The sequence below is a fragment of the Salvelinus fontinalis genome, unplaced genomic scaffold (genome assembly GCF_029448725.1).
Source record: "Salvelinus fontinalis isolate EN_2023a unplaced genomic scaffold, ASM2944872v1 scaffold_0414, whole genome shotgun sequence".
NCBI classification, from domain to species: Eukaryota; Metazoa; Chordata; class Actinopteri; order Salmoniformes; family Salmonidae; genus Salvelinus; species Salvelinus fontinalis.
In genome coordinates this window covers 23,302-167,480 of record NW_026600623.1, presented here as the reverse complement: position 1 = coordinate 167,480, position 144,179 = coordinate 23,302, and the positions used below count along the sequence as shown (strand labels likewise).

At 45.1% G+C, this 144,179-nt stretch overlaps 4 protein-coding genes and 1 long non-coding RNA gene across 7 annotated transcripts; 3 read left to right on the top strand and 2 right to left on the bottom strand.

The window, feature by feature from the left end:
• Positions 1-26,126: 26,126 nt before the first annotated feature.
• On the top strand, positions 26,127-75,909 carry LOC129845970 (disintegrin and metalloproteinase domain-containing protein 9-like). 2 transcript variants are annotated; one of them, XM_055913958.1, is made up of 21 exons: positions 26,127-26,275; positions 30,479-30,588; positions 30,691-30,767; positions 30,872-30,950; positions 35,151-35,227; positions 38,546-38,738; positions 38,957-39,019; positions 39,381-39,452; positions 40,857-41,026; positions 43,292-43,382; positions 45,411-45,541; positions 47,956-48,127; positions 55,156-55,245; positions 55,477-55,672; positions 55,828-55,936; positions 56,538-56,718; positions 57,736-57,825; positions 58,213-58,318; positions 62,172-62,313; positions 74,827-74,867; positions 74,975-75,909. In XM_055913958.1, the coding sequence occupies exons 1-21, from the start codon at positions 26,206-26,208 to the stop codon at positions 75,094-75,096; spliced, it is 2,382 nt and encodes a 793-aa protein (XP_055769933.1). In that variant the 5' UTR covers positions 26,127-26,205; the 3' UTR covers positions 75,097-75,909. The 2 variants fall into 2 exon arrangements, with proteins under 2 accessions (XP_055769933.1, XP_055769932.1); XM_055913957.1 differs by lacking the exons at positions 62,172-62,313; positions 74,827-74,867; positions 74,975-75,909 and adding an exon at positions 60,769-61,118.
• An 8,847-nt stretch (positions 75,910-84,756) lies between these two features.
• Positions 84,757-91,170, top strand: LOC129845972 (L-seryl-tRNA(Sec) kinase-like). The gene is made up of 6 exons (XM_055913960.1): positions 84,757-85,316; positions 85,612-85,894; positions 86,865-87,066; positions 87,607-87,682; positions 89,023-89,116; positions 89,807-91,170. The coding sequence occupies exons 1-6, from the start codon at positions 85,086-85,088 to the stop codon at positions 90,037-90,039; spliced, it is 1,119 nt and encodes a 372-aa protein (XP_055769935.1). The 5' UTR covers positions 84,757-85,085; the 3' UTR covers positions 90,040-91,170.
• Positions 91,171-96,313: 5,143 nt separating this feature from the next.
• On the bottom strand, positions 96,314-98,903 carry LOC129845969 (zinc finger protein Pegasus-like). The gene is made up of 3 exons (XM_055913956.1): positions 98,742-98,903; positions 97,916-98,092; positions 96,314-97,723 (listed from the first exon to the last, which is right to left on the bottom strand). Exons 1-3 carry the CDS (start codon positions 98,869-98,871, stop codon positions 96,708-96,710), a joined length of 1,323 nt encoding a protein of 440 aa, XP_055769931.1. The 5' UTR covers positions 98,872-98,903; the 3' UTR covers positions 96,314-96,707.
• A 1,386-nt stretch (positions 98,904-100,289) lies between these two features.
• On the top strand, positions 100,290-143,694 carry LOC129845967 (short/branched chain specific acyl-CoA dehydrogenase, mitochondrial-like). Its single transcript, XM_055913955.1, has 10 exons — positions 100,290-100,825; positions 102,437-102,596; positions 104,302-104,402; positions 108,437-108,643; positions 127,063-127,233; positions 133,884-134,009; positions 140,033-140,215; positions 140,365-140,502; positions 140,756-140,855; positions 142,342-143,694. The coding sequence occupies exons 1-10, from the start codon at positions 100,793-100,795 to the stop codon at positions 142,416-142,418; spliced, it is 1,296 nt and encodes a 431-aa protein (XP_055769930.1). The 5' UTR covers positions 100,290-100,792; the 3' UTR covers positions 142,419-143,694.
• On the bottom strand, positions 134,210-135,030 carry LOC129845968 (uncharacterized). 2 transcript variants are annotated; one of them, XR_008758151.1, is made up of 6 exons: positions 134,976-135,030; positions 134,830-134,942; positions 134,676-134,722; positions 134,455-134,534; positions 134,342-134,421; positions 134,210-134,294 (listed from the first exon to the last, which is right to left on the bottom strand). It is a non-coding gene; the product is annotated as an uncharacterized LOC129845968 (long non-coding RNA). The 2 variants fall into 2 exon arrangements; XR_008758150.1 differs by lacking the exon at positions 134,342-134,421 and having other exon boundaries at positions 134,235-134,294.
• Positions 143,695-144,179: the final 485 nt, after the last annotated feature.

Here is a 144,179-nt window from a genome sequence, read left to right as displayed (position 1 = left end):
AGCTAGTCAGCAGCTAGTCAGTAGCTAGTCAGTAGCTAGTCAGCAGCTAGTCAGCATCCCGGCCAATGCTGAAAGACAGCAGCTAGAATCCCTCATTATTCTACAGCCAAACACTGACCCAAACAGTACCGGCTATGGGTTTTATTTATCCAGCCACCCAGCTACATCCTCCACCTGTATATCTACTGCCACCCAGCCACATCCTCCACCTGTATATCTACAGCCACCCAGCCACATCCTCCACCTGTATATCTACTGCCACCCAGCTACATCCTCCACCTGTATATCTACTGCCACCCAGCCACATCCTCCACCTGTATATCTACAGCCACCCAGCCACATCCTCCACCTGTATATCTACAGCCACCCAGCCACATCCTCCACCTGTATATCTACTGCCACCCAGCCACATCCTCCACCTGTATATCTACTGCCACCCAGCCACATCCTCCACCTGTATATCTACTGCCACCCAGCTACATCCTCCACCTGTATATCTACAGCCACCCAGCCACATCCTCCACCTGTATATCTACAGCCACCCAGCCACATCCTCCACCTGTATATCTACAGCCACCCAGCCACATCCTCCACCTGTATATCTACAGCCACCCAGCCACATCCTCCACCTGTATATCTACTGCCACCCAGCCACATCCTCCACCTGTATATCTACAGCCACCCAGCCACATCCTCCACCTGTATATCTACTGCCACCCAGCTACATCCTCCACCTGTATATCTACTGCCACCCAGCCACATCCTCCACCTGTATATCTACAGCCACCCAGCCACATCCTCCACCTGTATATCTACTGCCACCCAGCCACATCCTCCACCTGTATATCTACTGCCACCCAGCCACATCCTCCACCTGTATATCTACTGCCACCCAGCCACATCCTCCACCTGTATATCTACAGCCACCCAGCCACATCCTCCACCTGTATATCTACTGCCACCCAGCCACATCCTCCACCTGTATATCTACTGCCACCCAGCCACATCCTCCACCTGTATATCTACAGCCACCCAGCCACATCCTCCACCTGTATATCTACTGCCACCCAGCCACATCCTCCACCTGTATATCTACAGCCACCCAGCCACATCCTCCACCTGTATATCTACAGCCACCCAGCCACATCCTCCACCTGTATATCTACTGTACATTGTGATATAAATCCCATCCTCCACCTGTATATCTACTGTACATTGTGATATAAATCCCATCCTCCACCTGTATATCTACTGTACATTATGATATAAATCCCATCCTCCACCTGTATATCTACTGTACATTGTGATATAAATCCCATCCTCCACCTGTATATCTACTGTACATTATGATATAAATCCCATCCTCTACCTGTATATCTACTGTACATTGTGATATAAATCACATCCTCTACCTGTATATCTACTGTACATTGTGATATAAATCACATCCTCTACCTGTATATCTACTGTACATTGTGATATAAATCACATCCTCTACCTGTATATCTACTGTACATTGTGATATAAATCCCATCCTCCACCTGTATATCTACTGTACATTGTGATATAAATCCCATCCTCCACCTGTATATCTACTGTACATTGTGATATAAATCCCATCCTCCACCTGTATATCTACTGTACATTGTGATATAAATCACAGTTACATCCTCTACCTGTATATCTACTGTACATTGTGATATAAATCCCATCCTCCACCTGTATATCTACTGTACATTATGATATAAATCCCATCCTCCACCTGTATATCTACTGTACATTGTGATATAAATCCCATCCTCCACCTGTATATCTACTGTACATTGTGATATAAATCCCATCCTCCACCTGTATATCTACTGTACATTATGATATAAATCCCATCCTCCACCTGTATATCTACTGTACATTGTGATATAAATCCCATCCTCCACCTGTATATCTACTGTACATTATGATATAAATCCCATCCTCCACCTGTATATCTACTGTACATTGTGATATAAATCACATCCTCCACCTGTATATCTACTGTACATTGTGATATAAATCCCAGTTACATCCTCCACCTGTATATCTACTGTACATTGTGATATAAATCACAGCCTCCACCTGTATATCTACTGTACATTGTGATATAAATCACAGCCTCCACCTGTATATCTACTGTACATTGTGATATAAATCCCAGTTACATCCTCCACCTGTATATCTACTGTACATTGTGATATAAATCACAGCCACCCAGCCACATCCTCCACCTGTATATCTACTGTACATTGTGATATAAATCACAGCCTCCACCTGTATATCTACTGTACATTGTGATATAAATCACATCCTCTACCTGTATATCTACTGTACATTGTGATATAAATCACAGCCTCCACCTGTATATCTACTGTACATTATGATATAAATCACATCCTCCACCTGTATATCTACTGTACATTGTGATATAAATCACAGCCTCCACCTGTATATCTACTGTACATTGTGATATAAATCACATCCTCCACCTGTATATCTACTGTACATTGTGATATAAATCCCATCCTCCACCTGTATATCTACTGTACATTGTGATATAAATCACAGCCTCCACCTGTATATCTACTGTACATTGTGATATAAATCACAGCCTCCACCTGTATATCTACTGTACATTGTGATATAAATCACAGCCTCCACCTGTATATCTACTGTACATTGTGATATAAATCACAGTTACATCCTCCACCTGTATATCTACTGTACATTGTGATATAAATCCCATCCTCCACCTGTATATCTACTGTACATTGTGATATAAATCCCATCCTCCACCTGTATATCTACTGTACATTGTGATATAAATCACATCCTCCACCTGTATATCTACTGTACATTGTGATATAAATCACAGCCTCCACCTGTATATCTACTGTACATTGTGATATAAATCACATCATCCACCTGTATATCTACTGTACATTGTGATATAAATCCCATCCTCCACCTGTATATCTACTGTACATTGTGATATAAATCCCATCCTCCACCTGTATATCTACTGTACATTGTGATATAAATCCCATCCTCCACCTGTATATCTACTGTACATTGTGATATAAATCCCAGTTACATCCTCCACCTGTATATCTACTGTACATTGTGATATAAATCCCAGCCTCCACCTGTATATCTACTGTACATTGTGATATAAATCCCATCCTCCACCTGTATATCTACTGTACATTGTGATATAAATCCCATCCTCCACCTGTATATCTACTGTACATTGTGATATAAATCCCATCCTCCACCTGTATATCTACTGTACATTGTGATATAAATCCCATCCTCCACCTGTATATCTACTGTACATTGTGATATAAATCCCATCCTCCACCTGTATATCTACTGTACATTGTGATATAAATCCCATCCTCCACCTGTATATCTACTGTACATTGTGATATAAATCACATCCTCCACCTGTATATCTACTGTACATTGTGATATAAATCCCAGTTACATCCTCCACCTGTATATCTACTGTACATTGTGATATAAATCACAGGGTTATGATCCATCTACTAGTCTGTCTCTCTCTCTCCTCTCCCTCACTCAGTCTGTCTCTCTCTCTCCTCTCCCTCACTCAGTCTGTCTCTCTCTCTCCCTCCCTCACTCAGTCTGTCTCTCTCTCTCCTCTCCCTCACTCAGTCTGTCTCTCTCTCTCCTCTCCCTCACTCAGTCTGTCTCTCTCTCTCCTCTCCCTCACTCAGTCTGTCTCTCTCTCCCTCCCTCACTCAGTCTGTCTCTCTCTCCCTCACTCACTCAGTCTGTCTGTCTGTCTCTCTCTCTCTCCCTCCCTCAGTCTGTCTCTCTCTCTCCCTCCCTCAGTCTGTCTCTGACTCTCTCCTCTCCCTCAGTCTGTCTGTCTCTCTCTCTCCCTCACTCAGTCTGTCTCTCTCTCCTCTCCCTCAGTCAGTCTGTCTCTCTCTCTCCCTCACTCAGTCTCTCTCTCCCTCACTCAGTCTGTCTCTCTCTCTCCCTCCCTCAGTCTCTCTCTCCTCTCCTCTCCCTCAGTCTCTCTCCCTCTCTCTCTCCTCTCCCTCAGTCTGTCTCTCTCTCTCCCTCTCCCTCACTCAGTCTGTCTCTCTCTCTCTCCCTCACTCAGTCTGTCTCTCTCTCTCTCCCTCACTCAGTCTGTCTCTCTCTCTCTCTCTCCCTCCCTCAGTCAGTCTGTCTCTCTCCTCTCTCTCCCTCCCTCAGTCTGTCTCTCCTCTCTCTCTCTCCCTCACTCAGTCTCTCTCTCTCCCTCCAAACGTCACAAATGGGATCCTTTTCCCTTCCTGGTGCACTACTTCTGTCCAGAGCCACTATTATAGGGAATAGGGTTCCATTTGAGGCGTTTCCTTTGTCTCCTTCCCCAGACGTCCCTAATTTTAGAGCCAGAATCTCAATGACTTAAACAGGGCAGCAGCCGACAGGAAGCAGCGGAAAAGGGAAGTAGTAAAAAAAAACATTAAACTGGATTAAAACGTATCAATATTTCTTTAACTGGAAAACAGGAAGTCAAACGCTGAGGAGGAAGTAGGAAGTATGTTTGTGTTACCCCCTATACATGTTGTTCATGACATAACAAACACTCTGCTGCTGCAGCTGCTCCTGCTAAGTTACTTCCTGTGGGATGTCACACGTGTGGTGATGTAGGAGATACGAGTAATACCAGAACTATCATCCAACTGGCCATAAGACTTATGAACACTGTCTAGTCTGATTCAAAGAGTGGAACTCTGTTGGAGGGTTCCAGAAAGATATTTACCACAGACGGGTTGAAAAGAAATGATTCATGTGTAACTCACAGAATGAAATCAGAGAAATGGAGGGAGAGGAGTGAGGGAGAGGAGAGAGAGACAGAGTGAGGGAGAGGAGAGAGAGACAGAGTGAGGAAGAGGAGATAGATAGAGTGAGGGAGAGGAGAGAGATAGAGTGAGGAAGAGGAGAGGAGATAGACAGAGCGAGGGAGAGGAGAGAGAGAACGAGGGAGAGAGAGAGAGGGGGAGGAGAGAGAGTGGGGGAGATGGATAGAGTGAAGGAGCGGAGAAAGAGAGAGGGAGAGGAGAGAGAGAGAGGGAGAGGAGAAAGAGGCAGAGTGAGGGAGAGGAGGAGAGATCAATGTGTCTACACACTGCAAACTGTTAAATCACACACACGTATGCATGCAGCATACACACACACACAGTAATTGTTGAAATTGTTTCATTGTCTGGTGCATGCATGCTGATGATGTAGATTGCGTAGTAAGTGACTCATCTTTTTAACACACACACACACACACACACACACACACACACACACACACACACACACACACACACACACACACACACACACACACACACACACACACACACACACACACACACACACACACACACATACACACACACACACACACTCTTGCATAGCTTCATGTCAAAGTGGCATGGTGTTTATACACACACACTCTTGCATAGCTTCATGTCTAAGTGGCATGGTGTTTATATTTGGTAGCTATCCAGCCAGCAGCTACTTTCCCTATTTTAGACATAACAAGCAACAAGCCATTCCATAGAGGGCAGAGAGATGAGGGAGGGGGCAGAGAGAGAGGAGAGAGGAGACAGAGAGAGAGGAGGGAGGGGGAAGAGAGAGGAGACAGAGAGAGGAGAGAGGAGACAGAGAGAGAGGAGAGAGGAGACAGAGAGAGAGGAGGGAGGGGGCAGAGAGAGGAGGGAGGAGACAGAGAGAGAGGAGGGAGGGGGCAGAGAGAGGAGAGAGAGGAGACAGAGAGAGAGGTGAGAGGAGACAGAGAGAGAGGAGGGAGGGGGCAGACAGAGAGAGGAGAGAGAAGAGACAGAGAGAGAGGTGAGAGGAGACAGAGAGAGAGGAGGGAGGGGGCAGAGAGAGGAGAGAGAGGAGACAGAGAGAGAGGAGAGAGGAGACAGAGAGAGGAGACAGAGAGAGAGGAGGGAGGGGGCAGAGAGAGGAGAGAGAGGAGACAGAGAGAGAGGAGGGAGGGGCCAGAGAGAGGAGAGAGGAGACAGAGAGAGAGGAGGGAGGGGGCAGAGAGAGGAGAGAGAGGAGACAGAGAGAGGAGAGAGGAGACAGAGAGAGAGGAGGGAGGAGACAGAGAGAGGAGAGAGGAGACAGAGAGAGGAGGGAGGGGCCAGAGAGAGAGGAGGGAGGGGGCAGAGAGAGGAGAGAGGAGACAGAGAGAGGAGAGGGAGGGGCTAGATAGAGAGGAGGGAGTGGGTAAAGAGAGGAGGGAGGGGGCAGAGAGATGAGGGAGGGGGTAAAGAGAGGAGGGAGGGGCCAGAGAGATGAGGGAGGGGGTAAAGAGAGGAGGGAGGGGCCAGAGAGATGAGGGAGGGGGTAAAGAGAGGAGGGAGGGGCCAGAGAGAGAGGAGGGAGGGGGTAAAGAGAGGAGGGAGGGGGTAAAGAGAGGAGGGAGGGGCCAGAGAGAGAGGAGGGAGGGGGTAAAGAGAGATGAGGGCTGTAGTATAAAGTAGTGTACTATATAGGGAATAGGGCTGTAGTATAAAGTAGTGCACTATAATAGGGACTAGGGCTGTAGTATAAAGTAGTGCACTATATAGGGAATAGGGCTGTAGTATAAAGTAGTTCACTATATAGGGAATAGGGCTGTAGTATAAAGTAGTGCACTATATAGGGAATAGGGCTGTAGTATAAAGTAGTGCACTATACAGGGAATAGGGCTGTAGTATAAAGTAGTGCACTATATAGGGAATAGGGCTGTAGTATAAAGTAGTGCACTAAAATAGGGAATAGGGCTGTAGTATAAAGTAGTGCACTATATAGGGAATAGGGCTGTAGTATAGAGTAGTGCACTATATAGAGAATAGGGCTGTAGTATAAAGTAGTGTACTATATAGAGAATAGGGCTGTAGTATAAAGTAGTGCACTAAATAGGGAATAGGGCTGTAGTATAAAGTAGTGCACTAAATAGGGAATAGGGCTGTAGTATAAAGTAGTGTACTATATAGGGAATAGGGTGCCATTTGGGATACAGAGTGTCCTGCTGGCTGGAACAGGCTGTAGAAACCACCAGGCCCTTGAAGTATTCTGTCAACGTAGTTGGAGGTCATTACAGTGGACTGCAGCAGGATGAGCAGACCTTGACTCTGACTGTGTTTTGTTGTGTCCCAAACGGCACTCTATTCCCTATTTAGTGCACTACTTTGACCAGGGCCCATAAGGTTCTGCTCAAAACTAGTGCTCTGTAAAGGGGGAAAGAGTGCCAGTTGGGATGGACATCCTATGTCACAGACAGACGTGTTCTCAGGGTGGGAATGTGGTCCCACGGTAGGCTAGCCTGGTTAAAACCAACGGTAGGCTAGCCTGGTTAAAACCCACGGTAGGCTAGCCTGGTTAAAACCCACGGTAGGCTAGCCTGGTTAAAACCGACTGTAGGCTAGCCTGGTTAAAACCCACGGTAGACTAGCCTGGTTAAAACCCACGGGTAGGCTAGCCTGGTTAAAACCCACGGTAGGCTAGCCTGGTTAAAACCCACTGTAGGCTAGCCTGGTTAAAACCCACTGTAGGCTAGCCTGGTTAAAACCCACGGTAGACTAGCCTGGTTAAAACCCACTGTAGGCTAGCCTGGTTAAAACCCACTGTAGGCTAGCCTGGTTAAAACCCACGGTAGACTAGCCTGGTTAAAACCCACTGTAGGCTAGCCTGGTTAAAACCCACTGTAGGCTAGCCTGGTTAAAACCCACGGTAGACTAGCCTGGTTAAAACCCACTGTAGGCTAGCCTGGTTAAAACCCACGGTAGACTAGCCTGGTTAAAACCCACTGTAGGCTAGCCTGGTTAAAACCCACGGTAGGCTAGCCTGGTTAAAACCTACGGTGGGCTAGCCTGGTTAAAACCCACGGTAGGCTAGCCTGGTTAAAACCAACGGTAGGCTAGCCTGATTAAAACCCACGGTAGGCTAGCCTGGTTATAATCCAACGGTAGGCTAGCCTGGTTAAAACCCACGGTAGGCTAGCCTGGTTAAAACCCACGGTAGGCTAGCTTGGTTAAAACCAAAGGTAGGCTAGCCTGATTAAAACCCACGGTAAGCTAGCCTGGTTAAAACCCACGGGTAGGCTAGCCTGGTTAAAACCCACGGTAGAATAGCCTGGTTAAAACCCACGGTAGGCTAGCCCGGTTAAACCCACGGTAGGCTAGCCTGGTTAAAACCCACGGTAGGCTAGCCTGGTTAAAACCCACGGTAGGCTAGCCTGGTTAAAACCCCACGGTAGGCTATTCTGGTTAAAACCCATGGTAGGCTAGCCTGGTTAAAACCCACGGTAGGCTAGCCTGGTTAAAACACACGGTAGGCTAGCCTGGTTAAAACCCACGGTAGGCTAGCCTGGTTAAAACCCAAGGTAGGCTAGCCTGGTTAAAACCCACGGTAGGCTAGCCTGGTTAAAACCCAAGGTAGGCTAGCCTGATTAAAACCCACAGTAAGCTAGCCTGGTTAAAACCCACAGTAGGCTAGCCTGGTTAAAACCCACGGGTAGGCTAGCCTGGTTAAAACCCACGGTAGGCTAGCCTGGTTAAAACCCCACGGTAGGCTAGCCTGGTTAAAACCCCACGGTAGGCTAGCCTGGTTAAAACCAACGGTAGGCTAGCCTGGTTAAAACCCACGGTAGGCTAGCCTGGTTAAAACCCACGGTAGGCTAGCCTGGTTAAACCCACACTGACTGCTGGGTTCACCATTCAGCCTGCTTAAACCAGAAACCTAGGTCGTCCCAACAGGACTAATGAGATCACCTTGTCCAGACATCACAGGCCACTCAAATGTGTCATCTGTAACAACTATAGGCGATAAGCCAATTTAATGTTAGTGATGGAGCATTTCTCTGTGTCCATTCATCAGTAATGCCTCATCAGCATCATCGTCATCCTCCTCAACAGGGTCTGTACAAAACAGGCTCTGTTATACACTGGAGTATATGACACGCCCCCTCTGACCTAGCAGTGATGTCATCCATAATTCTACTGCTGCAGGGGAGAGGGAAGAGGAGGAGAGGAGAGGAGAGGAGAGGAGAGGAGAGAAGAGGAGGTGAGGAGAGGAGAGAAGAGGAGAGAAGAGGAGAGAAGAGGAGGAGAGGAGAGAAGAGGAGGTGAGGAGAGAAGAGGAGGAGAGGAGAGAAGAGGAGGTGAGGAGAGAAGAGGAGAGAAGAGGAGGAGAGGAGAGAAGAGGAGGAGAGGAGAGAAGAGGAGAGATGAGAGAAGAGGAGGAGAGGAGAGAAGGAGAGGAGAGGAGAGAAGAGGAGAGGAGAGAAGAGAGAGGAGAGAAGGAGAGTAGAGGAGAGAAGGAGAGGAGAGAAGGACATGAGAGGAGAGGAGGAGAGGAGAGAAGGAGAGGAGAGGAGAGAAGGAGAGGAGAGGAGAGAAGGAGAGGAGAGAAGAGGAGGAGAGGAGAGAAGAGGAGAGAAGAGAAGGAGAGGAGAGAAGGAGAGGAGAGAAGGAGAGGAGAGAAGGAGAGGAGAGAAGGAGAGGAGAGGAGAGGAGAGAAGGAGAGGAGAGAAGAGAAGGAGAGGAGAGAAGAGTAGGAGAGGAGAGAAGAGGAGGAGATGAGAGAAGAGAGGAGGAGGAGAGGAGAGGAGAGAAGAGGAGGAGAGGAGAGGAGGAGAGGAGAGAAGAGGAGGAGGAGAGGAGAGAAGGAGAGGAGAGAAGAGGAGGAGAGGAGAGAAGAGAAGAGAAGAGGAGAGAAGAGGAGGAGAGGAGAGGAGAGAAGGAGAGGAGAGGAGAGGAGGAGAGGAGAGAAGAGGAGAGGAGAGAAGAGAAGAGGAGGAGAGGAGAGAAGAGGAGGAGAGGAGAGAAGGAGAGGAGAGGAGAGAAGGAGAGGAGAGGAGAGAAGGAGAGGAGAGAAGAGGAGGAGGAGAGGAGAGAAGAGAAGAGAAGAGGAGAGAAGAGGAGGAGAGGAGAGAAGAGGAGGAGAGGAGAGAAGAGGAGGAGAGGAGAGGAGGAGATGAGAGAAGAGGAGGTGAGGAGAGAAGAGGAGAGAAGAGGAGGAGAGGAGGAGAGGAGAGGAGAGAAGATAAGAGGAGGAGAGGAGAGAAGAGGAGAGAAGAGGAGGAGAGGAGGAGAGGAGAGGAGGAGAGGAGAGAAGAGGAGATGAGGAGAGAAGAGGAGAGAAGAGGAGGAGAGGAGGAGAGGAGAGGATAGAAGAGGAGAGGAGAGAAGAGGAGAGAAGAAGATGAGAGAAGAGGAGGAGAGGAGGAGAGAAAACAGAGGAGAGAAGAGGAGGAGAGGAGGAGAGGAGGAGAGAAGAGAAGGAGAGAAAACAGAGGAGAGGAGAGGAGGAGAGAAAACTAAATGTTGGCACGTTCACACAGACTTCAACATTGATGTTTGTCATTGCCCTTCAACCTTGGGACTGTGGGACAAATACAGCTTTCTCAAACAGAGTCCCAGCCCATATGCTGTCCAGCCCTGGTGAAATCCAATCCAAGACTTGTATAAAGACCTTATTCACATGACGACAGAGTTCAGGGCAGAGAGTAGACTGGCACAATGATTCTCTTTCATTTATATTTCTGTTCATTTACTTTACTGATGATGAAGAGGAGGGAAGTGTAGGTTGGCTCTTGTTTCTGTGAGTTGACTTTACTAATGATGAAGAGGAGGGAGGTGTAGGTTGGCCCCTGTTTCTGTGAGTTGACTTTACTTATGATGAAGAGGAGGGAAGTGTAGGTTGGCCTCTGTTTCTGTGAGTTGACTTTACTAGTGATGAAGAGGAGGGAAGTGTAGGTTGGCCCCTGTTTCTGTGAGTTGACTTTACTAGTGATGAAGAGGAGGGAAGTGTAGGTTGGCCCCTGTTTCTGTGAGTTGACTTTACTAGTGATGAAGAGGAGGGAGGTATAGGTTGGCCCCTGTTTCTGTGAGTTGACTTTACTAGTGATGAAGAGGAGGGAAGTGTAGGTTGGCCCCTGTTTCTGTGAGTTGACTTTACTAGTGATGAAGAGGAGGGAGGTATAGGTTGGCCCCTGTATCTGTGAGTTGACTTTACTAGTGATGAAGAGGAGGGAAGTGTAGGTTGGCCTCTGTTTCTGTGAGTTGACTTTACTAGTGATGAAGAGGAGGGAAGTGTAGGTTGGCCCCTGTTTCTGTGAGTTGACTTTACTAGTGATGAAGAGGAGGGAAGTGTAGGTTGGCCCCTGTTTCTGTGAGTTGACTTTACTAGTGATGAAGAGAAGGGAAGTGTAGGTTGGCCCCTGTTTCTGTGAGTTGACTTTACTAGTGATGAAGAGGGGGGAAGTGTAGGTTGGCTCTTGTTTCTTTGAGTTGACTTTACTAGTGATGAAGAGGAGGGAGGTGTAGGTTGGCCCCTGTTTCTTTGAGTTGACTTTACTAGTGATGAAGAGGAGGGAGGTGTAGGTTGGCCCCTGTTTCTGTGAGTTGACTTTACTAGTGATGAAGAGGAGGGAAGTGTAGGTTGGCCCCTGTTTCTGTGAGTTGACTTTACTAGTGATGAAGAGGAAGGAAGTGTAGGTTGGCTCTTGTTTCAGTGGGTTGACTTTACTAGTGATGAAGAGGAGGGAGGTATAGGTTGGCCCCTGTTTCTGTGAGTTGACTTTACTAGCGATGAAGAGGAGGGAGGTATAGGTTGGCTCTTGTTTCTGTGAGTTGACTTTACTAGTGATGAAGAGGAGGGAAGTGTAGGTTGGCTCTTGTTTTAGTGGGTTGACTTTACTAGTGATGAAGAGGAGGGAGGTATAGGTTGGCCCCTGTTTCTGTGAGTTGACTTTACTAGTGATGAAGAGGAGGGAGGTATAGGTTGGCCCCTGTTTCTGTGAGTTGACTTTACTAGTTATGAAGAGGAGGGAGGTATAGGTTGGCCCCTGTTTCTGTGAGTTGACTTAACTAGTGATGAAGAGGAGGGAGGTATAGGTTGGCTCTTGTTTCTGTGTAGGATACAAACCCCCAGCATCATCTTCTCTCTCTGAGTGGTCTCTCTGTGTCAATGTGTGGGAATCTACTGTCTGTAACATCTTGACTTTAGATGGTTTTGATTAGATGGTATACAGTTTATGTCAGAATTTACTTTTCAAAGCAGGTTAAGAGAACTTAAGCAGAAGGTTAGGATAACTAGGTTGTTAGAAAAGGGGTTAAGGTTAGGTAAAATGCAAAAAGAAAAAAAAATAACTTTTTTACGTCAATTTGACCAAAGCTGTATGTATCCCATTTAGACAAAGCCGCTATAGGAGTGTCTGGGGCAGGGTTGGAGAGGCGCGGCCCGCCCTGTCTGACTCGCGTGTATTGATCCTGAATGGCTGAATTATGCAACACTGGCACATCTGCAGACAAACGCATTTTTAGGCCCATTCTGGAGATCATGGTAGCTGTTTCGAAAATAACGGTAGCCCGTTTCGGGGTTAACGGGGTTAACGGTAGCCCGTTTCGGAGATAATGGTAGCCCATTTCGGGGTTAACGGTAGCCCGTTCTGGAGATAACGGTAGCCCGTTCCGGAGTTAAAGGTAGCCGGTCTGGAGATAACGGTAGCCCGTTCTGGAGATAACGGTAGCCCGTTCCGGAGTTAAAGGTAGCCCTTTCTTTCTTCTTTCGTTACTCTCTCTAGGTCTGTTCTGTTGCCGTCGGTTTTCTCCGCTACTTATTCTCGGCTCTGTGTCGCTCTGTCGACAGACCAAAAGAATGTAAACAATGTCCAGAGTGACTTCTGGATTGTGAAACATGTTCAAGTTGAACCAATACAAAGTTTATCCTGCTGCTTCGCTCCTATCCTTGACGTAGCGTAATATTTCTCAAATAGCATCACCATATCGTGCGTGTTCGCTGAAAAGATCTGCCTTTTCTTCCTGCCTACGAAGTTAGTTGCCCCACAAAAAGTAAATGCCCGCTTCTGAATACACGTTTCCGTCATCGGCAGCTGTCTGTTATTTGTGTAAGGCTGGATTACTTATTGATTATCTAGTTTGGCTAAAAAAAGACACACATGTGAAAAAAGACAAACTGTCTTTATAAAGGAATTAAAACGCTAAACATCGTGTTACAGTTACCATGAAGTTTGGGGTCCGTTTTCCGCCGGGATCGATCCGTTCTCCGCAGCCGAGAGAAGGTCCGTTTCAGCAGCGGTTCAGCCATGGCTGAAACCCCGTAATGTGTGTTTTCCCCTGCTCGGAGCAAGCGGACTGGGAAAGCGGGTTAATTCCCTCTAAACTCCGGGAGTCCTCATCCTTGTCCTCGGTCCATCTGTAAAAGGACTGTTGTGGGAACCCATCTCTGTCTGTGGAACTTGGTCAATGTGCTCTGAGCTCTACATCCAGTTCTCTCCTCTTGCCAAATTTCACAGGAAACGAATTCCTGGGATTCTTTCCCCAAACTGTTTTTTTGTTTTGTTTTAACCACCTCTAGTGCGAGAGAGTTGAGCGGCGGGGAATACGCAAGTGCTCATGGGAGATGTAGTTTCAGCGAAGTCGTGGTTAAAACTACAGTAGTGTGTTGTGTGGGTCCGTTTTCTGAAAAAAAATGAAAAACATGACTAGAAAAATAATCTAATGGTGACACCTAGTTGCTCATTTACAAAAGGCATAAATAAAAACAAGAAACTGAATAAGACATGAGAAACCATGAGAAACCATGAGAGAACATGGAGAAATCATGAAAAAAACATGAGAAATCATGAAAAACCCATGAAAAAACATGAAAAACCCATGAAAAAACATGAGAAACCATGAGAGAACATGGAGAAATCATGAAAAAAACATGAGAAATCATGAAAAACCCATGAAAAAACATGAGAAACCATGAGAAACTCATGCATTGTAAACAACGCAACACTTACTCTACATCTCATAGACAATGACCTATGGCCTTTCCCACTGTAATTAAACACGGATCAAATGAATTACTATGTAATATGCTTGTAATTACATGGAATAATCTTGCTATGTCTGTGATATGTGGTTGTTTTACCGACGTTAGTTGAATGCCCTGCACTGTAAGAAGCCCTGGATAAAAGTGCCCGCTGAATGACCTAAAGGTTAATAACGCAGTAGGGCCTTTCCAACCCTGATGTGATACTATGGTAGTGTGAGGACTCTATCATGGAGAACTGCTGCCCTCTGCTGGCCGTTCTGGAGAACATTCTATACATGTTTTACCGTGACCAATGAGTGAGGCAACAGACCTCGACTATATACAACTCATACCATGAACTCAACACACTACAGCTGACACTGAACTGAGGAAGTGGAGCTAGGAAATGACCTAGTCTTTATTTCTGTTATTATTATTACGTTTAGGATTCTCAGAACATCTCGCAGACAGGAATTAGTATCTCTCCGGGAAGCAGAAGGGCGGAGGGGTTGTGTTTCATGATTAAGGGGTCATGGTGTAACTCTAGGAACATACAGGAACTCAAGTCATTTTGTTCACCCGACCTAGAATACCTCACAATTAAATGCCGACCGTATTATCTCCCAAGAGAATTCTCCTCCGTCATCGCCACGGGCCGTTTTTACATCCCACCTCAAGCCGAAAACCTCGACGGCCCTCAAAGAACTTCACTGGACTTTATGCCAACTGGAAACATCATGTTGTGGAGGTGCTTTGCTGCACTTCACAAAATAGATGGCATCATGAGGAAGGAAAATTCTTTGGATGTATTGAAGCAACATCTCAAGACATCAGTCAGGAAGTTAAAGCTTGGTCGCAAATGGGTCTTCCAAATGGACAATGACCTCGAGAATACTTCCAAAGTTGTGGCAAAATGGCTGTGTATGGCCAGTGACGTGAGCGGCCAAAAGCCGGCACATCTCCCTCAACTTAATCAAGACGAAGGAGATGATCGTGGACTACAGGAAAAGGAGGGCCGAGCAGCGCCCCCATTCTCATCGACGGGGCTGTAGTGGAGCAGGTTGAGAGCTTCAAGTTCCTTGGTGTCCACATCAACAACAAACTAACATGGTCCCAAGCGCACCAAGATAGTCGGGAAGAGGGCACGACAAAACCTTTTCCCCCTCAGGAGACTGAAAATATTTGGCATGGGTCCCCAGATCCTCAAAAAGTTCTACAGCTGCACCATCGAGAGCATCCTGACCGGTTGCATCACCACCTGGTATGGTAACTGCATCACCACCTGGTATGGTAACTGCTCGGCCTCCGACCGCAAGGCACTACAGATGGTAGTGCGTACAGCCCAGTATATCACTGGGGCCAAGCTTCCTGCCATCCAGGACCTCTACACCAGGCGGTTTCAGAGGAAGGCCCTAAAAATTGCCAAAGACTCCAGCCACCCAAGTCATAGACTGTTCTCTCTGCTACCGCACGGCAAGCGGTACCGGAGCGCCAAGTCTAGGTCCAAAAGGCTTCTAAACAGTTTCTTCCCCGAAGCCATAAGACTCCTGAACACCTAATCAAAGGGCTACCCAGACTATTTGCATTGCCCCCCCCCACACACCTTTTTTTAAATGCTGCTGCTACTCTCTGTTTTATTATCTATGCATAGTCACTTTAACCCTACATACATGTACATGTTACCTCAATTACTTCCACTAACCTGTACCCCTGCACGTTGACTCTGTACCGGTACCCCCCTGTATATAGCCTCGTCATTGTTATTTTGTTGATGCGCTATGATTTTTTAAATTAGATCATTTAGTAAATATTTTTCTTAACTCTTATTTTTCTTCAAACTGCATTGTTGGTTAAGGGTTTGTAAGTAAGCATTTCACCGTAACGTCGACCACCTGTTTGATCACTCTGACTCACGCGTATTTCGGTTTGTTGTCAGTTTGTCCACAAGATGGCGACACAATAACAGAGAACAAATAGCGAGGAGGTAGACTCCATGGGGCAGACGGGTTGCCTCCCGCATTCAAAATTCCAATGTTTGCTGCAAACGAACGTGTCTAAAAATGAACCCACGTGTCCTCTTGAACTTCCCTGAAAACACCGGTGGAAGTGACGTCGTACTGGCGTTGAGTCAGCTCAACAAACATTCCACATGAGTTCTTAGAAAGGTTGTGACATTCGTTGACTGCAAAAAAAAAACATGACATCATTTAGTGCATTGAACAATAATATAAATAATATGGATTTTTATGGATGTATAAAAGTATGTATTATATATATATAGTATATTCTACTGAAATACACTGAAATGTAATGAATTAATAGCCCAAAAAATAAGGTAGCCTAGGGCCTAAGGTGAGGTAGCCTAGCCCCTAAGGTAAGGTAGCCTAGCCCCTAAGGTAAGGTAGCCTAGGCCCTCAGGTGAGGTAGCCTAGGCCCTAAGGTGAGGTAGCCTAGCCCCTAAGGTAAGGTAGCCTAGGCCCTCAGGTGAGGTAGCCTAGGCCCTAAGGTGCGGTAGCCTAGGCCCTAAGGTGCGGTAGCCTAGGCCCTAAGGTGAGGTAGCTTAGGCCCTAAGGTGAGGTAGCCTAGGCCCTAAGGTAAGGTAGCCTAGGCCCTAAGGTGAGGTAGACTAGGCCCTAAGGTGAGGTAGCCTAGCCCCTAAGGTGAGGTAGCTTAGGCCCTAAGGTGAGGTAGCCTAGGCCCTAAGGTAAGGTAGCCTAGGCCCTAAGGTAAGGTAGCCTAGGCCCTAAGGTGAGGTAGCCTAGGCTCTAAGGTGAGGTAGCCTAGGCCCTCAGGTGAGGTAGCCTAGGCCCTAAGGTGAGGTAGCCTAGGCCCTAAGGTGAGGTAGCCTAGGCTCTAAGGTGAGGTAGCCTAAGCCCTCAGGTGAGGTAGCCTAGGCCCTAAGGTGAGGTAGCCTAGGCCCTAAGGTGAGGTAGCCTAGGCTCTAAGGTGAGGTAGCCTAGGCCCTAAGGTGAGGTAGCCTAGGCCCTAAGGTGAGGTAGCCTAGGCCCTCAGGTGAGTTAGACAACAAAGAGGTGTTACAGGCATGTTGGGACCATGAACACGGGACAGAATACAAGCTTTGGATGGGTAGGTAATACCCAGGTGAGGCAGATAGAACCAGTATGGAAAGGAGTCCAGCCCCACTGTACCTGTCCCTGTGAATCCACCATGGCTCCTCCCACCTCCAGGAGCTGATCTACAAGTGTTGGAGAGATTGATGTAGTTAAATACACTGAACACCTTCCTAATATTGAGTTGCATCCCCCCATTTTCCCCTTAGAACAGCCTCATTTCATCAGGGAATGAGCTACAAGTTGTCAAGTTCCACAGGGGATGCTGGACCCTGTTGACTCCAATGCTTCCCACAGTTGTGTCAAGGTTGGCTGGATGTCCTGAACCATTGTTGATACAAACAGGAAACTCTTGAGCGTTAAAAAAACGCATAAGCGTAGCAGTTTGTCACACAAACCGGTGCGTCTGGTTCTTACTCCCACACCCCGTTCAAAGGGCACTTAAATCTTTTGTCTTGCTCATTCACCCTCTGAATGGCACACGTACACAATGCATGTCTCAATAACCTCAGGGCTTTAAAAAAAGATCCTTCTTTAATTGAAGTGGATTTAACAGGTGACAATCAATAAAGGGATCATAGCTTTCACCTGGATTCACCTGGTCAGTCTGTCCAGGAAATAGTTCCTGATGTTTTGTACGCTCAGTGTGTGGAGGAAGACAAGCCGAACAGAGTAGTCATGTGCTCTGACTCATATGCCGAGTTGAGGAGTCTGCAAACATTTAACTCACGTAGCAGACAAGATCTGTTATATGAGATAGTCCTAACCCATGGTGGGGTTGGACAGATGGGTATACAGGCTAGATTTACTGGGGTCACAGCTCATGTGGCGGTGGAGGGACAAGACCTGTTATACGAGATACTCCTAACCCATGGTCGGGTACGACAGGGCAGGTGGACGTTGAGGTTTCAGTCCTTGGAGGTGGGGAGGTGGACATTGAGGTTTCAGCCCTTAGAGGTGGACATTGAGGTCTCAGCCCTTGGAGGTGGACATTGAGGTTTCAGCCCTTGGAGGTGGACATTGAGGTTTCAGCCCTTGGAGGTGGACATTGAGGTTTCAGCCCTTAGAGGTGGGGAGGTGGACATTGAGGTCTCAGCCCTTGGAGGTGGGGAGGTGGACATTGAGGTTTCAGCCCTTGGAGGTGGGGAGGTGGACATTGAGGTTTCAGCCCTTGGAGGTGGACATTGAGATTTCAGCCCTTGGAGGTGGGGAGGTGGACATTGAGGTTTCAGCCCTTGGAGGTGGGGAGGTGGACATTGAGGTTTCAGCCCTTGGAGGTGGACATTGAGGTTTCAGTCCTTAGAGGTGGGGAAGTGAACATTGGGGTTTCAGTCCTTAGAGATGGGGAAGTGGACATTGGGGTTTCAGTCCTTAGAGGTAGGGAGGTGGACATTGAGGTTTCAGTCCTTGGAGGTGGGGTGGTGGACATTGAGGTGTCAGCCCTTGGAGGCCGGGAGGTGGACATTGAGGTTTCAGCCCTTGGAGGTGGACATTGAGGTTTCAGCCCTTGGAGGTGGACATTGAGGTTTCAGTCCTTGGAGGTGGACATTGAGGTTTCAGTCCTTGGAGGTGGGGAGGTGGACATTGAGGTTTCAGCCCTTAGAGGTGGGGAGGTGGACATTGAGGTTTCAGCCCTTAGAGGTGGACATTGAGGTTTCAGTCCTTGGAGGTGGGGAGGTGGACATTGAGGTTTCAGCCCTTGGAGGTGGGGAGGTGGACATTGAGGTTTCAGTCCTTGGAGGTGGGGAGGTGGACATTGAGGTTTCAGCCCTTGGAGGTGGACATTGAGGTCTCAGCCCTTAGAGGTGGGGAGGTGGACATTGAGGTTTCAGCCCTTGGCGGTGGGGAGGTGGACATTGAGGTCTCAGCCCTTGGAGGTGGGGAGGTGGACATTGAGGTCTCAGCCCTTGGAGGTGGGGAGGTGGACATTGAGGTTTCAGCCCTTGGAGGTGGGGAGGTGGACATTGAGGTTTCAGCCCTTGGAGGTGGGGAGGTGGACATTGAGGTCTCAGCCCTTGGAGGTGGGGAGGTGGACATTGAGGTTTCAGCCCTTAGAGGTGGGGAGGTGGACATTGAGGTTTCAGCCCTTAGAGGTGGGGAGGTGGACATTGAGGTTTCAGTCCTTAGAGGTGTGGAGGTGGACATTGAGGTTTCAGTCCATGGAGGTGGGGAGGTGGACATTGAGGTTTCAGTCCTTAGAGGTGGGGAAGTGGACATTGAGGTTTCAGCCCTTGGAGGTAGGGAGGTGGACATTGAGGTTTCAGTCCTTAGAGGTGTGGAGGTGGATATTGAGGTTTCAGCCCTTGGAGGTGGACATTGAGGTTTCAGCCCTTGGAGGTGGACATTGAGGTTTTAGTCTTTGGAGATGGACATTGAGGTTTCAGTCCTTGGAGGTGGACATTGAGGTTTCAGCCCTCGGAGGTGGGGAGGTGGACATTGAGGTTTCAGCCCTTGGAGGTGGGGAGGTGGACATTGAGGTTTCAGTCCTTGGAGGTGGGGAGATGGACATTGAGGTTTCAGTCCTTGGAGGTGGACATTGAGGTTTCAGTCCTTGGAGGTGGACATTGAGGTTTCAGCCCTTGGAGGTGGGGAGGTGGACATTGAGGTTTCAGAGAGTGAGATAATTGCTATCCCAGCTAACAATTCTAGGGAGAAATAATGTTTTTGGACTCACTGGACTCAGAGTAGGACACATCCGGCTGAACAACTTATTACACCTAAAAGGAAGACATTCATCAGGAAGGTGTGGTTACTGCCAGGAATTTGAAACTGTTGAAACAGTGTAGAGAGAGAGAGAGAGATAGAGAGACAGATAGAGAGAGACAGAGAGAGAGAGAGTGCAAAGTAATGTTGATAATATTTCCCATTTAGCTTAGTTTTGTTTTGTCTTTCATACCAGGTCATGTGTCTTCTCAAGTCATGTTGACACTGGTCTACTACCATTGCTTTAATGTATTGTTGTTCTGATTAATATTGTTGTTGTAGCTGTTATTAATGGTAATCCCATGTCCACTACTACTATTATTATTGCTGTTGGTCCCACCATTTATTTATATATAAATATATATATATATTGTATATATATACATATATATTTTATTTTTATTTTTCGATATGTATACTTTGACAATGTAAGTAATAATGAACTTGCCATGTCAATAAAGTCAATTGAATTGAATTGAGAGACAGACTGAGAGAGAGAGAGAGAGAGACAGGTAGACACAGAGAGAGAGAGAGAGAGAGAGAGAGAGAGAGAGAGAGAGAGAGAGAGAGAGAGAGAGAGAGAGAGAGAGACAGAGACAGGTAGACTGAGAGAGAGAGGGAGACAGATAGACTGAGAGAGAGAGAGAGAGAGAGAGAGAGAGAGAGAAAGAGACTGAGAGACAGACTGAGAGAGAGAGAGAGAAAGAGAGACTGAGAGAGAGAGAGAGACAGATAGACACAGAGAGAGAGACTGAGACAGACTGAGAGAGAGAGAAAGAGAGAGAGAAAGAGAGAGAGAGACTAGAATACTATACTACACACTGTAGAATACTATACTACACACTGTAGAATACTATACTACACACTGTAGAATATTATACTACACACTGTAGAATATTATACTACACACTGTAGAATACTATACTACACACTGTAGAATACTATACTACACACTGTAGAATACTATACTACACACTGTAGAATACTATACTACACACTGTAGAATACTATACTACACACTGTAGAATATTATACTACACACTGTAGAATACTATACTACACACTGTAGAATACTATACTACACACTGTAGAATATTATACACCACACTGTAGAATACTATACTACACACTGTAGAATATTATACTACACACTGTAGAATACTATACTACACCTTAGAATACTATACTACACACTGTAGAATACTATACTACACACTGTAGAATACTATACTACACACTGTAGAATATTATACTACACACTGTAGAATACTATACTACACTGTAGAATACTATACTACACACTGTAGAATATTATACTACACACTGTAGAATACTATACTACACCTTAGAATACTATACTACACACTGTAGAATACTATACTACACACTGTAGAATACTATACTACACCTTAGAATATTATACTACACACTGTAGAATACTATACTACACACTGTAGAATACTATACTACACACTGTAGAATATTATACACCACACTGTAGTACCCTTCGATCATGTGTAGTACGTACTATAGGATGTTGTAGGATACTGTAGAATACTATAGGAAATACTACAGTAATGTCCGCAAAAACACCACAGTACGCAAAAACACAACACTTTTTAAAGTATAGTAAATACTACAGTATTCAATTTGCATATACCCTGCCCATTCTCCTCCCCCTTATACCAATTTGTTCCACCCATAAGTGAAAAACCTACATGCCAAGTATAGATCATACATTGCTTTCCCTACAGGTAGAAGAGGAGAAGCTCTGAACTATCTGGTCAGACCCCCAGTCCTACTTACAGGTTATGGAAAAGGTGTTATTTTAGTATTTCTTCAGTAGGTTTCCTCAGGGAGAAAGCCCCCAACTTCTATATTCCTCAGGGAGAAAGCCCCCCACTTCTATGTTCCTCAGGGAGAAAGCCCCCCACTTCTATGTTCCTCAGGGAGAAAGCCCCCCACTTCTATGTTCTTCAGGGAGAAAGCCCCCCACTTCTATGTTCCTCAGGGAGAAAGCCCCCCACTTCTATGTTCCTCAGGGAGAAAGCCCCCCACTTCTATGTTCCTCAGGGAGAAAGCCTCCCACTTCTATGTTCTTCAGGGAGAAAGCCCCCCACTTCTATGTTCCTCAGGGAGAAAGCCCCCCACTTCTATGTTCCTCAGGGAGAAAGCCCCCCACTTCTATGTTCCTCAGGGAGAAAGCCCCCCACTTCTATGTTCCTCAGGGAGAAAGCCCCCCACTTCTATGTTCCTCAGGGAGAAAGCCTCCCACTTCTATGTTCTTCAGGGAGAAAGCCCCCCACTTCTATGTTCCTCAGGGAGAAAGCCCCCCACTTCTATGTTCCTCAGGGAGAAAGCCCCCCACTTCTATGTTCCTCAGGGAGAAAGCCCCCCACTTCTATGTTCCTCAGAGAGAAAGCCCCCCACTTCTATGTTCCTCAGAGAGAAAGCCCCCCACTTCTATGTTCCTCAGGGAGAAAGCCCCCCACTTCTATGTTCCTCAGGGAGAAAGCCCACCACTTCTATGTTCCTTAGGGAGAAAGCCCCCCACTTCTATGTTCCTCAGGGAGAAAGCCCCCCACTTCTATGTTCCTCAGAGAGAAAGCCCCCCACTTCTATGTTCCTCAGAGAGAAAGCCCCCCACTTCTATGTTCCTCAGGGAGAAAGCCCCCCACTTCTATGTTCCTCAGGGAGAAAGCCCCCCACTTCTATGTTCCTCAGGGAGAAAGCCCCCCACTTCTATGTTCCTCAGGGAGAAAGCCCCCCACTTCTATGTTCCTCAGGGAGAAAGCCCCCCACTTCTATGTTCCTCAGGGAGAAAGCCCCCCACTTCTATGTTCCTCAGGGAGAAAGCCCCCCACTTCTATGTTCCTCAGGGAGAAAGCCCCCCACTTCTATGTTCCTCAGGGAGAAAGCCCCCCACTTCTATGTTCCTCAGAGAGAAAGCCCCCCACTTCTATGTTCCTCAGAGAGAAAGCCCCCCACTTCTATGTTCCTCAGGGAGAAAGCCCCCCACTTCTATGTTCCTCAGAGAGAAAGCCTCCCACTTCTATGTTCCTCAGGGAGAAAGCCCCCCACTTCTATGTTCCTCAGGGAGAAAGCCCCCCACTTCTATGTTCCTCAGAGAGAAAGCCCCCCACTTCTATGTTCCTCAGGGAGAAAGCCCCCCACTTCTATGTTCCTCAGGGAGAAAGCCCCCCACTTCTATGTTCCTCAGGGAGAAAGCCCCCCAGTTCTATGTTCCTCAGGGAGAAAGCCCCCCACTTCTATGTTCCTCAGGGAGAAAGCCCCCCACTTCTATGTTCCTCAGGGAGAAAGCCCCCCACTTCTATGTTCCTCAGGGAGAAAGCCCCCCACTTCTATGTTCCTCAGGGAGAAAGCCCCCCACTTCTATGTTCCTCAGGGAGAAAGCCCCCCACTTCTATGTTCCTCAGGGAGAAAGCCCCCCACTTCTATGTTCCTCAGGGAGAAAGCCCCCCACTTCTATGTTCCTCAGGGAGAAAGCCCCCCACTTCTATGTTCCTCAGGGAGAAAGCCCCCCACTTCTATGTTCCTCAGGGAGAAAGCCCCCCACTTCTATGTTCCTCAGGGAGAAAGCCCCCCACTTCTATGTTCCTCAGGGAGAAAGCCCCCCACTTCTATGTTCCTCAGGGAGAAAGCCCCCCACTTCTATGTTCCTCAGGGAGAAAGTCCCCCACTTCTATGTTCCTCAGAGAGAAAGCCCCCCACTTCTATGTTCCTCAGGGAGAAAGCCCCCCACTTCTATGTTCCTCAGAGAGAAAGCCCCCCACTTCTATGTTCCTCAGGGAGAAAGCCCCCCACTTCTATGTTCCTCAGAGAGAAAGCCCCCCACTTCTATGTTCCTCAGGGAGAAAGCCCCCCACTTCTATATTCCTCAGGGAGAAAGCCCCCCACTTCTATATTCCTCAGAGAGAAAGCCCCCCACTTCTATATTCCTCAGGGAGAAAGCCCCCCACTTCTATGTTCCTCAGGGAGAAAGCCCCCCACTTCTATGTTCCTCAGGGAGAAAGCCCCCCACTTCTATATTCCTCAGAGAGAAAGCCCCCCACTTCTATATTCCTCAGAGAGAAAGCCCCCCACTTCTATATTCCTCAGGGAGAAAGCCTAAACACTAAACACTACAGTATACTAGTGTTATTTTACCACAGTGTTTATAGTATAGATAACTGTAAAGACTACAGTATCCTGGGGTTATTTTACCACAGTGTTTATAGTATAGCTAACTGTAAACACTACAGTATACTGGGGTTATTTTACCACAGTATTTATAGTATAGCTAACTGTAAAGACTACAGTATACTGGGGTTATTTTACTATAGTGTTTATAGTATAGCTAACTGTAAACACTACAGTATACTAGTGTTATTTTACTACAGTATTTATAGTATAGCTAACTGTAAAGACTACAGTATACTAGTGTTATTCTACCACAGTATTTATAGTATAGCTAACTGTAAAGACTACAGTATACGAGTGTTATTTTACTACAGTATTTATAGTATAGCCAACTGTAAACACTTCAGTATACGAGTGTTATTTTACTACAGTATTTATAGTATAGCTAACTGTAAACACTACAGTATACTAGTGTTATTTTACTACAGTATTTATAGTATAGCTAACTGTAAAGACTACAGTATACGAGTGTTATTTTACTACAGTATTTATAGTATAGCTAACTGTAAACACTACAGTATACTAGTGTTATTTTACTACAGTATTTATAGTATAGCTAACTGTAAAGACTACAGTATACTAGTGTTATTTTACTACAGTATTTATAGTATAGCTAACTGTAAAGACTACAGTATACTAGTGTTATTCTACCACAGTGTTTATAGTATAGCTAACTGTAAAGACTACAGTATACGAGTGTTATTTTACTACAGTATTTATAGTATAGCTAACTGTAAAGACTACAGTATACGAGTGTTATTCTGTAAACGACAGTAAACAGTAAACGACAGTAAATACACTACAGTGACTACTACAGTATTTACAGTATAGATAACTGTAAAGACTACAGTAAACTACAGTAAAAGTCTTCATATCAGCTGACAGACATGGTGGTGGAGCAGAAAGATTGGAGTATCATGAACCAAAGGGTTGTGAGTTCAAATCCCAGTTGATGACATGTTGAATAATTATTATTATATAAATGAACACACAGCTAGCTGGACTCCGTAACATTTGGTTTCAGTGAAGGAGCAGTACATTGGTTTAGGAACTATCTTTCTGACAGAACACAATGTGTTATATACTGACAGTCACAAGTCTAGCTGTCTAGAGTTTAATAGAGGTGTCCCCCAGGGTTCCATTTTAGCTCCTGTGTTGTTCCTCCATATGTATGAATGATTTCACCATAGCAGCACCCACCCGTAGCACGCGCTCCAGCAGGTATATTTCACTGGTCACCCCCATAGCCAACACCTCCATTGGCCGCCTTTCCTTCCATTTTTCTGCTGCCAATGACTGGAACGAATTGCAAAAATCACTGAAGCTAGAGACTCATATATCCCTCACTAACTTTAAGCATCAGCTGTCAGAGCAGCGCACAGATCATTTCATCTGTACATAGCCCATCTGTAAATAGCCCGTCCAATCTACCTCATCCCCATATTGTTTTTTATTTACTTTCCTGCTCTTTTGCACACCAGCATCTCTACTTGCACATCATCTGCACATCTATAACGCCAGTGTTAATTTGCTAAATTGTAATTACTTCGCTACTATGGCCTATTTATTGCTTTACCACCTCACGCCATTTGCACACACTGTATATAGACTTTCTTTTTTTCCTATTGTGTTATTGACTGTACGCTTGTTTATTCCATGTTTAACTCTGTGTTGTTGTTTGTGTCGCACTGCTTTGCTTTATCTTGGCCAGGTCGCAGTTGTAAATGAGAACTTGTTCTCAACTGGCCTACCTGGTTAAATAAAGGTGAAATAAATCTAAATAAATCAAAATAAATGTTTGGTGGGACGTTGATGGAATATTCTCCTAATTCACAGAAAACTGGACACATGAATGAGCTTGCAATGTTCCCATGAAACATGTTCAGAGAACATGGTAAACACGTTCTGGGTTAGATCTATTAGAAATGAAGGGAATGGCCTCCACGAAACGTTCCTTGCACATCGCGGGAACGTTCCGATGAAAATGGTAATGACCTAAGGAGTTCCTCTGAAGGGAACGTTCTCTAAAGTTGTGGGAATGTTTTAATGTTAGCTGGGATGAGAGAAAATAAAAAGTGATTATCAGTAGATATAGTTACCAACGTTTCGTTTTATTTTTTTAAGATAATCGGGGCTGGCAGGTAGAATTTAGTTTCTGTCCTCTCTGGCCCACACTCCAGTACAGTAGGTGGCGGTAATGCACCATAACGTTGGATGCCAAACGCTGATAAACCTCACAGAAGAATAGTTACTTTAGGCACACCCCCTCTGGCTCACCGGCGCACCCCCCTAAGCCTTCTCACCTGCCCTGTCCGCCTCCACAGTCCGATAACACAGCTGTCGTCAATGGACAAATGCTGTAGCAAGTATCATGTTGGGGAAAAGTCTAGTGACTTTAGTCTTTCTAATTTGTTGCGTCGTTGGAACCGAGAACAATGAAGGTGGGTGAGAGATTGAGAGCCTTTTTCCATTACGCCTTGGTACCTGTTGCGATTACAATGCCTCGGGAATTTGATTGTGACATGTAGCCTACCTGAAAACAAGGCTACTTTGTCTAGCATACCGTTTAACTCTACTTATTAACCACCTGGAGGCTATTTCACAATAACTCTCCGCGACACGTTGTGCTTCCGAACAAAATAATAACTTTTGTTAGCGCTTGTTGGAAATTCTGATCCAGGGTCGGTCTTATTGTTTCAACATAATGCTTAAAGGTTTGCGCTGTTAATGATAAGAGCTGATCCTAAATCAGTTTTGTAATGCGTGGAACCGAATATGAAACGTCGGCTCAACAAATACAACATGGAATGTGGCACACCACAAAAAATATATACATTTTGAAAAATGTAATTTCACTTGCTTTAGAGACTTAACATTTTTATATTTTCTTTAGTTTTGCTATTTTTATTTCAGGTTAACAAATAAAAAGTGGGTTGTTTACTTTAGTTTGTTGTGTTCCGGAAGCCAAGAGAACTAGCTTCAGATTGTTACATCAGATAATGGGATTTTAAACAAATATTTTTGGTATCTGTTACTGGGAGTTACAGGTCAGGTACTGTTTGTTGTAGCGTAAAGATGTCTTCCTCTATTCATGGAAACAGGAACCTTCTAAAATGTCTGTGTTCAGTTGCAAGGGGGGTCTGTTTTTGAATGTAGACATTTTTTATCTTTAGATTCATTCAGACTATTTTGAGGAAATGTTTCTGGCGATGTTGTTGCTACGGTGGCCCAAGAAAGACAAACAACAGTAATATTGCTGCGTTTTTTTTTCTAGTTTTTCAAGCCGCGGTCTTTAGAGAGTATGAGAGCTCAGACGGTCGCTTCACCTAGCCGATATCTGCCAGGAGCAACCTGAACCTGAGGTGCTTCCCACTGGGCAGCTGTAGAACGATGTCGCTTCACCTAGCCGATATCTGCCAGGAGCAAACAGAACCCGGGGTGGTTCCCACTGGGCAGCTGTAGAACGGTATATTGTCCCCAGCACAAGGTGCACCTGTGTAATGATCATGCTGTTTAATCAGCTTGATGTGCCACACCTGTCAGGTGGATGAATTATTTAGGCAAAGAAGAAATGCCCACTAACATGCTGACCAGACCGAACACGTCGCGTGTGCGAGCGTCGCAAAATAAATGTAGAAATCCATGTTATTCCATTATTGCACCCACACTGCTCGCGCGCGTCAATGAGCGTCTGTGACGCCAAGGGCTAAAATAGAAGTCATTCCTATTTCTGACGCAGATCGCTCTGAAAGTCCTGCCTCTTCCATCTCCTCATTGGTTTATAGAAGCAGGGTACCCACGTGCCATCTCCTCATTGGTTATACCCACGTGCCCGCTGACGTTACACCGTCACTGTCGATCTACCCGCTTCTTTCGCCATGCCCAGTTTCTCACACTCCATGTCTGCTGTTCGCTGTACGAAGAGAGTACTGATGATAATGGCCTTGCGGTTCGCCGTACGTAGAGAGAACGGATGATAATGGCCTTGTTAGAGAGCATCAACACCGTGATGTATTAACGGTCAGTTGTGACTGACTGATCTACAAATCATATGGAGTAGTCGCAATGCCTTGGAAAAGGATTCAGACCCTTTGAATATCTTCACATTTTATTGTGTTACAAAGTGGGGATAAACATTTTATTTAATTGTCATTTTTTTCCGTCAACAATATACTCAAAAATACTCTGTCAAAGTGGAAACTTTAAAAAAAAATATATATTAATAAAAATTAGATGACTAAAATATTGCATAAGTATTCAGCCCCTTTATTTAGGCCTAAATTAGTTCAGCAGTCAAATTTGGATGAACAAATCACATAAGTTACATGGATTCACTCTGTGTGAAATAATAGAAGTTGACGTGTTTTTTTAATGACTTCCTCTGTCCCCCATATTATACAACATCTATAAGGTCCCTCAGTCTAGTAGTTAATAACTACCCCTTCCTCTGTCCCCTCAGTCTAGTAGTTAATAACTAACCCTTCCTCTGTCCCCTCAGTCTAGTAGTTAATAACTAACCCTTCCTCTGTCCCCTCAGTCTAGTAGTTAATAACTAACCCCTTCCTCTGTCCCCTCAGTCTAGTAGTTAATAACTAACCCCTTCCTCTGTCCCCTCAGTCTAGTAGTTAATAACTAACCCTTCCTCTGTCCCCTCAGTCTAGTAGTTAATAACTAACCCTTCCTCTGTCCCCTCAGTCTAGTAGTTAATAACTAACCCTTTCTCTGTCCCCTCAGTCTAGTAGTTAATACCTAACCCCTTCCTCTGTCCCCTCAGTCTAGTAGTTAATAACTAACCCTTCCTCTGTCCCCTCAGTCTAGTAGTTAATAACTAACCCTTCCTCTGTCCCCTCAGTCTAGTAATTAATAACTAACCCCTTCCTCTGTCCCCCATATTATACAACACCTGGAAGGTCCCTCAGTCTAGTATTGAATTTCAATCACAGATTCAACTACAAAGACCAGGGAGCTTTTTGAAAGCCTCATAAAGAAGGGCATTGATTGGTAGATGGGTAACAATAACAAATCAGACATTGAATATCTCTTTTAGCATCATGGTCAAGTTAATAATGATGCTGTGGATGATGTATTAAACCACACAGACACAGTCGTCCTTCTGAACTGAGCTGCAGGACAGGAATGAACCTGCTCAGGGATGTTACCATGAGGTCATTGGTGATGTTAAAACATGGCTGTGATTGGAGAACTGAGAATTGTAGTGACTCCACAATAACGACTTAAATGACAGTGAAAAATAAAGATATACATAATAAAAATATATTCATAATAAAAGAATAATATACATAATAAAAATAATAATATACATAATAAAAATATATACATAATAAAAATATATACATAATAAAAATATATACAGAATAAAAATATTAATATACAGAATAAAAATATTAATATACATAATAAAAATATTAATATACAGAATAAAAATAATAATATACAGAATAAAAATAATAATATACAGAATAAAAATATTCCACAACATGCATTGTGTATGCAACGGGGCAACAAGTAATACTGTAAAAAAAAAAAGGAACACACTTTTTGTCCAAATGCACCTAAATAATTTGGGCAAACACAACACATCACTAAGTTAAGGCGTCCACATGCTTCCCAGGTGTAGTAAAGCACTTAGAGACTTACCCAGAAAGACTCCCAGCTGTAATCACTCTTAGAGACTTACCCAGAAGGACTCCCAGCTGTAATCACTCTTAGAGACTTACCCAGAAAGACTCCCAGCTGTAATCACTCGTAGAGACTTACCCAGGAAGACTCCCAGCTGTAATGACTCGTAGAGACTTACCCAGGAAGACTCCCAGCTGTAATGACTCTTAGAGACTTACCCAGAAAGACTCCCAGCTGTAATCACTCTTAGAGACTTACCCAGGAAGACTCCCAGCTGTAATGACTCTTAGAGACTTACCCAGAAAGACTCCCAGCTGTAATGACTCTTAGAGACTTACCCAGGAAGACTCCCAGCTGGAATCACTCTTAGAGACTTACCCAGAAAGACTCCCAGCTGTAATGACTCTTAGAGACTTACCCATAAAGACTCCCAGCTGGAATCACTCGTAGAGACTTACCCAGAAAGACTCTCAGCTGCCAAAGGTGTTTCTTAACATGTATTGATTCAAGGAAGACTGTTTTTATTTATTTTCTATTCATCTTTTTTATAAAATTACAAACTTTGACATCAGAGTATTTTGTGTAGATTGTTGATAAAAAAAAAATACAATTGAATCCATTTGAATCCCACTTTGTAACACAATAATATGTGACGAAATCCAAGGATACTTTCGCAAGGCCCTGTATTTATGATGCAAGGTGATTTGTAGATCAGTCCGTCTCGATTCGCCTTTCTGGTCGGGCTTCAATGTCGATGGCGCCTAATGAGTCACTTATACTCAGCAATGCATCAGGTTTTCCACTCATTTATTTAACTTGGGACCGTGCTAATATGTCATCATTGACACATTTCAGTAGATTGATGTTATTTATTTTATGAATTAGCTGTTTTGTTTGATTGGCCTATGAGACTTTGGCTGTGTATATAATCTTTGTCATTCAGGACGTTGACCATTAGATAATGAGTAGGCCAGTAGTTCATAGCTGTTCTTTCTACCTTTCAGATCTTTTCCATGGACAAACATCTAAACTTTCCAGCTACACGGTTGTAAAGCCTCAGCTTATTCACAGGAGATGGGCAAGAAATGCCGACAGACTTCCTGAATCGGGAAAGGTAAGATGACCTCTACAGGTCTCCCAACTTGTGTTTTGGCACGTGATGGTAAATGACGACTGGTGTATTTTCACGTGACTGTGTTGTTGCAACTCATTTCAGACTGAAGAACCCGAGGAACGTTCTTATTCGTTGATCATTGACAACAAGGAACATTTCCTCCGTCTTAAAAATAACAAGTATGCCAGTTTTATGTTCTATTTCGTTCTAGTAATGACCTTAAGGTCACACAATTCTATTCTTGTGGAGTGATCGGTGGATTTTTTCTTTCTTTTGTCATCAGAGAGTTTTTATCCAAAAGCTTTGTTCAGTTTTCCCATGATGCCAGTGGGAATCTGACGCCTACATATCCTAAACCTGATGTAAGTAGCAGAGACTAGGGGGGACTGACGAGCTGGATGGGGCGGGAGGGGGACTGACGAGCTGGATGGGAGGGGAGGGGGACTGACGAGCTGGATGGGAGGGGAGGGGGACTGACGAGCTGGATGGGAGGGGAGGGGGACTGACGAGCTGGATGGGGTGGGAGGGGGACTGACGAGCTGGATGGGAGGGGAGGGGGACTGACGAGCTGGATGGGAGGGGAGGGGGACTGACGAGCTGGATGGGAGGGGAGGGGGACTGACGAGCTGGATGGGAGGGGAGGGGGACTGACGAGCTGGATGGGAGGGGAGGGGGACTGACGAGCTGGATGGGAGGGGAGGGGGACTGACGAGCTGGATGGGAGGGGTGGGGGACTGACGAGCTGGATGGGAGGGGAGGGGGACTGACGAGCTGGGTGGGAGGGGAGGGGGACTGACGAGCTGGGTGGGAGGGGAGGGGGACTGACGAGCTGGGTGGGAGGGGAGGGGGACTGACGAGCTGGGTGGGAGGGGAGGGGGACTGACGAGCTGGGTGGGAGGGGAGGGGGACTGACGAGCTGGGTGGGAGGGGAGGGGGACTGACGAGCTGGATGGGAGGGGGACTGACGAGCTGGATGGGAGGGGATGGGGACTGACGAGCTGGATGGGAGGGGAGGGGGACTGACGAGCTGGATGGGGTGGGAGGGGGACTGACGAGCTGGATGGGGTGGGAGGGGGACTGACGAGCTGGATGGGAGGGGAGGGGGACTGACGAGCTGGATGGGAGGGGAGGGGGACTGACGAGCTGGATGGGAGGGGAGGGGGACTGACGAGCTGGATGGGAGGGGAGGGGGACTGACGAGCTGGATGGGAGGGGAGGGGGACTGACGAGCTGGAGGGGAGGGGGACTGACGAGCTGGATGGGGTGGGAGGGGGACTGACGAGCTGGATGGGGTGGGAGGGGGACTGACGAGCTGGATGGGAGGGGAGGGGGACTGACGAGCTGGATGGGAGGGGAGGGGGACTGACGAGCTGGATGGGAGGGGAGGGGGACTGACGAGCTGGATGGGAGGGGAGGGGGACTGACGAGCTGGATGGGAGGGGAGGGGGACTGACGAGCTGGATGGGAGGGGAGGGGGACTGACGAGCTGGATGGGAGGGGAGGGGGACTGGCGAGCTGGGCGGGAGGGGGACTGGCGAGCTGGGCGGGAGGGGGACTGGCGAGCTGGGCGGGAGGGGGACTGGCGAGCTGGGCGGGAGGGGGACTGGCGAGCTGGGCGGGAGGGGGACTGGCGAGCTGGGCGGGAGGGGGACTGGCGAGCTGGGTGGGGCGGGAGGGGACTGGCGAGCTGGGCGGGAGGGGGACTGGCGAGCTGGGCGGGAGGGGGACTGACGAGCTGGATGGGGCGGGAGGGGGACTGGCGAGCTGGATGGGGCGGGAGGGGGACTGGCGAGCTGGATGGGGCGGGAGGGGGGACTGACGAGCTGGATGGGGCGGGAGGGGGGACTGACGAGCTGGGTGGGAGGGGAGGGGGACTGACGAGCTGGGTGGGAGGGGAGGGGGACTGACGAGCTGGATGGGAGGGGAGGGGGACTGACGAGCTGGATGGGAGGGGAGGGGGACTGACGAGCTGGATGGGAGGGGAGGGGGACTGACGAGCTGGATGGGAGGGGAGGGGGACTGACGAGCTGGATGGGAGGGGAGGGGGACTGACGAGCTGGATGGGAGGGGAGGGGGACTGACGAGCTGGATGGGAGGGGAGGGGGACTGACGAGCTGGATGGGGTGGGAGGGGGACTGACGAGCTGGATGGGGTGGGAGGGGGACTGACGAGCTGGATGGGGTGGGAGGGGGACTGACGAGCTGGATGGGGTGGGAGGGGGACTGGCGAGCTGGGCGGGAGGGGGACTGACGAGCTGGGTGGGGCGGGAGGGGGACTGGCGAGCTGGGTGGGGCGGGAGGGTGACTGGCGAGCTGGGTGGGAGGGGGACTGGCGAGCTGGGTGGGAGGGGGACTGGCGAGCTGGGAGGGAGGGGGACTGACGAGCTGGATGGGGCGGGAGGGGGACTGGCGAGCTGGATGGGGCGGGAGGGGGACTGGCGAGCTGGATGGGGCGGGAGGGGGACTGGCGAGCTGGATGGGGCGGGAGGGGGACTGGCGAGCTGGATGGGGCGGGAGGGGGACTGGCGAGCTGGGTGGGAGGGGGACTGGCGAGCTGGGTGGGAGGGGAGGGGGACTGGCGAGCTGGATGGGGCGGGGGACTGACGAGCTGGATGGGAGGGGAGGGGGACTGACGAGCTGGATGGGAGGGGAGGGGGACTGACGAGCTGGATGGGAGGGGAGGGGGACTGACGAGCTGGATGGGAGGGGAGGGGGACTGACGAGCTGGATGGGATGGGGGGGACTGACGAGCTGGATGGGGAGGGCTGGCAGGATGCGAGGGGGGGATACAGACATACATATACTACCAGTCAAAAGTTTGAACACACCTACTCATTCAAGGGTTTTTCTTTATTTTTATTATTTTCTACATTGTAGAATAATAGTGAAGACATCAAAACTATGAAATAACGGGCCTCCCGGGTGGCGCAGTGGTCTAGGGCACTGCATCGCAGTGCTAACTGCGCCACCAGAGTCTCTGGGTTCGCGCCCAGGCTCTGTCGCAGCCGGCCGCGACCGGGAGGTCCGTGGGGCGACGCACAATTGGGCTAGCGTCGTCCGGGTTTGGGAGGGTTTGGCCGGTAGGGATATCATTGTCTCACCGCGCTCCAGCGACTCCTGTGGCGGTCCGGGCGCAGTGCGCGCTAACCGAGGGGGGCGGGTGCACGATGTTTCCTCCGACACATTGGTGCGGCTGGCTTCCGGGTTGGAGGCGCGCTGTGTTAAGAAGCAGTGCGGCTTGGTTGGGTTGTGCTTTGGAGGACGCATGGCTTTCGACCTTCGTCTCTCCCGAGCCCGTACGGGAGTTGTAGCGATGAGACAAGATAGTAATTACTAGCGATTGGATACCACGAAAATTGGGGAGAAAAGGGGAGAAAAAAAAACAAAAAACTATGAAATAACACATATGGAATCATGTAGTAACCAAAAAAGTGTTAAACAAATCAAAATATATTTTATATTTGAGATTCTCCAAATAGCCACCCTTTGCCTTGATGACAGCTTTGTACACTCTTGGCATTCTCTCAACCAGCTTCTCCTGGAATGCTTTTCCAACAGTCTTGAAAGAGTTCCTACATATGCTGAGCACTTTTTGGCTGCTTTGCCTTCACTCTGCGGTCCAGCTCATCCCAAACCATCTCAATTGAGGTCGGGTGATTTTGGAGGCCAGGTCATCTGATGCTGCATTCCATCACTCTCCTTCTTGGTCAAATAGCCCTTACACAGCCTGGAAGTGTGTTGGGTCATTGTCCTGTTGAAAAACAAATGATAGTCTCACAAAGCGCAAACCAGATGGAATGGCGTATCACTGCAGAATGCTGTGGTAGCCATGCTGGTGAAGACTGCCTTGAATTCTAATAAATCACAAGCAGTGTCACCAGCCAAGCACCATCACACCTCCTCCTCCATGCTTCACGGTGGGAACCACACATGCAGAGATCATCCATTCACCTACTCTGTGTCTCACAAAGACACAGCGGTTGGAACCAAAAATCTCAAATTTGGACTCATCAGACCAAAGGATAGATTTCCACCGGTCCAGTGTTTCTTGGCCCAAGCACACCTGTTAATTGAAATGCATTCCAGGTGACTACCTCATAAAGCTGGTTGAGAGAATGCCAAGAGTGTGCAAAGCTGTCATCAAGGCAAAGGGTGGCTACTTTGGAGAATATTAAATATATTTTGATTTGTTTAAAACTTTGTGTTGATTCCATTTGTGTTATTTTGATGTCTACACTATTATTCTACAATGTAGAAAATAGTAAAATATAAAGAAAAACCCTTGAATGAGTAGGTGTGTTCAAACATTTGACTGGTACTGTACATACATATGTTATGGCTGTATATTTCCACATGGCGGTTTTAAATGACATGCCTGTTTATAGCTGCCTGTCACTTGGTGGTGTGTTGCAGGTCCATTGTTATTACCATGGTGATGTGTGTGTTTTGCAGGTCCATTGTTATTACCATGGTGATGTGTGTGTTGCAGGTCCATTGTTATTACCATGGTGATGTGTGTGTTGCAGGTCCATTGTTATTACCATGGTGATGTGTGTGTTGCAGGTCCATTGTTATTACCATGGTGATGTGGAGGATCATGAAGAATCTTTGGTCGCCCTCAGCACCTGCTCAGGTCTCAGGTCTGTCTCTCCTTCACTTATATATAATATAATAATACTAACCCTCAGTACCTACTGACCTCAGGTCTGTCTCTTATTCACTAATATATAATATAATAATACTAACCCTCAGTATCTACTGACCTCAGGTCTGTCTCTCATTCACTAATATATAATATAATAATACTAACCCTCAGTATCTACTGACCTCAGGTCTGTCTCTCATTCACTAATATATAATATAATAATACTAACCCTCAGTATCTACTGACCTCAGGTCTGTCTCCCATTCACTAATATATAATAATACTAACCCTCAGTATCTACTGACCTCAGGTCTGTCTCCCATTCACTAATATATAATAATACTAACCCTCAGTACCTGCTGACCTCAGGTCTGTTTTATATTATAATAATAATAATAATAATAATATATTATAATATTAATATATGCCATTTAGCTTTTATCCAAAGCACCTAACAGTTATGTGTTCATACATTTGATGTGTGGGTGGTCGTGGCAATCAAACCTAATATCCTGGCGTTGTATGAGACAAGCTCTACTAACTGAACTACAGAGGACCATGTTCTACTAACTGAACTACAGAGGACCATGTTCTACTAACTGAACTACAGAGGACCATGTTCTACTAACTGAACTACAGAGGACCATGTTCTACTAACTGAACTACAGAGGACCATGCTCTACTAACTGAACTACAGAGGACCATGTTCTACTAACTGAACTACAGAGGACCATGTTCTACTAACTGAACTACAGAGGACCATGTTCTACTAACTGAACTACAGAGGACCATGCTCTACTAACTGAACTACAGAGGACCATGGTCTACTAACTGAACTACAGAGGACCATGGTCTACTAACTGAACTACAGAGGACCATGCTCTACTAACTGAACTACAGAGGACCATGTTCTACTAACTGAACTACAGAGGACCATGTTCTACTAACTGAACTACAGAGGACCATGTTCTACTAACTGAACTACAGAGGACCATGTTCTACTAACTGAACTACAGAGGACCATGTTCTACTAACTGAACTACAGAGGACCATGTTCTACTAACTGAACTACAGAGGACCATGTTCTACTAACTGAACTACAGAGGACCATGTTCTACTAACTGAACTACAGAGGACCATGTTCTACTAACTGAACTACAGAGGACCATGTTCTACTAACTGAACTACAGAGGACCATGTTCTACTAACTGAGCTACAGAGGACCATGCTCTACTAACTGAGCTACAGAGGACCATGCTCTACTAACTGAGCTACAGAGGACCATGCTCTACTAACTGAGCTACAGAGGACCATGCTCTACTAACTGAGCTACAGAGGACCATGCTCTACTAACTGAGCTACAGAGGACCATGCTCTACTAACTGAGCTACAGAGGACCATGCTCTACTAACTGAGCTACAGAGGACCATGTTCTACTAACTGAGCTACAGAGGACCATGTTCTACTAACTGAGCTACAGAGGACCATGTTCTACTAACTGAGCTACAGAGGACCATGTTCTACTAACTGAGCTACAGAGGACCATGTTCTACTAACTGAGCTACAGAGGACCATGTTCTACTAACTGAGCTACAGAGGACCATGTTCTACTAACTGAGCTACAGAGGACCATGTTCTACTAACTGAGCTACAGAGGACCATGTTCTACTAACTGAGCTACAGAGGACCATGTTCTACTAACTGAGCTACAGAGGACCATGTTCTACTAACTGAGCTACAGAGGACCATGTTCTACTAACTGAGCTACAGAGGACCATGTTCTACTAACTGAGCTACAGAGGACCACATGGTTTTGTATTTGTAGACCTGTACATAGGGTGGTGTTTTATACCACATTCAGTGTTCCAATGAGAGGGCTTCCAGTGTCTCCTAAAACCTCTCTGGGATATTCGGGACGGTAGCGTCCCACCTCAACAACAGCCAGTGAAAGTGCAGGGCGCCAAATTCGAAACATAAATCTCATAATTAAAATTCCTCAAACATACAAGTATTATACACAATTTTAAAGATAAACTTCTCGTTAATCCAGCCACGGTGTCCGATTTAAAAAAAAATAAAAGGCTTTACGGCTAAAGCACCACAAACGATTGTCACAGCCAAGTCACATCAATTTACAGAAATACTCATCATAAATGTTGATGAAAATACAAGTGTTAGACATGGAAATATAGATAAACTTCTCCTCAATGCAACCGCTGTGTCAGATTTAAAAAATAAAAAAATAAAAAAAACTTTACCGAAAATGCACACCATGCAATAATCGGAGTACAGCTTTCAGACAACAAAGCAGCCAAACAGATATCCGCCATGTTGTGCAGTCACCAGAAGTCAGAAATAGCGTTATAAATATTCACTTACCTTTGATGATCTTCATCAGAATGCACACCCAGGAATCCCAGTTCCACAATAAATGTTTGATTTGTTTGATAAAGTCCCTCATTTACGTCCAAATACCTCCTTGTTGTCCGCGCATTTAGTATACAATCCCAAATCACGACGCGCCGGCAAGTCCATGCGAAAGTTCAGACTAAAAGTTATATTACAGTTCGTAGAAACATGTCAAACGAAGTATAGAATCAATCTTTAGGATGTTTTTTTATCATAAATCTTCAATAATGTTCCAACCGGAGAATTCCTTTGTCTGTAGAAATGCAATGGAACGCAAGCTAACTCTCACGTGAACGCGCGTCACGAGCTCATGGCACTCTGCCAGACACCTGGCTCAAACAGCCCTTATGAGCCCCCACTTCACAGTAGAAGCATCAAACAAGGTTCTAAAGACTGTTGACATCTAGTGGAAGCCTTAGGAAGTGCAATATGACCCCATAGACACTGTTTTCGATAGGGGATGAGTTGAAAAACTACAAACCTCAGATTTCCCACTTCCTGGTTGGATTTCTTCTCAGGTTTTTGCCTGCCATATGAGTTCTGTTATACTCAGACATAATTCAAACAGTTTTAGAAACTTCAGAGTGTTTTCTATCCAAATCTACTAATAATATGCATATATTAGCAACTGGGCCTGAGTAGCAGGCAGTTTACTCCGGGCACCTTATTCATCCAAGCTACTCAATACTGCCCCCCAGTCCCAAAGAAGTTTTAACAAGGAAGTTCTCCAGTCCTTTCATAATAGTTTCCTGGTTTGTCTAACCAGTTATCCTGTCGTTCCCTGTCCTCTCCTTCTAATCAATGACTTCAGCTTGATTCGAGGAAATGTTGTGAAACCATTGTGGTGATCTGTAATTTGTCAGCGTTGATTATGAATCTGTCTGTCTGCACTTCTTCTTCGTAGGGGTGTCATTCTCCTTGGCAACCAGAGTTATGGGCTGGAACCAGTCAAGCAGTCGACAAACAACGAGCACCTCCTCTACCGCCTAGAGCACAGCCAATCGGAGCCCTTTGTCTGTGGAGTGACCAATGAGACGTCGCACACTGAGAGTCACTCGTCTTTCGACCCTTCCCTCTCGATGACGGCACTTTTACGGGTTGGGATGTTTCCGTTACGCAGCATAGCAGAACGTAACAGATATTAAAGTGTTTACAGGGTGAATGTACTGGATGTTTCCATTACTCAGCATAGCAGAACGTAACAGATATTAAAGTGTTTACAGGGTGAATGTACTGGATGTCTGTCAGACTAAACACACGTTAATGGATGTACCAGTCTCACTAAGGACTTTCTTTCATTTCTTCTTCTTAACAGAGAAAACGTAATTTACCTCAGACCAGATATGTAGAGTTGGTGTTGGTTGCGGACTTTCTCAGGGTAAAATACTTACTATTTTTGAAATTTTATAAATATATAACTTTCAATAGGCTAACACAGGGGTTTTTACGACCTCTCCTCTTGGACCGCCCAGCCGTTCCATGTATTTTAACTATTCCCCAGCTAACACACCTGATTTCAACTTGTCAACTAATCATCAAGCCCTTTCAATTGGTCAATCAGGTGAGATAGTTCAGGGCTACAACAACATTGTGAAAATGTCTGAGGGTCCTCGAGGAGAGGTTTCAGAACCACTTGCCTAATGGATAATCCTACGTCAATGCTACTCCAATGGATTGTATTCGAATGTGTAATGATGATCAACTGACTGAGTTCTGCCTCTTTCTGAACATGTTCACAGTATACCTACAAGAAGAAGAACGAGACAGCGGTGCGAGAGGAGATGGTGGAACTAGCCAATCTGCTGGATGGGGTGACTAAACATCTCTCTCTCTCGCTCTCTCTCTCGCTCTCTCTCTCGCTCTCTCTCTCGCTCTCTCTCTCGCTCTCTCTCGCTCTCTCTCGCTCTCTCTCTCGCTCTCTCTCGCTCTCTCTCGCTCTCTCGCTCTCTCGCTCTCTCGCTCTCTCTCGCTCTCTCTCGCTCTCTCGCTCTCTCTCGCTCTCTCTCGCTCTCTCGCTCTCTCGCTCTCTCGCTCTCTCGCTCTCTCGCTCTCTCGCTCTCTCGCTCTCTCGCTCTCTCGCTCTCTCGCTCTCTCGCTCTCTCGCTCTCTCGCTCTCTCGCTCTCTCTCTGTCTCGCTCTCTCTCTCAAGCAAACAACAATGTTACACTGAAACTTACTTCCTCAGTCCTCTTCATCCTCATTGGCTACAATGAGCTCTTCCCCCAGGAGAAGCTAGAGAATGTACTAGACCAGGGCTGTTCAAATGTTACCCTGGGAGGTCCGGACTACTGCTGCTTGTCTGTTCTACCTGATCGTTAATATCACCCCCCCCTGTCCCAGGTCTAAATCAGGCCCTGATCATTAATATCACCCCACCTGGTGTCCCAGGTCTAAATCAGGCCCTGATTAGAGGGGAATCACCCACCTGGTGTCCCAGGTCTAAATCAGGCCCTGATTAGAGGGGAATCACCCACCTGGTGTCCCAGGTCTAAATCAGGCCCTGATTAGAGGGGAATCACCCACCTGGTGTCCCAAGTCTAAATCAGGCCCTGATTAGAGGGGAATCCCCCACCTGGTGTCCCAGGTCTAAATCAGGCCCTGATTAGAGGGGAATCGCCCACCTGGTGTCCCAGGTCTAAATCAGGCCCTGATTAGAGGGGAATCGCCCACCTGGTGTCCCAGGTCTAAATCAGGCCCTGATTAGAGGGGAATCCCCCACCTGGTGTCCCAGGTCTAAATCAGGCCCTGATTAGAGGGGAATCGCCCACCTGGTGTCCCAGGTCTAAATCAGGCCCTGATTAGAGGGGAATCGCCCACCTGGTGTCCCAGGTCTAAATCAGGCCCTGATTAGAGGGGAATCGCCCACCTGGTGTCCCAGGTCTAAATCAGGCCCTGATTAGAGGGGAATCGCCCACCTGGTGTCCCAGGTCTAACTCAGGCCCTGATTAGAGGGGAATCGCCCACCTGGTGTCCCAGGTCTAAATCAGGCCCTGATTAGAGGGGAATCGCCCACCTGGTGTCCCAGGTCTAAATCAGGCCCTGATTAGAGGGGAATCACCCACCTGGTGTCCCAGGTTTAAATCAGGCTCTGATTAGAGGGGAATCACCCACCTGGTGTCCCAGGTCTAACTCAGGCCCTGAGACTGTGTCTGTGTGTCCTGTAAATACTTAGCATAACGTGATATATTTTCTATGTGTTCTGTATTCGTCTGCAGTACTATAAGAAGCTGAATATCCGCGTGGTGCTGGTAGGCCTGGAGATCTTTAAGGACGCCAACCCCTTCAGCGTGGACGGTTCTGCAGGGGAAGTGTTGGGGCTGTTCGTCAATTGGAGGAAGACGTATCTGCTACCGCGGATCAGGCACGATGACGCACAGCTCATTGTGTGAGTTGGAGGGGTGTACGGTCTCTGATTGGCTCAGTTGGGAAGAGAATGATGCCTGATAGGTTGTGGGTTCAATTCCCATAGTGATCACTTGTACACATACTAACAATGCATACAGTCACTACATTGTGTACGTAGCTTTGGGGAAAAAACTGTCTGCTAACTGGTATATTCTGTTGTAATCGATATTTGCATATGTCAGTACGTTTTATTTATTTTTTATTTCACCTTTTATTTAACCAGGTAGGCAAGTTGAGAACACGTTCTCATTTTCAATTGCGACCTGGCCAAGATAAAGCAAAGCAGTTCGACACATACAACAACACAGAGTTACACATGGAGTAAAAACAAACATATAGTCAATAATACAGTAGAAAATAAGTCTATATACAATGTGAGCAAGTGAGGTGAGATGAGGGAGGTGAAGGCAAAAAATAAATAAATAAAATGATTTGAATACGGCTGGTGTGTAGTCTTTAGTCAGGTCTGGGATTAACATCTGACGACAGACTATCACGTGTTCATCTATAATACTGAGCAGTTTGTCTCCAGTCACTGCATAACGATGACCAGTTGATAGATGTTTAAATTGTGTTCCCGATAGCCGATCATCTTAAACCCTACGAGGTCCGGACCACTGCTGGTTTTCTCCTCAACCTGATAGTGAATATCACCCACCTGGTGTCCCAGGTCTAAATCAGGCCCTGATCATTAATATAACCCACCTGGTGTCCCAGGTCTAAATCAGGCCCTGATCATTAATATCACCCACCTGGTGTCCCAGGTCTAAATCAGGCCCTGATCATTAATATCACCCACCTGGTGTCCCAGGTCTAAATCAGGCCCTGATCATTAATATCACCCACCTGGTGTCCCAGGTCTAAATCAGGCCCTGATCATTAATATCACCCCACCTGGTGTCCCAGGTCTAAATCAGGCCCTGATCATTAATATCACCCACCTGGTGTCCCAGGTCTAAATCAGGCCCTGATCATTAATATCACCCCACCTGGTGTCCCAGGTCTAAATCAGGCCCTGATCATTAATATCACCCACTTGGTATCCCAGGTCTAAATCAGGCCCTGATTATTAATATCACCCACCTGGTGTCCCAGGTCCAACTCAGTGGGGGAACAATGAACTAAAGTAGTGGAACTGGTTTCCAGGCCCACAGTTGAATTTGAGGGTTAAACTCATGTAAGTTGACTGTAGTGTCGACTGATGGGAGTTGGAATGTATTTTCAGCTACAATACATTTTTTATGTTTCCCCAGTGGTCTGTTAGTTGATCATCTTTGTTTTATCCTGTAATGTTGTCTCAGTAGTCTGTTAGTTGATCATCTTTGTTTTATCCTGTAATGTTGTCTCAGTGGTCTGTTAGTTGATCATCTCTGTTTTGTCCTGTAATGTTGTCTCAGTGGTCTGTTAGTTGATCATCTTTGTTTTGTTCTGTAATGTTTTCTCAGTGGTCTGTTAGTTGATCATCTTTGTTTTGTCCTGTAATGTTTTATATGTTTTCTCAGTGGTCTGTTAGTTGATCATCTTTGTTTTGTCCTGTAAAGTTTTCTCAGTGGTCTGTTAGTTGATCATCTTTGTTTTGTCCTGTAATGTTTTCTCAGTGGTCTGTTAGTTGATCATCTTTGTTTTGTCCTGTAATGTTGTCTCAGTGGTCTGTTAGTTGATCATCTTTGTTTTGTCCTGTAATGTTTTATACGTTTTCTCAGGGGTCTGTTAGTTGATCATCTTTGTTTTGTCCTGTAATGTTGTCTCAGTGGTCTGTTAGTTGATCATCTCTGTTTTGCCCTGTAATGTTTTATATGTTTTTCTCTCTTTGTTTCCCAGTGGTCTGTTAGTTGATCATCTCTGTTTTGTCCTGTAATGTTTTCTCAGTGGTCTGTTAGTTGATCATCTTTGTTTTGTCCTGTAATGTTTTATACGTTTTCTCAGGGGTCTGTTAGTTGGTCATCTTTGTTTTGTCCTGTAATGTTTTATACGTTTTCTCAGGGGTCTGTTAGTTGATCGTCTTTGTTTTGTCCTGTAATGTTTTCTCAGGGGTCTGTTAGTTGATCGTCTTTGTTTTGCCCTGTAATGTTTTCTCAGTGGTCTGTTAGTTGATCGTCTTTGTTTTGTCCTGTAATGTTTTCTCAGGGGTCTGTTAGTTGATCATCTCTGTTTTGCCCTGTAATGTTTTCTCAGTGGTCTGTTAGTTGATCATCTCTGTTTTGTCCTGTAATGTTTGACATGTTTTTCTCTCTTTGTTTCCCAGTGGTCTTGGGGGAGCGTATGCGGGAGGCATCCTGGGCATGGCGTTCGTGGGCACAGTGTGTTCGATGGCCACCGCTGGAGGAATCAATGTGGTTAGTAGTGATAGGATTGGTTTCTAAGCTTCATGTATTATTCACCATTAGGGGTGGAGTATTCACCATTAGGGGTGGAGTATTCACCATTAGGGGTGGAGTATTCACCATTAGGGGTGGAGTATTCACCATTAGGGGTGGAGTATTCACCATTAGGGGTGGAGTATTCACCATTAGGGGTGTAGCAGATTAATCCTTGTAACCTAGACAGAGACAGGACCCTAACACCTAGCAGACTAATCCTTGTAACCTAGACAGGACCCTAACACCTAGCAGACTAAGCCTTGTAACCTAGACAGGACCCTAACACCTAGCAGACCAATCCTTGCAACCTAGACAGGACCCTAACACCTAGCTGACCAATCCTTGTAACCTAGACAGGACCCTAACACCTAGCAGACCAATCCGTATAACCTAGACAGGACCCTAACACCTAGCAGACTAATCCTTGTAACCCAGCCAGGACCCTAACACCTAGCAGACTAATCCTTGCAACCTAGACAGGACCCTAACACCTAGCAGACTGATCCTTGTAACCTAGACAGGACCCTAACACCTAGCTGACTAATCCTTGTAACCTAGACAGGACCCTAACACCTAGCAGACTAATCATTGTAACCCAGCCAGGACCCTAACACCTAGCAGACTAATCCTTGTATCCTAGACAGGACCCTAACACCTTGCAGTAATCCTTGTAACCTAGACAGGACCCTAACACCTAGCAGACTAATCCTTGTAACCTAGACAGGACCCTAACACATAGCAGACTAATCCTTGTAACCTAGACAGGACCCTAATCCTTGTAACCTAGACAGGACCCTAACACCTAGCAGACTAATCCTTGTAACCTAGACAGGACCCTAACACCTAGCAGACTAATCCTTGTAACCCAGCCAGGACCCTAACACCTAGCAGACTGATCCTTGTAACCCAGCCAGGACCCAAACACCTAGCAGACTAATCCTTGTAACCCAGCCAGCTAGCACCATCTGAGGTTGTGGTTGTTAGCGTTGTGAGGTCATGTCAGCCACCTGATAGGTCTAGATTATTCATGAGGCAGTCAGATGTAGAAGACAGTTTGTTCTCAGACACACCATGACTTCCTCCCAAATGGCACCCTATTGTCTGTGTCCCAAATGGCCACCCTATCAAATGGCACCCTATTGGCTGTGTCCCAAATGGCCACCCTATCAAATGGCACCCTATTCCCTTTAAAACACTCATTTTTACCCGGAGCCTTGATCAACAGTAGTGCACTATAAAGGAATAGGGTGCCATTTTGGACTCATCTCATTAATAACACAGGAGTTTATCTGCTATGCAGATGTAAACGGGTAAAACCAGTCCACGATGACGAAGCACAGTGTCTTTGTGGCATTCCTCAGATTCCTGTGTGTTCCTGTCACATTCCTATGTGTTGTAATGTACCATGTTGTAATACCATGTTCCAAAGGCTCCTGTTAACATTTATAGTATTCAGAGTCTTTTTCAACTCCTTTTGTGCTTTTGGTTTAAATCAATTGTCATTTTCTTCTTAAACATATATATATATGTATGTATGTATGTATGTATGTATGTATGTATGTATGTATGTATGTATGTATGTATGTATGTATGTTTAAGAAGAAAATGACAATTGATTTAAACCAAAAGCACAAAAGGAGTTGAAAAGATGTTTATATATATATATGTTTATATATATATATGTTTATATATATATATATGTGTATATATATATATATGTGTATGTTTATATATATATATATGTATGTTTATATATATGTATATATATATATGTATGTATATATATGTATGTATATATATGTATGTTTATATATATATATATATGTATGTTTATATATATATATATATATATATATATATATATATATATATATATATATATATATATATATATATATATATATATATATATATATATATATATATATATATATATATATATATATATTTTTAACCATTTCAAATCTGAACAGCATGTGGTCTTCTATGGAATGTTCTCCACAGTATAGTGGTGACAATCTGGGCTACGTCTCTACTGTAGTGGCCCACGAGATGGGCCATAACCTGGGCATGAATCACGACGACGGCCGCTGCACCTGTAATGGAGGGAGCTGTATCATGGCTGCCACGGCAACGTAAGTAAAGTACTCGCCCAACTGTCGTCACCACGAAATCAAAGCAACGTTCTCCTGTATTTTCACCCTTTTCCTTCAGAGGCCATCTGCTATTCAACCTGTTTGTTGAACTATATTAGCTGTAAGGTTGCCACTGTATTGGTCAACACTATTTACACTCACCTGCTGAGTTACACTATGTATACAAAAGTATGTGGACACCCCTTCAGATGAGTGGATCTGGTTAGTTCGGCCACACCCAATGCTGACAAGTGTATAAAATCTAGCACACTGCCATGCAATCTCCAGAGACAAACATTGGCAGTAGAATGGCCTTACTGAAGAGCTCAGTGACTTTCAACGTGGCACTGTCGTAACGTCAAAATGATGCCCTGCTAGAGACGCCCCGGTCAACTGTAAGTGCTGTTATTGTGAAGTGGAAACGTCTAGGAGCAACAACAGCTCAGCCGCGAAGTGGTAGGCCACACAAGCTGCCAGAACGGGACCGCCGAGTGCTGGAGCGAGTAGCGCGTAAAAATTGTCTGTCCTCGGTTGCAACACTCACTACTCAGCTCCAAACTGCCTCTGGAAGCAACTTCAGCACAAGAAGTGTTTGTCGGGAGTTTCATGAAATGGGTTTCCATGGCTGAGCAGCCGCACACAAGCCTAAGATCACCATGCGCAATGCCAAGCGTCGGCTGGAGTGGTGTAAAGCTCGCCGCTATTGGACTCTGGAGTGATGAATCACGCTTCACCGTCTGGCAGTCTGACGGACGAATCTGGGTTTTGGAGGATGCCAGGAGAACGCTACCTGCCCCAATGCATAGTGTCAACTGTAAAGTTTGGTGGAGGAGGAATAATGGTCTGGGGCTGTTTTTCATGGTTCGGGCCCCTTAGTTCCAGTGAAGGGAAATCTTAATGCTACAGCATACAATGACATTCTAGACGAGTCTGTTTTTCCAACTTCGTGGCAACAGTTTGGGGAAGGGCCCTTTCCTGTTTCAGCATGACAATGCCTCCATGCACAAAGCGAGGTCCATACAGAAATGGTTTGTCGAGATCTATGTGGAAGAACTTGACTGGCCTGCACAGAGCCCTAACCTCAACCCCATCGAACACCTTTGGGATGAATTGGAATGCCGACTGCAAGCCAGACCTAATCATCCAACATCATCCAAACTCACTAATGCTCTTGTGGCTGAATGGAAGCAAGTCCCCGCAGCAATGTTCCAACATCTAGTGGAAAGCCTTCCCAGAAGGGTGGAGGCTGTTATAGCAGCAATGTTCCAACATTTAGTGGAAAGCCTTCCCAGAAGAGTGGAGGCTGTTATAGCAGCAATGTTCCAACATTTAGTGGAAAGCCTTCCCAGAAGAGTGGAGGCTGTTATAGCAGCAATGTTCCAACATCTAGTGGAAAGCCTTCCCAGAAGAGTGGAGGCTGTTATAGCAGCAATGTTCCAACATCTAGTGGAAAGCCTTCCCAGAAGAGTGGAGGCTGTTATAGCAGCAATGTTCCAACATCTAGTGGAAAGCCTTCCCAGAAGAGTGGAGGCTGTTATAGCAGCAGTGTTCCAACATCTAGTGGAAAGCCTTCCCAGAAGAGTGGAGGCTGTTATAGCAGCAATGTTCCAACATCTAGTGGAAAGCCTTCCCAGAAGAGTGGAGGCTGTTACAGCAGCAATGTTCCAACATCTAGTGGAAAGCCTTCCCAGAAGAGTGGAGGCTGTTATAGCAGCAATGTTCCAACATCTAGTGGAAAGCCTTCCCAGAAGAGTGGAGGCTGTTACAGCAGCAATGTTCCAACATCTAGTGGAAAGCCTTCCAAGAAGAGTGGAGGCTGTTATAGCAGCAATGTTCCTACATCTAGTGGAAAGCCTTCCCAGAAGAGTGGAGGCTGTTACAGCAGCAATGTTCCAACATCTAGTGGAAAGCCTTCCCAGAAGAGTGGAGGCTGTTAAAGCAGCAATGTTCCATCATCTAGTGGAAAGCCTTCCCAGAAGAGTGGAGGCTGTTACAGCAGCAATGTTCCAACATCTAGTGGAAAGCCTTCCCAGAAGAGTGGAGGCTGTTAAAGCAGCAATGTTCCATCATCTAGTGGAAAGCCTTCCCAGAAGAGTGGAGGCTGTTAAAGCAGCAATGTTCCAACATCTAGTGGAAAGTCTTCCCAGAAGAGTGGAGGCTGTTACAGCAGCAATGTTCCAACATCTAGTGGAAAGCCTACCCAGAAGAGTGGAGGCTGTTATAGCAGCAAAGCGGGGACGAACTCCATATTAACGCCCATGATTTTAGAATGAGATTTTTGACGAGCAGGTGTCCACATACTTTTGGCCATACTGATAAGTGTATGTCTCATAGAAATGGAGTCATTGATTGTGATTGATTTGAATGATTCCATCGTTATTCACGTACAACATTGTCTGTCTTCTCCTCCTCAGTGGATCCACCCTCTTCAGTGACTGTAGTGCCTCTGACTTTGAGCGTCTGGTCCTGCGTGGAGGAGGGGTGTGTCTGTTGAACCAGCCCTCCCAGTCCAACATCGTCTCCGTGGCTAAATGTGGCAACGGCATATTAGAGGGAGGAGAGGACTGTGACTGTGGAACACCCCAGGTACTGTCTGACTTCCTGTGGAACACCCCAGGTACTGTCTGACTTCCTGTGGAACACCCCAGGTACTGTCTGACTTCCTGTGGAACACCCCAGGTACTGTCTGACTTCCTGTGGAACACCCCAGGTACTGTCTGACTGACTGTGGAACACCCCAGGTACTGTCTGACTGACTGTGGAACACCCCAGGTACTGTCTGACTGACTGTGGAACACCCCAGGTACTGTCTGACTGACTGTGGAACACCCCAGGTACTGTCTGACTGACTGTGGAACACCCCAGGTACTGTCTGACTGACTGTGGAACACCCCAGGTACTGTCTGACTGACTGTGGAACACCCCAGGTACTGTCTGACTGACTGTGGAACACCCCAGGTACTGTCTGACTTACTGTGGAGACTGACTGTGGAACACCCCAGGTACTGTCTGACTATGGAACACCCCAGGTACTGTCTGACTTCCTGTGGAACACCCCAGGTACTGTCTGACTTCCTGTGGAACACCCCAGGTACTGTCTGACTTCCTGTGGAACACCCCAGGTACTGTCTGACTTCCTGTGGAACACCCCAGGTACTGTCTGACTTCCTGTGGAACACCCCAGGTACTGTCTGACTGACTGTGGAACACCCCCAGGTACTGTCTGACTGACTGTGGAACACCCCAGGTACTGTCTGACTGACTGTGGAACACCCCAGGTACTGTCTGACTGACTGTGGAACACCCCAGGTACTGTCTGACTGACTGTGGAACACCCCAGGTACTGTCTGACTGACTGTGGAACACCCCAGGTACTGTCTGACTGACTGTGGAACACCCCAGGTACTGTCTGACTGACTGTGGAACACCCCAGGTACTGTCTGACTTCCTGTGGAACACCCCAGGTACTGTCTGACTGACTGTGGAACACCCCAGGTACTGTCTGACTGACTGTGGAACACCCCAGGTACTGTCTGACTTCCTGTCTGTCAACATGGTGCCTCACACATGATACTAGTGGGAAAAGTGACCTATTTAATGGCTTTCTATTAGGCTTGATTCGTTGATTCATTCACACATTGATTCATTCACACATTGATTCATTCACACATTGATTGATGATATTTGGCTGAGAGTTGTGTTAATGGGGGCGTTGGCTTAGAGTTGTGTTACTTTGTGTTAATGGGGGCGTTGGCTGAGTTGTGTTAATGGGGGCGCGTTGGCTGAGTGTTGTGTTAATGGGGGCGTTGGCTGAGAGTTGTGTTAATGGGGGCGTTGGCTGAGAGTTGTGTTACTTTGTGTTAATGGGGGCGTTGGCTGAGTGTTGTGTTACTTTGTGTTAATGGGGGCGTTGGCTGAGAGTTGTGTTAATGGGGGCGTTGGCTGAGAGTTGTGTTAATGGGGGCGTTGGCTGAGAGTTGTGTTACTTTGTGTTAATGGGGGCGTTGGCTGAGAGTTGTGTTTTGGATTCATTATAGATCCCCATTTAGTGCCTGCCAAGGCAGCAACTACTCTTCCTGGGGTTTATTATGGATCCCCATTAGTTCCTGCCAAAGCAGCAGCTACTCTTCCTGGGGTTTATTATGGATCCACATTAGTTCCTGTCAAGGCAGCAACTACTCTTCCTGAGGTTTATTATGGATCCCCATTAGTTCCTGCCAAGGCAGCAGCTACTCTTCCTGGGGTTTATTACGGATCCCCATTAGTTCCTGTCAAGGCAGCAGCTACTCTTCCTGGGGTTTATTATGGATCCCCATTAGTTCCTGCCAAGGCAACAGCTGCTCTTCCTGGGGTTTATTATGGATCCCCATTAGGCTCCTGCCAAGGCAGCAGCTACTCTTCCTGGGGTTTATTATGGATCCCCATTAGTTCCTGCCAAAGCAGCAGCTACTCTTCCTGGGGTTTATTATGGATCCACATTAGTTCCTGTCAAGGCAGCAACTACTCTTCCTGAGGTTTATTATGGATCCCCATTACTTCCTGCCAAGGCAGCAGCTACTCTTCCTGGGGTTTATTATGGATCTCCATTAGTTCCTGCCAAGGCAGCAGCTACTCTACCTGGGGTTTATTATGGATCCCCATTAGTTCCTGCCAAGGCAGCAGCTACTCTTCCTGGGGTTTATTATGGATCCCCATTAGTTCCTGCCAAGGCAGCAGCTACTCTTCCTGGGGTTTATTATGGATCTCCATTAGTTCCTGCCAAGGCAGCAGCTACTCTTCCTGGGGTTTATTATGGATCCCCATTAGTTCCTGCCAAGGCAGCGACTACTCTTCTTGGGGTTTATTATGGATCCCCATTAGTTCCTGCCAAGGCAGCGACTACTCTTCTTGGGGTTTATTATGGATCCCCATTAGTTCCTGCCAAGGCAGCGACTACTCTTCTTGGGGTTTATTATGGATCCCCATTAGTTCCTGCCAAGGCAGCAGCTACTCTTCCTGGGGTTTATTATGGATCCCCATTAGTTCCTGCCAAGGCAGCGACTACTCTTCTTGGGGTTTATTATGGGTCCCCATTAGTTCCAGCCAAGGCAGCGACTACTCTTCTTGGGGTTTATTATGGATCCCCATTAGTTCCTGCCAAGGCAGCGACTACTCTTCTTGGGGTTTATTATGGATCCCCATTAGTTCCTGCCAAGGCAGCAGCTACTCTTCCTGGGGTTTATTATGGATCCCCATTAGTTCCTGCCGAGGCAGCAGCTACTCTTCCTGGGGTTTATTATGGATCCCCATTAGTTCCTGCCAAGGCAGCAGCTACTCTTCCTGAGGTTTATTATGGATCCCCATTAGTTCCTGCCAAGGCAGCAGCTACTCTTCCTGAGGTTTATTATGGATCCCCATTAGTTCCTGCCAAGGCAGCAGCTACTCTTCCTGGGGTTTATTGTGGATCCCCATTAGTTCTTGTGGGGTATGCGTTGGTGTCTGAGCCGTGTGCTAGTCATTTAAACAGACCTCTGGTGGCATGTCTTGTGGGGTATGCGTGGGTGTCTGAGCTGTGTGCTAGTCATTTAAACAGACCTCTGGTGGCATGTCTTGTGGGGTATGCGTGGGTGTCTGAGCCGTGTGCTAGTCATTTAAACAGACCTCTGGTGGCATGTCTTGTGGGGTATGCGTGGGTGTCTGAGCCGTGTGCTAGTCATTTAAACAGACCTCTGGTGGCATGTCTTGTGGGGTATGCGTGGGTGTCTGAGCCGTGTGCTAGTCATTTAAACAGACCTCTGGTGGCATGTCTTGTGGGGTATGCGTTGGTCTCTGAGCTGTGTGCCAGTAGTTCAAACAGACAACATGTCAATGCTTCTTACAAATACAGGTCGTGATGAAGTCAATCTCCCCTCCACTTTGAGCCAGGAGAGATTGACATGCATATTATTAATGTTAGCTATCCGTGTACATCCAAGGGCCAGCCGTGCTGCCCTGTTCTGAGCCAATTGCAATTTCCCAAGTCCCTCTTTGTGGAACCTGACCACACAACTGGACAGTAATCCAGGTGCCACAAAACTCAGGCCTGATAGTGCTGTTAAGGCAGAGTAGTGCTTTATTATGGACAGACTTCTCCCCATCTTAGCTGCTGTTGCATCAATATGTTTTGACCATGACTGTTCACAATCTAGGGTTACTCCAAGCAGTTTAGTCACCTCAACTTGCTCAATTTCCACATTATTCATTACAAGATTTTGGTGAGGTTTAGGGTTTAGTGAATGATTTGTCCCAAATAATATCATCTTATTTTTTGCCACCCATTCTTAAACTGACTGCAGCTCTTTAAGTAGTGATTATAGTCGCTGTGGTAGCTGACGTGTATCATAATGAATCCTCAGCACACATAGACGAACACAGCATTTTCTCAGAGCCAATGGCAGCTCATTAGTAAAGATTGAACAAAATAAGGGGCCTAGACAGCTGCCCTGGGGAATGCCTGATTCTACCAGGATTATGTTGACAAGGCTTCCATTAAAGAACACCCTCTGTGTTCTGTTAGACGGGTAACTCTTAATCCACATTATAGCAGGGGGTGTAAAGCCATAACACATTATAGCAGGGGGTGTAAAGCCATAACACATTATAGCAGGGGGTGTAAAGCCATAACACATTATAGCAGGGGGTGTAAAGCCATAACACATTATAGCAGGGGGTGTAAAGCCATAACACATTATAGCAGGGGGTGTAAAGCCATAACACATTATAGCAGGGGGTGTAAAGCCATAACACATTATAGCAGGGGGTGTAAAGCCATAACACATTATAGCAGGGGGTGTAAAGCCATAACACATTATAGCAGGGGGTGTAAAGCCATAACACATTATAGCAGGGGGTGTAAAGCCATAACACATTATAGCAGGGGGTGTAAAGCCATAACACATTATAGCAGGGGGTGTAAAGCCATAACACATTATAGCAGGGGGTGTAAAGCCATAACACATTATAGCAGGGGGTGTAAAGCCATAACACATTATAGCAGGGGGTGTAAAGCCATAACACATTATAGCAGGGGGTGTAAAGCCATAACACATTATAGCAGGGGGTGTAAAGCCATAACACATTATAGCAGGGGGTGTAAAGCCATAACACATTATAGCAGGGGGTGTAAAGCCATAACACATTATAGCAGGGGGTGTAAAGCCATAACACATTATAGCAGGGGGTGTAAAGCCATAACACATTATAGCAGGGGGTGTAAAGCCATAACACATTATAGCAGGGGGTGTAAAGCCATAACACATTATAGCAGGGGGTGTAAAGCCATAACACATTATAGCAGGGGGTGTAAAGCCATAACACATTATAGCAGGGGGTGTAAAGCCATAACACATTATAGCAGGGGGTGTAAAGCCATAACACATTATAGCAGGGGGTGTAAAGCCATAACACATTATAGCAGGGGGTGTAAAGCCATAACACATTATAGCAGGGGGTGTAAAGCCATAACACATTATAGCAGGGGGTGTAAAGCCATAACACATTATAGCAGGGGGTGTAAAGCCATAACACATTATAGCAGGGGGTGTAAAGCCATAACACATTATAGCAGGGGGTGTAAAGCCATAACACATTATAGCAGGGGGTGTAAAGCCATAACACATTATAGCAGGGGGTGTAAAGCCATAACACATTATAGCAGGGGGTGTAAAGCCATAACACATTATAGCAGGGGGTGTAAAGCCATAACACATTATAGCAGGGGGTGTAAAGCCATAACACATTATAGCAGGGGGTGTAAAGCCATAACACATTATAGCAGGGGGTGTAAAGCCATAACACATTATAGCAGGGGGTGTAAAGCCATAACACATTATAGCAGGGGGTGTAAAGCCATAACACATTATAGCAGGGGGTGTAAAGCCATAACACATTATAGCAGGGGGTGTAAAGCCATAACACATTATAGCAGGGGGTGTAAAGCCATAACACATTATAGCAGGGGGTGTAAAGCCATAACACATTATAGCAGGGGGTGTAAAGCCATAACACATTATAGCAGGGGGTGTAAAGCCATAACACATTATAGCAGGGGGTGTAAAGCCATAACACATTATAGCAGGGGGTGTAAAGCCATAACACATTATAGCAGGGGGTGTAAAGCCATAACACATTATAGCAGGGGGTGTAAAGCCATAACACATTATAGCAGGGGGTGTAAAGCCATAACACATTATAGCAGGGGGTGTAAAGCCATAACACATTATAGCAGGGGGTGTAAAGCCATAACACATTATAGCAGGGGGTGTAAAGCCATAACACATTATAGCAGGGGGTGTAAAGCCATAACACATTATAGCAGGGGGTGTAAAGCCATAACACATTATAGCAGGGGGTGTAAAGCCATAACACATTATAGCAGGGGGTGTAAAGCCATAACACATTATAGCAGGGGGTGTAAAGCCATAACACATTATAGCAGGGGGTGTAAAGCCATAACACATTATAGCAGGGGGTGTAAAGCCATAACACATTATAGCAGGGGGTGTAAAGCCATAACACATTATAGCAGGGGGTGTAAAGCCATAACACATTATAGCAGGGGGTGTAAAGCCATAACACATTATAGCAGGGGGTGTAAAGCCATAACACATTATAGCAGGGGGTGTAAAGCCATAACACATTATAGCAGGGGGTGTAAAGCCATAACACATTATAGCAGGGGGTGTAAAGCCATAACACATTATAGCAGGGGGTGTAAAGCCATAACACATTATAGCAGGGGGTGTAAAGCCATAACACATTATAGCAGGGGGTGTAAAGCCATAACACATTATAGCAGGGGGTGTAAAGCCATAACACATTATAGCAGGGGGTGTAAAGCCATAACACATTATAGCAGGGGGTGTAAAGCCATAACACATTATAGCAGGGGGTGTAAAGCCATAACACATTATAGCAGGGGGTGTAAAGCCATAACACATTATAGCAGGGGGTGTAAAGCCATAACACATTATAGCAGGGGGTGTAAAGCCATAACACAGACGTTTTTCCCAACAGCAGATTATGACCGATAATGTCAGAAGCTGTCCCCCACAATCTGTTAATTTTCCATTTCTCTCAGCCAATCAGTCATTTCTCTCAGCCAATCAGTCATTTCTCTCAGCCAATCAGTCATTTGTGTAAGTGCTGTGCGTGTTGAATGCCCTTCCTTATAATTGTGCTGAAAATGTTCAGTTGTTTACTGTGAACTAGCATTGTATCTGCTAAAAACAAAATCACCAAAAGTTTACTAAGGGTTGGTAACAGGCTGTTTGAGCCAGTAAAGCGGGCTTTGCTATTCTTAGGTAGGGGAATGACTTTGGCTTCCCTCCAGGCCTGGTGGCATACACTTTCTAGTAGGCTTAGATTGAAGATATGGAAAATAGGAGTGGCAATATCGTTCAATATTATCCTCAGTAATTTTCCATCAAATATGTCAGACCCAGGTAGCGTGTCATGGTTGATAGACAACACTTTTTTTAAAGAATTCAAAATTACAATGCATGTATTTTATAATTTGGTCAGTTGTCCATGGATGTGTAGGTTCAGAATTTAGTTTTTGGCATGCCTAAGTTTGCTAATCTTGTCGATTGTTGCAGGAATGTACCAATAAGTGCTGTGACGCGGCCACCTGTAAGTTGACCTGGGGATCGGCCTGCGCTCAGGGAGGCTGCTGCAAGGACTGCAAGGTTAGTCCAGCTGCTGTCGGTCTTTAAAACTCTATGGATTAGGGCGCTCCCCAAAACCGGACAGCAAATCAATGATTTTCAAATGAAAGCAGTTTGTTGGGGGGAGGGCCTAGAATTGTGTTGCGCTATTTCGTCAGAGGTTTCAACTTTTGACGCAATGATGGGATCCGTAAACCGATTTTGAAAAATTATGAACGTTTCTCCGGTCTAATTTCTCTCCCAATTTTTCAGATCAGCGTGTCAGGGACACCGTGTAGGGGATCTGTCAACACGTGTGACCTCCCAGAATACTGCAACGGCTCAGCATCCTTCTGTCCGTCTGACTTCTATCTCATGGATGGCCTTCTCTGTGAGAACAGCGCGGCGTACTGTTACGAGGGCCGCTGCCAGACCTACGACTACCAATGCAAACATCTTTTTGAAACGGGTACAAAATAAACACCGCTATATCTGACACATCTGACTGCACTGGCCTTTTAAAACAAACAAGGAAGTAACTGTAACCTTGTCTGACAGTTACTATTTTCCTTCTTTATTTCTTAGTCTGACATTTTAAATCTTTGATTTATTTTTCTTTCCCAGGTGCAAGCAAGGCAGCAGACATCTGCTTTCAGACGGCTAATCTAAAGGGGGATACGTTTGGGAACTGTGGAATGACCTCGTCGGGGAGCTATGTGAAATGTAGTTTGGCGTAAGTGATCTGAATTTGTCATCGGCATTCATAATTGATGACAAAGTAAGATAAGAAACATTTCATTACTTACAGTACCAGTCAAAAGTTTGTACACACCTACTCATTCAAAGGTTTTTCTTTATTTTTACTATTTTCTACATTGTAGAATAATAGTGAAGACATCAAAACTATGAAATAACACATGGAATCATGGAGTAATCAAATAAGGGTTGGTTGGTTGAGAGAATGTCAAGGCAAAGGGTGGCTCTGTAAAATATAAAATATATTTTGGTTCCTACATGATTCCATATGTGTTATTTGCTAGTTTTGATGTCTTCACTATTATTCTAAATTGTAGAAAATAGTAAAAATAAAGAAAAACCCTTGAATGAGTAAATGTGTCCAAACTTTGACTCTAACTGTATGTCTTAGTGCATTTATAGTTGTAATTTTGACATTCACATTCTTGCCCCCGGGGGCGGAGTGTAGAGGCCCAGCCCCCCGGGGGCGGAGTGTAGAGTTACTACTGACGCCTTCCCTGTCTCCACTGTGTTCCTGCAGTAATGCCACGTGTAGAGTTACTACTGACGCCTTCCCTGTCTCCACTGTGTTCCTGCAGTAATGCCATGTGTGGGAAGGTACAGTGCACTAACGTAAACACCAACAACCCTCCTCCTGGAGGCTCCGTCAGTAACCAGATCATCGATGGCTCTTCATGTGTCAACGCAGACTTTAACCTGGGCTCTGATGTTCTGGACCCTGCCTATGTCAACCAGGGCAGCCCCTGCTCCAAGGGGAAGGTACGGCTAATAGATTAGCAGTTTTGGTTTCAGTTTCATCTTAGTTTCTATCTTTCTAAGATGATGTCACTTCCTCCACGGGGTGGGTGGTGTGTGTGTGTCGAGCCACTTCTTCCACAGGGTGGTGTGTGTGTGTCGAGCCACTTCTTCCACAGGGTGGTGTGTGTGTGTCGAGCCACTTCTTCCACAGGGTGGTGTGTGTGTGTCGAGCCACTTCTTCCACAGGGCGGGTGGTGTGTGTCGAGCCACTTCTTCCACAGGGTGGTGTGTGTGTGTCGAGCCACTTCTTCCACAGGGTGGTGTGTGTGTGTCGAGCCACTTCTTCCACAGGGTGGTGTGTGTGTGTCGAGCCACTTCTTCCACAGGGCGGGTGGTGTGTGTCGAGCCACTTCTTCCACAGGGTGGTGTGTGTGTGTCGAGCCACTTCTTCCACAGGGTGGTGTGTGTGTGTCGAGCCACTTCTTCCACAGGGCGGGTGGTGTGTGTCGAGCCACTTCTTCCACAGGGCGGGTGGTGTGTGTCGAGCCACTTCTTCCACAGGGCGGGTGGTGTGTGTGTGTCGAGCCACTTCTTCCACAGTGCGGGTGGTGTGTGTGTGTCGAGCCACTTCTTCCACAGGGCGGGTGGTGTGTGTGTGTCGAGCCACTTCTTCCACAGGGCGGGTGGTGTGTGTGTGTCGAGCCACTTCTTCCACAGGGCGGGTGGTGTGTGTCGAGCCACTTCTTCCACAGGGCGGGTGGTGTGTGTGTGTGTGTGTCGAGCCACTTCTTCCACAGGGCGGGTGGTGTGTGTGTGTGTGTGTGTGTGTGTCGAGCCACTTCTTCCACAGGGCGGGTGCTGTGTGTGTGTGTGTGTCGAGCCACTTCTTCCACAGGGCGGGTGGTGTGTGTGGAGCCACTTCTTCCACAGGTGTGTGTGTGTGAAGCAGTAGGAGAACCATAATGCTTTGTAGACATTGCTATGGGAGGTTTGTTTGAATTCAGAGATAATATCCAGGACTCATCTCTTTTCTTCCAGGCCTGCCTTGACTTCCAGTGTGTGAATGCCTCAGCTCTACTTCCTGTGGACCTCCACTGTGATGCCAACAGCACATGTAACAGCCGGGGGGTAAGAGACGGTCTCATTCTCTAGACGGGGTTGGATACATCACATGTAACAGCCGGGGGGTAAGAGACGGTCTCATTCTCTAGACGGGGTTGGATACATCACATGTAACAGCCGGGGGGTAAGAGACGGTCTCATTCTCTAGACGGGGTTGGATACATCACATGTAACAGCCGGGGGGTAAGAGAAGGTCTCATCCTCTAGACGGGGTTGGATACATCATGTGTTACAGGCCATCTGATGGTCTCCTCTGGGGAGAGATCTAATCCTCTAGAAGTGGTTGGACACTTCACATGTTTTAGGCCATCTGATTGGCTCTTCTTGGGAGAGAGGCCTGTGTCTATTGTATTGGTTGGTTGATTAGTTAATTGATTGGTATATCTCCCCCAGGTGTGCAACAACCTGGGCCACTGCCACTGTAATGACGGCTGGGGACCTCCTTACTGTGCCAAGTCAGGGAGAGGGGGCAGTGTGGACAGCGGGCCTGCACAGATAGGTACTGTTCACTGCACACCTTTCCTGTCTCTACCTGCCTGTCATTATAGATAGGTAATGTTCACTGCACACCTTTCCTGTCTCTACCTGCCTGTCATTATAGATGGGTACTGTTCACTGCACACCTTTCCTGTCTCTACCTGCCTGTCATTATAGATAGGTAATGTTCACTGCACACCTTTCCTGTCTCTACCTGCCTGTCATTATAGATAGGTAATGTTCACTGCACACCTTTCCTGTCTCTACCTGCCTGTCATTATAGATAGGTAATGTTCACTGCACACCTTTCCTGTCTCTACCTGCCTGTCATTATAGATAGGTAATGTTCACTGCACACCTTTCCTCTGTCTACCTGCCTGTCATTATAGATGGGTACTGTTCACTGCACACCTTTCCTGTCTCTACCTGCCTGTCATTATAGATGGGTAATGTTCACTGCACACCTTTCCTGTCTCTACCTGCCTGTCATTATAGATAGGTAATGTTCACTGCACACCTTTCCTGTCTCTACCTGCCTGTCATTATAGATAGGTAATGTTCACTGCACACCTTTCCTGTCTCTACCTGCCTGTCATTATAGATAGGTACTGTTCACTGCACACCTTTCCTGTCTCTACCTGCCTGTCATTATAGATGGGTAATGTTCACTGCACACCTTTCCTGTCTCTACCTGCCTGTCATTATAGATGGGTAATGTTCACTGCACACCTTTCCTGTCTCTACCTGCCTGTCATTATAGATGGGTAATGTTCACTGCACACCTTTCCTCTCTCTACCTGCCTGTCATTATAGATAGGTACTGTTCACTGCACACCTTTCCTCTCTCTACCTGCCTGTCATTATAGATGGGTAATGTTCACTGCACACCTTTCCTCTCTCTACCTGCCTGTCATTATAGATAGGTACTGTTCACTGCACACCTTTCCTCTCTCTACCTGCCTGTCATTATAGATAGGTAATGTTCACTGCACACCTTTCCTCTCTCTACCTGCCTGTCATTATAGATGGGTACTGTTCACTGCACACCTTTCCTCTCTCTACCTGCCTGTCATTATAGATAGGTACTGTTCACTGCACACCTTTCCTCTCTCTACCTGCCTGTCATTATAGATAGGTAATGTTCACTGCACACCATTCCTCTCTCTACCTGCCTGTCATTATAGATAGGTACTGTTCACTGCACACCTTTCCTCTCTCTACCTGCCTGTCATTATAGATAGGTACTGTTCACTGCACACCTTTCCTGTCTCTACCTGCCTGTCATTATAGATGGGTAATGTTCACTGCACACCTTTCCTGTCTCTACCTGCCTGTCATTATAGATAGGTACTGTTCACTGCACACCTTTCCTGTCTCTACCTGCCTGTCATTATAGATGGGTAATGTTCACTGCACACCTTTCCTGTCTCTACCTGCCTGTCATTATAGATGGGTAATGTTCACTGCACACCTTTCCTGTCTCTACCTGCCTGTCATTATAGATGGGTAATGTTCACTGCACACCTTTCCTGTCTCTACCTGCCTGTCATTATAGATAGGTACTGTTCACTGCACACCTTTCCTGTCTCTACCTGCCTGTCATTATAGATGGGTAATGTTCACTGCACACCTTTCCTGTCTCTACCTGCCTGTCATTATAGATAGGTACTGTTCACTGCACACCTTTCCTGTCTCTACCTGCCTGTCATTATAGATGGGTAATGTTCACTGCACACCTTTCCTGTCTCTACCTGCCTGTCATTATAGATAGGTACTGTTCACTGCACACCTTTCCTGTCTCTACCTGCCTGTCATTATAGATAGGTACTGTTCACTGCACACCTTTCCTGTCTCTACCTGCCTGTCATTATAGATAGGTAATGTTCACTGCACACCTTTCCTGTCTCTACCTGCCTGTCATTATAGATAGGTACTGTTCACTGCACACCTTTCCTGTCTCTACCTGCCTGTCATTATAGATGGGTACTGTTCACTGCACACCTTTCCTGTCTCTACCTGCCTGTCATTATAGATAGGTACTGTTCACTGCACACCTTTCCTGTCTCTACCTGCCTGTCATTATAGATAGGTACTGTTCACTGCACACCTTTCCTGTCTCTACCTGCCTGTCATTATAGATGGGTAATGTTCACTGCACACCTTTCCTGTCTCTACCTGCCTGTCATTATAGATGGGTAATGTTCACTGCACACCTTTCCTGTCTTTACCTGCCTGTCATTATAGATGGGTAATGTTCACTGCACACCTTTCCTGTCTCTACCTGCCTGTCATTATAGATGGGTAATGTTCACTGCACACCTTTCCTCTGTCTACCTGCCTGTCATTATAGATGGGTAATGTTCACTGCACACCTTTCCTGTCTCTACCTGCCTGTCATTATAGATAGGTAATGTTCACTCTGACGGACAGCCTGCTGATCTTCACTAATAACTATCCCTCTGCTGCTCCCAGATTATTCCCTGAGGGACGGCCTGCTGACCTTCACTAATAACTATCCCTCTGCTGCTCCCAGATTATTCCCTGAGGGACGGCCTGCTGACCTTCACTAATAACTATCCCTCTGCTGCTCCCAGATTATTCCCTGAGGGATGGCCTGCTGACCTTCACTAATAACTATCCCTCTGCTGCTCCCAGATTATTCCCTGAGGGACGGCCTGCTGACCTTCACTAATAACTATCCCTCTGCTGCTCCCAGATTATTCCCTGAGGGACGGCCTGCTGACCTTCACTAATAACTATCCCTCTGCTGCTCCCAGATTATTCCCTGAGGGACGGCCTGCTGACCTTCACTAATAACTATCCCTCTGCTGCTCCCAGATTATTCCCTGAGGGACGGCCTGCTGATCGTCACTAATAACTATCCCTCTGCTGCTCCCAGATTATTCCCTGAGGGACGGCCTGCTGACCTTCACTAATAACTATCCCTCTGCTGCTCCCAGATTATTCCCTGAGGGACGGCCTGCTGATCGTCACTAATAACTATCCCTCTGCTGCTCCCAGATTATTCCCTGAGGGATGGCCTGCTGACCTTCACTAATAACTATCCCTCTGCTGCTCCCAGATTATTCCCTGAGGGACGGCCTGCTGACCTTCACTAATAACTATCCCTCTGCTGCTCCCAGATTATTCCCTGAGGGATGGCCTGCTGACCTTCACTAATAACTATCCCTCTGCTGCTCCCAGATTATTCCCTGAGGGATGGCCTGCTGACCTTCACTAATAACTATCCCTCTGCTGCTCCCAGATTATTCCCTGAGGGACGGCCTGCTGACCTTCACTAATAACTATCCCTCTGCTGCTCCCAGATTATTCCCTGAGGGACGACCTGCTGACCTTCACTAATAACTATCCCTCTGCTGCTCCCAGATTATTCCCTGAGGGACGGCCTGCTGATCGTCACTAATAACTATCCCTCTGCTGCTCCCAGATTATTCCCTGAGGGACGGCCTGCTGACCTTCACTAATAACTATCCCTCTGCTGCTCCCAGATTATTCCCTGAGGGACGGCCTGCTGACCTTCACTAATAACTATCCCTCTGCTTCTCCCAGATTATTCCCTGAGGGATGGCCTGCTGACCTTCACTAATAACTATCCCTCTGCTGCTCCCAGATTATTCCCTGAGGGACGGCCTGCTGATCTTCACTAATATCTATCACTCTGCTGCTCTCAGATTATTCCCTAAGGGACGGCCTGCTGATCTTCACTAATAACTGTCCCTCTGCTTCTCCCAGATTATTCCCTGAGGGACGGCCTGCTGATCGTCACTAATAACTATCACTCTGCTGCTCCCAGATTATTCCCTGAGGGACGGCCTGCTGACCTTCACTAATAACTATCCCTCTGCTGCTCCCAGATTATTCCCTGAGGGACGGCCTGCTGATCTTCTTCCTGCTGGTGGTTCCCATCCTGGTGCTCCTGGTGTTAGTGCTGCTCTATGTGTTTAGAAGGGATACCCTGGAAAGATGTCTCAAAGGACCACGCTCCAGACGCTCCAGGTAAACACTATCACCACGCTCCAGGTAAACACTATCACCACGCTCCAGGTAAACACTGTCTATCACCACGCTCCAGGTAAACACTGTCTATCACCACGCTCCAGGTAAACACTATCACCACGCTCCAGGTAAACACTGTCTATCACCACGCTCCAGGTAAACACTGTCTATCACCACGCTCCAGGTAAACACTGTCTATCACCACGCTCCAGGTAAACACTGTCTATCACCACGCTCCAGGTAAACACTATCACCACGCTCCAGGTAAACACTGTCTATCACCACGCTCCAGGTAAACACTGTCTATCACCACGCTCCAGACGCTCCAGGTAAACACTGTCTATCACCACGCTCCAGGTAAACACTGTCTATCACCACGCTCCAGGTAAACACTGTCTATCACCACGCTCCAGGTAAACACTATCACCACGCTCCAGGTAAACACTATCAACACGCTCCAGGTAAACACTGTCTATCACCACGCTCCAGACGCTCCAGGTAAACACTGTCTATCACCACGCTCCAGGTAAACACTATCACCACGCTCCAGGTAAACACTATCACCACGCTCCAGGTAAACACTATCACCACGCTCCAGGTAAACACTGTCTATCACCACGCTCCAGGTAAACACTATCACCACGCTCCAGGTAAACACTGTCTATCACCACGCTCCAGACGCTCCAGGTAAACACTATCACCACGCTCCAGGTAAACACTGTCTATCACCACGCTCCAGGTAAACACTGTCTATCACCACGCTCCAGGTAAACACTGTCTATCACCACGCTCCAGGTAAACACTGTCTATCACCACGCTCCAGACGCTCCAGGTAAACACTATCACCACGCTCCAGGTAAACACTGTCTATCACCACGCTCCAGGTAAACACTGTCTATCACCACGCTCCAGGTAAACACTATCACCACGCTCCAGGTAAACACTATCACCACGCTCCAGGTAAACACTGTCTATCACCACGCTCCAGGTAAACACTGTCTATCACCACGCTCCAGACGCTCCAGGTAAACACTATCACCACGCTCCAGGTAAACACTGTCTATCACCACGCTCCAGACGCTCCAGGTAAACACTATCACCACGCTCCAGGTAAACACTGTCTATCACCACGCTCCAGGTAAACACTGTCTATCACCACGCTCCAGGTAAACACTGTCTATCACCACGCTCCAGGTAAACACTGTCTATCACCACGCTCCAGGTAAACACTATCACCACGCTCCAGGTAAACACTGTCTATCACCACGCTCCAGGTAAACACTGTCTATCACCACGCTCCAGGTAAACACTGTCTATCACCACGCTCCAGGTAAACACTGTCTATCACCACGATCCAGACGCTCCAGGTAAACACTGTCTATCACCACGCTCCAGGCGCTCCAGGTAAACACTGTCTATCACCACGCTCCAGGCGCTCCAGGTAAACACTGTCTATCACCACGCTCCAGGCGCTCTAGGTAAACACTGTCTATCACCACGCTCCAGGCGCTCCAGGTAAACACTGTCTATCACCACGCTTCAGACGCTCCAGGTAAACACTGTCTATCACCACGCTCCAGGCGCTCCAGGTAAACACTGTCTATCACCACGCTCCAGGCGCTCCAGGTAAACACTGTCTATCACCACGCTCCAGGTAAACACTGTCTATCACCACGCTCCAGGCGCTCCAGGTAAACACTGTCTATCACCACGCTTCAGACGCTCCAGGTAAACACTGTCTATCACCACGCTCCAGACGCTCCAGGTAAACACTGTCTATCACCACGCTCCAGGTAAACACTGTCTATCACCACGCTCCAGGTAAACACTGTCTATCACCACGCTTCAGACGCTCCAGGTAAACACTGTCTATCACCACGCTCCAGGCGCTCCAGGTAAACACTGTCTATCACCACGCTCCAGGTAAACACTGTCTATCACCACGCTCCAGGTAAACACTGTCTATCACCACGCTTCAGACGCTCCAGGTAAACACTGTCTATCACCACGCTCCAGGCGCTCCAGGTAAACACTGTCTATCACCACGCTCCAGGTAAACACTGTCTATCACCACGCTCCAGGCGCTCCAGGTAAACACTGTCTATCACCACGCTCCAGGTAAACACTGTCTATCACCACGCTCCAGGCGCTCCAGGTAAACACTGTCTATCACCACGCTCCAGGTAAACACTGTCTATCACCACGCTCCAGGCGCTCCAGGTAAACACTGTCTATCACCACGCTCCAGGTAAACACTGTCTATCACCACGCTCCAGGCGCTCCAGGTAAACACTGTCTATCACCACGCTCCAGGCGCTCCAGGTAAACACTGTCTATCACCACGCTCCAGACGCTCCAGGTAAACACTGTCTATCACCACGCTCCAGGCGCTCCAGGTAAACACTGTCTATCACCACGCTCCAGGTAAACACTGTCTATCATCACGCTCCAGGCGCTCCAGGTAAACACTGTCTATCACCACGCTCCAGGCGCTCCAGGTAAACACTGTCTATCACCACGCTCCAGGCGCTCCAGGTAAACACTGTCTATCACCACGCTCCAGACGCTCCAGGTAAACACTGTCTATCACCACGCTCCAGGTAAACACTGTCTATCACCACGCTCCAGGCGCTCCAGGTAAACACTGTCTATCACCACGCTTCAGACGCTCCAGGTAAACACTGTCTATCACCACGCTCCAGACGCTCCAGGTAAACACTGTCTATCACCACGCTCCAGGTAAACACTGTCTATCACCACGCTCCAGACGCTCCAGGTAAACACTATCACCACGCTCCAGGTAAACACTGTCTATCACCACGCTCCAGGTAAACACTGTCTATCACCACGCTCCAGGTAAACACTGTCTATCACCACGCTCCAGGTAAACACTGTCTATCACCACGCTCCAGGTAAACACTATCACCACGCTCCAGGTAAACACTGTCTATCACCACGCTCCAGGTAAACACTGTCTATCACCACGCTCCAGGTAAACACTGTCTATCACCACGCTCCAGGTAAACACTGTCTATCACCACGATCCAGACGCTCCAGGTAAACACTGTCTATCACCACGCTCCAGGCGCTCAAGGTAAACACTGTCTATCACCACGCTCCAGGCGCTCCAGGTAAACACTGTCTATCACCACGCTCCAGGCGCTCTAGGTAAACACTGTCTATCACCACGCTCCAGGCGCTCCAGGTAAACACTGTCTATCACCACGCTTCAGACGCTCCAGGTAAACACTGTCTATCACCACGCTCCAGGCGCTCCAGGTAAACACTGTCTATCACCACGCTCCAGGCGCTCCAGGTAAACACTGTCTATCACCACGCTCCAGGTAAACACTGTCTATCACCACGCTCCAGGCGCTCCAGGTAAACACTGTCTATCACCACGCTTCAGACGCTCCAGGTAAACACTGTCTATCACCACGCTCCAGACGCTCCAGGTAAACACTGTCTATCACCACGCTCCAGGTAAACACTGTCTATCACCACGCTCCAGGTAAACACTGTCTATCACCACGCTTCAGACGCTCCAGGTAAACACTGTCTATCACCACGCTCCAGGCGCTCCAGGTAAACACTGTCTATCACCACGCTCCAGGTAAACACTGTCTATCACCACGCTCCAGGTAAACACTGTCTATCACCACGCTTCAGACGCTCCAGGTAAACACTGTCTATCACCACGCTCCAGGCGCTCCAGGTAAACACTGTCTATCACCACGCTCCAGGTAAACACTGTCTATCACCACGCTCCAGGCGCTCCAGGTAAACACTGTCTATCACCACGCTCCAGGTAAACACTGTCTATCACCACGCTCCAGGCGCTCCAGGTAAACACTGTCTATCACCACGCTCCAGGTAAACACTGTCTATCACCACGCTCCAGGCGCTCCAGGTAAACACTGTCTATCACCACGCTCCAGGTAAACACTGTCTATCACCACGCTCCAGGCGCTCCAGGTAAACACTGTCTATCACCACGCTCCAGGCGCTCCAGGTAAACACTGTCTATCACCACGCTCCAGACGCTCCAGGTAAACACTGTCTATCACCACGCTCCAGGCGCTCCAGGTAAACACTGTCTATCACCACGCTCCAGGTAAACACTGTCTATCATCACGCTCCAGGCGCTCCAGGTAAACACTGTCTATCACCACGCTCCAGGCGCTCCAGGTAAACACTGTCTATCACCACGCTCCAGGCGCTCCAGGTAAACACTGTCTATCACCACGCTCCAGACGCTCCAGGTAAACACTGTCTATCACCACGCTCCAGGTAAACACTGTCTATCACCACGCTCCAGGCGCTCCAGGTAAACACTGTCTATCACCACGCTTCAGACGCTCCAGGTAAACACTGTCTATCACCACGCTCCAGACGCTCCAGGTAAACACTGTCTATCACCACGCTCCAGGTAAACACTGTCTATCACCACGCTCCAGGTAAACACTGTCTATCACCACGCTTCAGACGCTCCAGGTAAACACTGTCTATCACCACGCTCCAGGCGCTCCAGGTAAACACTGTCTATCACCACGCTCCAGGTAAACACTGTCTATCACCACGCTCCAGGCGCTCCAGGTAAACACTGTCTATCACCACGCTTCAGATGCTCCAGGTAAACACTGTCTATCACCACGCTCCAGGCGCTCCAGGTAAACACTGTCTATCACCACGCTCCAGGTAAACACTGTCTATCACCACGCTCCAGGCGCTCCAGGTAAACACTGTCTATCACCACGCTCCAGGTAAACACTGTCTATCACCACGCTCCAGGCGCTCCAGGTAAACACTGTCTATCACCACGCTCCAGGTAAACACTGTCTATCACCACGCTCCAGGCGCTCCAGGTAAACACTGTCTATCACCACGCTCCAGGTAAACACTGTCTATCACCACGCTCCAGGCGCTCCAGGTAAACACTGTCTATCACCACGCTCCAGGCGCTCCAGGTAAACACTGTCTATCACCACGCTCCAGACGCTCCAGGTAAACACTGTCTATCACCACGCTCCAGGCGCTCCAGGTAAACACTGTCTATCACCACGCTCCAGGTAAACACTGTCTATCATCACGCTCCAGGCGCTCCAGGTAAACACTGTCTATCACCACGCTCCAGGCGCTCCAGGTAAACACTGTCTATCACCACGCTCCAGGCGCTCCAGGTAAACACTGTCTATCACCACGCTCCAGACGCTCTAGGTAAACACTGTCTATCACCACGCTCCAGGTAAACACTGTCTATCACCACGCTCCAGGCGCTCCAGGTAAACACTGTCTATCACCACGCTTCAGACGCTCCAGGTAAACACTGTCTATCACCACGCTCCAGACGCTCCAGGTAAACACTGTCTATCACCACGCTCCAGGTAAACACTGTCTATCACCACGCTCCAGGTAAACACTGTCTATCACCACGCTTCAGACGCTCCAGGTAAACACTGTCTATCACCACGCTCCAGGCGCTCCAGGTAAACACTGTCTATCACCACGCTCCAGGTAAACACTGTCTATCACCACGCTCCAGGCGCTCCAGGTAAACACTGTCTATCACCACGCTTCAGACGCTCCAGGTAAACACTGTCTATCACCACGCTCCAGGCGCTCCAGGTAAACACTGTCTATCACCACGCTCCAGGTAAACACTGTCTATCACCACGCTCCAGGCGCTCCAGGTAAACACTGTCTATCACCACGCTCCAGGTAAACACTGTCTATCACCACGCTCCAGGCGCTCCAGGTAAACACTGTCTATCACCACGCTCCAGACGCTCCAGGTAAACACTGTCTATCACCACGCTCCAGACGCTCCAGGTAAACACTGTCTATCACCACGCTCCAGGCGCTCCAGGTAAACACTGTCTATCACCACGCTCCAGGTAAACACTGTCTATCACCACGCTCCAGGCGCTCCAGGTAAACACTGTCTATCACCACGCTTCAGACGCTCCAGGTAAACACTGTCTATCATCACGCTCCAGGCGCTCCAGGTAAACACTGTCTATCACCACGCTCCAGGCGCTCCAGGTAAACACTGTCTATCACCACGCTCCAGGCGCTCCAGGTAAACACTGTCTATCACCACGCTCCAGACGCTCCAGGTAAACACTGTCTATCACCACGCTCCAGACGCTCCAGGTAAACACTGTCTATCACCACGCTCCAGGTAAACACTGTCTATCACCACGCTCCAGGCGCTCCAGGTAAACACTGTCTATCACCACGCTCCAGGTAAACACTGTCTATCACCACGCTCCAGGCGCTCCAGGTAAACACTGTCTATCACCACGCTCCAGACGCTCCAGGTAAACACTGTCTATCACCACGCTCCAGACGCTCCAGGTAAACACTGTCTATCACCACGCTCCAGGCGCTCCAGGTAAACACTGTCTATCACCACGCTCCAGGTAAACACTGTCTATCACCACGCTCCAGGCGCTCCAGGTAAACACTGTCTATCACCACGCTTCAGACGCTCCAGGTAAACACTGTCTATCATCACGCTCCAGGCGCTCCAGGTAAACACTGTCTATCACCACGCTCCAGGCGCTCCAGGTAAACACTGTCTATCACCACGCTCCAGGCGCTCCAGGTAAACACTGTCTATCACCACGCTCCAGACGCTCCAGGTAAACACTGTCTATCACCACGCTCCAGGCGCTCCAGGTAAACACTGTCTATCACCACGCTCCAGGTAAACACTGTCTATCACCACGCTCCAGGCGCTCCAGGTAAACACTGTCTATCACCACGCTCCAGACGCTCCAGGTAAACACTGTCTATCACCACGCTCCAGACGCTCCAGGTAAACACTGTCTATCACCACGCTCCAGGCGCTCCAGGTAAACACTGTCTATCACCACGCTCCAGGTAAACACTGTCTATCACCACGCTCCAGGCGCTCCAGGTAAACACTGTCTATCACCACGCTTCAGACGCTCCAGGTAAACACTGTCTATCATCACGCTCCAGGCGCTCCAGGTAAACACTGTCTATCACCACGCTCCAGGCGCTCCAGGTAAACACTGTCTATCACCACGCTCCAGGCGCTCCAGGTAAACACTGTCTATCACCACGCTCCAGACGCTCCAGGTAAACACTGTCTATCACCACGCTCCAGACGCTCCAGGTAAACACTGTCTATCACCACGCTCCAGGTAAACACTGTCTATCACCACGCTTCAGACGCTCCAGGTAAACACTGTCTATCACCACGCTCCAGGCGCTCCAGGTAAACACTGTCTATCACCACGCTCCAGGTAAACACTGTCTATCACCACGTTAATCCACAGTTTTTATGTGAGTAAAGTCATAACCTATTAAAATAATGATCATGACAGCTGTGACGGAAACAGGACGTGGAAACATATTGAACTTTACATTTTTATTCGGTACACGAATACTTTAGCGAAGAAGTACATTTTGTGTGCACTATGTCATCACGCACTGATTTTTATCAGCAAAAACTATATTTGATGGAAACACCACTGGTGGGAAAAATGTGCATATTTTCGTAATGCGGATTCTAGAGTATTCCTCTGTAATGCTATCGCTAATTGGATGGACACCTAGCAGCTATGGACGCCTAGCAGCTATGGACGCCTAGCAGCTATGGACGCCTAGCAGCTATGGACGCCTAGCAGCTATGGACGCCTAGCAGCTATGGACGCCTAGCAGCTATGGACGCCTAGCAGCTATGGACGCCTAGCAGCTATGGACGCCTAGCAGCTATGGACGCCTAGCAGCTATGGACGCCTAGCAGCTATGGACGCCTAGCAGCTATGGACGCCTAGCAGCTATGGACGCCTAGCAGCTATGGACGCCTAGCAGCTATGGACGCCTAGCTATGGACACTTACAGTTGAAGTCGGAAGTTTACATACACCTTAGCCAAATACATTTAAACTCAGTTTTTCACAATTCCTGACATTTAATCCCAGTAAAAATTCCCTGTTTTAGGTCCGTTAGGATCACCACTTTATTTTAAGAATGTGAAATGTCAGAATAATAGTAGAGACAATGATTTATTTCAGCTTTTATCACACTTTTTCAGTTCTGCCCACAAATTTTCGATGGGATTGAGGTCAGGGCTTTGTGACGGCCACTCCAATACCTTGACTTTGTTGTCCTTAAACCATTTTGCCACAACTTTGGAAGAATGCTTGGGGTCATTGTCCATTTGGAAGACCCATTTGCGACCAAGCTTTAACTTCCTGACTGATGTCTTGATGTTTCTTCAAAATATCCACATCGTTTTCCTTCCTCATGATGCCATCTATTTTGTGAAGTGCACCAGTCCCTCCTGCAGCAAAGCATCCCCACAACATGATGCTGCCATCCCCGTGCTTCACGGTTGGGATGGTGTTCTTGGCTTGCAAACATCCCCCTTTTTCCTCCAAACGTAACGATGGTCATTATGGCCAAACAGTTCTATTTTCGTTTCATCAGAAGAGAGGACATTTCTCCAAAAAGTACGATCTTTGACCCCATGTGCAGTTGCAAACCATAGTCCGGCGTTTTTAATGGAGGTTTTGGAGCAGCGGCTTCTTCCTTGCTGAGCGGCCTTTCAGGTTATGTCGATATAGGACTCGTTTTACTGTGGATATAGATACTTTTGTACCTGTTTCCTCCAGCATCTTCACAAGGGCCTTTGCTGTTGTTCTGGGATTGAGTTGCACTTTTTGCACCAAAGTACGTTCATCTCTAGGAGACAGAATGTGTCTCCTTCCTGAGCGGTATGACGGCTGCGTGGTCCCATGGTGTTTATACTTGCGTACTATTGTTTGTACAGATAAACGTGGTACCTTCAGGCGTTTGGAAATTTCTCCCAAGGATGAACCAGACTTGTGGAGGTCTACCATTGTTTTTCTGAGGTCTTGACTGATCTCTTTTGATTTCCCCATGATGTCAAGCAAAGAGGCACTGAGTTTGAAGGTAGGCCTTGAAATACATCCACAGGTACACCTCCAATTGACTCAAATGATGTCAATTAGCCTATCAGAAGCTTCCAAAGCCATGACATCATTTTCTGGAATTTTCCAAGCTGTACAGTCAATTTAGTGTATGTAAACTTCTGACCCACTGGAATTGTGATACAGGGAATTATAAGTGAAATAATCTGTCTATAAACAATTGTTGGAAAAATTACTTGCGTCATGCACAAAGTAGATGTCCTAACACTTGCCAAAACTATAGTTTGTTAACAAGAAATTTGTGGAGTGGTTGAAAAATGAGTTTTAATGACTCCAACCTAAGTGTATGTAAACTTCTGACTTCAACTGTAGCTATGGACACCTAGCTTATGGACACCTAGCTTATGGACCCCTAGCTTATGGACACCTAGCTCATGGACATCTAGCTTATGAGTAAACCAACAAAATGTCAATAAAGATTCTTGTCTCTGTAAATTGGGTTCATCTCATCACAAAACCGTACAAACCTAGTTTGTGGCACTTCTTTGATTAGTTTAACAGGTTATTCTTTAGTTTAACAGGTTGTGTGACATGGAAATTGTATGAGATTAAAAGCATATAGTATGTAAAACTGGGTGACTTTCTCCCGGTCACAGCTGTTGCATTTCACATGATGATTTCTAATGTACGCAGGTCAGGGAACACAGCGAATGGCCAAGCGAATGGCAATGTCCCGAAAACACCAACTCCACAGCCCCTGGCAACACAGGCCCCACCCCCTCAGGTAAACTGTTCCCCCAGCAACACAGGCCCCACCCCCTCGGGTAAACAGTTCCACTGCATGTGCAGTGGGATCTGATATTGACACCCTTGATAAAAATGACCACAAAATAAATCATTCAAATACTGATCTATTAAAAAAATATAAATTATATTATTTAATACATAATTCTCAAAGGTACGGGTCAAAATTATTGACACCCCTGTCTTTAATACCTTTCAGTACCTGACCTTGTGAGGAAAACAGCACTGAGCCTTTTTATAAAATATTTTATGAGTTGGAGAACACATTCGGAGGGATCTTAGACCAGTCCTCCATACAGAACACATTAGGAGGGATCTTAGACCAGTCCTCCATACAGAACACATTAGGAGGGATCTTAGACCAGTCCTCCATACAGAACACATTAGGAGGGATCTTAGACCAGTCCTCCATACAGAACACATTAGGAGAGATCTTAGACCAGTCCTCCATACAGAACCCTTACAGATCCTTGATATCCTTTGTCTGTGCTTATTACCCTCCTCAGTTCAAAACACAGGTTTTCAATGGATTTCAAGTCTGGAGACTGAGATGGCCATCGCTAAACGTTGATTATGAATGTTGCATTGGAAGCGGTGCTTTGGTCAGATGAAAATACAGGCCACGTACACCAGTGGTGGGTTCGGTGTGTCTGAGAATGCATGAGCGGAAAAGAACCGCCTACCTACTGTATAATATGGTGGTGGATCTTTGATGTTATGGGGCTATTTAGCTTCCGCTGGTCCTGGGGGCCTTGTTAAAGTCAACGGCATCATCAACTTTACCCAGTACCAGGATATTTTAGTCAAAAACCTGGTTGACTCTGTGAGGAGGCTGAAACATGACCGCAAGTGGCTCTTCCAGCAAGCACACTTTAAAATCCACTAAGAAATTGTTATTTGGCTACATAATCAACATTTAGCGATGGCCATCTCAGTCTCCGGACTTGAAATCCATTGAAAACCTGTGTTTTGAACTGAGGAGGGTAATAAGCACAGACAAAGGATATCAAGGATCTGGGAGTGTTCTGTATGGAGGACTGGTCTAAGATCTCTCCTAATGTGTTCTGTATGGAGGACTGGTCTAAGATCCCTCCTAATGTGTTCTGTATGGAGGACTGGTCTAAGATCTCTCCTAATGTGTTCTGTATGGAGGACTGGTCTAAGATCTCTCCTAATGTGTTCTGTATGGAGGACTGGTCTAAGATCCCTCCTAATGTGTTCTGTATGGAGGACTGGTCTAAGATCCCTCCTAATGTGTTCTGTATGGAGGACTGGTCTAAGATCCCTCCTAATGTGTTCTGTATGGAGGACTGGTCTAAGATCCCTCCTAATGTGTTCTGTATGGAGGACTGGTCTAAGATCCCTCCTAATGTGTTCTGTATGGAGGACTGGTCTAAGATCCCTCCTAATGTGTTCTGTATGGAGGACTGGTCTAAGATCTCTCCTAATGTGTTCTGTATGGAGGACTGGTCTAAGATCCCTCCTAATGTGTTCTGTATGGAGGACTGGTCTAAGATCTCTCCTAATGTGTTCTGTATGGAGGACTGGTCTAAGATCCCTCCTAATGTGTTCTGTATGGAGGACTGGTCTAAGATCTCTCCTAATGTGTTCTGTATGGAGGACTGGTCTAAGATCCCTCCTAATGTGTTCTGTATGGAGGACTGGTCTAAGATCTCTCCTAATGTGTTCTGTATGGAGGACTGGTCTAAGATCCCTCCTAATGTGTTCTGTATGGAGGACTGGTCTAAGATCTCTCCTAATGTGTTCTGTATGGAGGACTGGTCTAAGATCTCTCCTAATGTGTTCTGTATGGAGGACTGGTCTAAGATCTCTCCTAATGTGTTCTGTATGGAGGACTGGTCTAAGATCTCTCCTAATGTGTTCTGTATGGAGGACTGGTCTAAGATCTCTCCTAATGTGTTCTGTATGGAGGACTGGTCTAAGATCTCTCCTAATGTGTTCTGTATGGAGGACTGGTCTAAGATCCCTCCTAATGTGTTCTGTATGGAGGACTGGTCTAAGATCCCTCCTAATGTGTTCTGTATGGAGGACTGGTCTAAGATCTCTCCTAATGTGTTCTGTATGGAGGACTGGTCTAAGATCTCTCCTAATGTGTTCTGTATGGAGGACTGGTCTAAGATCTCTCCTAATGTGTTCTGTATGGAGGACTGGTCTAAGATCTCTCCTAATGTGTTCTGTATGGAGGACTGGTCTAAGATCCCTCCTAATGTGTTCTGTATGGAGGACTGGTCTAAGATCTCTCCTAATGTGTTCTGTATGGAGGACTGGTCTAAGATCTCTCCTAATGTGTTCTGTATGGAGGACTGGTCTAAGATCTCTCCTAATGTCTCAAACTCATAAAACATTTAATAAAAATGCTCAGTGCTGTTATCCTCGCAAAGTGAGGTATTAAACAGGGGTGTCCATTTTTACCCTACCTTTTGAGAAAAAAATATTTTTTTGCATACAATATAGCTCAATATTTTAATGATTTATTTTAGTCATTTTTTGCTCATTTTTGTTAAGGGGGTAAATCATTTCAGACCCTACTGTCTTTATTAAGTGGGACAGGGTCCAGAGCTGAGCAGGTTTTTCCATCAACTGCCATCATGGTCAAAGTTTGTATAGCCTGGTCATGGGAGTGGGCTATACAACACAAACAGATCTAGCCTGGTCATGGAAGTGGGCTATACAACACAAACAGATCTAGGACCTTTTCCAGTACATGACTTATTAATAATTTTACATGTTGTATTAATTCTGCTCTCTTCATCTGTTTCCAGCCAATGCCTACATATCCACCATCCTCTACCTCAGCACCCAGGTATTAATGCTTTATCGTAGCATATTTTGACTTTCATTTGGGGGGAAAAATGTTTTAGTAGTATGTTTTATTTTTAATGTTGTTTTTTGTTTGAATATGCCACTTAGGTATGGAGAAAACAACAATTGGAACCGACCTCCTGCCACCCAGCCACCTCTGCCCCAGCAAGGACCAGGTGTTCCCAAACCTATCCCTCCCAAGCATTAACCCTGACCCTAACCCTAACTGACCTCCTGCCACCCAGCCACCTCTGCCCCAGCAAGGACCAGGTGTTCCCATCCCTCCCAAGCATTAACCCTAACCAACCTCCTGCCACCCAGCCACCTCTGCCCCAGCAAGGACCAGGTGTTCCCATCCCTCCCAAGCATTAACCCTGACCCTAACCAACCTCCTGCCACCCAGCCACCTCTGCCCCAGCAAGGACCAGGTGTTCCCATCCCTCCCAAGCATTAACCCTGACCCTAACCAACCTCCGCCACCCAGCCACCTCTGCCCCAGCAAGGACCAGGTGTTCCCATCCCTCCCAAGCATTAACCCTAACCCTAACCAACCTCCTGCCACCCAGCCACCTCTGCCCCAGCAAGGACCAGGTGTTCCCAAACCTATCCCTCCCAAGCATTAACCCTGACCCTAACCGACCTCCTGCCACCCAGCCGCCTCTGCCCCAGCAAGGACCAGGTGTTCCCATCCCTCCCAAGCATTAGCCCTGACACAAACACCCCTTCCAACATAATGGGGCTCTTCCCTTATTCGTTATTGTAAATTGCATATTTGGATTTTACTCACATTGTTTGTTAGTTTGTCGGTATCTCAACAACAATATTTAAACCATTTTATTGCAGGAACATGATTTGGTGACAGGGACTTTTTAAGATATTGCTTTTTACATTATACTACAGAAATGAAGGTAACATGTTTTGTAATAAAAGTATACATATTGTTGATATTGTTAAGTTCCACAAAGGCTCAATTTATTTTATGAGCTGTTTACAAGATTTTTTATATATTTAAATGTTACTCCTAATAAATATTGAATATAAGATTTCTAGCCTTATTTTCCTGTGTTTTATTAGGCCTATCTTTCATTCCGAGGTACAGTAGAATATTACCAGAGTTTCTAAACCCAGAGGCTCAACATCGTGAGATTTCTGGTGACTCTTGTGAAACAGACCAGGCCGGGGTCAAATCAAATTATTTCTCACATACTTTATAGACAACAGGTGTAGACTAACAGTGGAAATGCTTACTTACAGGTTATTTTCCAACAATGCCGAGTTAAAGATAAGATGTAACTTCTTTTTTTTTAAATGTGTAGTGACACGAGGAATAAATATACAGTGAATAACGAATAACACTGACGAGTAGATAATAACATGGCTATATACAGGGAGTAGATAATAACATGGCTATATACAGGGAGTAGATAATAACATGGCTATATACAGGAAGTAGATAATAACATGGCTATATACAGGAAGTAGATAATAACATGGCTATATACAGGAAGTAGATAATAACATGGCTATATACAGGGAGTAGATAACATGGCTATATACAGGGAGTAGATAATAACATGGCTATATACAGGGAGTAGATAATAACATGGCTATATACAGGGAGTAGATAATAACATGGCTATATACAGGAAGTAGATAATAACATGGCTATATACAGGAAGTAGATAATAACATGGCTATATACAGGGAGTAGATAATAACATGGCTATATACAGGGAGTAGATAATAACATGGCTATATACAGGAAGTAGATAATAACATGGCTATATACAGGAAGTAGATAATAACATGGCTATATACAGGGAGTAGATAATAACATGGCTATATACAGGAAGTAGATAATAACATGGCTATATACAGGGAGTAGATAATAACATGGCTATATACAGGAAGTAGATAATAACATGGCTATATACAGGAAGTAGATAATAACATGGCTATATACAGGGAGTAGATAATAACATGGCTATATACAGGGAGTAGATAATAACATGGCTATATACAGGAAGTAGATAATAACATGGCTATATACAGGGAGTAGATAATAACATGGCTATATACAGGAAGTAGATAATAACATGGCTATATACAGGGAGTAGATAATAACATGGCTATATACAGGAAGTAGATAATAACATGGCTATATACAGGGAGTAGATAATAACATGGCTATATACAGGGAGTAGATAATAACATGGCTATATACAGGAAGTAGATAATAACATGGCTATATACAGGGAGTAGATAATAACATGGCTATATACAGGAAGTAGATAATAACATGGCTATATACAGGGAGTAGATAATAACATGGCTATATACAGGGAGTAGATAATAACATGGCTATATACAGGGAGTAGATAATAACATGGCTATATACAGGGAGTAGATAATAACATGGCTATATACAGGGAGTAGATAATAACATGGCTATATACAGGAAGTAGATAATAACATGGCTATATACAGGGAGTAGATAATAACATGGCTATATACAGGGAGTAGATAATAACATGGCTATATACAGGGAGTAGATAATAACATGGCTATATACAGGGAGTAGATAATAACATGGCTATATACAGGAAGTAGATAATAACATGGCTATATACAGGAAGTAGATAATAACATGGCTATATACAGGGAGTAGATAATAACATGGCTATATACAGGGAGTAGATAATAACATGGCTATATACAGGAAGTAGATAATAACATGGCTATATACAGGGAGTAGATAATAACATGGCTATATACAGGGAGTAGATAATAACATGGCTATATACAGGAAGTAGATAATAACATGGCTATATACAGGGAGTAGATAATAACATGGCTATATACAGGAAGTAGATAATAACATGGCTATATACAGGGAGTAGATAATAACATGGCTATATACAGGGAGTAGATAATAACATGGCTATATACAGGGAGTAGATAATAACATGGCTATATACAGGGAGTAGATAATAACATGGCTATATACAGGAAGTAGATAATAACATGGCTATATACAGGGAGTAGATAATAACATGGCTATATACAGGGAGTAGATAATAACATGGCTATATACAGGGAGTAGATAATAACATGGCTATATACAGGGAGTAGATAATAACATGGCTATATACAGGGAGTAGATAATAACATGGCTATATACAGGAAGTAGATAATAACATGGCTATATACAGGAAGTAGATAATAACATGGCTATATACAGGGAGTAGATAATAACATGGCTATATACAGGAAGTAGATAATAACATGGCTATATACAGGGAGTAGATAATAACATGGCTATATACAGGGAGTAGATAATAACATGGCTATATACAGGGAGTAGATAATAACATGGCTATATACAGGGAGTAGATAATAACATGGCTATATACAGGGAGTAGATAATAACATGGCTATATACAGGGAGTAGATAATAACATGGCTATATACAGGGAGTAGATAATAACATGGCTATATACAGGGAGTAGATAATAACATGGCTATATACAGGGAGTAGATAATAACATGGCTATATACAGGGAGTAGATAATAACATGGCTATATACAGGGAGTAGATAATAACATGGCTATATACAGGGAGTAGATAATAACATGGCTATATACAGGGAGTAGATAATAACATGGCTATATACAGGGAGTAGATAATAACATGGCTATATACAGGGAGTAGATAATAACATGGCTATATACAGGGAGTAGATAACATGGCTATATACAGGGAGTAGATAATAACATGGCTATATACAGGGAGTAGATAATAACATGGCTATATACAGGGAGTAGATAATAACATGGCTATATACAGGGAGTAGATAATAACATGGCTATATACAGGGAGTAGAAAATAACATGGCTATATACAGGGAGTAGATAATAACATGGCTATATACAGGGAGTAGATAATAACATGGCTATATACAGGGAGTAGATGATAACAGGCTATATACAGGGAGTAGATAATAACATGGCTATATACAGGGAGTAGATAATAACATGGCTATATACAGGGAGTAGATAATAACATGGCTATATACAGGGAGTAGATAATAACATGGCTATATACAGGGAGTAGATGATAACAGGCTATATACAGGGAGTAGATAATAACATGGCTATATACAGGGAGTAGATAATAACATGGCTATATACAGGGAGTAGATAATAACATGGCTATATACAGGGAGTAGATAATAACATGGCTATATACAGGGAGTAGATAATAACATGGCTATATACAGGGAGTAGATAATAACATGGCTATATACAGGGAGTAGATAATAACATGGCTATATACAGGGAGTAGATAACATGGCTATATACAGGGAGTAGATAATAACATGGCTATATACAGGGAGTAGATAATAACATGGCTATATACAGGGAGTAGATAATAACATGGCTATATACAGGGAGTAGATAATAACATGGCTATATACAGGGAGTAGATAATAACATGGCTATATACAGGGAGTAGATAACATGGCTATATACAGGGAGTAGATAATAACATGGCTATATACAGGGAGTAGATAATAACATGGCTATATACAGGGAGTAGATAATAACATGGCTATATACAGGGAGTAGATAATAACATGGCTATATACAGGGAGTAGATAATAACATGGCTATATACAGGGAGTAGATAATAACATGGCTATATACAGGGAGTAGATAATAACATGGCTATATACAGGGAGTAGATAATAACATGGCTATATACAGGGAGTAGATAATAACATGGCTATATACAGGGAGTAGATAATAACATGGCTATATACAGGGAGTAGATAATAACATGGCTATATACAGGGAGTAGATAATAACATGGCTATATACAGGGAGTAGATAATAACATGGCTATATACAGGGAGTAGATAATAACATGGCTATATACAGGGAGTAGATAATAACATGGCTATATACAGGGAGTAGATAATAACATGGCTATATACAGGGAGTAGATAATAACATGGCTATATACAGGGAGTAGATAATAACATGGCTATATACAGGGAGTAGATAATAACATGGCTATATACAGGGAGTAGATAATAACATGGCTATATACAGGAAGTAGATAATAACATGGCTATATACAGGGAGTAGATAATAACATGGCTATATACAGGGAGTAGATAATAACATGGCTATATACAGGGAGTAGATAATAACATGGCTATATACAGGGAGTAGATAATAACATGGCTATATACAGGGAGTAGATAATAACATGGCTATATACAGGGAGTAGATAATAACATGGCTATATACAGGAAGTAGATAATAACATGGCTATATACAGGGAGTAGATAATAACATGGCTATATACAGGGAGTAGATAATAACATGGCTATATACAGGGAGTAGATAATAACATGGCTATATACAGGAAGTAGATAATAACATGGCTATATACAGGGAGTAGATAATAACATGGCTATATACAGGAAGTAGATAATAACATGGCTATATACAGGGAGTAGATAATAACATGGCTATATACAGGAAGTAGATAATAACATGGCTATATACAGGGAGTAGATAATAACATGGCTATATACAGGGAGTAGATAATAACATGGCTATATACAGGGAGTAGATAATAACATGGCTATATACAGGGAGTAGATAATAACATGGCTATATACAGGAAGTAGATAATAACATGGCTATATACAGGGAGTAGATAACATGGCTATATACAGGAAGTAGATAATAACATGGCTATATACAGGGAGTAGATAATAACATGGCTATATACAGGAAGTAGATAATAACATGGCTATATACAGGGAGTAGATAACATGGCTATATACAGGAAGTAGATAATAACATGGCTATATACAGGGAGTAGATAATAACATGGCTATATACAGGGAGTAGAAAATAACATGGCTATATACAGGGAGTAGAAAATAACATGGCTATATACAGGGAGTAGATAATAACATGGCTATATACAGGGAGTAGATAATAACATGGCTATATACAGGGAGTAGATAATAACATGGCTATATACAGGGAGTAGATAATAACATGGCTATATACAGGAAGTAGATAATAACATGGCTATATACAGGGAGTAGATAACATGGCTATATACAGGAAGTAGATAATAACATGGCTATATACAGGGAGTAGATAATAACATGGCTATATACAGGGAGTAGAAAATAACATGGCTATATACAGGGAGTAGATAATAACATGGCTATATACAGGGAGTAGATAATAACATGGCTATATACAGGGAGTAGATAATAACATGGCTATATACAGGGAGTAGATAATAACATGGCTATATACAGGGAGTAGATAATAACATGGCTATATACAGGGAGTAGAAAATAACATGGCTATATACAGGGAGTAGATAATAACATGGCTATATACAGGGAGTAGATAATAACATGGCTATATACAGGGAGTAGAAAACATGGCTGTATATATATATATATGGTGTATTTGGAAAGTATTCAGACCCCTTGACTTTCTCCAAATTTATTTTATGTTAGTCTTATTCTAAAATATATATATTTTTAATAATAAATAATCAATCTACACACAATACCCCATAATGACATCACAATACCCCATAATGACAAAGTAAAAACCGGTTTAGAAGTTTTTGCAATTTCTAAAAAAAATAAGTATTCAGACAATTTGCTATGAGACTCATATTGAGCTCAGGTGCCCCCTGTTTCCATTGATCATCTTTGAGATGTTTCTACAACTTGATTGGAGTCCACCTGTGCTAAATTAAATTGATTGGACAGGATTTGGGAAGGCACACACCTGTCTATATAAGGTCCCACAGTTGACAGTGCATCTCAGAACAAAAACCAAGCCATGAGGTCGAAGGAATTGTCAGTAGAGCTCCGAGACAGGATTGTGTCGAGGCATCGATCTGGGGAAGGTTACCCAACCATTTCTGTAGCATTGAAGGTCCCCAAGAACACGGTGGCCTCCATCATTCTTAAGTGGAAGAAGTTTGGAACCACCAAGACTCGACCGCCCGGCCAAACTGAGCATTCAGGGGAGAAGGGCCTTGGTCAGGGAGGTGACCAAGAACCTGATGGTCACTCTGACAGAGCTCCAGAGTTCCTCTGTGGAGATGGGAGAACCTTCCAGAAGGACAACCATCTCTGCAGCACTCCACCAGGCCAGACGGAAGCCACTCCTCAGTATAAAGGCACATGACAGGCCGCTTGGAGTTTGCCAAAAGTCATCTAAAGACTCTCAGACCATGAGAAAAAAGATTCTTTAGTCTGATGAAACCAAGATTAAACTATTTGGCCTGAAGGCCAAGCATCACATCTGGTGGAAACGTGCACCATCCCTACGGTGAAGCATGGTGGTGGCAGCATCATGCTGTGGGGATGTTTTTCCCCTAGTTAGGATCGAGAGAGAGATTAACTGAGCAAAGTACAGAGAGGTCCTTGATGAAAACCTGCTCCAGAGCGCTCAGGACCTCAGACTTTTGCAAAGGTTTACCTTCCAACAGGACAACGACCCTAAGAACACAGCCAAGGCAACGCAGGAGTGGCTTCGAGACAAGTCTCTGAATGCCCTTGAGTGGCCCAGCCAGAGCCCGGACTTGAACCCGATCGAACATCTCTGGAGAGACCTGAAAATAGCTGTGCAGCGGCGTTCCCCATCCAACCTGACAGAGCTTGAGAGGATCTGCAGAGAAGAATAGGAGAAACTCCCCAAATACAGGTGTGCCAAGCTTGTAGCGTCATACCCAAGAAGACTCGAGGCTGTAATCACTGCCAAAGGAGCTTCAACAAAGTACTGAGTAAAGGGTCTGAATACTTATGTGGTATTCTAACCAGGGGTCAAAGTATAATTAATTTATTCCAGGTACAGAACATCCTATATGTTCACACTTACACCAACATGTGTTATGGGCCGAATCATAACATTTCATATAGAACCCAGAGATCCTATTAAATTCAAAAGGATCTCTGTGGGCCTGGCGATAAAGATTTGTCATTTAACTTAAAAATGTATGACCTTTTTATTGTGGCATAAACACAAACCAGTCATGTTTTTTCATCTGATTTCATTCATAGACATTCTCTACTAGACTACCCGCTCACGTTCGTTCACTCACAAACACATTTCAAGCCTCCAAACAGTGGTGAAATGGAAAGAGACATCGGTTACACAACACCAAAAAAAAGTGGAATGACATTGTGGCTGGGCTATTGTCATTAGGCCAGAATTTATGCATCCACTGCTGTCCTCGCGCATCTCTGTATCTGCCACTCATCTCTGCCTTGGAAAATGTCAGTGTTCTCATCGAAACACATGGCGTTTTGGAGTATAGTCTATACCACCGTTTTTTTAAATTTCTCATGCCTCTTACATGCGGTAATGATTTAAAAAAATTGAGTAATAGCCTACAATTTTCTTAACGTTTTGTTTTAATTATTGTGATGGGCTCATGTTTTTACCGGTTTGACATACCCTCACTTTATTTTGCCGGGATACCTTACCGCCTTACTTTCCCCCCCTGATTCTGACTACGGAAGTCTCGAGGTTCTGCTCGCCTGAATATTAGAGTCAATGAGAGAGAAGTGAAAAATTATTCTTTAGTTATTAATTTTCTTGAAATATAAAGGTATAATCTAGTTTCGAGAAGATGTCTTTAGTTGAACGTGTTTTTACTCCGACCTGTCACGTTCCTGACCTGTTTTCTGTTGTTTTTGTATGTGTTAGTCGGTCAGGGCGTGAGTGTGGGTGGGCATTCTATGTTATGTGTTTCTATGTTGGTTAATGGGTACCTGATATGGTTCTCAATTAGAGGGAGGTGGTTTCCATCTCCTCTGATTGAGAACCATATTAAGGTGGTTTCACGTCTTCAACAGTGGGAGCAGAGAGAGCACACCCCTGTCCACATCTAGGGGACCACAGTGGAGAATGTGAAACGCTTCAACTTCCTTGGTGGACACATCACTGACAATACGAAATGGTCCACACAGACAGTGGGGTAAAGAAGGTGAAACAGGATGCTGGAGAAATTCAGCTCGGCCCCTCGGCCATCACCAGCCAGCTACCACCGGTTACTCATCCCTGCACCTTAGAGGCTGCTGCCCTATGTACATAGACATGGAACCACTGGTCACTTTAATAATGTTTACATACTGTTTTACTCATTTCATATGTACATACTGTTTTTGAGTCAATGCCACTCCAACATTGCTCATCTTAATTACATTAATTTAACTTTTAGATGTGTGTCTTGTTGTGAATTGTTAGATATTACTGCACTGTTTGACTAGAAACACAAGCATTTCGCTACACCCGCAATAACATCTGTTAAATATGTGTCTGACCAATAACATCTGTTAAATACCTGTATGTGACCAATAACATCTGTTAAATATGTGTCTGACCAATAACATCTGTTAAATATGTGTCTGACCAATAACATCTGTTAAATATGTGTCTGTGACCAATAACATCTGTTAAATATGTGTATGTGACCAATAACATCTGTTAAATATGTGTATGTGACCAATAACATCTGTTAAATATGTGTATGGACCAATAACATCTGTTAAATATGTGTATGTGACCAATAACATCTGTTAAATATGTGTATGTGACCAATAACATCTGTTAAATATGTGTATGTGACCAATAACATCTGTTAAATATGTGTATGTGACCAATAACATCTGTTAAATATGTGTCTGTGACCAATAACATCTGTTAAATATGTGTATGTGACCAATAACATCTGTTAAATATGTGTCTGACCAATAACATTTGATTTGAAAAACTTTGTCGAAGGAGTGCCTTTGAGACGGCGTGCACATGCGAGAGGACCCCTTAGACCCGATGACGTGTTTATACGCATGAGTTTAGCTAGCCAACATCGCCATGACATCGCAGACAAGTATGAACGGGGATTTCTGTTGGAGAATCAGTTTTAGCCTGTCTTTGATACTGTACTGTATTTTGTATTACTCTGAACATGCCATTGGTTTGGTTGTACCTCCAGCACCAGAGGTGGCAGCACTGGGCCATAAACTAGTATACTTACCGAAACAAAAACACCATCGAAGTACCGGATTATGACGTGGACTTGTTATGGTCAGGAAGAGGACTTTCCTCAACAAATAATAGTTGAATAATGTAGCAAAGGTGACAAATCGTTCCGTCGATGGATCTAAATGAAGATAGTGTTAATTTGCGATGTGCACCCGGAATATGCTTGTGTGTTCTCTGCGGTTTACCTGCAGCGGGAAAGTCGACGCTCGCACAGGCGGTCAACTCTCACACCGTACAACGAGGATGGAGGTCCACTGTCATTTCTTACGACGACCTGATTCCCGGTGACGCTTTCGATGTGAAAGAAGTCGAGGATGAGGAGGATATGCCGCGATCGCAGACGGTACTTTTACACGTCTGAGTCCTGTTTATATCAATGTAGACTACTGAGAACTGTCAATGTTCAACTACCCACCTGGGATGTGTTGTGCCGAAATTCAATCAAATCTGCATTATTGAATTAAACTGCCTGTAAAGCTACCGCAATGAGACAACATTTTACCAGAGGAATCAAAAGGGAGTTAATTTCCATATAAATGCGCCATAGGTTTGATTGATATGATCTACTATTTGAAATGGCCAACAGATTTTGTCTGAATTTATTCCTCATGTCACTGTGCCAACCCCATGTCTTTCAGCAAACTAAATGGAAGTTGCACAGACAAGCCGTGCTACAGTGTGTTGAACGGTTCCTACAGAGTCCTACAGAGCTGGGACAGCTACCACCAAGCATCGACCAGATCAACAGTGATGCCTGGAGTCGTCTCCTTCACGCCGCTCAGGTCTGCGGGACATCGGTGGACTCTTCTCGGGTTTACCCGTCACCTTTAGATCGACCAGCTCCGCCACTCGTCATTCTGCTGGACGACAACTTCTACTATCCAAGCATGAGATATGAGGTGTATCAACTGGCCAGGAAACGTATGTTAAATCTGAAACCCCGTCGTAGAGAGTTATTGCGCCGTCTGAAACCCCGTCGTAGAGAGTTATTGCACCGTCTGAAACCCCGTCGTAGAGAGTTATTGCGCCGTCTGAAACCCCGTCGTAGAGAGTTATTGCGCCGTCTGAAACCCCGTCGTAGAGAGTTATTGCACCGTCTGAAACTCCGTCGTAGAGAGTTATTGCGCCGTCTGAAACCCCGTCGTAGAGAGTTATTACACCGTCTGAAACCCCGTCGTAGAGAGTTATTGCACCGTCTGAAACCCCGTCGTAGAGAGTTATTGCGCCGTCTGAAACCCCGTCGTAGAGAGTTATTGCGCCGTCTGAAACCCCGTCGTAGAGAGTTATTGCACCGTCTGAAACCCCGTCGTAGAGAGTTATTGCGCCGTCTGAAACCCCGTCGTAGAGAGTTATTGCGCCGTCTGAAACCCCGTCGTAGAGAGTTATTGCGCCGTCTGAAACCCCGTCGTAGAGAGTTATTGCGCCGTCTGAAACCCCGTCGTAGAGAGTTATTGCACCGTCTGAAACGCTGTGAAACGTCTTGATAATATTTTATTTAAAGCTGGTGTACAAAACTGAAAGTACAATATGCAAAAATAAGCATGGGAAGCATAGAAATTGCACATCTAGAACAGATCTACCGCTTTCTAAGACTCGCTTTCAATGAAAATGACAGATCTGTAAGTCACATTTCTATGTGCATTTGGTCTGGTCGCCCAAAAAACGTACATATTGGAGCTTTAAAACGTGAACCAAACAAAACTCAATGTTTTTTTTGTTTAGCATAGTGTTAAATCCGAGTCTCAGCGTAATTCCGTTACCATGGAATTGCCTCGTATCTCCTCCTAACCAGTTGACGTTATGTAGTCATTTTAATGATGTTATGTAGTCATTAGTAAATCATAGATATTGTTTGGCCCTACATTGACCATTTTTCTCTATGAAAAAACAGACTCTGTGGGATTCTGTCAGGTGTACGTCCACTGTCCTGTGGAGTCGTGTGTCAGGAGAAACCAGCTGAGGCCCCGGCCCTTACCCAGTGACGTCATAGTAGAGATGGCCAGGCGCATGGAGCCTCCAAACCCTCAGAGAAACACGTGGGAGAAGAACAGTGTCACTCTGGACAGCGAACACCACTTCACCATAGAATACATGTGAGTCCAGGGAACACCACTTCACCATAGAATACATGTGAGTCCAGGGAACACCACTTCACCATAGAATACATGTGAGTCCAGGGAACACCACTTCACCATAGAATACATGTGAGTCCAGGGAACACCACTTCACCATAGAATACATGTGAGTCCAGGGAACACCACTTCACCATAGAATACATGTGAGTCCAGGGAAGACCACTTCACCATAGAATACATGTGAGTCCAGGGAAGAGTCCCCTTACACAAACAATCAGACAGGAAATGTGATGTTAACGTAATCAAGTGTTACTATATCAAATGTATTTATAAAGCCCTTCTTACATCAGCTGATATCTCAAAGTGCTGTACAGAAACCCAGCCTAAAACCCCAAACAGCAAGCAATGCAGGTGTAGAAGCACGGTGGCTAGGAAAAACTCCCTGGAAAGGCCAGAACCTAGGAAGAAACGTAGAGAGGAACCAGGCTATGAGGGGTGGCCAGTCCTCTTCTGGTTGTTCCGATGTACATTAACCTTGTGTTTCACCGTCTCCTTCAGCCAAAGGTTGGTGAAGGTGATCTCTACTGCGTTGGAGAACCCGTTGAGTCCAGTCCAGGACAACGCTGAGCAAAAGGTATGTTCTGTTAGTTCATGGATCCCACTGCCACCTCCATAGGACCTCTCTGTGAAACCCTGCTATATTCTAGTAGGAGGCAGAGCAGCTAGGACCTCTCTGTGAAACCCTGCTATATTCTAGTAGGAGGCAGAGCAGCTAGGACCTCTCTGTGAAACCCTGCTATATTCTAGTAGGAGGCAGAGCAGCTAGGACCTCTCTGTGAAACCCTCCTATATTCTAGTAGGAGGCAGAGCAGCTAGGACCTCTCTGTGAAACCCTGCTATATTCTAGTAGGAGGCAGAGCAGCTAGGACCTCTCTGTGAAACCCTGCTATATTCTAGTAGGAGGCAGAGCAGCTAGGACCTCTCTGTGAAACCCTCCTATATTCTAGTAGGAGGCAGAGCAGCTAGGACCTCTCTGTGAAACCCTCCTATATTCTAGTAGGAGGCAGAGCAGCTAGGACCTCTCTGTGAAACCCTCCTATATTCTAGTAGGAGGCAGAGCAGCTAGGACCTCTCTGTGAAACCCTCCTATATTCTAGTAGGAGGCAGAGCAGCTAGGACCTCTCTGTGAAACCCTCCTATATTATAGTAGGAGGCAGAGCAGCTAGGACCTCTCTGTGAAACCCTCCTATATTCTAGTAGGAGGCAGAGCAGCTAGGACCTCTCTGTGAAACCCTCCTATATTCTAGTAGGAGGCAGAGCAGCTAGGACCTCTCTGTGAAACCCTGCTATATTCTAGTAGGAGGCAGAGCAGCTAGGACCTCTCTGTGAATTCCTCCTATATTCTAGTAGGAGGCAGAGCAGCTAGGACCTCTCTGTGAAACCCTCCTATATTCTAGTAGGAGGCAGAGCAGCTAGGACCTCTCTGTGAAACGCTCCTATATTCTAGTAGGAGGCAGAGCAGCTAGGACCTCTCTGTGAAACGCTCCTATATTCTAGTAGGAGGCAGAGCAGCTAGGACATCTCTGTGAAACCCTCCTATATTCTAGTAGGAGGCAGAGCAGCTAGGACCTCTCTGTGAAACCCTCCTATATTCTAGTAGGAGGCAGAGCAGCTAGGACCTCTCTGTGAAACCCTCCTATATTCTAGTAGGAGGCAGAGCAGCTAGGACCTCTCTGTGAAACCCTCCTATATTCTAGTAGGAGGCAGAGCAGCTAGGACATCTCTGTGAAACCCTGCTGTATTCTAGTAGGAGGCAGAGCAGCTAGGACCTCTCTGTGAAACCCTCCTATATTCTAGTAGGAGGCAGAGCAGCTTACAGTATGGCGATGAGCATTTTGACCATGTTAACGTGACCTCTGCTGTATTCTGTAGGAGGCTGACCCTCAGAGCTGTGGTGTATTCTATATTCTGTAGGAGGCTGACCGTCAGAGCTGTGTGTCCAGTGTGGTCCACCAGGCTGACCAGGCCTGCAGACGCCTGGTCTCACAGGCCATGCAGGGGGCCAGAGGTCAGTATTCATCCTTACTGTGATCCTTAAAGCCCACACACACACACACACACACACACACACACACACACACACTGATAGCGTTTGCCGGCTGAGAGTACTTAGCGACTCTGAACGGAACGCCAGACATCATTTGCAAGCGGAAAATGTTGTCAGCCACACGCCCACCGGCAGTCGGTCCCTAAAACCCGCCGTCGGCGAACAAAGGGCAGATGAACAGCAAATTTAAATTTTGGGTGTTTACACTCCCTTAAAAGTAGACTCAGTGAGATGACGTTGCCCGCACGAAAGAGGTGTTGAAGCACGAGACGACTAAACTTCTCTGTTTTGGAACCCGTACCAGCCACGTCGTAGCAGCGTGAAGCTCACTCGTAACACATGTCAGATACTCTTGACTGTGTGTGAGAGAGCATGGGAGTAAAGTCTTGCATCGCGCTCATCTCAAAATCTTGTTGCGACGTCATCTGGCTGAGTCTACCTTTTTTTAACATAATCAGGAGTTAATAGTGGCAAGGCATGTTTCACAGAGAGAATGAACGATTGTGTGTTTATATTGTCGGTTTCTTGCCTCACTACCTCCCCTACTTTATATCCTCACCTGTATATCACAACTCTTCATCCTCTATGTTCAGAGCATCAACTCTTCATCCTCTATGTTCAGAGCATCAACTCTTCATCCTCTATGTTCAGAGCATCAACTTCCCCCAGAGAGGATGAGGTCTCTGGCAGCCCACTTCAATCAATCCAAAACCAGATTTCTTCAAGACCTGCGGAAACAAGTCCTCCACGGCCTTCCCTCGACCCAGGGAGAGAGCATCGACGTGGAGCGGCTTGTGAACAGAGCCGTGGACGTCTTCAACAAAGAGAAACAGGAAATCGTTGAAAGATACCTTCCTCCTCATGACACAGAAAATGCAGGATAGATGATAGCCATTATGTAACTTTCATTGATTCTATGTAAATAGTAATAAATATTGACATTAGTAATGAATTTTCTATATTTTTCTGACAACATGTCCAACCTGTTAGGTTCCACCTTGTTAAGTATATGCACCTAACAGGGTGGAAATGTGGAGGCTAACTTAGCCGTAGCACTGTGAGTGATGTTAGGTGCATATACAGGGTGGAACCTAACAAGCTGGAACCTAACAGGGTGGAAATGTGGAGGCTAACTTAGCTGTAGCACTGTGACTGATCAAGATCCAGCTAGCATAATGGTGAACACTTGAAGATCATTTTTTTACTGTTCTGTTAAACATCATTTGAAATGATCATACGTTCATCTAATTTAGCCCAACAGCGTGGACATTTTAAGAGTGAGACCCTACTAACTAACATCATGAAACATTAAAATGTAGATCAAACAGAGTGTTGATACTTACTCTAGTTTTGCACTGTTATTGACACACTTTCTGATTGTGATGTCATTATGGGAAGGAGCGGTTTGACACTTCTTGATTGTGATGTCATTATGGGAAGGGGTGGTTTGACACTTCCTGATTGTGATGTCATTATGGGAAGGAGCGGTTTGACACTTCCTGATTGTGATGTCATTATGGGAAGGAGCGGTTTGACACTTCCTGATTTTGATGTCATTATGGGAAGGAGCGGTTTGACACTTCCTGATTGTGATGTCATTATGGGAAGGAGCGGTTTGACACTTCCTGATTGTGATGTCATTATGGGAAGGAGCGGTTTGACACTTCCTGATTGTGATGTCATTATGGGAAGGAGCGGTTTGACACTTCCTGATTGTGATGTCATTATGGGAAGGAGCGGTTTGACACTTCCTGATTGTGATGTCATTATGGGAAGGGGTGTTTTATTTTTATTTAAAGGAGTGTTATGCCAAACTAAAAGGGTGGAAAGTGAAATCTGGGAGACACACAAAACATCTTAAATATAGTAACAACAAATACAATAATCATGAGAGAAAAAATATATTGATGACAGAGATTTTAAGTAGAACTATAAAATAATGAATAACTATTTGGAATATTTGATTATTTAATGGATTATATTTCTCATAGAAGTTGATGAATAGCACCTGGGGACTTGGGGGGAAAAAACCCTCCTACATCCACTGAATTTTTTTGTTGTAAAAATGCAAATAAAATTCCCATTGAGATCGATATCTTTTGTGTTTTTATGGTAAAGTAAACCTACCGTTTTATTTAAAGCTCTTTGGAATACACGTTTTACAGTGAATAAGAGGTGTTATTTCCTGGGGACAGAAAAGGCACTGCATAACAGGAATGAATGACCCGGTCACTCTCAGTTTGGGCAGCGCGGGTTATTGAGGTGTGTCTGCCTGTCAGTGAAAAGCATCGCATCTAAAACAGTAGTCACCAACCAGTCGAGTTGATATCCGAGGCATTCATAGCCGATCACCAAACATTTATGTAAAAAAAATATTTTAAAAATACGATAAAAGCCTTGCGTTCCAATTTTTGTTTAACTGTTGACGGTAGGTGCACTTGATTCAGCAGCACTGGCGCCGGGAAGGTAAAGTGTTCCCATTTTGAACCATTTCACGTGTCTGAAGTCAGATCTCCGCCTACCCTGCAGGCCCAGAGAGCAAATTAAATGCACCTGTAGGCCTACCGCTGGCCAATCAGATAGCTCAGATCACTGTGTCGCCAGTTTCCTCGAGACAGACTGTAAAAAAAAATAAGCCTCGAGCGCACAGCAAAGTTGATACTGTGAGATTTCAAAACCTTTTAAAACCATGACTAGAGACTCAATTAATACAGCAAAGAGACGCTGTTTTTTTATTAGTAAGTTCGTGTTTATGTTGTGCTGCTACCGTTCTCTCCTAGTCATTCAGAATGCAGAATCTGCTCCGTTGTTGAGTAGTGCCGCATTGACACCAGGCGCAGCCAGAAGAGGACTGGCCACACCTCAGAGCCTGGCTCCTCTCTAGGTTTCTTCCTAGGTTTGATTAATATTAGAGTCCTCTTCTCTTAACCTGTATATTTTGAACCTAGGCATGGGTACACTCAAATGGCTGCTAAATCTACCCATTATTCCATAATTGCCTTGAATGGGGATGCCTGTTCTATTCATTATATTTCTATGGGTACACTTGCTATGGCTGACCTGGTATTGGGACTCAATCGTTTTTATGGTAATTTGTTCTATCGACTGATGCAGATGTAAAGTAGAATTGTGCATTGAAATTATGCTAATTTTATGTATTCTTTGTCAGGTTGGTTGATGGCAATGGCTGCTGGTCAACCCCAATGAGTCTGAAAGGGTTGCCAAGAAGATGTTTTGGAGCTCATGGCCAAATGGGGAACCACAACAGAGACACCAGCTCTACCTGACCACGTTGGAGATAATCTGGACCACGATGAGGTTAATGTTGACGTGCCTCAGGACCCATACTGGTGTGGTTTCAGATGTCCAAGACAGCCGCTGCAGAAAGCCCGGTAGTAGTGCACAGAAGTGTGTGGAAGTGGATAATCGAGGCGCTGATTTGATGCCAAATAAAGCAAATGCTCCTTATTCGCTCTCTTCTCCGTGAGAATGCCACCTTTGCTGTAGAAGGAGGTGAAAACCTGCAGATGCACCATTTAGTTGTTTAACTCTGACACCAGCAGGCCTCTCAGAACCAACTCTGACACCAGGCCTCTCAGAACCAACTCTGACACCAGGCCTCTCAGAACCAACTCTGACACCAGCAGGCCTCTCAGAACCAACTCTGACACCAGGTCTCTCAGAACCAACTCTGACACCAGGTCTCTCAGAACCAACTCTGACACCAGGCCTCTCAGAACCAACTCTGACACCAGGCCTCTCAGAACCAACTCTGACACCAGGCCTCTCAGAACCAACTCTGACACCAGGTCTCTCAGAACCAACTCTGACACCAGGCCTCTCAGAACCAACTCTGACACCAGGCCTCTCAGAACCAACTCTGACACCAGGCCTCTCAGAACCAACTCTGACACCAGGCCTCTCAGAACCAACATACGTCCAGCTATCATTCAGGTCCAGTATACACGGCTAGTCCACAGGAGTGATTTTGGCCCGAGAATACAGCTCTGAGACCATTCCTCCTGATTGATTCTACCCCATTGGTCTGAATAATCTGGGACAATTTTTTTTTTTCTGTCTATGAGGAACCCATCAGGATCATTTTAGTACAAAAAACAGTCACCGATATTGGAATCTATGTACCTTCCCAAAGGTCAGATGTGTTTATTACTGTAACAAATTACAATAACATAAAAAGGCCTTTTCAGGGTGTTAACATTTGACAAAAATTATACACTGAACAAGAATATAAAGGCAATATGTAAAGTGTTTGTCCCGTGTTTCATGAGCTGAAATAAAGACCCCCACCCCCAAAGAAATCATTAAAAAACAAAAAATCCCAGAAATGTTCCAGACGCACAAAAAATGTATTTCTCCCAAATTTGTTTACATCCCTGTTAGTGAGCTTTTCCCCTTTGCCAAGATTATCCATCCACCTGACAGATTTGGCATTAGAGAATTTGGCAGTACGTCCAACCGGCCCCACAACCCCAGACCACGTGTAACCACGCCAGCCCAGGACCTCCACATCCGGCTTCTTCACCTGTGGGATCGTCTGAGACCAGCCACCCGGACAGCTGATTGAACTGTGGGTTTGCACAACCATAGAAGTTTTTGCACAGACTGTTAGAAACCGACTCAGGGAAGCTCATCTGCGTGCTCGTCGTCCTCACCAGGGTCTTGACCTGACTGCAGTTCGGCATCGTAATCGACTCCAGTGGGAAAATGCTCACCTTCGATGGCCACTGGCACGCTGGAGAAGTGTGCTCTTCACGGATGAATCCCGGTTTCAACTGTACCGGGCAGACGGCAGACCACGTGTAAGGAGTCACGTGGGCGAGCGGTTTCCTGATGTCATCGTTGTGAACAGAGTGCCCCATGGTGGCGGTGGGGTTATAGTATGGGCAGGCATGAACTACGGACAATGCGCACAATTGAATTTTATCGATGGCAGTGTGAAAGCCCAGAGAAACCGGGATGAGATCCTGAGGCCCGTTGTCGTGCCATTCATCCACCGCCATTCACCTCATGTTTCAGCATGATATTACACGGCCCCATGTCACAAGGATCTGAACACATTTCCTGGAAGCTGAAAATGTCCCAATTCTTCCATGGCCTGGATACTCACCAGACATGTCACTCAATTGAGCATGTTTGGGATGCTCTGGATCGACGTGTACAACAGCGTGTTCCAGTTCCTGCCAATATCCAGCAACTTCACACAGCCATTGAAGAGGAGTTGGACAACATTCCACAGGCCACAATCAACAGCCAGATCAACTCTATGTGAAGGAGATGTGTCGCGCTGCATCAGGCAAACGCTGGTCACACCAGATACTGACTGGTTTTCTGATCCACTCCCCTGTCGGTTAAGGTATCTGTATTCCCAGTCATCCATAGATTAGTTAGGGCCTAATGAATTTATTTAAATTGACTGATTTCCTTATATGAACTGTAACTCAGTAAATCTTTTAAAATGTTGCATTTTAAATTTATATTTTTGTTCAGTGTATATCAGAATCTACATATTTCTACCGTGTGGTATTTCATATGATAACATTACTTTCTCCAAAGTCCAAGATAGATAATTGATTGGGAGACAATCCTACACATCCTAGATCACTGCATAGAAAACATAACTCCAAGACAGGGGACCAATCAGACACTGCTACATCAATCTGGATGTCTATGTTTCCAGAAAACAAACAGGAAATCCTTTTTCACATACAATATGAAAAACAAACTCCAGGCTGTCACTTGATCTGTGCAAATCATTTCAATACTCAGGAAGGGGGTAGTGTTACGTTACTGTCTGTATGGACCACAATCGTTTCAATACTCAGGAAGGGGGTAGTGTTACGTTACTGTCTGTATGGACCACAATCGTTTCAATACTCAGGAAGGGGGTAGTGTTACGTTACTGTCTGTATGGACCACAATCGTTTCAATACTCAGGAAGGGGGTAGTGTTACGTTACTGTCTGTATGGACCACAATAATTTCCAACACTGCTACAACTGTTATGTGATCCTTTGAAATACTTTTTTAAAAAAGGTTCAGAAGAATACTTTTGGCCTTTTGATCAAGTACGATTTATCCAAGTCCGAATGATTTGTCTCGAACGCAAATTGCATTTAAGCTAAAGATCATTGTTAATTTAAGAGGTATTAGCTAAAGAGCACCAGGTATTATAGATCAGTAAGGCTGGTGGCTGAAGGTAAGAAGGGACGTGATTGGCAGCAACAGAGGACACATGGAATCAACCGGAATGTGGAACAGAGAACACATGGAATCAATCTGAATGTGGAACAGAGAACACGTGGAATCAATCTGAATGTGGAACAGAGAACACATGGAATCAACCGGAATGTGGAACAGAGAACACGTGGAATCAATCTGAATGTGGAACAGAGAACACATGGAATCAATCTGAATGTGGAACAGAGCACACATGGAATCAATCTGAATGTGGAACAGAGAACACGTGGAATCAACCGGAATGTGGAACAGAGCAGAGTAAGATATAGAGTGAAATAATGTCTAAGCCGAAGCATCAATATGCACAGATCTCATTCACTTCAAGCCGTTGATATAATGTGAAGTTTTACACTCACAATAAAAGTGAGACACTACTATACACCATGTATAATAAAGCATATCTGTTTGTCAATGTGGAGCGACCTATTTGGACCAATGGACATGTTCATGCCTTACCTCCTCACGCCATTTGCACACACTGTATATAGACTTTTTACACTGTGTTATTGACTGTATGTTTGTTTATTCCATGTGTAACTCTGTGTTTGTGTCGCACTGCTTTGCTTTATCTTGGCCAGGTCACAGTTGTAGATGAGAACTTGTTCTCAACTAGCCACCTGGTTAAATAAAGGTGAAATAAATACATAGAAAATAAGGCAAGGTCAATCCTGTTTAAACTCTAGCCACAGCAACCAGATACCTTGCTAATCGCTATGTAAACTATACGTTTTGTCACTCGCATGTAATATCACAGATATGTATGTAACTAATTCAGAGTCGGCTCTCGTGTGGCGCAGCGGTCTAAGGCACTGCATCTCAGTGCAAGAGGCGTCACAAACCCTGGTTCGAATCCAGGCTGTATCACATCCGGCCGTGATTGGGAGTCCCATAAGGAGGCGCACAATTGGCCCAGCGTCGTCAAGGTTTGGACGGGGGTAGGCCGTCATTGTAAATAAGAATTTGTTCTTAACTGATTTGCCTAGTTAAATAACATTTGACATTTATTTTTTAAATGATAAGAAGTGACTTCCTTTAAATTCTCAGACGGCATCGAGGAGGACACATGATAAATGTCTCCAACCTCCAGATTACTTTCCCATTTATAGAAGCATCAATTCCTCATTTCAAAGTAACACTCACTCTCCAAGTTATATCATTAATAAAAAAAAACGATACAATAAAATATCGATCAGAATCGCTCTGATCCCTGATTATCATAATCACGGAATAAAGTTAATGTGCTCTGTGAGACGCCAAACATCGTTCGAATTCATCTCGGTCGCTGCGGAAGTCAGTCACTGCGTGTGCTGCCCGCGAGCGAAGTGGCAGGCAAAGTCATACTTGTTCCTGCATTTACAACCGCAGATATTACACCGGAAGGGGTTCTCGTAGCCGTGGCAACCCATGTGAATGGTGTACATGATGTTGTCAGAGAAGTAGGTGTCGCAGTGCTGGCAGCTGTGTAGCATCTGTGGGTCTGGGTCCGGTGTGCTACCGGGCAGGGCAGGGGTACTGGGCTGGCTGTTACTAATGCTAACTGAGCTGGTACGTGTGTGTGCACTGTGCTCACTGCTAGGTTCTGGGTTCACTGGGCTGGGGCTGTAGTTCCTGCTGTGGCCTGCAGGGGGTTGGAGGTCCTCGGGGCTGGTTGGGGAGGAGGTTTGGTGGTGGTGGTGGTGGTAGTGGTGGTGGTGGGCACCACTTTGACTGGCGGACAAAGATACTGACACTGCAATCGGTGCACCAGAGGCCTGCTGGATGAGGAACGGCTTGACGTCGTTACAGGACAGTCTGTCAGGAGACACGGGGGTCTGGTCCACTGGGGGGAGGTTGGACAACTGGCCTGCCAGCGTAGACAGCTGGTTCAGTGGATTGTTGTCCACCACCATGTCACTGTTGACATCCCTGCTGACACCTCCTCTTCCTCCTCCAGTCCCATGGTCCTTCACATCGCTCTCGTACACCTCATGGTTCAGGTAGTCTGCTTTCCCCACCACCATGGAGGGAGGGCTGAGGTTGATGAGGAGGTGTCTGCTGTAGCCTCCCAGGCCCAGGGAGCTGCCGCTCTTCTTCTGTAGGACGTTCAGCATCTTCTTGTTGGAGAGGAAGGCGGACAGCTCCGCCCCCTTCACGGGTAAAAGCTTGTGGCGGCGCCGGCGGTGGTGGGACAGGTTGCTGCGGTCGCTGCAACGGAAAGAGCAGAGGTCACACTTGTAGGGCTTCTCTCCCGTGTGGGAGCGCATGTGGGCCTCAAGGTGGCGCTCGTAGGCAGAGGCGAAGGGGCACAGCTGGCAGCGGTGGGGCTTCTCTCCTGTTGGTCAACAAAGATGTTTAGGTTTATTTCAACATCTTGGCACATATCCAACATCCATTAAAATGTAAATGTCACACAATATAAATACAAGTAAAAAAAAAGATAAGATCTTAACTATATGGACAGTGCAAGGGGCGGACTGGCCATCTGGCATGTTGGGCAAATGCCAGATGGGCTGGTCCATTTTACCTGTGTGAATCCTGATGTGCTCTATCAGGCGAGCGGTGCCTTTACTGGCGTAGCTGCAGTAGCTACACTTGAGCTTGCCGTCGAAGGTCCTCTGGAAGCCGTCCACCAGCAGCCCAGAGTTGTCGTCCAGAGAGACTTCCACTGATCCATTCTGATGATCACTCTCTGGGATAGCTGCTGCTACTGGGAGAGGAGACGACAAGACTTAGAATTAAATCGATACTTTACAGTCAATTTTTTCACCGGGAAATTGATACCTCTAAACAATACCCAACCTCACAGACACACAAAAAGCCGAATCACATCTAGAACTTATCTGGAAGCAGGATTTGTAAAATCACATTTTACATCGATCTATTTCCCGGTGAATTTTTTTAAATTCTGGCAGACAATCTGGTCAGAAACCATTTGTGGGGCAGTTCTGTTTTTGTCTGGTGCGTGAAAGATATGAGAGGATGACTTGAGATGCATTAGGGTCATCTTTGTTCAGTCAATATCTCCACAATATGGATCTAAACAGAAGAACCACTCATTGCTCCTCCAGAGGACCCCTTTTGGATGACGGCCAATCACCACAAAATAAAAATAAAAACAAAAACATTACAAAAAAATAGTTCAAACAGATTTATTAGGTTATTCCCCGTAGCGCTGGGCCCTGTTCCACTTGTTTAACTTCCCAAAGACAAATTAGGGATATGGCTTATTTTGGGGCGATTTAAAAATATACACATCATAAGTTAAAGTCAATGACTCTGATTATTTTATATAATAGTAGATAGATATTATATATATATATTATAATAGATAGTGTTCATAACATTCTCACCAGGTTGGAGGTGGTCGGACTCCATCTCCCCACCGACAGAGCCTGAGATCATGTTGACATGGTGTGTTTGCTGTGTCAGGTACTCTTGAAAGTCCTTTATGAAATCCAGAGGTTTTAGATCATCATCCATTTGGCAAGATGGGGTGTATTGTGATGACTTCTGATCACCCAAACCTGTAAGATAAGGCAATAATAATAATTGATGGTTAAACATAATGAATCACATTTATTTTTATTTCACCTTTTATTTAACCAGGTAGGCAAGTTGAGAACAAGTTCTCATTTACAACTGCGACCTGGCCAAGATAAAGCAAAGCAGTGCGACACAAACAACAACAAAGAGTTACACATGGAATAAACAAACATACAGTCAATAATACAATAGAAAAAGTCTATATACAGTGTGTGCAAATGAGGTAGGATAAGAGAGGTAAGGCAATAAATAGGCCATGGTGGCGAAGTAATTACAATATACCAATTAAACACTGGAATGGTAGATGTACAGAAGATGAATGTGCAAGTAGAGATACTGGGGTGCAAAGGAGCAAGATAAATAAATACAGTATGGGGATGAGGTAGATAGATGGGCTGTTTACAGATGGGCTGTGTACAGGTGCAGTGATCTGTGAGCTGCTCTGACAGCTGGTGCTTAAAGTTAGTGAGGGAGATATGAGTCTCCAGCTTCAGAGATTTTTTGCAGTTCGTTCCATGATAATCATATTGTTACAATACCACTGCATGTATGCCATAACCTATAGCCCGATATTGGACTAAATGAGCCTAATGTTACTCCTTAGTCCAAAGAATTTACATGTTCTGTTTAAGGGCGAATTGTCTCTGGAAGCCAAAACAGCCAAATACTCCCATCTAAACGTGAATCGATTGCGGTCCGGTTCTAAAGGTGAATCGATTGCGGTCCGGTTCTAAAGGTGAATCGATTGCGGTCCGGTTCTAAACGTGAATCGATTGCGGTACGGTTCTTGAAACATAAATCGCTGTACTTTGATATCACAACCAAATAATTTCACAAATGCAAAATACACATTTAATGTAGTGAACACTGTTTTAACCGTTGCAGCTGACAGTATTTTTCAGTGAAAACAGTTTGTGGCATCTGTCTTCCGTTTACACACAGGTTAGATGCAGTAACGTGTAAATATGGGCGTGTGGGAATCTAACCCAATAAAGGCGTGTCAGTTTAACAACTTGTTTATTTTTTCGCCCGATATGAAAGATACGGTTATTATGCTTCCAAAACCGTACAGCAAGCTATGTGGTTAATGTTCACGCCGACCGTCGCGGCTCTTATTAATAATAAAACTCGCCCTACAGAAAACGCCTTCATCCAAAGACTCTTTCAATGTAATGGAACTGAGAGTCATGATCAAAGCCATAACCATGAACCATTATGTGGACAGTCAGTCACGACGATAATAAGTATGTTGTCACCAAAAAACATCTCATAACAGTGGCAACATGACATGTAAACAGTTGATACACAGCCCATCACTTCACTACTACCGGCGTGGCTCGCTAACGTTAGCTTGTATTACGTTAGTAATGTACGCTAGCCATTTTACTTACCAGCTGGTCGTCAATCACAGCACCGTTAAAATATATGCGATAACTTACGCGTTAACCATCCGTTCTTATGTTAATTCTAAGACCGATGTCAAGATGGACATTTCAAAACACTATCTAGACAATCAAAATGTGTGATGACAAGTTAATGTTAGCTGGTTGTGCTAAAAACAAAAGAGAGGGAGCTATGTGTTATAGTAGCTATGCAACAGTAAAATGACTCCCATTTCAGAAGCACACAGCTAGCTGTCAGTGAAAGCTAATAGTTGGAAATACAACAGCAGAAAAAGAGAAGGTGTATGCCTAGAGGAACATGTTTATTTGATTAAAGATGCCCTGCGTATATAAAATTGAAGACATGAGTAAAAGCTGATACGTTTTGCCAAGTGAAGACGCGAAACTGTTCCATGGTCGCTGTTTCACCCGGTCAATAGAAAAGTGAACACACTCAGATGTAAACAAGAGAAAACATGGCTTCGCCCTTGATCAGGTGCTTCTCAAAGGTGAGACGAATGTAATGCAAAAGCGGTTTCTTCGTTCACATTGTTGTTTTATGATATGTTGTCTTTGTGTAGTCATACTTATTTAGAAATACGAACTTAGCCAGTGTTTTTTTGTAACTTTATATTACCCCATTGCATAACCTGCTATCACATAACGCGTTGGCTAGCTAGCTGCATGCTAATAAAAATGACATAGCTAGTTAGTTACTGCCTCCGTCAGTTACACCGCAAGTTACTCTTGAAGAAATGTCCTGCCTGTCACTGCTGTTATCTTGCCGTATAACGTTATAGCCACCACTCTCTCATATTCACTCATGCTGGAGTATGGATATATTTGTGTTGCCTGACGACTCAAACTTATTTGTTCCACTGCTCTGTTGTCGCTAGCTACGTACACTATTTGCCCATTTTAGAAGCGCTCAGAAAGGGACTTTTGTTTTTTACCAGAGTGCCAAAACATTCAAGAACTAAAGGTGCTTAAAGTTGGCCTATTTTGCATTCCCCACCATACCATGAGACATCCGTGTCATCATTACTGGAAACAAATCAACGGTTGAGTATCATAAAAGCTTACAAACAGGGTTGTCAAACTATTGATAATTTCTTTCTTTTTTTGATATAGTTTTTTAAATAAAAAAATGCCATTTTGTTAACCGTTTAACGTCAATTATCTAAAACCGCATAAACTACAATGTTTTTTCTCTCCAAATTCACATATATTGTAGCCCTACTTGTGCCCACCATCGGTTGAGACACAACATGCTCTTGAATACAGGGTGGGTGTCATTTCAATCATATAAATTATAGAATATACCTATCCCTTCAGACCACTGCAATTTAGCTGGTACACCACTGAAAATGAAAATGTAATTGAAATATTTTCTTCTAATTACTACCACAAATATGGCTGCCGGTCCACCCACCGTTGAATGGCCACTTAAATGGTGACGTCTATTCCAGTATTTCTATGATGTCAATAGGTTTCCTATGGAGGGTTGACAGTATCATTTAAAACAACAGATGATCCCATTGAAGTCAATGTTCTCTGATGTCTGGACCTCCAACTATATTGGCATCTGTTGTAGGCCTACTTGTGGTTGGTTGAGACAACATTATCTTATAAAATCAAACTCAACTGTTTATTTTTTTCCAGTGATGGATGTCTCATGGTATGGCGGGGTGTGCAAAATAGGTCACATTTCGCTTGGATGTTTTGGCATTCATGTCCAAAAAGTCCCTTTCTGAGCACTTCTACGATGGGCAAATATGTATGGAAGGTTTCGTTCAATTCAAAAGGGGCGCAGTTAAAAAAGTGATTGAATTCAAATGGCCCCAACAAGGAGTTTGGGTAGCCAGGCCAATCTTTTAAAAACCTTTATTTAACTAGGCAAGTCAGTTAAGAACAAATTCTTATTTACAATGACGGCAAGAACGACAGGTTTTTACCTTGTCAGCTCGGGGATTCGATCTTGCAACCTTTCGGTTACAAGTCCAACGCTCTAACCACTAGGCTAGCTGCCGCCCCGGATTGAGTAGAGTGGCAACATTTTGTGTAAACACTCAAGTTGTATCATGTCATCCATCAGCGAAAATGTAACTGTGTAATTTCAGGTTGGTAGGCAGGTGTCCCGACCATGGAGTGTGTGCCAGCATGGTCTGCGGAACAGATCCACCCAACCAGACGTGTCTGCAGAGCAGGCTGCTGCTCTGGGGGTCTCCTACCCTCCACTACAGACATACTCTGAGGAGGAGGGGATGATGAGGGATGCTGGTGAGTTGCAGCATGCAGGATATACACTAGGCAGAGCAACAAAGGATATATATATATATATATATATATATATAAAACACAGTACCAGTCAAATGTTTGGACACCTACTCATTCAAGGGTTTTTCTTTATTTTTACTATTTTCTACATTGTAGAATAATAGTGAAGACATCACAACTATGAAATAACACATATGGAATCTTGTAGTAAGCAAAAAAAGTGTTAAACAAATCAAATTGTGTTATATTTTACATTCTTCAAAGTATCAACCCTTTGCCTTGACAGCTCTACACACTCTTGGCGTTCTCTCAACCAGCTTCACGAGGAATGCTTTTCCAACAGTCTTGAAGGAGTTCCTACCAATGCTGACTACTTGTTGGCTACTTTTCCTTCACTCTGCGGTCCAACTCATCCCAAACCATCTCAATTGGGTTGAGGTCGGGTGATTGTGGAGAACAGGTCATCTGATGGTCAAATAGCTCTTACGCTGCGTAGAGGTGTGTTGGGTCATTGTCCTGTTGAAAAACAAATGATAGTCCCACTAAGCCCAAACCAGATGGAATGGCATATCACTGCAGAATGCTGTGGTAGCCATGCTGGTTAAGACTGCCTTGAATTCTAAATAAATCACAGACAGTGTCACCAGCACCCCACACCATAACACCTCCTCCATGCCTCAAGGGTGGAACCACACATATTGAGACAATCCGTTCACCTACTCTGCGTCTCAAAAAGACACGGCGGTTGGAACCAAAAATCTTAAGTTTGCACTCACCAGACCAATGGACAGATTTCCACTGGTCTAATGTCCATTGCTCGTGTTTCTTGGCCCAAGCAAGTCTCTTCTTATTGGTGTCCTTTAGTGTTTTTTTGCAGCAATGAAGGCCTGATTCATGCAGTCTCCTCTGAACAGTTGATGTTGAGATGTGTCTGTTACTTGAATTCTGAAGCATTTATTTGGGCTGCAATCTGAGGTGCAGTTAACTCTAATGAAATTATCCTCTGACCCAGAGGTGACTCTGGGTCTTCCATTCCTGTTGCTGTCCTCAAGAGAGCCAGTTTCATCATAGCGCTTAGGGGTTTTTGCGACTGCAGTTGAAGAAACATTCAAAGTTCTTGACATTTTCCAGATTGACTGACCTTCATGTCTTAAAGTAATGATGGGCTGTCATTTATCTTTGCTTATTTGAGCTGTTCTTGCCATAATAGGGATATCTTCTGTATATCACCCCTACCTTGTCACAATACAACTGATTGGCCCAAACTTATTAAGAAGGAAAGAAATTCCACAAATGAACTTTTAACAAGGCACACTTGTTAATTGAAATGCATTCCAGGTGACTACCTCATCAAGCTGGTTGAGAGAATGCCAAGTGTGTGCAAAGATGTCATCAAGGCAAAGGGTGGCTACTTTGAAGAATCCCAAATATATTTTGTGTTATTTCATAGTTTTGATGTCTTCCCTATTATTCTACAATGTAGAAAATAATTAAAATAAAGAAAAATCCTGGAATGAGTAGGTGTGTCCAAACTTTTGACTTGTATTGTGTGTGTGTGTGATATATAGCACTTAAACCAACCAATAAGATTTAATAAACAGACTGGATCATGCTGTGGATTGGTCTGATTTGTCATGAATTTGGTTTTATGTAAGTTCAGTTAATCAAGTCACATTGCGTTTCGTTTTACCGTCCCACATTTGAACAGTGAACAAGTTTGCACACGAGCGTCTTGCCCCGTTTGTGTCGAAGATGGACGAAAACTCTCATATGGACGCGGAAGTGATAAAGTCCCTCTTTGAACAGGGGGTATGTGTTTCTCTTCTTTATATCCTATGGTCATTAGGGGCATTTCCATGTAAAAAGGACCCGTTAGAAACAACTTGAAGTGGGTCTAAAATGTAAAGCTAAGTGCAGTTATCCTCTCAAGGTGAGGTCATTTTGACCCCTACCTTTAAAAAAATAAAATAATAATAAACTATTGCTAGTTAAACAAAATTGTATTTTCTATTAGTAGAAAATAATATAATTAACTTTTTTTGTTTTTGCATACTGCTCAGTGTTTGAAATTATTTTCTACAGTCATTTTCGCTCATCTTTATCAAGGGTTTCAATCATATCGGACCCCACTGTGTCTTAAGATATTTTAAATTCTCTCTTCATGAGGATAATGAATGTTTACAGAAATAACAAGTAAAGGTAGACCTACCAATTTAGTTAGTGTTTTTACTAATATACATTTTGTTTATGAATTATTAAGTGATTTAATACGTGTAATTCTGTTACCAAATTGGTAATTGAATTGAGTCTGTTCTGAGGGCAGAAGGGGGTGCAACTCAATATTAGGAAGGTGTTCCTAACGTTTTGTACAGTCAGTGTATATTTTGAGTTTTTGTAAAGCGTTCTCACATAAAAGAACTGAGGGAGATTTTACTGAAAATGTTTTACCAAAGTTTACATCGACTCAGTTCTTCCAGTGAATGTATTTTTTTGTAAAATGTTCATTTGAAATTGTTAAAATTTGTCCTTGTGCATGGAGTTGGTTTGTTAAACTTTGAAGTAAATGTTTTTTGCTTGGTAACATTTGGAAGTCCCAGCATAATTCTATTACCGTGGAATAAATATACTCTAACCTACCTCCGTCATGTTCATTAGACAACAGAAGAAAATGGACTAAAACGGGGAGAGACTACCTGGACATATGTCCTGAAAATTATTACCCGGTTGTCAAAAAGAACACACCTCCCTGTTGTCAAAAAGAACACACCTCCCTGTTGTCAAAAAGAACACACCTCCCTGTTGTCAAAAAGAACACACCTCCCTGTTGTCAAAAAGAACACACCGACCTGTTGTCAAAAAGAACACACCGACCTGTTGTCAAAAAGAACACCGCCCTGTTGTCAAAAAGAACACACCGCCCTGTTGTCAAAAAGAACACACCTCCCTGTTGTCAAAAAGAACACACCGCCCTGTTGTCAAAAAGAACACACCGACCTGTTGTCAAAAAGAACACACCTCCCCGTTGTCAAAAAGAACACACCGCCCTGTTGTCAAAAAGAACACACCTCCCTGTTGTCAAAAAGAACACACCTCCCTGTTGTCAAAAAGAACACACCTCCCTGTTGTCAAAAAGAACACACCTCCCTGTTGTCAAAAAGAACACACCTCCCCGTTGTCAAAAAGAACACACCTCCCTGTTGTCAAAAAGAACACACCGCCCTGTTGTCAAAAAGAACACCGCCCTGTTGTCAAAAAGAACACACCGCCCTGTTGTCAAAAAGAACACACCGACCTGTTGTCAAAAAGAACACCGACCTGTTGTCAAAAAGAACACACCGACCTGTTGTCAAAAAGAACACACCGACCTGTTGTCAAAAAGAACACACCGACCCGTTGTCAAAAAGAACACACCGACCCGTTGTCAAAAAGAACACACCGCCCCGTTGTCAAAAAGAACACACCGCCCTGTTGTCAAAAAGAACACACCTCCCCGTTGTCAAAAAGAACACACCGACCCGGTTGTCAAAAAGAACACACCGCCCCGTTGTCAAAAAGAACACACCGACCTGTTGTCAAAAAGAACACACCGACCTGTTGTCAAAAAGAACACACCGACCTGTTGTCAAAAAGAACACACCGACCTGTTGTCAAAAAGAACACACCGACCTGTTGTCAAAAAGAACACACGACCTGTTGTCAAAAAGAACACACCGACCTGTTGTCAAAAAGAACACACCGACCTGTTGTCAAAAAGAACACACCGACCTGTTGTCAAAAAGAACACACCGACCCGTTGTCAAAAAGAACACACCTCCCCGTTGTCAAAAAGAACACACCGCCCTGTTGTCTCAAAGAACACACCTCCCTGTTGTCAAAAAGAACACCGCCCTGTTGTCAAAAAGAACACCGCCCTGTTGTCAAAAAGAACACACCGACCTGTTGTCAAAAAGAACACACCTCCCCGTTGTCAAAAAGAACACAGACCTGTTGTCAAAAAGAACACACCGACCTGTTGTCAAAAAGAACACACCTCCCCGTTGTCAAAAAGAACACAGACCTGTTGTCAAAAAGAACACACCGACCTGTTGTCAAAAAGAACACACCGCCCTGTTGTCAAAAAGAACACACCTCCCCGTTGTCAAAAAGAACACACCTCCCCGTTGTCAAAAAGAACACACCTCCCTGTTGTCAAAAAGAACACACCTCCCCGTTGTCAAAAAGAACACACCTCCCCGTTGTCAAAAAGAACACACCTCCCTGTTGTCAAAAAGAACACACCGCCCTGTTGTCAAAAAGAACACCGCCCTGTTGTCAAAAAGAACACACCGCCCTGTTGTCAAAAAGAACACCGCCCTGTTGTCAAAAAGAACACCGACCTGTTGTCAAAAAGAACACCGACCTGTTGTCAAAAAGAACACACCTCCCTGTTGTCAAAAAGAACACAGACCTGTTGTCAAAAAGAACACCGACCTGTTGTCAAAAAGAACACACCGACCTGTTGTCAAAAAGAACACACCGCCCCGTTGTCAAAAAGAACACCGACCTGTTGTCAAAAAGAACACACCGACCTGTTGTCAAAAAGAACACACCGACCTGTTGTCAAAAAGAACACACCGACCTGTTGTCAAAAAGAACACACCGACCTGTTGTCAAAAAGAACACACCGACCTGTTGTCAAAAAGAACACACCGACCCGTTGTCAAAAAGAACACACCGCCCTGTTGTCAAAAAGAACACCGACCTGTTGTCAAAAAGAACACACGACCTGTTGTCAAAAAGAACACACCGCCCTGTTGTCAAAAAGAACACACGACCTGTTGTCAAAAAGAACACACCGACCTGTTGTCAAAAAGAACACACCGACCTGTTGTCAAAAAGAACACACCTCCCTGTTGTCAAAAAGAACACCGACCTGTTGTCAAAAAGAACACCGACCTGTTGTCAAAAAGAACACACCGCCCTGTTGTCAAAAAGAACACCGCCCTGTTGTCAAAAAGAACACCGACCCGTTGTCAAAAAGAACACACCTCCCTGTTGTCAAAAAGAACACCGACCTGTTGTCAAAAAGAACACACCGCCCTGTTGTCAAAAAGAACACCGCCCTGTTGTCAAAAAGAACACCGACCCGTTGTCAAAAAGAACACACCGCCCCGTTGTCAAAAAGAACACACCGACCTGTTGTCAAAAAGAACACACCTCCCTGTTGTCAAAAAGAACACAGACCTGTTGTCAAAAAGAACACCGACCTGTTGTCAAAAAGAACACACCGACCTGTTGTCAAAAAGAACACACCGACCTGTTGTCAAAAAGAACACACCTCCCTGTTGTCAAAAAGAACACAGACCTGTTGTCAAAAAGAACACCGACCTGTTGTCAAAAAGAACACACCTCCCTGTTGTCAAAAAGAACACACCGCCCCGTTGTCAAAAAGAACACACCGCCCTGTTGTCAAAAAGAACACACCGCCCTGTTGTCAAAAAGAACACACCGACCTGTTGTCAAAAAGAACACACCTCCCTGTTGTCAAAAAGAACACACCGCCCCGTTGTCAAAAAGAACACACCGCCCTGTTGTCAAAAAGAACACCGCCCTGTTGTCAAAAAGAACACACCTCCCTGTTGTCAAAAAGAACACACCGCCCTGTTGTCAAAAAGAACACCGCCCCGTTGTCAAAAAGAACACCGCCCCGTTGTCAAAAAGAACACCGCCCCGTTGTCAAAATGAACACCGCCCCGTTGTCAAAATGAACACGTTAAAGTATGTCCTGAACACTACCCTGTTGTGTGTATATAGCTGTGTATTCCCCATTTTAATTTGTCAGATGATTCATTGTCACTTCCCAGCTGATGGGCATAGAGATCGACCCAGAGTACGGAGGCACTGGATCCACGTTCTTCTCCTCCATCCTGGTCATTGAGGAGCTGGCCAAAGTGGACGCCTCTGTGGCCGTGCTGTGTGACATCCAGAACACCCTCATCAACACACTGTTCACCAAGCTGGGGACCGCAGCCCAGAAAGAACGCTATCTCAGCCGGCTGTCAACAGACATGGTGAGAGACTAACAGGTTGCATGTCCTATTGATTTTTATTAAACGGGTTTCTAGCCGAGAGGAAAAATGTGGTCTATATGTTTTGATTGAAGGGTAGTGAGAGGTAGTGTGTATCTGTGCGTTTTGATTTATGGGTAGTGAGAGGTAGTGTGTATCGATGCGTTTTGATTTATGGGTAGTGAGAGGTAGTGTGTATCTATATGTTTTGATTTATGGGTAGTGAGAGGTAGTGTGTATCGATGCGTTTTGATTTATGGGTAGTGAGAGGTAGTGTGTATCTATATGTTTTGATTTATGGGTAGTGAGAGGTAGTGTGTATCGATGCGTTTTGATTTATGGGTAGTGAGAGGTAGTGTGTATCTATATGTTTTGATTTATGGGTAGTGAGAGGTAGTGTGTATCGATGCGTTTTGATTTATGGGTAGTGAGAGGTAGTGTGTATCTGTGTGTGTTTTGATTTAAGGGTAGTGTGTATCTGTGTGTGTTTTGATTTAAGGGTAGTGAGAGGTAGTGTGTATCTGTGTGTGTTTTGATTTAAGGGTAGTGTGTATCTGTGTGTGTTTTGATTTAAGGGTAGTGTGTATCTGTGTGTGTTTTGATTTAAGGGTAGTGAGAGGTAGTGTGTATCTGTGTGTGTTTTGATTTAAGGGTAGTGAGAGGTAGTGTGTATCTGTGTGTGTTTTGATTTAAGGGTAGTGAGAGGTAGTGTGTATCTGTGTGTGTTTTGATTTAAGGGTAGTGAGAGGTAGTGTGTATCTGTGTGTGTTTTGATTTAAGGGTAGTGTGTATCTGTGTGTGTTTTGATTTAAGGGTAGTGAGAGGTAGTGTGTATCTATGTGTTTTGATTTAAGGGTAGTGTGTATCTGTGTGTGTTTTGATTTAAGGGTAGTGAGAGGTAGTGTGTATCTGTGTGTGTTTTGATTTAAGGGTAGTGTGTATCTGTGTGTGTTTTGATTTAAGGTTAGTGAGAGAGTGTGTATCTATGTGTTTTGATTTAAGGGTAGTGTGTATCTGTGTGTGTTTTGATTTAAGGGTGTACTAGTAAGTTTAAATAAAGCTTCTGATCATTTAGCTAACGTCTCTTGATTACAGCCAGTAGAGGGAGCTACTGGTTCACAAGACATTTAACAGATCTACAACACTTTCAGAAAATATTCACACCCCTTCCCTTCTAAACACACTGTGTTTTTGTCACATCCTGATTTAAAATGGATTACATTATTACATTACATCATTAGATTCCGTGGGGGAGTCACTGGCCTGTCTACCCACAATACCCCATAATGTCAAAGTCGAACTATGTTTTTAAGACATAAGATCAGGAATAGAAATGTGCTTTAACAAGTCACATAATAAGTTGCATGGACTCCCTCTGTGTGCAATAATAGTGTTTTTTAACATGATTTTTGAATGACTTCCTCATCTCTGTACTCAACACATACAATTATCCTTAAGGTCCCCTCAGTCAAGTGGTGCATTTCAAACACAGATTCAACCACAAAGACCAGAGGTTTTCCAAGGCCTCGTAAAGAAGGGCACCTGTTGGTAGATGGGTCAAAATTAAAGAAGGGTACAGCCTCAGTGTTCACTGTAAACGTTCGCCGAAAGTTGCACAACATTCTCATAATGTTCATGTTTCCACTCACAAGTCCTACAATTTTGCTCAGTGCCTCAACATTTTTTTAGAGAACATTGGTGAAGGGGTATGAATACTTTATGAAGGGACTGTGTCCCACCCATGTAGTGATACTAATACCATGTTGTCCTGTAGTTCCAGACCTGTCCATGTAGTGATACTAATACCATGTTGTCCTGTAGTTCCAGACCTGTCCATGTAGTGATACTAATACCATGTTGTCCTGTACTGTAGTTCCAGACCTGTCCATGTAGTGATACTAATACCATGTTGTACTGTAGTTCCAGACCTGTCCATGTAGTGATACTAATACCATGTTGTACTGTAGTTCCAGACCTGTCCATGTAGTGATACTAATACCATGTTGTCCTGTACTGTAGTACCAGACCTGTCCATGTAGTGATACTAATACCATGTTGTCCTGTAGTTCCAGACCTGTCCATGTAGTGATACTAATACCATGTTGTCCTGTAGTTCCAGACCTGTCCATGTAGTGATACTAATACCATGTTGTCCTGTAGTTCCAGACCTGTCCATGTAGTGATACTAATACCATGTTGTCCTGTACTGTAGTTCCAGACCTGTCCATGTAGTGATACTAATACCATGTTGTCCTGTAGTTCCAGACCTGTCCATGTAGTGATACTAATACCATGTTGTACTGTAGTTCCAGACCTGTCCATGTAGTGATACTAATACCATGTTGTCCTGTACTGTAGTTCCAGACCTGTCCATGTAGTGATACTAATACCATGTTGTCCTGTAGTTCCAGACCTGTCCATGTAGTGATACTAATACCATGTTGTCCTGTAGTTCCAGACCTGTCCATGTATTGATACTAATACCATGTTGTCCTGTAGTTCCAGACCTGTCCATGTAGTGATACTAATACCATGTTGTCCTGTAGTTCCAGACCTGTCCATGTAGTGATACTAATACCATGTTGTACTGTAGTTCCAGACCTGTCCATGTAGTGATACTAATACCATGTTGTCCTGTAGTTCCAGACCTGTCCATGTAGTGATACTAATACCATGTTGTCCTGTACTGTAGTTCCAGACCTGTCCATGTAGTGATACTAATACCATGTTGTCCTGTAGTTCCAGACCTGTCCATGTAGTGATACTAATACCATGTTGTCCTGTAGTTCCAGACCTGTCCATGTAGTGATACTAATACCATGTTGTCCTGTACTGTAGTTCCAGACCTGTCCATGTAGTGATACTAATACCATGTTGTCCTGTACTGTAGTTCCAGACCTGTCCATGTAGTGATACTAATACCATGTTGTCCTGTAGTTCCAGACCTGTCCATGTAGTGATACTAATACCATGTTGTCCTGTCCTGTAGTTCCAGACCTGTCCATGTAGTGATACTAATACCATGTTGTCCTGTAGTTCCAGACCTGTCCATGTAGTGATACTAATACCATGTTGTCCTGTACTGTAGTTCCAGACCTGTCCATGTAGTGATACTAATACCATGTTGTCCTGTAGTTCCAGACCTGTCCATGTAGTGATACTAATACCATGTTGTCCTGTACTGTAGTTCCAGACCTGTCCATGTAGTGATACTAATACCATGTTGTACTGTAGTTCCAGACCTGTCCATGTAGTGATACTAATACCATGTTGTCCTGTAGTTCCAGACCTGTCCATGTAGTGATACTAATACCATGTTGTCCTGTAGTTCCAGACCTGTCCATGTATTGATACTAATACCATGTTGTCCTGTAGTTCCAGACCTGTCCATGTAGTGATACTAATACCATGTTGTCCTGTAGTTCCAGACCTGTCCATGTAGTGATACTAATACCATGTTGTCCTGTAGTTCCAGACCTGTCCATGTAGTGATACTAATACCATGTTGTACTGTAGTTCCAGACCTGTCCATGTAGTGATACTAATACCATGTTGTCCTGTACTGTAGTTCCAGACCTGTCCATGTAGTGATACTAATACCATGTTGTCCTGTAGTTCCAGACCTGTCCATGTAGTGATACTAATACCATGTTGTCCTGTAGTTCCAGACCTGTCCATGTATTGATACTAATACCATGTTGTCCTGTAGTTCCAGACCTGTCCATGTAGTGATACTAATACCATGTTGTACTGTAGTTCCAGACCTGTCCATGTAGTGATACTAATACCATGTTGTCCTGTACTGTAGTTCCAGACCTGTCCATGTAGTGATACTAATACCATGTTGTCCTGTAGTTCCAGACCTGTCCATGTAGTGATACTAATACCATGTTGTCCTGTAGTTCCAGACCTGTCCATGTAGTGATACTAATACCATGTTGTCCTGTAGTTCCAGACCTGTCCATGTAGTGATACTAATACCATGTTGTCCTGTACTGTAGTTCCAGACCTGTCCATGTAGTGATACTAATACCATGTTGTCCTGTACTGTAGTTCCAGACCTGTCCATGTAGTGATACTAATACCATGTTGTCCTGTACTGTAGTTCCAGACCTGTCCATGTAGTGATACTAATACCATGTTGTCCTGTACTGTAGTTCCAGACCTGTCCATGTAGTGATACTAATACCATGTTGTCCTGTACTGTAGTTCCAGACCTGTCCATGTAGTGATACTAATACCATGTTGTCCTGTACTGTAGTTCCAGACCTGTCCATGTAGTGATACTAATACCATGTTGTCCTGTACTGTAGTTCCAGACCTGTCCATGTAGTGATACTAATACCATGTTGTCCTGTACTGTAGTTCCAGACCTGTCCATGTAGTGATACTAATACCATGTTGTCCTGTACTGTAGTTCCAGACCTGTCCATGTAGTGATACTAATACCATGTCCTGTACTGTAGTTCCAGACCTGTCCATGTAGTGATACTAATACCATGTTGTCCTGTAGTTCCAGACCTGTCCATGTAGTGATACTAATACCTTGTTGTCCTGTAGTTCCAGACCTGTCCATGTAGTGATACTAATACCATGTTGTCCTGTAGTTCCAGACCTGTCCATGTAGTGATACTAATACCATGTTGTCCTGTAGTTCCAGACCTGTCCATGTAGTGATACTAATACCATGTTGTCCTGTAGTTCCAGACCTGTCCATGTAGTGATACTAATACCATGTTGTCCTGTACTGTAGTTCCAGACCTGTCCATGTAGTGATACTAATACCATGTTGTCCTGTAGTTCCAGACCTGTCCATGTAGTGATACTAATACCATGTTGTCCTGTACTGTAGTTCCAGACCTGTCCATGTAGTGATACTAATACCATGTTGTCCTGTAGTTCCAGACCTGTCCATGTAGTGATACTAATACCATGTTGTCCTGTAGTTCCAGACCTGTCCATGTAGTGATACTAATACCTTGTTGTCCTGTAGTTCCAGACCTGTCCATGTAGTGATACTAATACCATGTTGTCCTGTAGTTCCAGACCTGTCCATGTAGTGATACTAATACCATGTTGTCCTGTAGTTCCAGACCTGTCCATGTAGTGATACTAATACCATGTTGTCCTGTAGTTCCAGACCTGTCCATGTAGTGATACTAATACCATGTTGTCCTGTCCTGTAGTTCCAGACCTGTCCATGTAGTGATACTAATACCATGTTGTCCTGTAGTTCCAGACCTGTCCATGTAGTGATACTAATACCATGTTGTCCTGTAGTTTCAGACCTGTCCATGTAGTGATACTAATACCATGTTGTCCTGTAGTTCCAGACCTGTCCATGTAGTGATACTAATACCATGTTGTACTGTAGTTCCAGACCTGTTCATGTAGTGATACTAATACCATGTTGTCCTGTACTGTAGTTCCAGACCTGTCCATGTAGTGATACTAATACCATGTTGTCCTGTACTGTAGTTCCAGACCTGTCCATGTAGTGATACTAATACCATGTTGTCCTGTACTGTAGTTCCAGACCTGTCCATGTAGTGATACTAATACCATGTTGTCCTGTAGTTCCAGACCTGTCCATGTAGTGATACTAATACCATGTTGTCCTGTACTGTAGTTCCAGACCTGTCCATGTAGTGATACTAATACCATGTTGTCCTGTAGTTCCAGACCTGTCCATGTAGTGATACTAATACCATGTTGTCCTGTAGTTCCAGACCTGTCCATGTAGTGATACTAATACCATGTTGTCCTGTAGTTCCAGACCTGTCCATGTAGTGATACTAATACCATGTTGTCCTGTACTGTAGTTCCAGACCTGTCCATGTAGTGATACTAATACCATGTTGTCCTGTAGTTCCAGACCTGTCCATGTAGTGATACTAATACCATGTTGTCCTGTAGTTCCAGACCTGTCCATGTAGTGATACTAATACCATGTTGTCCTGTACTGTAGTTCCAGACCTGTCCATGTAGTGATACTAATACCATGTTGTCCTGTAGTTCCAGACCTGTCCATGTAGTGATACTAATACCATGTTGTCCTGTAGTTCCAGACCTGTCCATGTAGTGATACTAATACCTTGTTGTCCTGTAGTTCCAGACCTGTCCATGTAGTGATACTAATACCATGTTGTCCTGTAGTTCCAGACCTGTCCATGTAGTGATACTAATACCATGTTGTCCTGTAGTTCCAGACCTGTCCATGTAGTGATACTAATACCATGTTGTCCTGTACTGTAGTTCCAGACCTGTCCATGTAGTGATACTAATACCATGTTGTCCTGTAGTTCCAGACCTGTCCATGTAGTGATACTAATACCATGTTGTCCTGTAGTTCCAGACCTGTCCATGTAGTGATACTAATACCATGTTGTCCTGTCCTGTAGTTCCAGACCTGTCCATGTAGTGATACTAATACCATGTTGTCCTGTAGTTCCAGACCTGTCCATGTAGTGATACTAATACCATGTTGTCCTGTAGTTCCAGACCTGTCCATGTAGTGATACTAATACCATGTTGTCCTGTAGTTCCAGACCTGTCCATGTAGTGATACTAATACCATGTTGTACTGTAGTTCCAGACCTGTTCATGTAGTGATACTAATACCATGTTGTCCTGTACTGTAGTTCCAGACCTGTCCATGTAGTGATACTAATACCATGTTGTCCTGTACTGTAGTTCCAGACCTGTCCATGTAGTGATACTAATACCATGTTGTCCTGTACTGTAGTTCCAGACCTGTCCATGTAGTGATACTAATACCATGTTGTCCTGTAGTTCCAGACCTGTCCATGTAGTGATACTAATACCATGTTGTCCTGTACTGTAGTTCCAGACCTGTCCATGTAGTGATACTAATACCATGTTGTCCTGTAGTTCCAGACCTGTCCATGTAGTGATACTAATACCATGTTGTCCTGTAGTTCCAGACCTGTCCATGTAGTGATACTAATACCATGTTGTCCTGTAGTTCCAGACCTGTCCATGTAGTGATACTAATACCATGTTGTCCTGTAGTTCCAGACCTGTCCATGTAGTGATACTAATACCATGTTGTCCTGTACTGTAGTTCCAGACCTGTCCATGTAGTGATACTAATACCATGTTGTCCTGTACTGTAGTTCCAGACCTGTCCATGTAGTGATACTAATACCATGTTGTCCTGTACTGTAGTTCCAGACCTGTCCATGTAGTGATACTAATACCATGTTGTCCTGTACTGTAGTTCCAGACCTGTCCATTTAGTGATACTAATACCATGTTGTCCTGTCCTGTAGTTCCAGACCTGTCCATGTAGTGATACTAATACCATGTTGTCCTGTAGTTCCAGACCTGTCCATGTAGTGATACTAATACCATGTTGTACTGTAGTTCCAGACCTGTCCATGTAGTGATACTAATACCATGTTGTCCTGTACTGTAGTTCCAGACCTGTCCATGTAGTGATACTAATACCATGTTGTCCTGTAGTTCCAGACCTGTCCATGTAGTGATACTAATACCATGTTGTCCTGTACTGTAGTTCCAGACCTGTCCATGTAGTGATACTAATACCATGTTGTACTGTAGTTCCAGACCTGTCCATGTAGTGATACTAATACCATGTTGTCCTGTAGTTCCAGACCTGTCCATGTAGTGATACTAATACCATGTTGTCCTGTACTGTAGTTCCAGACCTGTCCATGTAGTGATACTAATACCATGTTGTCCTGTAGTTCCAGACCTGTCCATGTAGTGATACTAATACCATGTTGTCCTGTAGTTCCAGACCTGTCCATGTAGTGATACTAATACCATGTTGTACTGTAGTTCCAGACCTGTCCATGTAGTGATACTAATACCATGTTGTACTGTAGTTCCAGACCTGTCCATGTAGTGATACTAATACCATGTTGTCCTGTACTGTAGTTCCAGACCTGTCCATGTAGTGATACTAATACCATGTTGTCCTGTAGTTCCAGACCTGTCCATGTAGTGATACTAATACCATGTTGTCCTGTAGTTCCAGACCTGTCCATGTAGTGATACTAATACCATGTTGTCCTGTACTGTAGTTCCAGACCTGTCCATGTAGTGATACTAATACCATGTTGTCCTGTACTGTAGTTCCAGACCTGTCCATGTAGTGATACTAATACCATGTTGTCCTGTAGTTCCAGACCTGTCCATGTAGTGATACTAATACCATGTTGTCCTGTACTGTAGTTCCAGACCTGTCCATGTAGTGATACTAATACCATGTTGTCCTGTAGTTCCAGACCTGTCCATGTAGTGATACTAATACCATGTTGTCCTGTACTGTGGTTCCAGACCTGTCCATGTAGTGATACTAATACCATGTTGTCCTGTAGTTCCAGACCTGTCCATGTAGTGATACTAATACCATGTTGTCCTGTAGTTCCAGACCTGTCCATGTAGTGATACTAATACCATGTTGTCCTGTACTGTAGTTCCAGACCTGTCCATGTAGTGATACTAATACCATGTTGTCCTGTACTGTAGTTCCAGACCTGTCCATGTAGTGATACTAATACCATGTTGTCCTGTAGTTCCAGACCTGTCCATGTAGTGATACTAATACCATGTTGTCCTGTACTGTAGTTCCAGACCTGTCCATGTAGTGATACTAATACCATGTTGTCCTGTAGTTCCAGACCTGTCCATGTAGTGATACTAATACCATGTTGTCCTGTAGTTCCAGACCTGTCCATGTAGTGATACTAATACCATGTTGTCCTGTACTGTAGTTCCAGACCTGTCCATGTAGTGATACTAATACCATGTTGTCCTGTACTGTAGTTCCAGACCTGTCCATGTAGTGATACTAATACCATGTTGTCCTGTACTGTAGTTCCAGACCTGTCCATGTAGTGATACTAATACCATGTTGTCCTGTACTGTAGTTCCAGACCTGTCCATGTAGTGATACTAATACCATGTTGTCCTGTACTGTAGTTCCAGACCTGTCCATGTAGTGATACTAATACCATGTTGTCCTGTACTGTAGTTCCAGACCTGTCCATGTAGTGATACTAATACCATGTTGTCCTGTACTGTAGTTCCAGACCTGCCCATGTAGTGATACTAATACCATGTTGTCCTGTAGTTCCAGACCTGTCCATGTAGTGATACTAATACCATGTTGTACTGTAGTTCCAGACCTGTCCATGTAGTGATACTAATACCATGTTGTCCTGTAGTTCCAGACCTGTCCATGTAGTGATACTAATACCATGTTGTCCTGTACTGTAGTTCCAGACCTGTCCATGTAGTGATACTAATACCATGTTGTCCTGTAGTTCCAGACCTGTCCATGTGGTGATACTAATACCATGTTGTCCTGTAGTTCCAGACCTGTCCATGTACTAATACCATGTTGTCCTGTACTGTAGTTCCAGACCTGTCCATGTAGTGATACTAATACCATGTTGTACTGTAGTTCCAGACCTGTCCATGTAGTGATACTAATACCATGTTGTCCTGTAGTTCCAGACCTGTCCATGTAGTGATACTAATACCATGTTGTCCTGTAGTTCCAGACCTGTCCATGTAGTGATACTAATACCATGTTGTCCTGTACTGTAGTTCCAGACCTGTCCATGTAGTGATACTAATACCATGTTGTCCTGTACTGTAGTTCCAGACCTGTCCATGTAGTGATACTAATACCATGTTGTCCTGTAGTTCCAGACCTGTCCATGTAGTGATACTAATACCATGTTGTCCTGTACTGTAGTTCCAGACCTGTCCATGTAGTGATACTAATACCTTGTTGTACTGTAGTTCCAGACCTGTCCATGTAGTGATACTAATACCATGTTGTCCTGTACTGTAGTTCCAGACCTGTCCATGTAGTGATACTAATACCATGTTGTCCTGTAGTTCCAGACCTGTCCATGTAGTGATACTAATACCATGTTGTCCTGTAGTTCCAGACCTGTCCATGTAGTGATACTAATACCATGTTGTCCTGTAGTTCCAGACCTGTCCATGTAGTGATACTAATACCATGTTGTCCTGTAGTTCCAGACCTGTCCATGTAGTGATACTAATACCATGTTGTCCTGTACTGTAGTTCCAGACCTGTCCATGTAGTGATACTAATACCATGTTGTCCTGTAGTTCCAGACCTGTCCATGTAGTGATACTAATACCATGTTGTCCTGTAGTTCCAGACCTGTCCATGTAGTGATACTAATACCATGTTGTCCTGTAGTTCCAGACCTGTCCATGTAGTGATACTAATACCATGTTGTCCTGTAGTTCCAGACCTGTCCATGTAGTGATACTAATACCATGTTGTCCTGTAGTTCCAGACCTGTCCATGTAGTGATACTAATACCATGTTGTCCTGTCCTGTAGTTCCAGACCTGTCCATGTAGTGATACTAATACCATGTTGTCCTGTAGTTCCAGACCTGTCCATGTAGTGATACTAATACCATGTTGTCCTGTAGTTCCAGACCTGTCCATGTAGTGATACTAATACCATGTTGTCCTGTAGTTCCAGACCTGTCCATGTAGTGATACTAATACCATGTTGTCCTGTACTGTAGTTCCAGACCTGTCCATGTAGTGATACTAATACCATGTTGTCCTGTACTGTAGTTCCAGACCTGTCCATGTAGTGATACTAATACCATGTTTTCCTGTAGTTCCAGACCTGTCCATGTAATGATACTAATACCATGTTGTCCTGTCCTGTAGTTCCAGACCTGTCCATGTAGTGATACTAATACCATGTTGTACTGTAGTTCCAGACCTGTCCATGTAGTGATACTAATACCATGTTGTACTGTAGTTCCAGACCTGTCCATGTAGTGATACTAATACCATGTTGTCCTGTACTGTAGTTCCAGACCTGTCCATGTAGTGATACTAATACCATGTTGTCCTGTACTGTAGTTCCAGACCTGTCCATGTAGTGATACTAATACCATGTTGTCCTGTAGTTCCAGACCTGTCCATGTAGTGATACTAATACCATGTTGTCCTGTACTGTAGTTCCAGACCTGTCCATGTAGTGATACTAATACCATGTTGTCCTGTCCTGTAGTTCCAGACCTGTCCATGTAGTGATACTAATACCATGTTGTCCTGTAGTTCCAGACCTGTCCATGTAGTGATACTAATACCATGTTGTCCTGTAGTTCCAGACCTGTCCATGTAGTGATACTAATACCATGTTGTCCTGTACTGTAGTTCCAGACCTGTCCATGTAGTGATACTAATACCATGTTGTCCTGTAGTTCCAGACCTGTCCATGTAGTGATACTAATACCATGTTGTCCTGTAGTTCCAGACCTGTCCATGTAGTGATACTAATACCATGTTGTACTGTAGTTCCAGACCTGTCCATGTAGTGATACTAATACCATGTTGTACTGTAGTTCCAGACCTGTCCATGTAGTGATACTAATACCATGTTGTCCTGTACTGTAGTTCCAGACCTGTCCATGTAGTGATACTAATACCATGTTGTCCTGTACTGTAGTTCCAGACCTGTCCATGTAGTGATACTAATACCATGTTGTCCTGTAGTTCCAGACCTGTCCATTTAGTGATACTAATACCATGTTGTCCTGTACTGTAGTTCCAGACCTGTCCATGTAGTGATACTAATACCATGTTGTCCTGTAGTTCCAGACCTGTCCATGTAGTGATACTAATACCATGTTGTCCTGTACTGTAGTTCCAGACCTGCCCATGTAGTGATACTAATACCATGTTGTCCTGTAGTTCCAGACCTGTCCATGTAGTGATACTAATACCATGTTGTACTGTAGTTCCAGACCTGTCCATGTAGTGATACTAATACCATGTTGTCCTGTAGTTCCAGACCTGTCCATGTAGTGATACTAATACCATGTTGTCCTGTACTGTAGTTCCAGACCTGTCCATGTAGTGATACTAATACCATGTTGTCCTGTAGTTCCAGACCTGTCCATGTGGTGATACTAATACCATGTTGTCCTGTAGTTCCAGACCTGTCCATGTACTAATACCATGTTTGCCTGTACTGTAGTTCCAGACCTGTCCATGTAGTGATACTAATACCATGTTGTACTGTAGTTCCAGACCTGTCCATGTACTAATACCATGTTGTCCTGTAGTTCCAGACCTGTCCATGTAGTGATACTAATACCATGTTGTCCTGTAGTTCCAGACCTGTCCATGTAGTGATACTAATACCATGTTGTCCTGTAGTTCCAGACCTGTCCATGTAGTGATACTAATACCATGTTGTCCTGTCCTGTAGTTCCAGACCTGTCCATGTAGTGATACTAATACCATGTTGTCCTGTAGTTCCAGACCTGTCCATGTAGTGATACTAATACCATGTTGTCCTGTAGTTCCAGACCTGTCCATGTAGTGATACTAATACCATGTTGTCCTGTAGTTCCAGACCTGTCCATGTAGTGATACTAATACCATGTTGTCCTGTACTGTAGTTCCAGACCTGTCCATGTAGTGATACTAATACCATGTTGTCCTGTACTGTAGTTCCAGACCTGTCCATGTAGTGATACTAATACCATGTTTTCCTGTAGTTCCAGACCTGTCCATGTAGTGATACTAATACCATGTTGTCCTGTACTGTAGTTCCAGACCTGTCCATGTAGTGATACTAATACCATGTTGTCCTGTACTGTAGTTCCAGACCTGTCCATGTAGTGATACTAATACCATGTTGTCCTGTACTGTAGTTCCAGACCTGTCCATGTAGTGATACTAATACCATGTTGTCCTGTCCTGTAGTTCCAGACCTGTCCATGTAGTGATACTAATACCATGTTGTCCTGTAGTTCCAGACCTGTCCATGTAGTGATACTAATACCATGTTGTCCTGTAGTTCCAGACCTGTCCATGTAGTGATACTAATACCATGTTGTCCTGTACTGTAGTTCCAGACCTGTCCATGTAGTGATACTAATACCATGTTGTCCTGTAGTTCCAGACCTGTCCATGTAGTGATACTAATACCATGTTGTCCTGTAGTTCCAGACCTGTCCATGTAGTGATACTAATACCATGTTGTCCTGTACTGTAGTTCCAGACCTGTCCATGTAGTGATACTAATACCATGTTGTACTGTAGTTCCAGACCTGTCCATGTAGTGATACTAATACCATGTTGTCCTGTACTGTAGTTCCAGACCTGTCCATGTAGTGATACTAATACCATGTTGTCCTGTACTGTAGTTCCAGACCTGTCCATGTAGTGATACTAATACCATGTTGTCCTGTACTGTAGTTCCAGACCTGTCCATGTAGTGATACTAATACCATGTTGTCCTGTAGTTCCAGACCTGTCCATGTAGTGATACTAATACCATGTTGTCCTGTAGTTCCAGACCTGTCCATGTAGTGATACTAATACCATGTTGTCCTGTAGTTCCAGACCTGTCCATGTAGTGATACTAATACCATGTTGTCCTGTACTGTAGTTCCAGACCTGTCCATGTAGTGATACTAATACCATGTTGTCCTGTAGTTCCAGACCTGTCCATGTAGTGATACTAATACCATGTTGTCCTGTAGTTCCAGACCTGTCCATGTAGTGATACTAATACCATGTTGTCCTGTAGTTCCAGACCTGTCCATGTAGTGATACTAATACCTTGTTGTACTGTAGTTCCAGACCTGTCCATGTAGTGATACTAATACCATGTTGTCCTGTACTGTAGTTCCAGACCTGTCCATGTAGTGATACTAATACCATGTTGTCCTGTAGTTCCAGACCTGTCCATGTAGTGATACTAATACCATGTTGTCCTGTAGTTCCAGACCTGTCCATGTAGTGATACTAATACCATGTTGTCCTGTAGTTCCAGACCTGTCCATGTAGTGATACTAATACCATGTTGTCCTGTAGTTCCAGACCTGTCCATGTAGTGATACTAATACCATGTTGTCCTGTACTGTAGTTCCAGACCTGTCCATGTAGTGATACTAATACCATGTTGTCCTGTAGTTCCAGACCTGTCCATGTAGTGATACTAATACCATGTTGTCCTGTACTGTAGTTCCAGACCTGTCCATGTAGTGATACTAATACCATGTTGTCCTGTAGTTCCAGACCTGTCCATGTGGTGATACTAATACCATGTTGTCCTGTACTGTAGTTCCAGACCTGTCCATGTAGTGATACTAATACCATGTTGTCCTGTCCTGTAGTTCCAGACCTGTCCATGTAGTGATACTAATACCATGTTGTACTGTAGTTCCAGACCTGTCCATGTAGTGATACTAATACCATGTTGTACTGTAGTTCCAGACCTGTCCATGTAGTGATACTAATACCATGTTGTACTGTACTGTAGTTCCAGACCTGTCCATGTAGTGATACTAATACCATGTTGTCCTGTAGTTCCAGACCTGTCCATGTAGTGATACTAATACCATGTTGTCCTGTAGTTCCAGACCTGTCCATGTAGTGATACTAATACCATGTTGTCCTGTAGTTCCAGACCTGTCCATGTAGTGATACTAATACCATGTTGTCCTGTAGTTCCAGACCTGTCCATGTAGTGATACTAATACCATGTTGTCCTGTAGTTCCAGACCTGTCCATGTAGTGATACTAATACCATGTTGTCCTGTACTGTAGTTCCAGACCTGTCCATGTAGTGATACTAATACCATGTTGTCCTGTAGTTCCAGACCTGTCCATGTAGTGATACTAATACCATGTTGTCCTGTACTGTAGTTCCAGACCTGTCCATGTAGTGATACTAATACCATGTTGTCCTGTACTGTAGTTCCAGACCTGTCCATGTAGTGATACTAATACCATGTTGTCCTGTACTGTAGTTCCAGACCTGTCCATGTAGTGATACTAATACCATGTTGTCCTGTACTGTAGTTCCAGACCTGTCCATGTAGTGATACTAATACCATGTTGTCCTGTAGTTCCAGACCTGTCCATGTAGTGATACTAATACCATGTTGTCCTGTAGTTCCAGACCTGTCCATGTAGTGATACTAATACCATGTTGTCCTGTACTGTAGTTCCAGACCTGTCCATGTAGTGATACTAATACCATGTTGTCCTGTACTGTAGTTCCAGACCTGTCCATGTAGTGATACTAATACCATGTTGTCCTGTAGTTCCAGACCTGTCCATGTAGTGATACTAATACCATGTTGTCTTGTAGTTCCAGACCTGTCCATGTAGTGATACTAATACCATGTTGTACTGTAGTTCCAGACCTGTCCATGTAGTGATACTAATACCATGTTGTCCTGTACTGTAGTTCCAGACCTGTCCATGTAGTGATACTAATACCATGTTGTCCTGTAGTTCCAGACCTGTCCATGTAGTGATACTAATACCATGTTGTCCTGTAGTTCCAGACCTGTCCATGTAGTGATACTAATACCATGTTGTCCTGTAGTTCCAGACCTGTCCATGTAGTGATACTAATACCATGTTGTCCTGTAGTTCCAGACCTGTCCATGTAGTGATACTAATACCATGTTGTCCTGTACTGTAGTTCCAGACCTGTCCATGTAGTGATACTAATACCATGTTGTCCTGTAGTTCCAGACCTGTCCATGTAGTGATACTAATACCATGTTGTCCTGTACTGTAGTTCCAGACCTGTCCATGTAGTGATACTAATACCATGTTGTCCTGTAGTTCCAGACCTGTCCATGTAGTGATACTAATGCCATGTTGTCCTGTAGTTCCAGACCTGTCCATGTAGTGATACTAATACCATGTTGTCCTGTACTGTAGTTCCAGACCTGTCCATGTAGTGATACTAATACCATGTTGTACTGTAGTTCCAGACCTGTCCATGTAGTGATACTAATACCATGTTGTCCTGTAGTTCCAGACCTGTCCATGTAGTGATACTAATACCATGTTGTCCTGTAGTTCCAGACCTGTCCATGTAGTGATACTAATACCATGTTGTCCTGTAGTTCCAGACCTGTCCATGTAGTGATACTAATACCATGTTGTCCTGTAGTTCCAGACCTGTCCATGTAGTGATACTAATACCATGTTGTCCTGTACTGTAGTTCCAGACCTGTCCATGTAGTGATACTAATACCATGTTGTCCTGTAGTTCCAGACCTGTCCATGTAGTGATACTAATACCATGTTGTCCTGTAGTTCCAGACCTGTCCATGTAGTGATACTAATACCATGTTGTCCTGTAGTTCCAGACCTGTCCATGTAGTGATACTAATACCATGTTGTCCTGTAGTTCCAGACCTGTCCATGTAGTGATACTAATACCATGTTGTCCTGTAGTTCCAGACCTGTCCATGTAGTGATACTAATACCATGTTGTCCTGTAGTTCCAGACCTGTCCATGTAGTGATACTAATACCATGTTGTCCTGTACTGTAGTTCCAGACCTGTCCATGTAGTGATACTAATACCATGTTGTACTGTAGTTCCAGACCTGTCCATGTAGTGATACTAATACCATGTTGTCCTGTACTCTAGTTCCAGACCTGTCCATGTAGTGATACTAATACCATGTTGTCCTGTAGTTCCAGACCTGTCCATGTAGTGATACTAATACCATGTTGTCCTGTAGTTCCAGACCTGTCCATGTAGTGATACTAATACCATGTTGTCCTGTAGTTCCAGACCTGTCCATGTAGTGATACTAATACCATGTTGTCCTGTAGTTCCAGACCTGTCCATGTAGTGATACTAATACCATGTTGTCCTGTAGTTCCAGACCTGTCCATGTAGTGATACTAATACCATGTTGTCCTGTAGTTCCAGACCTGTCCATGTAGTGATACTAATACCATGTTGTCCTGTAGTTCCAGACCTGTCCATGTAGTGATACTAATACCATGTTGTCCTGTAGTTCCAGACCTGTCCATGTAGTGATACTAATACCATGTTGTCCTGTACTGTAGTTCCAGACCTGTCCATGTAGTGATACTAATACCATGTTGTACTGTAGTTCCAGACCTGTCCATGTAGTGATACTAATACCATGTTGTCCTGTACTCTAGTTCCAGACCTGTCCATGTAGTGATACTAATACCATGTTGTCCTGTAGTTCCAGACCTGTCCATGTAGTGATACTAATACCATGTTGTCCTGTAGTTCCAGACCTGTCCATGTAGTGATACTAATACCATGTTGTCCTGTAGTTCCAGACCTGTCCATGTAGTGATACTAATACCATGTTGTCCTGTACTGTAGTTCCAGACCTGTCCATGTAGTGATACTAATACCTTGTTGTACTGTAGTTCCAGACCTGTCCATGTAGTGATACTAATACCATGTTGTCCTGTACTGTAGTTCCAGACCTGTCCATGTAGTGATACTAATACCATGTTGTACTGTAGTTCCAGACCTGTCCATGTAGTGATACTAATACCATGTTGTCCTGTAGTTCCAGACCTGTCCATGTAGTGATACTAATACCATGTTGTCCTGTAGTTCCAGACCTGTCCATGTAGTGATACTAATACCATGTTGTCCTGTAGTTCCAGACCTGTCCATGTAGTGATACTAATACCATGTTGTCCTGTAGTTCCAGACCTGTCCATGTAGTGATACTAATACCATGTTGTCCTGTAGTTCCAGACCTGTCCATGTAGTGATACTAATACCATGTTGTCCTGTACTGTAGTTCCAGACCTGTCCATGTAGTGATACTAATACCATGTTGTCCTGTACTGTAGTTCCAGACCTGTCCATGTAGTGATACTAATACCATGTTGTCCTGTACTGTAGTACCAGACCTGTCCATGTAGTGATACTAATACCATGTTGTCCTGTAGTTCCAGACCTGTCCATGTAGTGATACTAATACCATGTTGTCCTGTAGTTCCAGACCTGTCCATGTAGTGATACTAATACCATGTTGTCCTGTACTGTAGTACCAGACCTGTCCATGTAGTGATACTAATACCATGTTGTCCTGTAGTTCCAGACCTGTCCATGTAGTAATACTAATACCATGTTGTCCTGTAGTTCCAGACCTGTCCATGTAGTGATACTAATACCATGTTGTCCTGTACTGTAGTTCCAGACCTGTCCATGTAGTGATACTAATACCATGTTGTCCTGTACTGTAGTTCCAGACCTGTCCATGTAGTGATACTAATACCATGTTGTACTGTAGTTCCAGACCTGTCCATGTAGTGATACTAATACCATGTTGTCCTGTACTGTAGTTCCAGACCTGTCCATGTAGTGATACTAATACCATGTTGTCCTGTACTGTAGTTCCAGACCTGTCCATGTAGTGATACTAATACCATGTTGTCCTGTACTGTAGTTCCAGACCTGTCCATGTAGTGATACTAATACCATGTTGTCCTGTAGTTCCAGACCTGTCCATGTAGTGATACTAATACCATGTTGTCCTGTACTGTAGTTCCAGACCTGTCCATGTAGTGATACTAATACCATGTCCTGTAGGTGGGTAGTTTCTGCCTGTCCGAAGCGGAGTCGGGGAGCGATGCCTTCTCTCTGAAGACGCGTGCTGACAAACACGGGGACTACTACGTCATCAACGGTTCCAAGATGTGGATCAGTAATGCAGAGCAAGCTGGGGTGTTTCTGGTGATGGCCAACGTGGACCCGTCTGCTGTGAGTTCCCACGCAGTCACCAACCCACGCAGTCACCAACCCACGCAGTCACCGAACAAACCCACGCAGTCACCGAACAAACCCACGCAGTCACTGAAACAAACCCACGCAGTCACTGAAACAAACCCACGCAGTCACTGAAACAAACCCACGCAGTCACCAACCAAACTCACGCAGTCACTGAAACAAACCCACGCAGTCACTGAAACAAACCCACGCAGTCACTAAACAAACCCACGCAGTCACCAACCAAACCCACGCAGTCACTGAAACAAACCCACGCAGTCACTGAAACAAACCCACGCAGTCACTGAAACAAACCCACGTAGTCACTGAAACAAACCCACGCAGTCACTGAAACAAACCCACGTAGTCACCGAAACAAACCCACGCAGTCACCGAAACAAACCCACGCAGTCACTGAAACAAACCCACGCAGTCACTGAAACAAACCCACGCAGTCACCGAACAAACCCACGCAGTCACCGAACAAACCCACGCAGTCACCGAACAAACCCACGCAGTCACCGAACAAACCCACGCAGTCACCGAACAAACCCACGCAGTCACCAACCCAACCCACGCAGTCACTGAAACAAACCCACGCAGTCACCAACCAAACCCACGCAGTCACCAACCAAACCCACGCAGTCACTGAAACAAACCCACGCAGTCACCAACCAAACCCACGCAGTCACTGAAACAAACCCACGCAGTCACTGAAACAAACCCACGCAGTCACTGAAACAAACCCACGCAGTCACCAACCAAACCCACGCAGTCACTGAAACAAACCCACGCAGTCACTGAAACAAACCCACGCAGTCACTGAAACAAACCCACGCAGTCACCAACCCAACCCACGCAGTCACCAACCAAACCCACGCAGTCACCAACCAAACCCACGCAGTCACTGAAACAAACCCACGCAGTCACCAACCAAACCCACGCAGTCACCGAAACAAACCCACGCAGTCACCGAAACAAACCCACGCAGTCACCGAAACAAACCCACGCAGTCACCGAAACAAACCCACGCAGTCACCGAAACAAACCCACGCAGTCACCGAAACAAACCCACGCAGTCACCGAAACAAACCCACGCAGTCACCGAAACAAACCCACGCAGTCACTGAAACAAACCCACGCAGTCACCAACCAAACCCACGCAGTCACTGAAACAAACCCACGCAGTCACCAACCCAACCCACGCAGTCACCGAAACAAACCCACGCAGTCACCGAAACAAACCCACGCAGTCACCGAAACAAACCCACGCAGTCACCGAAACAAACCCACGCAGTCACCGAAACAAACCCACGCAGTCACCGAAACAAACCCACGCAGTCACCGAAACAAACCCACGCAGTCACCAACCCAACCCACGCAGTCACCAACCAAACCCACGCAGTCACCAACCAAACCCACGCAGTCACTGAAACAAACCCACGCAGTCACCAACCAAACCCACGCAGTCACTGAAACAAACCCACGCAGTCACTGAAACAAACCCACGCAGTCACCAACCAAACCCACGCAGTCACTGAAACAAACCCACGCAGTCACCAACCAAACCCACGCAGTCACCGAAACAAACCCACGCAGTCACCGAAACAAACCCACGCAGTCACCAACCAAACCCACGCAGTCACTGAAACAAACCCACGCAGTCACCAACCAAACCCACGCAGTCACTGAAACAAACCCACGCAGTCACCAACCAAACCCACGCAGTCACTGAAACAAACCCACGCAGTCACCAACCCAACCCACGCAGTCACCGAAACAAACCCACGCAGTCACCGAAACAAACCCACGCAGTCACCGAAACAAACCCACGCAGTCACCGAAACAAACCCACGCAGTCACCGAAACAAACCCACGCAGTCACTGAAACAAACCCACGCAGTCACCAACCAAACCCACGCAGTCACTGAAACAAACCCACGCAGTCACCAACCCAACCCACGCAGTCACCGAAACAAACCCACGCAGTCACCGAAACAAACCCACGCAGTCACCGAAACAACCCCACGCAGTCACCGAAACAAACCCACGCAGTCACCGAAACAAACCCACGCAGTCACCAACCAAACCCACGCAGTCACCAACCAAACCCACGCAGTCACTGAAACAAACCCACGCAGTCACCAACCCACGCAGTCACTGAAACAAACCCACGCAGTCACCAACCCACGCGGTCACTGAAACAAACCCACGCAGTCACCAACCAAACCCACGCAGTCACTGAAACAAACCCACAGTCACCAACCAAACCCACGCAGTCACCAACCAAACCCACGCAGTCACCGAAACAAACCCACGCAGTCACTGAAACAAACCCACACAGTCACCAAACAACAGGGTCTAGTTCATTCGGGGCACACCGAAGCATAACATTTTAAAAACGCTGTGCAACGGAAAATGAAAACCTAACTTATTATTGGACAAGTTCAGATAGTACCTCCGTTTCACTCTGTTTTGGACATTATTTTCTTCCGTGTCATGTCTAAGGAACATCTCCTTGATTTCCAGGCCTCATGGTCAACGTTATTCCAAACTTTCCAACCTGTAGTAGTTATGGTAGTGTTTGTCTTCAGACTGAAGAGGAGTTTCTCCTTAGTGGTTGATATGTCCTGTTGAGAGGAGTTTCTCCTTAGTGATTGTCTTCAGACTAGAGGAGTTTCTTCTTAGTGTTTGTCTTCAGACGAGAGGAGTTTCTCCTTTAGTGTTTGATATGTCCTGTTGAGAGGAGTTTCTCCTTAGTGTTTGTCTTCAGACTAGAGGAGTTTCTCCTTAGTGTTTGATATGTCCTGTTGAGAGGAGTTTCTCCTTAGTGTTTGATAGGTCCTGTTGAGAGGAGTTTCTCCTTTAGTGTTTGTCTTCAGACTAGAGGAGTTTCTCCTTAGTGATTGTCTTCAGACTAGAGGAGTTTCTCCTTAGTGTTTGTCTTCAGACTAGAGGAGTTTCTCCTTTAGTGTTTGTCTTCAGACTGTAAAGGAGTTTCTCCTTAGTGATTGTCTTCAGACTAGAGGAGTTTCTCCTTAGTGATTGTCTTCAGACTGTAGAGGAGTTTCTCCTTAGTGATTGTCTTCAGACTAGAGGAGTTTCTCCTTAGTGATTGTCTTCAGACTAGAGGAGTTTCTCCTTAGTGATTGTCTTCAGACTGTAGAGGAGTTTCTCCTTTAGTGTTTGATATGTCCTATTGAGAGGAGTTTCTCCTTAGTGTTTGTCTTCAGACTAGAGGAGTTTCTCCTTAGTGATTGTCTTCAGACTAGAGGAGTTTCTCCTTAGTGATTGTCTTCAACAGTAGAGGAGTTTCTCCTTAGTGTTTGTCTTCAGACTAGAGGAGTTTCTCCTTAGTGATTGTCTTCAGACTAGAGGAGTTTCTCCTTAGTGTTTGTCTTCAGACTAGAGGAGTTTCTCCTTAGTGATTGTCTTCAGACTAGAGGAGTTTCTCCTTAGTGATTGTCTTCAGACTAGAGGAGTTTCTCCTTAGTGATTGTCTTCAGACTGTAGAGGAGTTTCTCCTTAGTGTTTGTCTTCAGACTAGAGGAGTTTCTCCTTAGTGTTTGATATGTCCTGTTGAGAGGAGTTTCTCCTTAGTGTTTGATAGGTCCTGTTGAGAGGAGTTTCTCCTTAGTGATTGTCTTCAGACTAGAGGAGTTTCTCCTTAGTGATTGTCTTCAGACTAGAGGAGTTTCTCCTTAGTGTTTGTCTTCAGACTAGAGGAGTTTCTCCTTTAGTGTTTGATATGTCCTGTTGAGAGGAGTTTCTCCTTAGTGTTTGATATGTCCTGTTGAGAGGAGTTTCTCCTTAGTGATTGTCTTCAGACTAGAGGAGTTTCTCCTTAGTGATTGTCTTCAGACTGTAGAGGAGTTTCTCCTTAGTGTTTGTCTTCAGACTAGAGGAGTTTCTCCTTAGTGATTGTCTTCAGACTGTAGAGGAGTTTCTCCTTAGTGATTGTCTTCAGACTGTAGAGGAGTTTCTCCTTAGTGATTGTCTTCAGACTAGAGGAGTTTCTCCTTAGTGATTGTCTTCAGACTAGAGGAGTTTCTCCTTAGTGATTGTCTTCAGACTGTAGAGGAGTTTCTCCTTAGTGATTGTCTTCAGACTAGAGGAGTTTCTCCTTAGTGATTGTCTTCAGACTGTAGAGGAGTTTCTCCTTAGTGATTGTCTCAGACTAGAGGAGTTTCTCCTTAGTGATTGTCTTCAGACTGTAGAGGAGTTTCTCCTTAGTGATTGTCTTCAGACTGTAGAGGAGTTTCTCCTTAGTGTTTGTCTTCAGACTAGAGGAGTTTCTCCTTAGTGATTGTCTTCAGACTAGAGGAGTTTCTCCTTAGTGTTTGTCTTCAGACTGTAGAGGAGTTTCTCCTTAGTGTTTGTCTTCAGACTGTAGAGGAGTTTCTCCTTAGTGATTGTCTTCAGACTAGAGGAGTTTCTCCTTAGTGATTGTCTTCAGACTAGAGGAGTTTCTCCTTAGTGATTGTCTTCAGACTGTAGAGGAGTTTCTCCTTAGTGTTTGTCTTCAGACTGTAGAGGAGTTTCTCCTTAGTGATTGTCTTCAGACTAGAGGAGTTTCTCCTTAGTGATTGTCTTCAGACTAGAGGAGTTTCTCCTTAGTGATTGTCTTCAGACTAGAGGAGTTTCTCCTTAGTGATTGTCTTCAGACTGTAGAGGAGTTTCTCCTTAGTGATTGTCTTCAGACTAGAGGAGTTTCTCCTTAGTGTTTGTCTTCAGACTAGAGGAGTTTCTCCTTAGTGATTGTCTTCAGACTAGAGGAGTTTCTCCTTAGTGATTGTCTTCAGACTAGAGGAGTTTCTCCTTAGTGATTGTCTTCAACAGTAGAGGAGTTTCTCCTTAGTGTTTGTCTTCAGACTAGAGGAGTTTCTCCTTAGTGATTGTCTTCAGACTGTAGAGGAGTTTCTCCTTAGTGATTGTCTTCAGACTAGAGGAGTTTCTCCTTAGTGATTGTCTTCAGACTGTAGAGGAGTTTCTCCTTAGTGATTGTCTTCAGACTAGAGGAGTTTCTCCTTAGTGATTGTCTTCAGACTGTAGAGGAGTTTCTCCTTAGTGGTTGTCTTCAGACTAGAGGAGTTTCTCCTTAGTGATTGTCTTCAGACTAGAGGAGTTTCTCCTTAGTGATTGTCTTCAGACTAGAGGAGTTTCTCCTTAGTGATTGTCTTCAGACTGAAGAGGAGTTTCTCCTTAGTGTTTGTCTTCAGACTAGAGGAGTTTCTCCTTAGTGATTGTCTTCAGACTAGAGGAGTTTCTCCTTAGTGATTGTCTTCAGACTGTAGAGGAGTTTCTCCTTAGTGATTGTCTTCAGACTAGAGGAGTTTCTCCTTAGTGATTGTCTTCAGACTAGAGGAGTTTCTCCTTAGTGATTGTCTTCAGACTAGAGGAGTTTCTCCTTAGTGTTTGTCTTCAGACTAGAGGAGTTTCTCCTTTAGTGTTTGATATGTCCTGTTGAGAGGAGTTTCTCCTTAGTGTTTGATATGTCCTGTTGAGAGGAGTTTCTCCTTAGTGATTGTCTTCAGACTAGAGGAGTTTCTCCTTAGTGATTGTCTTCAGACTGTAGAGGAGTTTCTCCTTAGTGATTGTCTTCAGACTAGAGGAGTTTCTCCTTAGTGATTGTCTTCAGACTAGAGGAGTTTCTCCTTAGTGATTGTCTTCAGACTAGAGGAGTTTCTCCTTAGTGATTGTCTTCAGACTAGAGGAGTTTCTCCTTAGTGTTTGTCTTCAGACTAGAGGAGTTTCTCCTTTAGTTTTTGATATGTCCTGTTGAGAGGAGTTTCTCCTTAGTGATTGTCTTCAACAGTAGAGGAGTTTCTCCTTAGTGATTGTCTTCAGACTAGAGGAGTTTCTCCTTAGTGATTGTCTTCAGACTAGAGGAGTTTCTCCTTAGTGGTTGATATGTCCTGTTGAGAGGAGTTTCTCCTTAGTGGTTGATATGTCCTGTTGAGAGGAGTTTCTCCTTTAGTGTTTGATATGTCCTATTGAGAGGAGTTTCTCCTTAGTGTTTGATATGTCCTGTTGAGAGGAGTTTCTCCTTTAGTGTTTGATATGTCCTGTTGAGTGGAGTTTCTCCTTTAGTGTTTGATATGTCCTATTGAGAGGAGTTTCTCCTTAGTGGTTGATATGTCCTGTTGAGAGGAGTTTCTCCTTTAGTGTTTGATATGTCCTGTTGAGAGGAGTTTCTCCTTAGTGTTTGATATGTCCTGTTGAGAGGAGTTTCTCCTTAGTGGTTGATATGTCCTGTTGAGAGGCGTTTCTCCTTAGTGGTTGATATGTCCTGTTGAGAGGAGTTTCTCCTTAGTGGTTGATATGTCCTGTTGAGAGGAGTTTCTCCTTTAGTGTTTGATATGTCCTGTTGAGAGGAGTTTCTCCTTAGTGGTTGATATGTCCTGTTGAGAGGAGTTTCTCCTTAGTGGTTGATATGTCCTGTTGAGAGGAGTTTCTCCTTTAGTGGTTGATATGTCCTATTGAGAGGAGTTTCTCCTTAGTGGTTGATATGTCCTGTTGAGAGGTAGCTCCTAGGAAGCAGCTCCTTCCTGGTTTACACTCTGTTGGAACCTGTGTATGTGACCAATAAAGTTTTTCATTTTGTATTAAGCAGTAAATGACAGTATCTTCCTCCTTGTCGACAGGGTCACAGAGGTATCACCTGCTTCATCGTGGACAGAGACACCGAGGGGCTTCAGATCGGCAAGAAGGAGAACAAACTGGGTCTGAGAGCCTCTTCAACCTGTCCTCTTAACCTGGACAACATCAAGGTAGGTAGGCTCTTCAACCTGTCCTCTTAACCTGGACAACATCAAGGTAGGTAGGCTCTTCAACCTGGACAACATCAAGGTAGGTAGGCTCTTCAACCTGTCCTCTTCAACCTGGACAACATCAAGGTAGGTAGGCTCTTCAACCTGTCCTCTTCAACCTGGACAACATCAAGGTAGGTAGGCTCTTCAACCTGTCCTCTTCAACCTGGACAACATCAAGGTAGGTAGCCTCTTCATCCTGGACAACATCAAGGTAGGTAGGCTCTTCAACCTGTCCTCTTCAACCTGTCCTCTTCAACCTGGACAACATCAAGGTAGGTAGGCTCTTCAACCTGGACAACATCAAGGTAGGTAGGCTCTTCAACCTGGATAACATCAAGGTAGGTAGGCTCTACAACCTGTCCTCTTCATCCTGGATAACATCAAGGTAGGTAGGCTCTACAACCTGGACAACATCAAGGTAGGTAGGCTCTTCAACCTGTCCTCTTCAACCTGGACAACATCAAGGTAGGTAGGCTCTTCAACCTGGAGAACATCAAGGTAGGTAGGCCCTTCAACCTGTCCTCTTCAACCTGGTCAACATCAAGGTAGGTAGCCTCTTCAACCTGTCCTCTTCATCCTGGACAACATCAAGGTAGGTAGGCTCTTCAACCTGTCTTCTTCAACCTGTCCTCTTCAACCTGGACAACATCAAGGTAGGTAGGCTCTTCAACCTGTCCTCTCAACCTGGACAACATCAAGGTAGGTAGGCTCTTTAACCTGTCCTCTTCATCCTGGACAACATCAAGGTAGGTAGGCTCTTCAACCTGTCCTCTTCAACCTGGACAACATCAAGGTAGGTAGGCTCTTCAACCTGGACAACATCAAGGTAGGTAGGCCCTTCAACCTGTCCTCTTCAACCTGGACAACATCAAGGTAGGTAGGCTCTTCAACCTGGACAACATCAAGGTAGGTAGGCCCTTTAACCTGTCCTCTTCAACCTGGACAACATCAAGGTAGGTAGGCTCTTCAACCTGTCCTCTTCATCCTGGACAACATCAAGGTAGGTAGGCTCTACAACCTGGATAACATCAAGGTAGGTAGGCTCTTCAACCTGGACAACATCAAGGTAGGTAGGCTCTTCAACCTGGACAACATCAAGGTAGGTAGGCTCTACAACCTGGACAACATCAAGGTAGGTAGACTCTACAACCTGGACAACATCAAGGTAGGTAGGCTCTTCAACCTGGATAACATCAAGGTAGGTAGGCTCTTCAACCTGGATAACATCAAGGTAGGTAGGCTCTTCAACCTGGATAACATCAAGGTAGGTAGGCTCTACAACCTGTCCTCTTCATCCTGGATAACATCAAGGTAGGTAGGCTCTACAACCTGGATAACATCAAGGTAGGTAGGCTCTTCAACCTGTCCTCTTCAACCTGGATAACATCAAGGTAGGTAGGCTCTACAACCTGGATAACATCAAGGTAGGTAGGCTCCTCAACCTGGATAACATCAAGGTAGGTAGGCTCTTCAACCTGTCCTCTTCAACCTGGATAACATCAAGGTAGGTAGGCTCTTCATCCTGGATAACATCAAGGTAGGTAGGCTCTTCAACCTGTCCTCTTCAACCTGGACAACATCAAGGTAGGTAGGCTCTTCAACCTGGACAACATCAAGGTAGGTAGGCTCTTCAACCTGGAGAACATCAAGGTAGGTAGGCTCTACAACCTGTCCTCTTCAACCTGGACAACATCAAGGTAGGGATGGCACACATTCTAAATATGAACGAATCTAGACAGTAACAACAACCAGCAATGAAAAGGTGAATCTGATAGGCATCAACCTGTCCATCAGATCAGAAGCATGTTGATTGAATGGTAATGTAATGTGTTTTAATAATGACTCTACCTTCTAGCTGCTTATATGAAATGTGGCTCTACTCTCTAGAAGTGGCCATTTTCATTGTATCCGTATTTTAGATCCTGTCTATATATTTTGTAGGGCTGACCCCATTTAGGCGACTGGTCCATTGATTGGTCCATAGGCTGTTGGTCGACCAGAGATTTCTTTAGTCGAGCGGATTATTGACATCATTTTTCATTGGCGTACAAGACACCCATGTGATTTGCGTCTGTCTGAGTGGACCAATCCGTTGCGGAGGCCGTGGGGATGGCAGTCACTGTAAGACATGTGCTACTGAAATTATATATGGTTATATTATGTCAGAACAACGGTGCAACACCTAATAGAAAATAATATTATTTTATAACGAATGTGATTTCTCCCACGTTGGATAGCTGTCACTGTCCGCGGTTCTGAACCGTTGAATTTGTCCTCTTTCCTTAGAACATGTTGCTATGTGCATACTGGTTACTGTTGCTATGTGCATAATAACAAAGGTAACCAGGATATTGGTTACCGTTGCTATGTGCATAATAGCAAAGGTAACCAGCATATTGGTTACCGTTGCTATGTGCATAATAACAAAGGTAACCAGGATATTGGTTACCGTTGCTATGTGCATAATAGCAAAGGTAACCAGCATATTGGTTACCGTTGCTATGTGCATAATAACAAAGGTAACCAGGATATTGGTTACCGTTGCTATGTGCATAATAACAAAGGTAACCAGCATATTGGTTACCGTTGCTATGTGCATAATAACAAAGGTAACCAGGATATTGGTTACCGTTGCTATGTGCATAATAACAAAGGTAACCAGGATATTGGTTACCGTTGCTATGTGCATAATAACAAAGGTAACCAGGATATTGGTTACCGTTGCTATGTGCATAATAACAAAGGTAACCAGCATATTGGTTACCGTTGCTATGTGCATAATAACAAAGGTAACCAGGATATTGGTTACCGTTGCTATGTGCATAATAGCAAAGGTAACCAGCATATTGGTTACCGTTGCTATGTGCATAATAACAAAGGTAACCAGGATATTGGTTACCGTTGCTATGTGCATAATAACAAAGGTAACCAGCATATTGGTTACCGTTGCTATGTGCATAATAACAAAGGTAACCAGGATATTGGTTACCGTTGCTATGTGCATCATAGCAAAGGTAACCAGGATATTGGTTACCGTTGCTATGTGCATAATAGCAAAGGTAACCAGCATATTGGTTACCATTGCTATGTGCATAATAACAAAGGTAACCAGGATATTGGTTACCGTTGCTATGTGCATAATAACAAAGGTAACCAGCATATTGGTTACCGTTTCTATGTGCATAATAACAAAGGTAACCAGCATATTGGTTACCGTTGCTATGTGCATAATAGCAAAGGTAACCAGCATATTGGTTACCGTTGCTATGTGCATCATAGCAAAGGTAACCTGCATATTGGTTACCGTTGCTATGTGCATCATAGCAAAGGTAACCTGCATATTGGTTACTGTTGCTATGTGCATCATAGCAAAGGTAACCAGCATATTGGTTACCGTTGCTATGTGCATCATAGCAAAGGTAACCAGCATATTGGTTACCGTTGCTATGTGCATCATAGCAAAGGTAACCAGCATATTGGTTACCGTTGCTATGTGCATCATAGCAAAGGTAACCTGCATATTGGTTACCGTTGCTATGTGCATCATAGCAAAGGTAACCAGCATATTGGTTACCGTTGCTATGTGCATAATAGCAAAGGTAACCAGCATATTGGTTACCGTTGCTATGTGCATCATAGCAAAGGTAACCTGCATATTGGTTACCGTTGCTATGTGCATCATAGCAAAGGTAACCTGCATATTGGTTACCGTTGCTATGTGCATCATAGCAAAGGTAACCAGCATATTGGTTACCGTTGCTATGTGCATCATAGCAAAGGTAACCAGCATATTGGTTACCGTTGCTATGTGCATCATAGCAAAGGTAACCTGCATATTGGTTACCGTTGCTATGTGCATCATAGCAAAGGTAACCTGCATATTGGTTACCGTTGCTATGTGCATCATAGCAAAGGTAACCAGCATATTGGTTACCGTTGCTATGTGCATCATAGCAAAGGTAACCTGCATATTGGTTACCTCCGCGTTGCGTCGTACCTAAGAACAGCCCTTAGCCGTGTTATATTGGCCGTATACCACACCTCCTCGGGCCTTATTGCTTAAATATAGACTACTCTATCAATCATTCATTCGTTCATGTCATCACACAGCATACGAGTCGTTCGTGTCATCACACAGCATACGAGTCGTTCGTGTCATCACACAGCATACGAGTCGTTCGTGTCATCACACAGCATACGAGTCGTTCGTGTCATCACACAGCATACGAGTCGTTCGTGTCATCACACAGCATACGAGTCGTTCGTGTCATCACACAGCATACGAGTCGTTCGTGTCATCACACAGCATACGAGTCGTTCGTGTCATCACACAGCATACGAGTCGTTCGTGTCATCACACAGCATACGAGTCGTTCGTGTCATCACACAGCATACGAGTCGTTCGTGTCATCACACAGCATACGAGTCGTTCGTGTCATCACACAGCATACGAGTCGTTCGTGTCATCACAGCATACGAGTCGTTCGTGTCATCACACAGCATACGAGTCGTTCGTGTCATCACACAGCATACGAGTCGTTCGTGTCATCACACAGCATACGAGTCGTTCGTGTCATCACACAGCATACGAGTCGTTCGTGTCATCACACAGCATACGAGTCGTTCGTGTCATCACACAGCATACGAGTCGTTCGTGTCATCACACAGCATACGAGTCGTTCGTGTCATCACACAGCATACGAGTCGTTCGTGTCATCACACAGCATACGAGTCGTTCGTGTCATCACACAGCATACGAGTCGTTCGTGTCATCACACAGCATACGAGTCGTTCGTGTCATCACACAGCATACGAGTCGTTCGTGTCATCACACAGCATACGAGTCGTTCGTGTCATCACACAGCTTACGAGTCGTTCGTGTCGTCACACAGCGTACGAGTCGTTCGTGTCGTCACACAGCGTACGAGTCGTTCGTGTCGTCACACAGCGTACGAGTCGTTCGTGTCGTCACACAGCGTACGAGTCGTTCGTGTCGTCACACAGCGTACGAGTCGTTCGTGTCATCACACAGCGTACGAGTCGTTCGTGTCGTCACACAGCGTACGAGTCGTTCGTGTCATCACACAGCATACGAGTCGTTCGTGTCATCACACAGCATACGAGTCGTTCGTGTCACCACACAGCATACGAGTCATTCATGAGTCGTTCATGAGTCGTTCATGCTTAGAAATGTAATCAAAACATTTTAGTTTTAAAAGGAAATAAAGGTATCCTTGAATAATTAAACAATAAATAAACCGCAATGTGTCAGGGATTGCGTTATTTTTTAAATTGTTTACGCTGTTCCAAATGGTCAGATGTTTTCTTCTTGTAATCTAACAGCAGGTTTGGCGTTTTTCTTGAATCTCTCGTAGTTTCTACGACTAAATCAAATGTCTTCCACATATCTGTCTTTCCCGTTCCCTCCTGAGCAACCAGGAAACATTCCCCCGTTTTTCACGTTTCTTATTCACATCCTCCGTATCCATTTCGCTGTCAATGTGTTCGGAGTTTATAACCAATTTTTATAGTGATTTATGATAGGCTATAGGTCAGGTCCTATTGGTCACATGCATGCGTCACATGTCACGTAAAGAGAGCGAGCAGTAGACGGATTTAGCTGTTACACAGTGCTGCAAGTGCCGTCGGAACACCCCAATGAATCATTTTGTGTCTTAATTATTTAATCAAACGGTGAGCTTAAAGCATCAGACAAGCTCAGTGCATAGAGTTGATTTTATTCAACACACAGGGTGTGTCTATATCTGGGGGAAAAAATACAACTTTAAAAAGAAAAATTCAACCAATGGATTGGTCGAAAGAACTGAGGACTCTTGGTCGACCAACATGTGTTTTAGTCAGGGGACAGAGCCTAATATTTTGTCTGTTGCTGGCACCAAACACTTCACCAAGTCAAATTCTGGGTACGTGGAAATGTACTTTGCGAATAAAAAAAAATGTGATTCTGATTTTGTTTGAAGGTTCCCGAGAAGAACGTCTTGGGTCAGATCGGCCACGGATACAAGTACGCCATCGGCATGCTGAATGAAGGCAGGATCGGGATCGCTGCTCAGATGCTGGGACTGGCTCAGGGCTGCTTCGACCAGGCCGTTCCCTACACCAGACAGAGGGTTCAGTTTGGAAAACGCGTCTTCGACTTCCAGGTGAAAACGGATTCATTTCCTGCTCATGGAATTCATGTTTCTCCTCTTGTAGGGTGTTGCTGCTATGACCCGTGTGTGGCGTTTACTGACTTCTATCAAACTAATCTTTGTGATTATTTTAAAAGCCTCCATTATTCTCCATGTTACAGGCCATGCAGCACCAGATAGCCCATGTAGCCACCCAGATAGAGGCTGCCAGGTTGCTTACCTACAACGCTGCCCGGCTGAAGGAGGCAGGAAGACCTTTCATCAAGGAGGCCTGCATGGCCAAGTACTTCACCTCAGAGGTGAGCTGAATGTAGAGACCAAGGCCCATATTCATACAGCGTCTCAGAGTGCTGATCTACGATCATATAATCACTGGACTGGTCCTGTATCAGAACCCTGCTCGGCGAGGGTCCCGCCCTGCTCGGCGAGGGGGTCCCGCCCTGCTCTTCTAATAGAGTGAATGAACAGTGCAAATCCAAACTATTTCATCCAACAGCATCACAGTATTTGTGTTTAACAATATGCTGATTGTTCTTCCCTCCATAAATGTAGGTGGCAACGGTGACCACTTCAAAATGCATCGAGTGGATGGGAGGGGTCGGCTTCACCAAAGACTACCCTGTTGAGAAATACTACAGAGATTGTAAAATAGGTACGTATCTACGACTAGTTCCAAAGCTATCCTGTTCTGTTGCTATGCAACCCGGTGGGTAACGTGACTCTGTGGGGTGGTGTTTAGGAACGTCTTAGCTACAGTTAGCTAGCTAGTTATTGGGCCACAGCAAGGTGGAGGGGGGAGGGGGGTGGTGCTGGGCTACACAGAAGGTCATCTGATCCTCGAGGAATTCCTCTGTCTGGTCTGACCTTGGTGTTCTAGGAGAGAGTGGGTGTGTGCTAGGAGAGAGGGGGTGTGTGCTAGGAGAGAGGGGGTGTGTGCTAGGAGAGAGTGGGTGTGTTCTAGGAGAGAGGGGGTGTGTTCTAGGAGAGAGGGGGTGTGTGCTAGGAGAGAGGGGGTGTGTGCTAGGAGAGAGTGGGTGTGTTCTAGGAGAGAGTGGGTGTGTGCTAGGAGAGAGTGGGTTTGTCCAAAATGCTGTATTATTCTCTATAGAGTGCATTTCTGTTGACTGCAGCCCTGTGGCGTTCTAGATAGAGGACGGGGCCCTGTGGCGTTCTAGACGGAGGACGGGGCCCTGTGGCGTTCTAGACGGAGGACGGGGCCCTGTGGCGTTCTAGACAGAGGACGGGGCCCTGTGGCGTTCTAGACGGAGTACGGGGCCCTGTGGCGCTCCTAGACGGAGGACGGGGCCCTGTGGCGTTCCTAGACGGAGGACGGGGCCCTGTGGCGCTCCTAGACGGAGGACGGGGCCCTGGGGCGCTCCTAGACGGAGGACGGGGCCCTGTGGCGCTCCTAGACGGAGGACGGGGCCCTGTGGCGCTCCTAGACGGAGGACGGGGCCCTGTGGCGCTCCTAGACGGAGGACGGGGCCCTGTGGCGCTCCTAGACGGAGGACGGGGCCCTGTGGCGCTCCTAGACGGAGGACGGGGCCCTGTGGCGCTCCTAGACGGAGGACGGGGCCCTGTGGCGCTCCTAGACGGAGGACGGGGCCCTGTGGCGCTCCTAGACGGAGGACGGGGCCCTGTGGCGCTCCTAGACGGAGGACGGGGCCCTGGGGCGCTCCTAGACGGAGGACGGGGCCCTGGGGCGCTCCTAGACGGAGGACGGGGCCCTGGGGCGCTCCTAGACGGAGGACGGGGCCCTGGGGCGCTCCTAGACGGAGGACGGGGCCCTGTGGCGCTCCTAGACGGAGGACGGGACCCTGTGGCTTTCTAGATAAGAGGACGGGGCGCTATTTCAGACACACCCACTCAACCAGGGTACGGTCCAGGAAGCTCTTACGACACAATGACACTTGCTTTCATCGGTTGGTTCTACTTTGGCTGTTGATGGCAGAGATTTTGGCAGATCGCAGTTAGACAGACTGAGTGATCTGTTTCTCTTTGGTCCAGTACTGATTTAAGGAAACCTATATTTTAATTCTAGGTGGAAGTTATGGACATAACATGTAATCTGTAATGTTCTATTCCAGTATTGGTGTAATGGTCATTAAAGCTGTTTTTCCATGTTTGTGTCCATACAGGTACCATTTATGAGGGCACGACCAACATCCAGCTGTCCACCATGGCCAAGTTTATAGACAAGGAGTATGACCACTGACCTGGTCTGGTCTGTTTCCTCATCATGGAGACTGACCTGACCGTATCCTCATCATGGAGACTGACCTCCTGACCTGACCGTATCCTCATCATGGAGACTGACCTGACCTCCTGACCGTATCCTCATCATGGAGACTGACCTGACCTGATCTCCTGACCGTATCCTCATCATGGAGACTGACCTCCTGACCGTATCCTCATCATGGAGACTGACCTCCTGACCTGACCTCCTGACCGGATCCTCATCATGGAGACTGACCTGACCTCCTGACCGTATCCTCATCATGGAGACTGACCTCCTGACCGGATCCTCATCATGGAGACTGACCGTCATACCCTCCTCTTTGTGACCAATTGGTTTTTATCACTCGTTGTTGAACTGTTGTGTGATTTTAGGCCTCTATTCAATCTGAATCGTTGGAAGTTCAGCCTTTTACAGCATGATTTGGACATTTTAAAGACAATGTTCCCGGGTTAGTGGAGACTGCATACACGGTAAACGCTGCGTGTGTCGGCTCAATGGGAAATGACCTCTTTAAATTTAAAATCACCCAATCTGTACCTCTTCAGCCACCCAGACTGAATAGTGCCCTTCGTGTCAGGCCTTAGTGTAGAGGTCATGTGTGAACCACTGCTGACTAGAGGATGCTCCATAATCATGTACACTTAGTCAATGTATCTGTTGCTTTCCACTATGGATGGATTAATGGTTACTGTTTCCAGACCTGTAGATAGTGTAAAGTAGCTCTGGTGTGTTGGTATTGTAAGTGTTTTCAACTGTTTCCAGACCTGTAGATAGATAGTGTAACGTAGCTCTGGTGTTGGTATTAACTGTTTTCCCCTACTTCCATATCGCTCTTTCAGAATGTTCCACCTCAGTAGCTTGTGCTTTTTTACAAAACTAATAAGAATATATCATGTTCATTCTACAGTATTGGTATTTACTATTTACTCGGCTGATTTTAATAGTCTCATATCAAATCAGTGCCTTTATCCCAGCACAGTTTGTTGTTTTTTATTTTGTTAACACCACAAGATATAATATAATGCCTCCGTTAGATGAAGTCCTTCTATGGTTGTGTAGTCTGTTGGGTGGTTTGGGCTCAACCGTTGTCGTGGTAACCATGTTTACTTCCTGTCAGAGCATTCTTTCAGCACTCTACTTTATTTTAACGATATATCTGGGGAATTCGTTTTTAAAACACAACTAGAAGAGATTGTCTAAGTTTTTATATTCATCAACTTCTTTGACAATACTAATAAATATTGAAAAGGTGTTTTTAATGATCTTGTCTCTTATTGCTGCTAAGGTATTCTTGCGATGCTATCCTTCTAAATCTCGTTTAGCTAGAGTACCAAAGCCCATGCAAAGCCTAACTCCTGGCAAGTCTGTTGTTCAGCCACTAGATGGCAGACATTTCCTTGTTTTTCTGAGTCTGCGACGTGAGGTTTGTTAGTACGTCACAGTAAAAGCCACAGACCGTAACGTCCAAAAGAGCAGTAAATTAGAACCATTTCTTAAATGCCTTGTCAGGCCTAATGTTATTGTATTGCAATTGAATTACGCTCAGGTTTCAGCCTGAAGAGAACTCATTAAATAATTAAACTCTCTCAGGAGCAGTTTGTCAGATAGATTGATTAGGTTTCCTTACGACACGGTCTTGTCCGTACAATACAAGGGCTATTGTTCTCTCCCCAGACGGCATAGTTAGTACACACACACACAACATGGTGGACCTATATCAGCTGTCTGCCAGTAATT

Excerpts from the sequence above, each read along its gene's own strand:
- LOC129845972 (XM_055913960.1), top strand. The coding sequence starts at position 85,086 with ATGGATCTAAATGAAGATAGTGTTAATTTGCGATGTGCACCCGGAATA. Across the intron at positions 85,317-85,611 it reads ATATGCCGCGATCGCAGACG|CAAACTAAATGGAAGTTGCA; the intron begins GTACTTTTACAC and ends CATGTCTTTCAG. Across the intron at positions 85,895-86,864 it reads GTATCAACTGGCCAGGAAAC|ACTCTGTGGGATTCTGTCAG; the intron begins GTATGTTAAATC and ends ATGAAAAAACAG.
- LOC129845969 (XM_055913956.1), bottom strand. The coding sequence starts at position 98,871 with ATGGATGATGATCTAAAACCTCTGGATTTCATAAAGGACTTTCAAGAG. Across the intron at positions 98,093-98,741 it reads GTCCGACCACCTCCAACCTG|CAGCTATCCCAGAGAGTGAT; the intron begins GTGAGAATGTTA and ends TCCCAGTAGCAG. Across the intron at positions 97,724-97,915 it reads GCACATCAGGATTCACACAG|GAGAGAAGCCCCACCGCTGC; the intron begins GTAAAATGGACC and ends GTTGACCAACAG.
- LOC129845970 (XM_055913958.1), top strand. The coding sequence starts at position 26,206 with ATGTTGGGGAAAAGTCTAGTGACTTTAGTCTTTCTAATTTGTTGCGTC. Across the intron at positions 55,246-55,476 it reads GCTGCTGCAAGGACTGCAAG|ATCAGCGTGTCAGGGACACC; the intron begins GTTAGTCCAGCT and ends CCAATTTTTCAG. Across the intron at positions 74,868-74,974 it reads TCCTCTACCTCAGCACCCAG|GTATGGAGAAAACAACAATT; the intron begins GTATTAATGCTT and ends TATGCCACTTAG.
- LOC129845967 (XM_055913955.1), top strand. The coding sequence starts at position 100,793 with ATGGCTTCGCCCTTGATCAGGTGCTTCTCAAAG. Across the intron at positions 102,597-104,301 it reads GGGGATGATGAGGGATGCTG|TGAACAAGTTTGCACACGAG; the intron begins GTGAGTTGCAGC and ends ACATTTGAACAG. Across the intron at positions 104,403-108,436 it reads AGTCCCTCTTTGAACAGGGG|CTGATGGGCATAGAGATCGA; the intron begins GTATGTGTTTCT and ends GTCACTTCCCAG.